At 42.0% G+C, this 143,389-nt stretch overlaps 4 protein-coding genes across 14 annotated transcripts; all 4 read left to right on the top strand.

The window, feature by feature from the left end:
* The first annotated feature begins 959 nt into the window (after positions 1–959).
* Positions 960–2,076, top strand: LOC148055793 (uncharacterized). The gene is made up of 2 exons (XM_087757128.1): positions 960–1,647; positions 1,679–2,076. Exons 1-2 carry the CDS (start codon positions 1,215–1,217, stop codon positions 2,074–2,076), a joined length of 831 nt encoding a protein of 276 aa, XP_087613254.1. The 5' UTR covers positions 960–1,214.
* Positions 2,077–56,887: 54,811 nt separating this feature from the next.
* Positions 56,888–88,994, top strand: LOC104009844 (CD99 molecule (Xg blood group)). Of its 5 annotated transcripts, none has more exons than XM_087757921.1 (11): positions 56,908–57,251; positions 79,702–79,737; positions 80,101–80,151; positions 80,639–80,671; positions 82,157–82,198; positions 82,345–82,386; positions 83,876–83,941; positions 85,252–85,284; positions 85,824–85,934; positions 86,775–86,828; positions 88,864–88,994. In XM_087757921.1, exons 1-11 carry the CDS (start codon positions 57,191–57,193, stop codon positions 88,887–88,889), a joined length of 555 nt encoding a protein of 184 aa, XP_087614047.1. In that variant the 5' UTR covers positions 56,908–57,190; the 3' UTR covers positions 88,890–88,994. The 5 variants fall into 5 exon arrangements, with proteins under 5 accessions (XP_087614050.1, XP_087614048.1, XP_087614049.1 ...); XM_087757925.1 differs by having other exon boundaries at positions 56,911–57,251; positions 86,772–86,828; XM_087757924.1 differs by lacking the exon at positions 80,101–80,151 and having other exon boundaries at positions 56,888–57,251; positions 86,772–86,828.
* Positions 88,995–90,470: 1,476 nt separating this feature from the next.
* On the top strand, positions 90,471–118,695 carry XG (Xg glycoprotein (Xg blood group)). Its single transcript, XM_009461872.2, has 13 exons — positions 90,471–91,670; positions 92,642–92,707; positions 93,906–94,214; positions 94,994–95,192; positions 106,625–106,666; positions 107,007–107,063; positions 110,883–110,918; positions 113,517–113,582; positions 114,503–114,559; positions 115,220–115,258; positions 115,546–115,665; positions 116,656–116,680; positions 116,861–118,695. The coding sequence occupies exons 4-12, from the start codon at positions 95,132–95,134 to the stop codon at positions 116,670–116,672; spliced, it is 495 nt and encodes a 164-aa protein (XP_009460147.2). The 5' UTR covers positions 90,471–91,670; positions 92,642–92,707; positions 93,906–94,214; positions 94,994–95,131; the 3' UTR covers positions 116,673–116,680; positions 116,861–118,695.
* Positions 118,696–120,172: 1,477 nt separating this feature from the next.
* Positions 120,173–138,516, top strand: GYG2 (glycogenin 2). Of its 7 annotated transcripts, none has more exons than XM_087758866.1 (10): positions 120,173–120,299; positions 121,247–121,435; positions 127,070–127,211; positions 128,969–129,143; positions 129,786–129,948; positions 130,518–130,644; positions 131,564–131,786; positions 132,969–133,109; positions 134,838–134,948; positions 136,940–138,516. In XM_087758866.1, the coding sequence occupies exons 2-10, from the start codon at positions 121,429–121,431 to the stop codon at positions 137,099–137,101; spliced, it is 1,251 nt and encodes a 416-aa protein (XP_087614992.1). In that variant the 5' UTR covers positions 120,173–120,299; positions 121,247–121,428; the 3' UTR covers positions 137,102–138,516. The 7 variants fall into 7 exon arrangements, with proteins under 7 accessions (XP_087614992.1, XP_087614994.1, XP_087614991.1 ...); XM_087758868.1 differs by lacking the exon at positions 120,173–120,299 and adding an exon at positions 120,544–120,558; XM_087758865.1 differs by lacking the exon at positions 120,173–120,299 and adding an exon at positions 120,952–121,024.
* The last annotated feature ends 4,873 nt before the right edge of the window (positions 138,517–143,389 follow it).

Raw genomic sequence — 143,389 nt, 5'->3', positions numbered from 1 at the left:
AGAAGAGCACAAACAGCCAACGACAAATTCTTTCAGGTGGGAAAACGGCTGGGCAGGATACGTCCCCTGTAGCGTCCCAGCGCGCTCGGCACGTACATGTTCACCGATTGCGTACTTTTTTATCAACATTTTCCGACATCGCCGGGCTTGGGCATGTGTTTGACCCTGGAGCGTTAACCCTTTTGCGGAGAGGAGCACATAGGAAACGCAGCGTCGGTGAGACCAGACCAGGACGGCTCCCACCCAGAACTTCCCGTGCACATTTTTCTGCCATCTCCCCCACCTCCTTCCACCAACCTGCCCCTGGGAGGGAGAAACTCACCCCGCTTCCCACCCCCTCCCCGAAGCCCGCCGCTGGTGCGTCTTCCTCTGCGCGTCCCGTTACTTCCCCGATTCGCCCCCGGGCTGAGGAGCCGTAGGCTCCCCCCATCCCCTGGGCTCACCTTTTCGGTCTGCCTGGCGGCGCCGGCACCGCCTGCATACCAATGCGGGGCCGCAACGGCAGCGCGGCGGCCGCCCGCCGCCCCTCCCGCACCCGCACCCGCGCCCGGCCCCGGCCCCGGCCCCGGCCCCGGCCCCGGCCCCGGCCCCGGCTCCCGCGGGCGCGCTGCCTTCCGCGCCTCGGGCACCTCGGGGGGCGGGGGGCGGCGGGGACGCGGACGGGGACGAGGACGGGCAGGGCGCACCCCGCCCGGCAGGAGGGGTCCCGCTCGTCCCCGGGGGACAGGCCGGCGCGCGCAGCCACCGCGCCGCGCGTGCCTGCGCGACCGCGGCTCGGGGCGCGTGTGCCACATCCCTGCGCGCGTGTGAGTGCGTGTGAGTGTGTGCGTGTGTGTGCGTGTGCCGGCGCGTGCGAGGGGAGCGGAGCCGGAGCGGAGCGGGGCGGCAGGGAGGGAGGGAGGCAGCCCCGCCGCACCCGCGCATCCCCCGCGCCGCGGAGAGCGGGGACTCACCGGGTCACCCTGGTCTCTGAAGGTCAAGCTCAGGCTGGTTTCTTGATTGCAGTTGTCCTCCGGGCTCTTTCGGCTCGGCTCTTCCCTCTCTCCCTTTTTTTTTCTTCTTTTTTTCCTCTTTTTTTTCCTTCTCCTTCCCCTGCTCCGGCCGCGGTGGCGGCGGCTGCCGCCCGGCGGGGCTCCCGCTGCCGCTGCCGCTCCCGGCCCCGCGGGGTGAATCCCGGCTCCTAAGCCCTGGCCCCGCGGCGCCGCTCAGATCCCATGGTCGCAATCCACATCGCGGCAGATGTACCACAGAATCACGTAGAGGATCAGCAGGATGGCGAAGATGAACAGAGCCACCAGGATAGCCTTGGTCACCGGAGAGATGAGGGACTGCATGTCACCCGCGGGCCGCCGCCGAGGACAGACGACTCGGGAACTACACGGGGGCAGCGAGCGCGGACGGATCCCGCGGCCCCGCCGCCGCCGCCGCCGCCGCCGCCGCCGCCGCCAGCGACCCGGCGGGCAACGGCGGCTGGCGCCGAGCCGGTGGGGCTGCGCCGGGGGCCGCCTCCCTCAGCGACCCCGCTGCGGCGCTCCGGCGGGCGCGGCGGCTCCCCGGCGGGCGGGACGGGGCGGCGCGCACGGACACCTCGGCACCGCGGGGCGCCCGGCCATGGGCACCGCGGCCCCGCCGCGGCTTCAAGCCCGCCCTGCGGCGGCGGTGGCGGCGGCGGCGGCGGCGGCGGCGGCGGCGGCGGCGGCAGCGGCGGCGGCCAACTTAGGCGCGGGGGCGGCCCATGGGGGACAGGTGTCAAGCGCCCGGCTGCCTTGCAGGTCTCCGACGAAAGCCATCCACGGGGGAGGGAAAGTTGCGGGTGGGACGCGGCGGGCGCCGCCGCCCCCGGCCCCGGGGGGACCGTGCGGGGGCAGGGGGAGCCGCCGGCAGCGCGGGCAGCGCGGGCAGCGCGGGCGCGGCAGGCTGGCACCGCGCCGGGCGGCGCGTCCCGCCCAGCGAGGTGTTCCCTCCTCGCCGCCCCTCGCCCCCGCCGCCGCCGCCGCCTCCCGCGCTCCCGCCCGCCCCCCGCCGCCGCCGCGCCGCGGGGGAGCTCCGCCGCCCGGGTGCGTGCTGTGGCGGTAACGGCGGGGTGGTGCGGAGGACCGGGATTGCCTTTCCCCGTCCACCCTCTCCCGCCGCACTTGGCACCTCCGCCGTCCTCGCTGCCCGCTGGAGACCGGGGTGCTGGGGAGGCCGGCTGAGGCTTGTCCCTGTTTCCTAAGCGGAAAGGTCACCCCTCCCCAGCCCCGGTAAAACTAAAAGGCTGTTTTTATTCTGGCAGGTCAGCACGGGTCACAGCCTGCCAAGAACCCCCCGTGGCTCTGTGGCCTTTGGTATACGCGCCAACGGCGCCACAGGGCAGATAGCGCAAAACCAGGAAGATGGAAATCAGAGGAAAGACCATCGCTTGCGTACTCGCCCCCTAACAGCAGCTCCGCTGCAGCTTTCAACTCGCCCCAGATTTCTGTAGCGCCAGAGGCGTCCATACAGCGAGCGTCGCGTCGTGCGCACGCCAGCTTTGGCACTCACCACCTGACGTGTGCCCCGGCATCTGCCTGACGGCCCGGCCCGGCCCAGCGGGCCAGGACCAAGCTCCCTGGCAAAGAACGAGGTGGCCCAAGACCAGCCCTGTGCTGGGAGGCAACCAGAGAAGCGGGTGGCCTTGCCTCAGGTCACCGGTGCAGATGGCCGGTGAGAGCACGCTGGGCGGGACGCAGGCCTCTGGTACGGCGTGAACCGCTTCGGGTGCAATGCGGGGAGCCGTCGCCTCGGAGCTCCGGTGGGGACAGAGCCAGGTGCATCTTCACAGAAGGGGCTCACTGGATTTCAGTTCTGGGTGCAACCGTATCAAAAATACAGAAACACTGAAGAAAAGTTGTGGCATCATGTAAGCTAGGGCTGAAAGAAACCTTGAGACATCATCCCCCCGAGAAGGACAAAAGCAACTTTATCAAGAGGGAGAAGGAAAGATGAAAACTTCAGTACATATAAACTGGATAAACAAAGGATAATCAAGTTTGAGAGGAAGAAGGTAAGATAATGCCATATAAGTATTCCAGGCATAAACACCCTAGAGGAAAAAGTCTTATTAATGCTGAGCATGGGCATTTAAGAAAGGGCAATGGAAAGAAAATATGAAACGCTAGCCTGTTAAAAAAGGAGACTTCTGACCCAGTGAAATGTCTAAAGAGTATGAGATAATATCCCGAGAGAATGTGTTGCAGGACACATTACTCGACTTTTTGAAAAAGCTCAGCTTTTTCATGCGGGAGGAATGGTCAGCTCTGTAGGGATACCCACCGTGCTGCCTCTGTCTCTAGTGTTTTAGTTCCTCATCTGCAATATGCAGATGACCATATTTCCTTTCTTTTCCTTTTGGTGTGACCGCCTTACACTGCGAGATTTTCACTGAACATTTTTTTGTCTTTTGAAAGAATTACATCTTGGCTGGAGCTGTAATGCTACCGGGGTACAAGTACCAAGTTCATAAAATGTAGCTTGGACTCCAAACAACAACTTTCCTCTTTAGTTTATCCTCCCTGTTTCAAAGCAGTGCTAGATTCTGGAGGCAGGCAGTTAGGTGCTTCTGTCAGATTCTTACAGATGTCAAAAACATTGTGTTTTTTCCAGTCCTCTTGCTGGACATTAGTATTGGCTTTGTAGGAAGGTATAATTCCACATAGGCTGGTTGTTCAGCTGATTCTCACACTCGAGCATTCGCGCGTTGCCATCCACGTTCCTTGGCTTGCCAGCTCTCGAGAAAGTGGTGCCAAACCACGCGGTGTCAGACACGGCTGCAGCAATGGCATGACGCTGTACCGAGCGGTGCCTGATACCTCCGTACTTGTCGGCACGAGAAGCAAAATAGTGCACCATCATTTCTGAGCCCCAAATGTGACTGGTTGTGTAACGTGTGCAATCTGTTCTGAACAGGTTTTGAATTCTGCGTGTTTAATTTGCATGTACTTATGCGCAAGGGCATCCCTGAGTAATTAAAAATATATAGCCTCTCCGTGTTTGATGTTCTGTCACTGGTGGAGTCTGAGCCAACACAGAAATCACAAGTTAAAAAGCAAATATATTGCCAAAGCTGTCCTTAGTTGAGAAAGCTGATTTAAACAAGGAAGTAAACATAAAAGCCAGCTTAGTTTTCAGATGTCTTATTAGTAAGCGGTGAGGAAGAAGGAAATCAATCTTTGCCAAGTGGAGAGAGATAGCAGTGACAGAAAAGTCATTTTAATTTCCACCTTGTAAGCTGATATTAAATTAAACAGGAATACTAATACATGTAGCTTTTAGTTTTCTCTTTCTCAATTCCCTTTGAAAATGTGCTGCAGCAAATACATATTTGCAAGGAAGAACACGCACAAAAGATGGGTGAAAAGACCCATAATCACAAGCTAATGCAGGCAGCTTTAAATGCCCAAATTAAATCCCCTGCTAATGTACCGAATGCATATGTGACATAGATGGCACAAGGAGATGGGGCTGTTTCTTGTTGAGTTCACAGGCAACCTTAGCCAATATGAAATTATCCCTGCTCCCTCGGGGCTGTCCAGTCCTCCTGCCAGGGTGTGTATTCGACCAGCTAGAACCTATTGGAAAGGCAGGGTCGGCTTTATATTCCCAGGCTTGGCCAGTTTATGTCACCACAGATTCCACTAATGGGGACAAATCCTGCCAACTCACAGCACATCCCTGGTCTGGGTGGGGATCCGAAGCCATCGCATCGCCAGGAGTGGGCGGCGGTGATTGAGAAATGAACGACCAGTGGTCTGTGGTGGTGGGCGAGGCTTGTGCCGGCAGAGTTGGCTGCTTGGAGGAGTCGTAATTATTAATCCTCTCTCACCGTAAACCTGAGACTGGCAGCAATGCAAACCCAACATATTTCCCTCTTGCCGTGAAGATGGGGGCAGATCAGGCAGAAGTCTGATGAGCTCAGGTTGAAATAAATAACGTTTTTTAATTCTTTTACCACTGAAAACATCCAGCCATTCTAATCCCTTTCTTTTTTAAGGCAGTTGCTTTTGCATATGGCTTCAGGGGTGTCAGTGAAAGGCTTGTGATTTACACTGGTGTTAGCTGGAGGCAATTCCAGTCCAGAGAGTCAAACACAGACTGATTATTTTTTAACATGATCTTTCCTTGCATGTCCGGTTTTCAATGGTTTCTCAGGAATTTTAGATGCAAAACAAAAAGGTAAGGAGATATATTCTGGTTTATTAGAATGATTCTGAGACTCACAGAACAATTCCTTGGAGAACGAGTGTCAGAACCGTGTCTAAGATGCCCGATGAATGCACATGGCCAACTGTTCCTGGAATGTGTCTGCGCTAAAGAGGGCCACACATGTTAGAAATACTAAAGGCAACTGTCAACAAGCTAGCGTGAGTATGGCCATTTGTCTGGCGTTGCTGCACGGTGCTCAATGCATGTTAATTTAGCCCAACTCTCAGTCTATTCTCTTAAAAGTAGTATTTTTTGCTGTAGAAGTTTTATCACCAACTTCAACAAAACCAGAATTTTACCTCATTACAAGAAAGTACAATGAAATGAGTGAAAATTGGAGTCTAATCTAATGAAAGAGTACTTGACTATGAACAGAGTCATAGGAAAATATCTTGTTTAAGGGACTGATGATGTGTTTCAGGGCCTTCCACCTCTATAGCATCTTTCAAATCATTTCCAAGCCAGAAGTGACCACGAGTTGATGGAACAGCTGCCTGCCTGGCAGCTGACTCTGTAGCTTTAGTGATTTTCTGAGTGGATGTATGTCTATATCATAAAAACACTGATGCAAGTGGCACTAATTAGATTGGACAAATCCATAGATTACATGTCAGGCCTCAAATACTGCTTTTTAGGCCAAAATGTGCTGCTGCCGAGACAGTATCTGTTCTGTGAATTAGAAGAGAGTTATCAGTCATCTCACGTTTCACGATGATGGGCACAGCACAAAAGCCTGGGCAGACATGAACATGCAGCATGAAGAGCGATCACACAAACAAAACAAATCTCCCTCTCAAAAGAGGGAGCCAGAAAACAAGCTCTGAGTTATCAGTGATGTTAATTAACGGACCTCCCTCTGGTCAGCTATTTGGATAACCCAAAGTCATGAGAAAGCTCAAAATATACGAGTTCACAATCCACCTGCATTATTCAGAAGATGCAGCTTAATGTAAGGCAGTGTAAAGTTTTACAGTTTGGAAAGATTCACGGCAAGGAGAGGTATCGAGTAATGGTCATTTACGGGGAAAAAAAAAAAAGCTTATTTGCCACAGTAAAGAACAGATTAAATGGGTCCTCGGCACAACACAGCTTTGAAAAAAGATGTTCTTTACAGAATACTCGAGAATAGAAATGCAGGAGGGAGACAGGAGTAACATGGTGTCATGCTGCATCACATCAGTAACACCCTCCTGGGGTACTGGAGTTCAACTTTCCAGGTTAGTGTTTGGGAAAAAAAAGGCAAGAAAAAACAACTGCAACAACTGTAAGAATGGTTCTTTACCAAATCAAAGCCTCAAATCGGGACAGAAACTCAGGTAGCTCTACTGTCCCAGACTCTCCTGAAGCTGTGGACACGAGCCCTCCTACCTCACCACGGGAGATGACAAAAGAGGATGGCCAGTTCTGTTCACCTTTGGGTTTACTCAGAGGCTGCCCAGGCACCTTTCAGGGCACCTGGCTTATGGCACAGACAATTACATTTGGGGTGGTGTTTGTGCTATTCCCCCACACATTTACTGCCGGGGCTGTCCTGCTGCTCCTGATCCAAACCTGACACCCTGTCCCAGGAAAAGAGGGAAGATGGTTCATGTGGTGGTGTGGGGGCTAGCATGGCCTGGGCGTAGCGACTGTGTTTGCTCTTTTTCCCTGTGCCTAGCCAAGGCTGTGGCTGATGCCGGCTGGATTTATTCTTGATGTCATTGTCCGCCAGAGCAGCTCATGGCATTACTAACAGACCACGAGAGCAAGTTATATGGCCCTGTGATTACGCGGCGGGGTTGAGACTCAGGAAAGTTCAGTCCCACTCCTGCCTGTAGCACTCATTTGCTATCCAAGTTTGGGTGATCTACTTTATTCTGCTGTATGGGAGGAGTAGAAAGTGGATACGGTTGCATTGCTGTATTGTTGTGAATGTAACTTTGCTAAATACTGCATGTTCTTTGAATATCAGCCCTTTTCAAATTTCAGCCACCTGTTATTGGAGCTCAGTGAGAAGGAACATGTGGTTTGACAGATATGCTTCCCTGATGAAAAAAGTCAAGCTGTTTAGAGAATGAAGGTACTCTTCAAATTGCCACTTGCGCAACCCCCAGCTGCACTTTTGTTCTTCAATTTTATCTATAGGAATTCCAAAACATGGAATAAACTCAGCAAGCGAGTTAAGGAAAAGGAGGGGCAAAGGAGGTATCTCTGACCTAATCGTCCATCAGCGCTTTTGGTGCTTGTCTTTTAGATCAGAGGACAGAGGAGAGCTTATGTTAGGCACATGTCCATCCGAAAAGGTAGTTAATGTGGCTCAGCTATGTTTCCATCAGATTTCCAAAGAGAATTATTTTCATGCCTTCTCCTTCCTACCTGGTACAATGGTGGAGAAGTCTATAAATAAAGATTTTTCTGTTTGACTCTTTTCAGATATGCTAACCAGTCTCTTGTCCTTTAGTGCAGGAAGAGACAACAATGTCAATTAATGAGGCTTCACCCTTCCCTTCACCTTCCCTTCCCTTCCCTTTACCTTCCCTTCCTTTCCCTTCCCCTTACCTTGCCTTTCCAACTTAACTCATCCTATATACTCCTACACGAGCATTCTACCAATTCTACCTTGGGTTATAGATTTTTTTATTTGCACTGAAGTATAAACTGTCCTTTTATACCATATATATGAAACATCTCTGCTGGGAACCAAAAACCAGAAGCAAGCTATTTGCAAAATGTCTAGCAATTGCCCAACATCGTACCGAGGAGTTCAGTGGAAGAGCCGCAGGGGGAAGCTTTCTGTTCTTGTGTGCACCTTTAGAGAACCACTTCTGAGGTAAAGATTTGGATATTGGACAACAAAACAGACTCCATTCAACTTAAAATCGTTTTCTCTAGCCAGCAGCCACACAACAGGACTTCAGGACTCAGAGCCCCGCTCACCCATACCACTAGACAAGCGGTTTTGCTGCGATGGAGATGATTGGCTCCAACAATCAAGCTGTCATGTCCAGAGCAGAAAGATGTCCTGAATGAAAATGATAGCTCACGTGCAATGTGAAAGAGATCGATCCGACCAACAGAAGGCTCTATTGTGGGTCTATTTAAAAGATGAAGAGAGATGTATTCTGCAGGGAGTGAACTAGTTTTGTCTTTCATCTCTTGCTAATAGTAAAGAGAAGTTAGACATGGTCACTGTTAATGCCGTTACCCTTTAATTGCACTCATATTTTCTTCTACAGAATTCGACATTTTGCAGGAGTCGTACATTTATGTTTAACTTGCTCCTCTGTTTCTGTGCAATAAAAAGTCAAACTGGCCAGCTACGGGAAACGAATCCCAAGCTCTCTCGAGGAGCAGCTAAGTACCTCTGGTTTTGCTGGGTGCTGACAACACATCGTTCTTTCTGCTCTGTGTAGCAGAGCGGTGTTGGTGTTCCCTCATCAGGGCCTCCGTTGTTTTGAGCATATTGCTAACAGATAGCAAAAAGCAGTCTGTGTTTGAAGTACAGTCGGAGGAAAGCTGAAACGTGTGTGTAACAAATAAGGCATTGGGGAAAGTAGGTCAGGGCTGGTCATGACAGAACTACTTGTTTAAACAAATGTGCAGGATTACCAGGTTTTGAACAGATCAGTCCTGAGTGAAGCATGTAACTCGGCTGAGAAGCTTTGTTTATCACGGCATCTCAGTCCTCGCAAAGCACCTATGTTTAATAGCAGATGCGCAGCCATTGTCGGGATGAGGTCTTAATGAAGCTTAATAGGAGGAGACTATTACCAAATAGGAAACTGAATTTATTCAGAGCAAATAAAAGTTTGGCTTTAAGAAGTATAATGAATTCAGCTAATTGACTTTACTCCCACATAATTACTAGTAGAAATTTCTAACATCCTATAACCTATTGTGAGACTGGGAGAAAATATTTTTTTGATGATGTATAGAAGCCCTTCAGATTCAAGTTTGACCCAAGTATAGCACTTAGAATGCCTAATCTGTCTTTAAGGATTGTGTTATTATTCCTCTTCATTGCTATAGGCTGCACTGTGCTGCAGTAGGGGTGTGTTTTCTGAAACAGATATTCAAAAAGAAACCATATTGGGATACACTGTACAAGCACTGAGCACTTCTCCAAAAGGAGAGACAAAGAAGTCAAGAGAAGTGTATTTATGTTCTCTTCAAAGCACTATGTCCGAATCAGGTGAATGCAAGGGAGTGGTGCAGCAGGATCGGTAACAGATCGGGATTTTAGCTGTGTGAATGTTACTATTTTTCTTACCAAGATCACACTGATTTCCTGCTGAGCCCTGAGCACCTGCACTGGCTGTCTTCTCAGGCTCTCTCTTTCCAAGAGGTGGCTGAGCTCTGGGCGCGTGGGTCAGATGGAAGCTGAGGAGCTAGAGCCAGAAGGTTCGTGTGCCTGCAGCCGCCTGAGAAGCAGCATCCCGCCATTCCTCGCCAGCGTTTTGTGAAACAAGCACGTTTGGCTGCACAACAGAGCTTGTCACCCACATTTTGACAAAGCTAGTCACAATAGCTTGACACTTTTAATTGAACTTTATGGAAATCTCAGTAGTTAAGATTGATTTTCTGTCTTTTAACCACACTTTAGCAAAATACTGAATCACGGATAAGAGAACATTCTCACCCGTTCAGGGGCATGGACACTGGGAAGCTGGAGGGGAATTAGGGGGGCGTATAGTGGATAGTTGAGAATTTTCAGCTGGAAAAAATTCTAATGAAAAACACTCATCTCCTAAAAACTAGTTCTCAATGGAGAAATTTCAGATTTGGAGAAAGCTTTTTGTTTTACACTGGAAATATTGGCATGATGCTTCTGTCGATGCCTAGCTAGATGAACCTTACCAGCTGTGTTCTCTGCCTACAGGACTATCAGAGGCTCACCATGTGGCACCAAGTGCTTTAGCTCTCCACCCTCTTGACCCTTCTCCTGCTTGCTTCTCTCAGGTATCTAGGCAAACGAGGTAAGACTGCCATAACCTTCCTTCTCTCTCTTGAAGCTTAAATCAGACCTGTGCTCATCTGTTTGTGTAATGTCGCCTTGAAGTATAGTTCAGTGGGCAGAGGTAGGATGCACCAGAATCAGGTTCAGTTTCTACTCTGCTGCAGGCTCACTGGATGGCACTAAAGAATTCGCTTAGTCTGAAGGCATAAAATAGGGATAATAATAACTCCCTCTATTAAGAGTTAGGGGTCTCAAGATAAGTACAGTAGAGGCTATGAGTAGCCATATATGACAGAGAATGGAGCATATCCGTACCATAGATATATATATCATCTGAAAGAGGAACAGACTCACAGAGCAGAACTTGAAAACTGCGTATGCATGCTGTAGTCATTAAGGCCATCCTGAAGGCAGGTGAGGGGAGGTTAAAAATAAGATGTGCTCCTGAAGCTCTGGCTTCTTTTGCCCTCTGCATCTGAAACAGGTTGTGGAAGCTACACCTGCAGCCACCAGAACCAGTGAGTGATGCCCAGTACGGCCTGAACAATCTTGGTCCGTGGTGTCAGTGTCAGGCAGGAAAGGTCAGATTCTGACCTGTGACACCTTTCTTATGTCAGTGGCAGGTGTGGGATGGTTCCTGTGGGAAAAATTAAAAGCTTAAAAGATCACCCTGATCACAAAACATTCCTCTGGGGAAATATGCAGAGCAGAAGAATATGGAAGTGAGGGAGAAACCTTCAGTGTTGGGGAGACACATCTTCTTACATAGCAGCAGTCCATACTAGTAGGAGAAGTTTTCTTTTTACGTTGGTGAAGCAAGTCTAGAGTAGTGTGTAAAATTAAAGCCCATCAAATAATGAGGCCAGCTGATTTCAATACAGAAATGAAGTTGCTAGTTCTCATGTCTCACAGGCACTGCATATTATTTATTTTAGCACAAGGTGCTAAATGGTGTTTACTTTGGGCGCAAAAGAGTACAGGTTTTGAAAAGTCTGAAAATGGTACAGACTTTCAGACTGTTCCAGTGTCTGCAAAAGGTTTTGTTGCAAAAGCTGGAACTAGACAGATGATATTCAAACACAAACTAAAAACCACCTTCCAGCATCGTACCTCAATGGTCATGAAATTATCATATTTTTGTATCAAGAATAAATCTAGGAGATAGGCTAAGCTTTACTGAAATGGTCAATTACAAAAGTGTCGTGTTTGCCTTCATAAAAGATAAAACTGGCAGGGTTTAATCACAGTTGAATTGATTAAATTAAGTCAATCATTCCTCTTAAATAAGGTGTAGAGTCTAACAGGAACTAGTTCAGACTCTTTTCTTTCATATATATCTGGACAGTCTCTGCTAATTTATGTTAATTCTGATAATTGTCTATATAACATTGTTTTCCTCTTTCCCATTTTGCCAACCACAGCCATTTATTTGGCAAAAGTATTGTCATTGCTGAATTACTGCACATAATGAACAATCGGTCTAAGAGCCAACAGCCTTGAAAATATGTACCCATCATTCTGTCGTTTGCTTGTACAGTACTTTACACAGGGTTATCTTCATCCTCCCCCTTGTGCAGGAATTGGGAGAGCTACCCCAAAACTTTGTAAGAACGTATACGTCAAGTATGAAATCAAAGTGAGAGTAGAAACTAGAAGTGGAAAATCAGAAAATCAGGTTACAAACATTTTGCCCTTTCCATTTGTATTATGCCTCTGTGTCTGCATGGCCAATTTTTCAGCTGAATCCTGCACCATTAATGTCAGTGAACTTCTATCATTAATGGAAGCAAGGTCAAGCACTTGCTGGAATTTTCTGATTTTTATGTATTGCTCTTAAATTCTTTATCTGCTCTGCCTCTCTATTTCCATAACTATTTCTCTGTCAGCCTGGTTATTTATGTTGACCCCAGCAATATAGCATTCAGCTGCCTCCAAAGTTTGCAGCTTGATCTCGGTAATGTGTTAAGCTAATGAAAACCTAGTTGTACGGGCAGGTTGCTGAATAATAGTAGTTTTGAAAGCATGTAATAAGCTTTCTAGTTGGATACAAATGAATTCTATCAAGAGGAGAGAGGGTCTCGGCAGGGAAAAATACCTGCATAGTACAGTACTAATAATTCCTAAGGGTGCCTGCTGGGTTGTTTTTGTCAGTCATTTCTTCTTGTCTGAGAGCTCCACCTAACGGGACCGAAAGGAAGGTACCAACCTTTCAGCTTTTCCATTAAAATCCCTCTTCATTTCTATGCTGGGGTTTGTGTGTCTTCAGGAGGGGGGGTGTGGGAAGAGGTGCATCCTTTGACTTTTGGAGTAAAGGACAATTAGCGAACAGGAATTCTGTATTACGTTGTCTTCTATTTTAATAACGCAGGGTTTGAACATACTGCGATTTCTGTGAAGGCAAATTTAATATAGATAAACTAAATGTCTCCCAGTTTTTGGACTCAATTTGCTTAGCTGCAAGATCTATTATCTTGCACAGACAGGGCTTCTTGCCTGTGCATACCACTACTGCATATCACTGCAGCACTTTTCATGGGTACAAAATACAGCTTGCAAGATCAGGGTCCAAATATGCAGAGAGAATAAGTTAGTCTGTAGGACTAGTCTTATTCACACAAACTAATGGAAGAATGGTATTATTACCGTTCTGAGGACATCAGTGACAAAGCATTCCCAAAGGTGAAATTTCCACAGTCAGCATTGCCACATGCAAACGATCAGAAATAATGAATGTATTGTGATGTATAATCATAAAAATCATGACCCTGCCTTTTATATTAAATTGATTCCAGATTTTCAATTTTTTATTTTTTGCCAAAATAATGTTTTCAAGCTTTTCTTAGCAACAAGGAGGGGTAGAAATTCCCCCTTTTTGCAGTGAAAGCTGAGATCCTCACAGTAACCAAGACCTTTAGTATCCAAGACCTGAGGAACATGATGTAGAACACCATTAGAATTGCAACCTATAATAAACACGGCAATTGTGTGTAATATTTTTAATATCAAACTCACATTACTGATGAGGTATTATTTTGGCTCAGCACAGAGAGTTAAATCAAATGGAAGATGTAACAGGGCCATCAAGAAAAGCAAAGCAACACGGATCCTTGAAAATGCAATGAGGATGCTGTTTGTTGGGGAATATACCCTTTCTGATACCTGGCAGACTAAGAACAATTTACTCTGCAAAGTCTAAATATAAGCCAAAGGAGGATGCTAGGCTAGAAAGGGCGCTGTGGGTGCTGACAGGTATCTAAGGAAATGGGGAAAAAATGCTGTCAGCAGGCAGGCAGTTTCTCCTGGTGTAGAGAGAGAGCAGCTGAGTCAGACGCTCTGTATTCAGTGTTGTAATGAATGGCTGGAGGTCAGCTAAAGGGAAATATATCTAGACACTTCTATTGTTTTAAATACCATATAGGATTCCAGGACTCATACAGTAGTAGTATTATTGTATTGATATTGTTATAAATATTGTATTAGATGCCCTGGTAAACTGCCTCAATTCAACAAGAAAGCAAGCACTCCAATAAAATCCCTGCACGGCTCGGTAAAAGAGGTAAGGAGGCCACACTAGGGAAAATTCCAACTTCCAGAAGAAATTACTCAATTCTGGGCATGTATGAGAGATTGGAGAAAATGGTAGGCTCACATACTTGCCCTAAATAATATATCCTGCTGCCACTGCTGGAGTCAGAATACTGGTTGGAGGGAACACTGAGGTGATCCAGAAGGGTGTTTCTTACATCCCTGTTAAATCTTGCGGTTTGTACCTGTGGATAAGTGGATAAATAAGGTTTTGATCTGAAGGTGTTTCTTATTGTCCTGGTTTCAGCTGGGATAGAGTTAATTTTCTTCCTAGTAGCTGGCACAGTGCTGTGTTTTGGATTTAGGATGAGAAGAATGTTGATAACACACTGATAGTTTAGTTGTTGCTGAGCGGTGCTTACACCAGTCAAGGACTTTTCAGCTTCCCATGCTCTGCCAGGTGCACAAGAAGCTGGGAGGGGGCACAGCCAGGGGGGCTGACCCCGACTGGCCAAAGGGCTGTTCCATACCATATGGCGTCATGCCCAGTATGTAAGCTGGAGGAAGAAGGAGGAAAGAGGGACGTTAGGAGTGATGGCATTTATCTTCCCCAGTAACCGTTACACGTGATGGAGCCCTGCTTTCCTGAGGATGGCTGAACACCTGCCGGCCGATGGGAAGTAGTGAATTAATTCCTTTTTTTGCTTTGCTTGCTCGCGTGGCTTTTGCTTTGCCTATTAAACTGTCTTTATCTCAACCCATGAGTTTTCTCACTTTTACTCTTCCGATTCTCTCCCCCATCCCACCGGTGGAGGGAGTGAGCGAGCAGCTGGGTGGTGCTTAGTTGCTGGCTGGGGTTAAACCACGACACTTACGTGTCTCTGTAAATTTGTACCGTTCTGGGAAGCTCAAAAATTACACATACAGCCATGCTTGCACTTTTAATGTGGTGAAGAAAAAACTTGAGGGTGGGAGTCTCCCAGAACACCACTGCTCACAATTGCTTCTTCCCTCGGCTAGGGCTGGGAGCCGCTGCTTGGCTCAGCCTTCCCAGACGGAAAAGCTGTGAGGAAGCAAAAGGCTACAAGGAGCATGAACTTCCTGCTTGGCAAGGAGGCTGTCCTGGTTTCAGCTGGGATAGAGTTAGTTTTCTTCTTAGTAGCTGGTAGAGCGCTGTGTTTTGGATTTAGGATGAGAATAATGTTGATAATGCACTGATGTTTTGGTTCTTGCTGAGCAGAGTTTACACTAGTCAAGGACTTTTCAGCTTCTTGTGCTCTGCCAGGTGCATAAGAAGCTGGGAGGGAGCATAGCTAGGACAGCTGACCCAGACTGGCCAAAGGGCTATTCCATACCATATGACGTCATGCCCAGTATGTAAGCTGGAGGAAGAAGGAGGAAAGAGGGACGTTCGGAGTGATGGCGTTTGTCTTCCCAAGTAACCGTTACGCATGATGGAGCCCTGCTTTCCTGAGGATGGCTGAACACCTGCCTGCCGACGGGAAGTAGTGAATGAATTCCTTGCTTTGCTTTGCTTGCTTGCGTGGCTTTTGCTTTACCTATTAAACTGTCTTTATCTCAACCCATGAGTTTTCTCACTTTTACTCTTTGGATTCTCTCCCCCATCCCACCGGGGGGGAGTGAGCGAGCGGCTGGGTGGTGCTTAGTTGATGGCTGGGGTTAAACCACGACAGAGGCGTAGCTGATCCCTAGAAATGAGTAAGCTGACACCTACTTCTAGAAACAGACAAATTTTGAACAGTCCTGCATCTCCTGCGCAGCAGAACCAAACAAGCCAGAAGGGCCTTTGCCTTCGGTTTCTCTGGTAGGAGGTTTGGTGACTGATCCCACAAATACTGCTCTTGTTTCAGGTCTGTAACTTCCATTGCCCAGGTGTCTTGCTGTTCAGCCCATAAGCGTTACTGACTAAGATAGAGGCCTGAGTGATATATATCATGAACATAAATATAAACTGATTATAAATGTTAGAGTTTAAATGAGATCTGTATTTTAAAAGTTTAAACGAGTACACATTTTTGAATAAAGATAAATCTTTGATCCTGTAACCTAAGTATAGCACAGTGCACCTGAAAGGGACGGTTATTGGCCTAAACAGATCGACAGTGTTTCCTGAGGAAATTGATGGTTAAACTGCAAAGTAATTGCATAAAGTCTATGTAACATCTCAGGTTCCAGTTGTGGTACATCCTGATTTGTCAAGTGGACACTTAAAAGAGATATTACAAATGCTAGTATTTCATTCAACAGTATTTACTAGATTAAATGAAAACTGAAACACGCTATGGGAAATACAATGCTTTTTTAAATAAAACTTTGATTGCATTGATTCAGCTACAACACATCGTGGACTGTGATATTCTCATTTCTGGATTACTTTATTCTTTATATAGAGCAACAATGACTGAGCTTCACCTCATTAACTTTAGGTGTCTGTAGTATTGTGACCGTGTCTGAAGCACATCTGAACTCCCTTTGCAATTAATGGAGGGAAATAGGCACTCTCTGGCGTACCATTCATTTCAGAGAGCAACTTTAGCATGAGATGAGTCACTTGGTAGAAGTATCTGTTTCAATAAATGATAAATGGATTCTAGACAGCTAGTTCAGATGTATATGTCCACCCTCAGCCTAATGAATCATGCTCCTGATGCCTACACTAGACTGCCATGTACACTTGGAAGAACAGCATGACCGTTTCAAGTGTCTGAATTCCAATTGGGTATAATTGAGAAGCCAAGGGATAAAGCAGTCTCTGCTTGGGAAGGAAAAAGCCACAAGAAGTCTGGAGAGAAGGGATGGTGAGTAAAATTTGCTGAGATTTACTTCTCAGTTGTTCCACCTCCCAACACCATGAATCCTACCGTCCGTGGCAGCTGATCCATGAGGGACCGTGGTCAGGCTGATCCCTTTGCCCTGGCCCACAAGTTCCCCAGGAACCAGTGGAGCTCTCATCCTGACTACCCTGTGGGGTTTCCCCTCAAGTGGAAGGTGGAGAGAAGTTTTTGTGGGAAAGGCAGTCTGGTTGACTGTGGTAAGATCTTGATTCATTGCTCCAGCTGGAGTCCCACAGGGCGTATGTTAGAAGTGGCAGATGATGCAGAACTCATTTCATGTTATTCCTGTCATAGCTCATGCTTCAATATAGCTGATTTGCACTGTGTCATACGCCTTGCTTTTCATGCATTTTCCTGCTTCCTTCCTCTTCCCTGCCCCAACTCCTCCTTCCCTCAGTGTTTGTTTTTCTCCACTGTACTGTATCGCTGCCTGGTCTATGCATCATTTTTGTGGTAGCAGAGTCTTTTGGGGTTGTGCTGCGAGAGACAGCAATGGAAAAATGGGAATCAGCAGCAATTCAAAGGTACAGTTTTTCAAGGATTTCAAACAAAAGATGGTTTCAGGTGCACTGATCTTTTTACCTGCTTTTGTTCTACCAAGGATCTAAAATCAGTAAATGCTGTAATCATGACTTAAGAAAGAGGAAATTTATACAAGTGTGGAGTCAACTGAGTTGTAAAGATTAGACTTGTTCTTTCATCTTCGCATAAATTGTTCATCCACTGTTGATTGATACGAAAGTTAGTTTAGCTGTACTGCTGCCCTAAAGCTTTGTCTATGCTAGGAAGTTAAACATGCAGAGGACTGTTCCCTGGCAGAGGCCAGCTGGCACTGAACGCCTGCGCCCATTGAGCTTGTAGATACTGACAGCAGGATGGTTACATGCACCCGGCATATTTGGGCTGATCCGTGGCCAGTGCTAACCCCTGAACCATGCCTTCAAATTCTTTGGGAACCTGGTGGGGCTAAAACCATGCCCTGAAACATTTTAAGAATTTAACAACCTAAGCAATGCCTTGAAACGTTCCCGAGGTGTGTTTCATGTGAACAGCCCAGATGTGGCCTCGATGTCCAGCCCAGTGTGACTGTCACCTGAGTGCCCTACTGCAGGGTCAGGCAGTAAAGGGGTGCTTGGCAGTAAGCAATCATGGGGAATATAAAACTGTGTAGAAACTATGCTGAATCCCGAAACCCATTGTTATTGTTAGATTCTTGCTCTTGGTATTCAGCTCATGAATTATCATGAATTCAAAATTTATGAAGGTTGACCCTTTATAAACAAGTGACACTTTAAACTGAAGAATAAATTGAGAACATTTCTTTTGCATTGATCAATTTTATAAAATCACCCAATCTTGTAATAAAATTTATAAACATTTGGGAATGTCTGCAGCAAACTATGAACAACTAGTAAATTATTCTGCCAGTTATTTATGGAAAAGGCAGATGTTTGGAATTGTGTATATGCTCAGATGAATATTATGTATTTTTTGCATAAACTTAGAATTGGAAGAATTTTGTGATTAACCTGACTAAAAGTAACATTACTGCAACACACTTCTGTTAATTAATTTTTTATTTATTCTAAGCCAATAGCTTTGTAGGCTGATCTTTTTAATTATTTGGGGACTATCAACTATGCCAAAGACAAAAATTGTCTGCTGTGAGAAGTTAAATTATTTCCCTGGCTTAAGTCCAGAGACAATGTTGTAAGTTTGAAATACGCAGAAGAGTTGGTGAGATCCATGCACCACCCGTCTTTAACTGCACATTGTGAACATCTCTAGGGAAAGCTCCAAGGGCTTTTGTACGTGACAGCAGGGGGAAGATAGTCTTACATACGGTCCCATGAAGAGGTGTTTTTGGAGCTATATGCTGTCTCTAACTGCCAAATTGGACTTACACTATATTTCAGAAGGTCACCTATGAGCTTTGCTTAGCATGTATGAAAGAGTTCAAAGTAGGAAAATGCAAACAAATCACAGTCAAAAATGAAATCATTTTGGATAAAACTGAGGATTCTCCTGCTTTCTGCCAAATTAAAAGTTGAAAAGAATATTGCTGCCTGGTCAAATGAAACATCTTTCATTTAGAACAAAAGGTTTCATTAGTTTCTGGGACATTTCTGGGGAAGACAAAGGGAGTTTTATTAAAAATATAAGTAAAATTCAAAATCAGCAATTTAAGGTGCTATATTGCATGTATATATTGACATTAACTGGAACACTGAAGTCACTGAATGAATCAGGTGATTTGTCCTTGTGGGCATTATTAAAATACATAAGGTCTAACATTCTTCCCACGCTGCAGTGCAGGTTACTTTGAAGTTTCTTAAATTTCAGGCCCACTCCCATGTATTTCTTTACCAGAAGTAAATCTGTTCTTTGATGCAAACCTCCATGATTCCCAAAATTGATGGTTCTTTTCCTGCCGGTGTAGCACAACATGAAACACCACCAAAGATCTCATTTTGCTACCATTACTTTCAGAAGCATGTCTCCCATTGACTTTACGGATAGCAAGATGAGGTGTTGCTACAGAATACAAAATTCTCTTACGAAAGCAAGTTCCGCACTGACTTCAATGGAAAATTTTCGTGCTAATGGAGCATAGGATTGAGCCCAATAAGCTCATTGCAAGAGTGTGTTTTTCACCTTGACGAAAATAGAAATGATGGAATAGCTTTCCTTAGCTCTTCTTTTGTAAATAATTTCCTATACTGCAATGATATTTACTTTGGGAGTATAATTTATTAAGCCAGAAATTGTGAAATGCAAATATTAGATCCTAACAGTCTGATTAACTTTGAATGTATGACAGCAATCGCCTAAGCTCTTCCAACCTCCTAGATGCATCAGGATTGCTCTTAATTAGACTTAGTCTTTAAAATAAAAGAAACAAGTCTGTCTAGTTTTGTAGGGATATAATTTTATATCCTGGTTTCAGCTGGGATAGAGTGAATTTTCTTCCTAGTAGCTGGCACAGTGCTGTGTTTTGGATTTAGCATGAGAATAATGTTGATAACACACTGATGTTTTAGTTGTTGCTGAGCAGTGCTTACACCAGTCAAGGACTTTTCAGCTTCCCATGCTCTGCCAGGTGCACATGAAGCTGGGAGGGGGCACAGCCAGGGGGGCTGACCCCGACTGGCCACAGGGCTGTTCCATACCGTATGGCGTCATGCCCAGTATATAAACTGGGGGGAGTTTATATAGGGGGGGCAGCAATTGCTGCTTGGAGATGGGCTGGGCATCAGTCAGCAGGTGGTGAGCAATTGCATTGTGCATCACTTGTTTTGTATATTCTTTTATCATTATTATTTCCTCCTCCCCTTCTGCCCTATTAAACTGTCTTTATCTCAACCCACGGGTTTTACTTCTTCTTCCCGATTCTCTCCCCCATCCCACAGCTGGGCAGGGAGGGTTAGCGAATGGCTGTGTGGTGCTTAGTTGGTGACTGGGGTTAAACCGCAACATTTTAGCAGCTAGAATATTATTAGATATTATTCATACTGTCATTCATATCATTATTATCTTGGGGATAAGATCATGGGTTCATATTCTGTAGTTGTGCTTGATAGTTATTTGCTAATGTTACTGTTATGATTATTAATAGATCGGCAACAGATGCTGCACTGTGCAGTAGTTGTATGGTGTTCTTAGAAGAGGCTTCTGAATAGAGACGTGATGCAAATATTTCTCATTCCTGCCTGAACATTAAAGAGAAAAGAAGAATTTTGCGGAAAAAAAAAGACTGAGAATGGCTAGCCCCTGGATGGTCTATGTTCCTCTACTATAGAAGCAAGGTGAGAATTTCTCTAGGAAACTAATGGGATTTCACTAGTGGCTTTAATAGATTTAGAGAAAAGCCAACAGTAAACACTGCTGGCAGACACAGAGAGGGGAGCCCAGGCAGCTTTGGCTGAGTCTGCCATCATGTCTCTCCCTCAGCAGGGCACTCACCCAGTTGACTCCTGAGTTGCATTCCCCAAAAACGCTGCATGGCTTGATGCACTTGCTGGAGGCAGATCTTTCGACCTGCAGCATCTCAAGTCACAGAGTGAAGGGAGCACTCCAGAGCCCGGCTACCCACTTTGGGCTCCATCCCAGGTGGCACATTCCCCAGTGGCAGCAGAGCTCCTTTCCCTTGCAGGCAGACACGATGTGGCAGGAGCAGCTCCCTTCTTGGAGGGGAGAGTCCCTCAGGCTGCAGCAGCTTCACTGCGTAGAGCAGCTGCTGCATATGTTGGTGGTAATTCAGTTCTGCAGAAGACTTTGGTCTTAGCCAAACTATTTTTACAATCTAGGCACTAGGTTGAAACAGAAGATGGCTGTGGCTTTGATGCAGTTGATGGCAACTGTCAACACAGAGGAGGGCTCCTGTTTCTAGGACTGTATTTCAGGGTCACAGGTTTTCAGCTTCAGCCCATTTGGGCATTTTAGTTTTAATGCAAAAGCACTTAGATTCAATTAGGCCAAGCTATAGGAAATCATTAAGAGCTCAAAGATTTCTAAATTAGATGTTGCTGAAGGGTGAAACGTACATTTTCACATAGCAGGCACCGCGGCTGCCAGGGGAGGCCTGGCGGGGCCGTTACAGCTCCCTGCTAGTAACTCCCTTCTGACAGGAGGAAAAAAAAATTAGCCAACTTGAGGCATTATATAAGATCAAAAATAGGGTTAGAATGAAATTACAATTACAAAGTGCTAATTGAAGCACAGGCACAGTGATTGCCAGAGCTAATTAGAAAGGGACTGGATGCCCATGTACCAGTCTCTCACTCAGGATGGGATTTGCCCCAGTTCAGGTTCTTCTCATGACTTGTTTTCCACTCAAAGCATCTGCTGGCAGGTGGAGAGGTGTTTGGCTAATGCAATTTTCCATCTTGGCATTTTAACTCAAAATACTTCAGAGAGAGGAGTGCTTACCAACACACAGTGTTCTTCCATGATAGATTATTCAGATTAAAACACTGCTTTCTTGCAATTTAGTGGCGGATGAATGAGAAATGTCCTGCAATTGTACATAGGCGCTTGAGTGCTTCCAAGACAAAAGAAATGCAAAGCAAAAAGGTTGTTGGTCAGGCAACAATTAAAGAATATTAACAACAATATTAAATAATGATTTCAGCTCTATCCAGTGCGGAAAATTAAGCTTCCCTTCTTTTTTATATACTTTTAGTAGATATTAGTTCTGTTCTATATAGTGTAATATACTTTGAACAACAAAATAAAAAGCACTGGAAAACTCATTGTTACCTTTCTAAAGCTCTTTATGCTTTTATTTTTTTTATAATGTAGATACTGTGTAAGATAATCATATGCTATTATGGATGATTTATTCATATTTGTACAGTTCTGTAAAAAGGTAGGAAATGGCTGTGTTATCATTGCAATTTTTGGCTATTTTTACTGTTCTTCTACATTTGTCAGTTGAGCACGGAGCGGAGCAGACAGCGCCACTTGCTAAGTAACACACCTCTCTCCACTAAAAGCAGGAAGTGGGAGAAAGGCAAGCTTGCATTAGAGGGCTAGCTACAGAGGGAAACATAAGCCACAGCACAACTTCATCCGCTATTATTTCGTTTGAAACAAAACTAAAATCCTTTACCATTTCTGGGCTTTAGTAATATGTATACTTACGTAAGTATTATGTATACTTATGTATGCACAAAACTGAAGCATGTGTTGCGTGCCACTGCCTGAGAACGAGACCTATAAAAATCAATGCGTATTGACACTGACTTGGAAGGAGGTGAAAGTGGGAGGAATTTCACCCACTGGCATCACTAACTCTTTGAGTTTTCCAGTTCAGCAATGTGAAAAGTGTTAGAACAGGAACACACTAAATACTTGTTAACCACTTACACAATTTCTACCAACTCATTTTCTTCCAGGTATCACAGGTCTATGTCAGGTTTCGTAGCGTGTTACCTATAATTATAATTGATTTCCATCCCCCTTTTTGTAAATACTGCTTACAAAAATAAGGAACTGACTGTTATCCTCTTGTTAAACTTATGTGATTTAGAGAGTGGAAATTTCTTTTAAAAGAGGTGCTAGGAATTCATGAGAGGCACGACTGAATGACAGAATGACATTGATACATTTGCCAACACAGTTTTTATTTCCATCTTGTAAATATCAAGTATTTATAAAATATTAAATCAATATTGTGAAGAAAAAACACCGTGCAGCTTAAGCAAAAATGAGAACAGCTTCTTCTATCAGAGGCTGATTTAACATAGCACCAGTTTATTGCAGCTCTCCCCAGGAAAAGAACTGAATATAATGATGTAATGATGATACCGGAGACATGAGCAGAATGAAGTTTTCTAGATATATATCTTCAACAGCACCTAGGGGCCCAAGTCATAGACCAAACTGTGACTAGATTAGGAACTGTATAGAGTTTGAAGACTGTTCCTTATCCAAAAAATTAGGAAATGTATATGCTAGAGGGGATACAGCAATGATATTAGACTCAAATAGACCTTTTTATGGAATGCCTTGTAAGACGAGCATTTGTAAGATACAGTTTTTTGACTACATTAGGCCAAAAAGAGGTGACAAAGGAACAGGCAAGAGGGATGGTGGAAGGAACAAATGCTGCTTCTTGCAGGGGAAAGGGACCTTGCCTGCGTGTGGTTTCATGCCTGAAGACTGAGGAAAGCTGGCCCTAAAGGCACAGGCTCTTCTGACTGTTTCTTCAAACTTAAAAGAATTTTAGGAGTCTGTCTAAAAGAATGAAAAGAAAGGTATTTTTTCTTTAGCAAGTTTCTTTTAGGAAATTAAATAATAGTAGAAATTCAAGCATCATCAAAGTATCTCAGCATAATTAGCTGCTTCGAGACCTTCAGAATTTATTTGGTTGCATATCATTTTGCATATCCAAAAAGACAGGAGGAAAAACAGCCTTCCTTAAGCCAAGAAAAGGAAATGTTAGGCAAACGTGTAATTAGGAACTTGATCATATTACTCTAAATATACATTGATTAAAAATATGTAAAGTTAGAACAGGGGATCGAAACAGGCCAACAAAATAAAACAGAAATATAGGTAAATATGGTTGCTAATGTCCTCACGTGTTTGTAAGAATTATAGTTTTCCTTTTTGTCCTATCAGAAAGTCAAAGAAAAACTAATTGTGTTAATCAATTTAATCACCACATTTATGAGTTAGGATTTTAAAGCTCATATCTTTTCTCATGCTCAAGCCAATAAACACAAGGAATGCAAGCTGGACAATAAGTTGATTTATGAATGCCAGTCACTTGGACGGCATGGGAGGATTTGGCTGTAAACACCAGGTAGTTTGTGGAGGTGAGCAAGTGATTTTCTGAACCTAGTTCCTTTGTATTCTGTAGTAATCCCTTGCCAATCTCTTTTCCTATAGTTTTAATGCCACCGTCTGTACTCCAAACAGTGTGCGCAGTATCTGTAGCAAGATCTTGGAGCATCATACAGGGGAAGCATTTTCTGGTTTGATTTTTAACGAGACAAAGCTTTCAACCTTTGACGAGGTTTTAATGAGTTACCCCTAGATGGCACTCTGTAAGGATACAACTAAAAACGCCGCAGTAAATCTTCCTCCAACTCGACTTTATGGGTTTTGCTAACCAATTACTCCAAACTTGTTGTAAAATGAGGACAAAATTGCAATTTCCTTCTTCGGCAGCAATAAGAGGTAAAGACAAGAAAAAAAAATAATATTCCCAGTGCTTTGCACACCAAATGGAGTTGGAAAGCTCTGCTTTCTCAGTCGGTAATAATCTTTGCTCATCATCACATGATCACTGATCACTCCTTTCTTTTTTTAATCTTTGTTTATTTGCAGATGATCCCTTCTGAATAGTATCTTGCCATTGGCGTAACCACAGCATTTATTCCTGAGCTGATTTTGCTGCTGCAGTCCCACAAGCTGGAGGGAAAGCAAGCACTGACAAAAGTTTCCTGCCGCTGTTGTATGTCTTCTTTTCTTTGGAAAGATAATATTAATAGAGAGGGATGCTTGATTTCTTGTTTCTGACACTTCACCAGCCCCAGAGGCTTTTTTCCCCAGTGGCGCAGGTGTTACGTTTCTATGAATCCCCTCTCCTTCATTTTTCTATCACCCTCTGAATGCCTAGCTCTCAAGCAGCACGCCAAACCAACAAATTCCAGCTTAGAGGATTAAAAGAGGATGCCTATTATTCTGTTCAGCCTGAATTTTGAGCATAACTTCGAGCACTATGTCCCTCGAGTGGGACTGCAAGTGCACCTCTTGGTGCCCAAGGACATACCCTGAGTACGCCGGGCGCTGGGGGACAGGGCAGCTGCAGGGGTGCGGTGCTGGCACAGCGCGCTCACTGCTGCCCCCAAAACCCTTGGTCAGAAAAGTGTAGTCTGTAAGATCCCTTCATAGCTCATAAAATGCAGCTCAGTCATGATTAGAGGTATGTAGCCAGACGTGGTGTGTAAACAGCGAGACGTCCAGAAATCTAGAGTTTCTAGGCTTATTTTCATTAGCAGGTTCTGTAAACGGAAAACTGAACAGTTATGTCCAACAGCTGCTCTATCTTTTATGCAATATAGGACATAGCAATTGAGAAGAAAAGGAAGGAAACAAAGCCTACCCTTTCTAGGAAAAATCTAAACAAATCCTTATTTGCACATAACTTCACCCAATGCTATTCTGGGGGCTAGAAAGAAATACAACAGAACAGAAAGCAACAACTGTGACAATTGTTTGCCCTAACCCTGCAAAAAAAGGTCTTAGAAGGAGAATCCCATTCTGAAAGGGTGAAAGGTGGACCTAAGATTGATTTTTTTGGAGTTCAATTCACTGACAACACAGCGTGGGAGTTTCACCAAAAACAGGAAGAAAATGCTGCCTCAAGGCCTGGGCAGGATCTGTGGGACTCCAGAGAGCTGACCCACATGCCTGCGACTGGGTTCCTGATGGTGAGGTGCCTCACTCCTGGCCCTCTGACCAGAAGTCCACATTGCCCAGAGGACTGCAGGCTATTGTGGGCTATTCTGGGATGGATTTTTCATAGTTGTTTGCATCCGGCAAGGACAAGTCTTTCTAATTTCTCAAGGAATTGCTAAGTATCTTTTAAACACTTTTCCACTAGCAGCTCCTGACACTGGGAACCACTAGGAATCATCAAAGGCTTTTGTCAAAATGGGGAAGAAGGAGGAGAACAAAAGACAATAGGGTTAAAGGTACACACAGTTATACAAGCAAGGCCCTTGAAATCAAACAAATGGAAAAAAAACCACACAAACAATACTGTAATTCTACAATCCCTCCCAGACATAAAGGTTGGTCCTCAGCTGTTCAAGTCAGAAAACAGGCTCTCAAGATCAAGTCACTGAAAGCAAAGACTAGTGCAGTGGTATGTTTAAAAGAATTGAAATATGCTTAAATAATGGATGTTCCAGCTTGTGTATTGCACGTGATCAACATATTTTTCCTCTTTATTGCTTGCAGAAAGCCTGACCACTGTCTCTTGAGAGGCAAATAATTTAGACTGCGTCTAGGAGAGCTGAGATCTAAATAGCTATCATCAGTGTGATAGAGCCTGAGACAGCGTGGCACATAAGAGTCGCGGAGCTTCATGATCGCAGTCTATTAGTTTGGACACTCGTTCTATCTGTGCTAGCATAAGAAAAAATTTCTATAAATATGTGGTAGAAAGGGTATATAATTTTTTCTTCACATAATACCTGTTTTATGCTCTAGTGGAGCCAACTGAGTCAATGAAATATCAATGCACTGTTACAGTGCTGTTTTTAGAAAGTATATTTCCACAGAATCTGAAATTGTGTATGCCTGTAATTATTTTATCATCAAAGTTTGTAAGTGTATATTAATAACCTGCTTCTTGCAAACTGCAGCTGAAAACCGAGAGCTATTCTTTGAATTGCTAATGTAAGGTGCTCTCAAAAAATCAGGCTGCAGAGGTTTCAGGCTGGACTTTCCAAAACAGTGGAAAGATTTTCCCTTAGTTCCTCTGCATCTCAATTGCTTCTTGTTTAAATGGGAAGGACACCATCTCCCTCTCCCACAGGAACAATGTGACAGTGAATTCATTCAGTCTCCTGAAGCACCTGTGTCAAGGAACACAGGAGGAGTCACGGAGAACACGTACATCATGTGAGCTGAGCTGGGATAATGTCCAGTAAACAAGGCAGGAGGCCTCACAGAACAGCACGATGACAAAGAAGGAAATAGCTGCTCGGGAAGTGAACTCCATCCCTCCTGGGCACAGAGTGATACACAGGACCAGTGGGGAAAAAAACTTTTTAAAAAATCTTTTTAAGACTTACATCACGCTGCAGATTCACAAAGGGCACAAACCAGTGTTTAACAGCTGCAAAAATGTGCGCCCCTAGTATATCTTTACTTTTGAGACAGTAGTTTTGTAACCTTAACAAATGTTGTGGTTTAACCCCAGTCACCAACTAAGCACCACACAGCCATTCGCTCACCCTCCCTCCCCGCTGTGGGATGGGGGAGGGAATCGGGGAAAAAAAAGTAAAACCCATGGGTTGAGATAAAGACAGTTTAATAGGGCAGAAGGGGAGGAGGAAATAATAATAACAATAATGATAAAAGAATATACAAAACAAGTGATGCACAATGCAATTGCTCACCACCTGCTGACTGATGCCCAGTCCACCTCCGAGCAGCGATCGCTGCCCCCCCATATAAACTCCCCCCAGTTTATATACTGGGCATGGTATGGAACATACGCCATACGGTATGGAACAGCCCTGTGGCCAGTCGGGGTCAGCCCCCCTGGCTGTGCCCCCTCCCAGCTTCTTGTGCACCTGGCAGAGCATGGGAAGCTGAAAAGTCCTTGACTGGTGTAAGCACCGCTCAGCAACAACTAAACTATCAGTGTGTTATCAACATTATTCTCATGCTAAATCCAAAACACAGCACTGTGCCAGCTACTAGGAAGAAAATTAACTCTATCCCAGCTGAAACCAGGACGACAAAGTACCATTAAAAATTCAGTTAACATTACTGAAAACTTTTGTCTTATTCACAGAGACAAGACAAAACAAAAACTGCAGTCTTCTTAAACTACAAAGAAGATTAGCCTGATTAAGACAAACTTTAACTTTTCAGCTGCGTTTATCCTACAAGTTCATAAATGAGCATTTTCCCCTGTTAGAAAGATGCTCACAGCTTTGCCCTGAAAAAGCTGTGCACTGTCTTGTGCCGCTCTGTCAGTATTAATGGAAGTGTATGAAGACTTTGGATACTTCCAAAGGAAAATGAGGTAAAACACATTGAGAATTTATTTAGCCACTTCCCAGCCCTTATCTATATGCTTTCCCATGATGAGTGACTAAGGGTCCCTTTTCTGTCTTGCATCAAGTTCCAATGGAAATTACGTTTTACAAAGAGGAGAATAGCAACTGTGAGTGGCACTACAACAGGAGACATAATAGATGTCCCATTATTTGTGACATTAGAGATCCTGACCCAATCACCTCCACTTCACTTTCATTGACAAGGGACTCAGTACTAAAAGCACACAAACCACACCATTTCTTTTATTGCTTTTGCTGATTAATGGCATGCAGAGGAGTATCCTTATTAGATATTCTTACAAATGGCTGTATTGAACTGTAAGGAGGGAAATATTCACGCAGAGGACTTAGCATCATTCTCAATGCTGCTTGTGCTCTGCCAGTAAGCTTCAGAGAGAATAAGGTACTTTGTGGTGCCACAGATGCCAGTGTTCAAAGTACAAACATAGAATAAGCTTTGTTTACAGAGAGATCCAGGCGAGTTCCTAACTCTACTTGGAATCTGCAGATCATATTTTTTTTCCTTTAGCTAGAAAGGCTTTCAGTGCCTTTCAAAGGAGAAGAGTGAGTGTAAGGTAGCACCCTTTGTTCCTGGAGTTAGTTACTTCATCTACAGAGAGCTCAAGTTCAAATATCCTCCTCACAACACTCATAAACCAGGAGTGCATGCTGGCCAGTGAGATATGCTCATGTAAGGTTCTCTCAACCTCTTTTGCTAAAGTTTATTTAAAATTTCACTGGATAAGATGGAGACTCAGAGCTAGAGTGATGCAGAAGCCTGCACACTGCATCTGCAGGAGACATGTGGGCTCTTTTCTGAAGACAAGGAACTTTAATCGTTCCATATGAAGTAAAAAAAAAACAACTTCAAAAGACGGTAATGAAAGTGTTACTATGAAAGGATAGCCTCCTGCACACTGATGAGTGTTTTGCAACGCAGGTTAGAAATGTTAGTTCAGCTTCTTTTGACTGGTCTTCTTCAGACTGCCTCATAAGGAAAGTCACAGAAGGTAGTGATCACCAGTGCTTTTTCTTCTCAGGTTTCTAGGATACTAAAAAGCTGGTATGGCAAATGCTCCATTTCTGGTAGAAAGCATTTTTTCTTTTCCTTTTGTTAGCCCACACTTCCTTTGCTTTCCTGGCATACGCTGAAAGGCCAGGACTGCCCTCGTACTTCAGTTCCTGGATCTCTCCCTGATTTCATCTAACATCTGCAGCATTTCTATGCCTCAGTTTCTCCATGTAAAACACTGTCTTGAGCTATCAGTAGCTGCAAAATAAGAAGAAAAGAATGATGATACAGGAAGTTGGCAGAGTTGGCAGGGCTGTATTTCTGGAAATTTTATTTCAAAGTGTTATTAAAAAGTTTGCCAGTCTGTCCAACTCATTGGTAGCCCAATGGAATACTCTGAAAAAGGGAGGTATTTTACATATGGAATATAAACTGTGAGGCTAGTTGGAAGGAGGTATCGTTGTATATTCTTAGCTAGAGACACAGAAGGGAGGGAAAAAGAAAACACTGCTGGTAGACTTCGCAAACAGTTAGCTATGATGACACAGAGTAGTAAGCTATATTGTTTGCAGTGGCCCAGATACATTTTCTTCCGCTGGAACTAGAACCATTTTTTTAAATTCGCCATTACTCCAGTCAGAAGCAGGTGGGGTTTGTAAGACTGGGAAAGCTAATTTTGGAAGAAAGAACTGTGAGTCTTTGGCATGAAGCCAGTTACAGTTTGGAAAGCAGAGGCTGAATTATGGAGGAAGTGGGGTTTTCTGCTGTTATTTTTTTTCATTTAATCTCCAATGCGTAGAGCTGGATCAGGGCAGCTACTGCTCAAAAATGTCCCTGAAAAGATGAACAGGACTGTATATACTCTTTTGCATGCTGATGTCAGCTTCCCCTGCTAAGTTTCTACTTTGTAGCTTCATCATAAAATTTCACACTGGGTTAAATTTTGGCATGATTCAGAAGAAGATGAGCCAGGAATTAATGAAATGAAAGATTCAGCAACACGATAATGGGAAGCTAATGCTGCTGCTGTTTCAAAAACTAGGGTGGAGGAAAGAAGAGGAAGGGAAATGCTATCAGCAAAAGACATTCGCTGTTCTTCATTTCTTCATAGACCTATTCCTTGGAACTTCAGTTCCCCAAAGAGATCACTTGATAGCTCCTGGTCATTGTCAACAAGACCAGTGGCTTCAGTGATTTTCTTACAGTCTAGATATCAAAAAACTTGTGAGATTGTTGAATACCAGCTACTACCTGGAACCAAGTTTTGCTTATAAAGTGGATTAAATGATAATGCCAGATTCAAAGGCTGAGTACAGAAGAATTTGCGTATCTGTAAGTTGGGCCCATCCATAACAAATGTTAGTAAAGCAGATCTCTTCTTCCCCAACCAACAGAGGCTTGCACCTCTGTTAAGCTCAGTCTAGCTACATCTCTGCAACAGCTGGATAGTATAAAAGACTCTTATAAAAAAAAAACCAACAATGCTTCCCTTGGCGATATACATTCATTGCAGTGCTTGCACAGAACTCTGACTGTGTGTCCTTTCGCTCTTTACTTGTTCTACAAGGAGTTAGGATTAGTGTTAACATGACATCTCAGCTAGCTCAGCTGCTAGGCCCTTATTGTAGGTTCTACGCTGCAGCTGAGATGAGACTGCGTGTCTTATTAAGAACTGGCCTTGTGATGCATGCTAGGAAAGTCATAACTTTTGTATTTATGAAACAAAGAACAATATCATTAACTTGTCCTGGAGTTCTCTCATAACAAGATTTTGCGGTACAAAATTCTAACTGTTATTTCCTCCTTCCATCACTCTTCCAAAGACTTACCTAACAGGCCACTGAAGTGATTTGTATAAAGACTTGTTAACAGCTGTTCCGTTGCTATGAATTTCCCTTCAGGGCTGTGGAGTACAATAAATTTCTGTAAAAGAAGAGAAAATTAATCATGATTATTTTTCAATGCATCCTCACTCCTCATACAAGCCATCATTAATTATTTATCATGTAGGCCCTACAATCGCCAATGGTGACAAATGCAAAGACAATGAAGTCATCACCTAATTTGAGGCCTGTTTACCTCTTCAGGCCAAGGAAAAATTATCTGGCTGTAAATAGAGGTTTTTTCATTTTATACATAGGACAGGCAGTTGTAGCTGAATTACAAGAAAGCCTCGGGGAGGATACTGAGTTAGACACAAGCATGGGTTATTTGTTTCCCCTTAATGATGTTCTAACACTTATGTATATAGTAATACAAGCTAACAAGTGAACATTTCTGCATACCCAATGCTGAAGCAAGAGCACGTGCACAACTAGTGGTTTTTATCGCAGTCTTAAATACCCTGGCTCTGCCTATTCAGGTTGTTACAAACTGCTCTGTATGTGGTCAAGTTATGTGACCTCTGTACAATGGCTGGATGCTTTTTTTTTTTTTCCCAGCAGAATGTCTCTGTTACCTTCAACATTCTTAAGGGTGTTTCCTGCTTAGAAATCTAACATTGCCAGCTGTGGCTTCCTGATAATGTCAGCATGCTCCAGGGTCACTGAACAGGTCACATATACATTCTACATAGCCACAGCTTACTAGCAAAATTACTATCTATAATGCTTTTTTGCAGCTCCTTTTATTAATATCCATTTAATTAGAGCAATGCTAATGGTGATCTCTTCAAGTTACAGAGTCCAGAGGCAGCCATGAGTACATAGTGTGACCACAAATGTAGGGGCCCTTCAAGATCTCCCTTGAAGAGATGTGGGAGAGAGAGGGAGAGAGTTAGTCTCCTAGGTCTATCTCTCCACTGCCTGCTCTCTGAAAAGAGGTTCAAGGGAGAGGAAACTGAAGCCACCCCTCATATCATGGACTTGCCACGTCGCACCACTATGTCACAAGTCACCATCCGCAGCAACACCTCTAGCTCAGCCACATCACGTGGCTCCACAAATGCCAGCCTCCATTGTGTGAGTGGAGGCCCCTTCCTTCTCCACCAGTGACCCAACAGTCAGTCTTGCATTCATCTAACAGCAACTGGCTTGTACACAGATAGCTCTCATGTGGGATGGCTTAGCTTGGGGCAGGGTGCTGTGCCATAGCCAACTGTCTTCTCTCTGTTACAGCAGAGATCTGAGCTGCTCGTGCGTCAGTTCCTGAATGACTGTAGTTTTCAGCCCAGATTTTTGTTTTATAACCAAAATCTGTTACAGTTCTTAGGTCTGTAAAGGGCAAGACAGGTTCAATGCACCCACTGTATCCAACTGCAAGACATCTGATGAGAGACAAGGACAGAGGCAGCTCACTAATCTTCTTTCTCTCAGGCTCCTGCTTCCAGTTTGATTGTTTTTTCCAGTCAGATGGAAACAAGATGAAACTTTGGAAGACTCAAGTGGTATTGCATAGAGAAGCAGGGCAGGAGCACAGCCCAGAGGAGACACGATGGGAGGTGCCCTGAAATGGGGAGATGAAGAGGAGGACCTTTGCTCAGCTTCCTTTCTCCTTTCCGTGCGGCTTCAGGAACCTTCCTCAAGATGTACCTCTATTGGACTAGTTAACCTTAACAGGAAAAGTGAGGGACCTACTGCAGGAATTAGGTCACACACTCCAGCTTCCTGGCAGTAAATAATGGAAAAGGATCTGAGTGAAGATATCAGTCAACACATAGGTGTGTTTTCTTCCTTAAAGCCAGGAAGTCCAAAGTCTATTTTTTCCTACTACTCTGCTCTAGTGATTTTAAGTATCTTGGCACCTTCAGAAACACTGGGAGGTTATCTTTTAATTCCACTTGGCAGATCACAAATTTTATTGTAAAATTTTACTATTAAAATTGAAGGTTTCTTTTTGTTAGCTAGCGTTTATTGATTATAAGTTCTGATTTTCCCCTGTTTATTCAACTTTGACACAGCTGTGTCTTTTGATCAATATACAATTTCTAGTAGCTAATCAACTTTTACTTCTTAAGTTCAGATTTTATCCAGACTGCTTTCAGTATTTTTTTTCAGGAAAAAAAGAGTGTAAACATTTCAACAAATATTTATACACCAAAACCAAACACTCCAAAATCAAATCCAAATTCATCTCAGCTGTCCTGGGCACCATGAAATATTAATTACTTGGTGGCCATTAGTCTCATTTTCATCTGGACTATGCACCTCTGCCCCATGTGTCCTGGTGCTTTTACTCAGCCTAGAAGGCCTCTTGAGGTTACAGAGCTCTACAGTACAGTCATGGGTGGGAGGGCTGCAAGTACCAGTACAAACAGAATGCTCAGTGGTGCGCTGGTCCCGTAACAGAGCTACAGAGAAAGCAAGAATATCTGCAGATCTTTCACTTATACCTCTCTCTTCTCAGTATTGTGGAACGATGAATTAGAGCAGCATGAATCTGGAGGGGCTCTGTTTGAAAAAAGCTTCACTGAAGTCGGAAGAAAACACACAGAAATTCAGGTCTTAAAAGAGGAAACTTCTAGAAGAAGAGATATTCCTCTAAACAAAGCCCAAGGTAAGATGTCCTGTATCTGCAAATAAATAGGAGTAGGACAAAAACTACCAGAAGTAAACCAGTCCTTCGTGAAAAACCTCCTCTAGGTAATCTTGCAAAGTCAGATCAGGTTTACTTTAATAAAGCATAAAAAGCCTTTTTGAAAGTCAATAGCATCTGGTTGAATAGGACCTACTAGGAGCCTTCATTGATGCCTGCTGGCAGTTGGCAATACAATGTGAGATGAATGAATTCATAGTAACCATTGGAAATTTTAAAACCATGTCATCCTTCTCAGAAATGACAAGGTGTGCTTGTAGAAAAGTTAGAGGAGCAAACCTCTAAATGAATTATCCCTACTGACCACTGCAGTCAAAACCAAGCCCATCAGGGGATGTTTGGGGAAAAAAAAAAAAAGTCACTCCTGGGGTTTCTTGGGGTTTTACCTGTTCATTTAAATCTAACAGACCAACCCCTCTGTATCCTTTGGAAAACCTAGATGCATCATGCCTGCCACATTACTCACATGAGGAGGAAAAAGTCTCCTGTCTCAAGGATCTTTATGGAATACTTAAATGAGTAAGAACAGATGTTATTTTAAAAAGCAAACAAGCAAGCAACTCCAGGGTGTGGTACATGTACATAAGGGGGAAAAATTACAATTATGACAAACAGGGGACTGGTATGAATCACTGAAAGTTATGTGCTGGAAATGCAGATGGCATGAGCAATAATTTGAAGCTTCCAAAAGAGGGATGCAAAGAATAATTATCAACGTTTTAAGATTTCAAAGTCATTCATAAACATTTTTCTCTCCTGTACTGCTTTTGAAGCAATCGAACCATATCAAGAACCAGTGGAGTGACCCTCTCCTTAAACAGTCATGATGGTAGCTGAGATTGGCTGTGGCTTCTTCCCAAAACAGTTGCTAGTTTTCATCCCTGAGCTAAGCAAAGCCTGAGGAAATTCTTGGTTATGAGATTCATTCTCTTCACAGTCTGGGTAGTTCATTTATAACCACTGCTCTGCTCAAGGGCTGGCTGTTAATTCTACCCCATGCAACTTTGCATGGAGTCTAGGGTGGATGTGACACATTGTGTGCATAATTCAAAAAATCTCTGTGTATATTTTTTGTCTTAAATGTCAGCTCTTGGAATCATGTGATTAAGGGAGACTCTCTAGCTTTTTCTGTAATTACAATTCTTAATTGTCATGATTTCAGAGAAACTGTTGAAAACAGGAACCATGAATGTTAAGTACAGAATACAATAAGACAAAACGCACTCAGAAAGATCTTATGATTTTAAGCCACTACCATAGATTTTTGATAGTCCAACATTTATTCGATGATCGAAATGAGGCTTGTCCTGAGCAGCCTGCTCCGGCTGGCCTTGCTTCAGCAGGGGGTTTGGATTAGATGATTTCATGAGACGCCTTCCAACCTCAATGATTCTGTGGTTCTGTGTTTGCAATGTCAGATCCTTCATTATATTTTTAAAGGCGTTCATCTTATAAACAGTAAAGAGACCTATTGTTTTCTGTTGCTATGTGCCAATCATTTCCCAAACGCTTCTCCCTGTGCGTGAGTGCACGCACACACGCTCTTCCTCAGACACAAACACACACACATGGTCCTTGCTCTTACCTAGTCTATGTGAATAATGACTTGGTTAATAAAAAGCACAACTGGAATTTCTTTTAAATGCCTGTGTCAGAACGATAATGCGAGCCAATATGAAGATGTCATTTCATTAATTGCGTTAAGTCAGTGACAAATGTGAAAAGTATGAATGCGCCAGTCTCAGAATTCTCTCAAAAGCAGTTCGTTACACACCTCTGATCAGTCACATTTCCACCAAGGAGGTAGTGAGATCTGAGAAATAATCCTTCATATACAACCCCACCACCTCCCAGTTCCACAGTGATCATGCCTCTCTGTGGATCTGTAAGAAGCATGGTATTTCAGAATACTCTTAAGACACTGGCATACACTTTAACTCACCACTTTCCCAAGCAGCCATGTGTCAGCATGTCTTGAGTAGATCACCTATAGGGCCTGAGCATTGTGAACCTGAAACACAGTAAGAGATCAGTTGATTCAATTGCACTATGCACTCTATGGAAAAGAGAAATCACATAGTACAACTTGCATTTAAAGTAAGTAATCATACCTTGCCATTTTTCAAAGTATCTCCTTCGTGATGTCTGTTAAGTTCCTGAAACCACTGGCTTCAGAGCTCTAATGAAAATGTAAACAGTGGTCCACCATGTACCACTAATTTTAGGGCAACTCTTTCCAGCATTTTCTTTCTGCTCTGAGCACTGTAGGACTAAGAAGAGTAACCCACTTGCCTTTTATTGGTCAGATTGCATGTATTTTACCAGGAAGACTCAGATTTTTTTTTTTTTAAAGGTAATAGTGTGGGCAATTGTTTTGAATGCAAATACCTCTATGAAGCACACTTGAGATTCTAATGTACTTATGTAGGACAGTAGAAAGGAAATCTTGTTCATATACAATTAAAAAAAAAAAGTTTTATTTCATTAAAAAATGTTACAATATGCTCAATATACTGACTGCCCAGCAAAGAAATCCTGCAGGAGAGAGAACACTAGGTCCAATTACAAAAAACTTGGAGTTCAGAATCCATAGGTATCATACTAAATGCAAGTGCCAAGACAATATTTTGAGAGAATATAATACATTAATTGACGTTGTTTCCATTCTCTGTTTATAGAAATCCTAGGCTATCACAAAACTTGTCCTGTAGGTAGATGCTTTCTCTTTGTAAAACAGCTGAGTGTTGAGGACACGCTAATGAAGAATTGCTCTGCCAGAACCACAAGCCTCAGGAATGAATGGCTTGCAGGGAGGGGTGAGCAGTAGTCAAGAAGCTGCGAGGAACATTTTGCACTTGCTCATCATCTTTAATGAATGTATTGTATCCCTTCTCCCATTCAAAACCAAGGACACTATTTCAAATGCTCAAGTTCCACTAAATAACACACAGAAGGAAAGGTCACAACCTGAGACCAAATGTCAGCATCTTTCAGCATTTTCACTAGCAGTTCTCTTTATCTGAAATACCACTCAAACTGTTTAACACAGCTGCTTGCATGAATATTACTTATTTCTTTGCTATGTAAACTTAAATGCTGATTGAAGTTGGCCATAAAGAAAATGTGTCTGTGGCTAGAGGAAACAATCCTTAGTTTATGAACTGGGTATTTGCAAATGAATGTGTATCTGAGACATCAAGACTAACATTTTCCTAATGTATTATGCTGTGCATTGCAGTGCTTCAACATTGAAAGTATACAAAACCCACTTAGCTGGTACCTCAGCAGCAAGTCTGTGGCTGTAAATGCTACATTAGTCAAGCCTTCCAATAAACTTTTCATACTTAGCATCTGGAACTGCATCAACTTCATCTGACTTTTCCAATAGCAATCCAGCAATGTGAATGCAGCAATCTTCTTGAAAACCATCATCTGTCAAACGGTAGGTTGTTTTACTTGACACATTCAGTATATCCGTATGGAAAGTCTTACACAATGACATCTACCTAATTTGCTACTCATCTAGTGAGAGCGTTCACATGTTATCACTTTACTGAAACGGAACAGTTCTAGATGCAAGGTTAGCTTTGTTGCTCGAAACTGCTTCAACTCTCTTTGTGTGTCCTTTTTCCTTGGACAAAGTAGCATAAATGAAAAAGGACCACAACATTAAACAGAACAACCAACCTTTGTCTGTTGTCCATTCACATTAATCAACTGTTAACAATGCATTCATAGTAAATATTTATGGAATGCTTTCTCTTGCGTCCTGGGAACACACTGTAATTCTTCACACACAGCTAAAAGCCAAATATTTCTCTCAGACACACTACCATACTTCTTCAATGTTTATATTTATGTCTATATATAAAGTGAAATTTGCTTTCTGTTAACCAAGAATAATTAATAATAACCAAGAATAATTAATAATTGTTAATAATTATTGATTATTAATAATCACTGCCAGTTCTTTTTACAAACATTTCTTTTTCCATGCAAATGCAGCTGTAGAATCACTGTAAGTTAGCTGTTCCTTCCACTTTTGTGATAGATTTATTTATATTTCTGGTCTATTGACCATCTGAATACACAGATTTCTATTGTAGTACAGGCCAGCTTCATGAAGAGGCATAAGCGCTATTCCCAAGAGTCATTCTGCATTTTACCTAGTGACTGCTTCATGCAAAACACAGAAACAGGCCAAAGAGCAGGAACACCTCCCCGACCTCCCCTCCAGGCTGAAAGCCCCGAATCTACCGACATATCCCTTTTCTATCCCTTCTACTTCTTACATCCATGACTGTTTTGTGGGAAGTTTCATTATAAGGCCTTGAAATGTGCTTTTCATCCATCCTACGTCCAGGTGGTGAAGACACAGACTATGAGGAACAGTGAACATATTATGCTAGCTTAGTACTCCTGAACGATTTTGGAAGCAGCAGAGGAGCAACATACAGAAAAAGATAAAAAGGTAAGAGAGTAAGTATACTTTATTACTCTGTTTTCTTCCTTAACTATTTAGCAACTGGCATCCATGTTATTTTCTCTAGAACGAATTTCCTGCACAGAAATCAAAATCAAATCTAAATGGAGGTGGCTACATTCTAATTGTGAAAACGTCTTTTTCAGGGCCGGAAGGAAACGGGATGATCTCCAGACATCTCTGTGAGTCATAGCACGCTAACACAAGACAGATGGGCATGCTTATTCGGCACGACTTTTTTAACTTCTCATTTGGCGTAACTATTCTCTCAGCTTTTTCCTTAATTACACCGATATGAGGTGAAAAAAGCAACAGGTCCCAGGATGTTTGACTTAGATTTGCCCTGATTTGTAACAGATAAGTATTTCAGGATTTCATAGATTAGGACCAGATAAAGACAGAGACTTATATAAACCCATGTTTAGGATTCCATTTCCTTGAACCACATTTTAAGAATACCTTGAGGAGGCGACTAGAAAAGCTTGGAGTCAGTGCTGTTAGTACTGAAAATCTGCTAAAAGCATTGTAGCTTCAAAATATATTTTATTACTGTGTTTCACTAGCCTCAAGAATATCAACCCACCAGAAAGCTATGCATGCATGTAAGAGCTGGAAACCCAGCAATAAGGTAAATACTATGATTTTCCATAAACTGAAAAAGGATCCGACCAATTCCATTGCAGTGGAAATGCGCTGCTATTGCCTAATCCTGCCTCAAGCACCAAGTTTTCGGCTTGCTAATGCCACTAAGAAGCTAGACTATTACTTAATATCGTATTATCTAAGAGCAGTGCTTTTGTATTCTGCCCAGTGTGCTACATGCTGCTCCTGGAAACACAAAACTAGCTCAGCTCCAGTTTGAGAGAAGAAAGGCTGTATCATAGAACCAAGAGTCCATTGGGCAACAGATCCCCTTCCTTCACTGGCAAGTCCATATCTGGACACAGATGTTAATGATTTTCTTCTAAACCCATTATCTAAGGGGGAAAAAAAAAAAAAAAAAAAAGAAGAAAACTGTGATTTGTCCACACTATCAGGTGGTGATAAATTGATTTTGTTATCTGGGTGTTGTCTGGGAAGAAGTAGAAAGCCTCTGCACTGCAGCTATGCTAATCTTCAGCACTCCTCACAGAGGGGCTGCTTGCAGCAGGGCTAGGGACTTGGATGGTCAGGATGCTTTACAAACCATAGATGCTGTAGGAGCTAGGGCTTTGCCATACATAAATACTGCAGCAGGGAAAGAAAGAGTACCGTCACCCTGGCAAGACTTTCTGGGCTAGGCTTACTTATTTGGACTTTGCTGAGTGTACAGTCTTAAATGGATGGTCCATGAATTCCAGTTATCTGGTCTTTTTTAGCCTCTGTGAATAAATAAATCATAACCCAGGAAAAGATTAGCAGCTATTCTCACTGCTGATAAGTCAGAATCCAGTCAACCAGTGTAGTACTCCAGGTTTCTGCTAGTTAAAAGCCTCTTAAAGACTTACACTGATAGAAAATTAGAGTCTCATAGTTGCATAAAAGAGCAAATCTCCTTCCAAGGGAATAATAACTTAAACTGTAGTGCTTGGCATTGTGCCATTCAGCAGACATTTAGTCAGTACCAGCTAGGACTCTGGGAATATTCAGTCTTGACTGAGGTTTTGAGATTTTTGCTCTGAAGTCTACCAAATCCAGCGCATGCAGAAATCCTGTCAGAAGTTAGGTCCTCCGTGCCATCAGGGTAACATGTACTCCAAGGTTGCTCTATTGCTGAGCGAAACTCTCTGGAGGAAAGGAGGAAAGTTCAGTCTTTGTTCAGCCAGAAAGTTCAGAGCCCTCCACAGACGCAGCTGGGAGCTGTGCACTGCCCAGCGCCCTGCCCCGCACAGCTGCATCTGGCCTGAGCGCGCAGCCGGGATCTGCCAGGGCCTGTAGCAGGAGTACCGAAATAGCGATGACTAACGTTCGCCACTCCCACCCTTGCATTACTTCCAGTTTGACTTAGACAAAACTGCCTTTTTCTGATATTTTATCTTGCCGTACCCTCACTCACTTCCAGAGGGTAATTTTTCTGACATGCTGATTTTTCTTATTTAGCATTTGATCTTTTGATAAAAGTCAGCATTTGGTCCCCAGCAGGCAGTTTTAGGACAGCTGAAGTGCTGTCTTAGCAATCACAGATGAGCTGGTTATATCACACAAAAGCCACTTTGTGTCATGACTAATTTCAGATCCTCCCTATTTCTTATGCAGAATCCAGCCTTGTTGCCTTATACACAGAGAATTAAATTCTGTGCCTGTATTTCCCTCTGGCTTTTCTGCTGGGACACAAACTTACTCAGAACAAGCAGACAAGCTCAGGAGGCAACACAAAGACATCACAAATAGCACTTGCTACCTACACTGCAGGGCCCCTTTGCGTTTCACTGCATGACCGTCCCTGGCACTGGAGGACCACAGAAGCCAATCTTCTTCCCATAACTGCACCCTCAGCCAAGGGCCCTCTTTTTTTCTCCCTCTCCCAAGGAAAGTTTCCTGATAGGACAAACTCTGGACTGCACTCTTCTGCTAACACTGAATTTTTAGCTTTCTGTGCTTTTCTGCATGTTCTGGCTTTGGTAAGAGAAGCAGCACCTCTGTCAGGTGTGTGAGTATCTCTACAAATCTGTGTTATCTACAACAGTCCTAACAGACTAACATCTGCTGAAGGATATTCCTCTTCACAAGTGCCGCAGGTAGTGTTACAGACTTTTATCTGACCTTTGCACGGCTGTAGCCACATACATGCAAATGCCTGATAATTCTAAGACAAACCTCAGAGGAGGTAAAGTATGATTGCCTGCCCTATTTATAGGCTCGTTATTCCCTAAGTGAAACTAATGTACACACAGATGTCCTGTTCCCAGGAAGCCATACTCATTATGAAACACAATTCAAATATGAATAATTAACCTATTTTATTGTATCCAATTTGGCACAAAACAAGGCTACAAAGAGGAAATAAATGCCAAACAAGTCCATAGATCCTACTGAAACAAGGACTTCACTTCTAGTTTAATTCTGATGGGACAGCTGTCTTGCAGCTTCTGCTGCTATGAGTAAATCTGGCATGCATTGCCCTTCACTGACGGAGCGCTGCTTCTTGCTTTGGTTACAGCTCACTATTCACATGCTGCTTTGAATGCTTTATGAAAGCGACATCAGGTGTGTCAAAAGGCGCTCTTTATGGCTGCCTCTGCAATTACAAATTGAGTCTTCTAGATACTCTTTTCTCCTTACTTGTGTAGATAGACTCCTTACATAATAACCATGCCTTCAATTTTTGAGCATCTGTGACTATGTTTACCTCAAAGGACAGATACTCCACAGCAGGACCACAGCATATCTTGATTCCCAGTCATCCTGATATAGGACCTCCTGAAAAATGCTGCAACTCCCTCCTCCCATGCCTAACTTTCCAGGAGAGATGTGTATCTGGGTCTTCACCTGACTTAATACCAGGATGGTGGTACATGGTACATCTGAAGCCAAGGGGTGGGAATCACTCCCAGGCTCCCCTGGTAGAAACACAGCTTGGGAGACTGTTGATGGAATTTTTTTCATCTGTTTGAGAAGAAACTTCTACAAGTAAAGCGGGTTTAAGGAGTTGCTCCCATTGCTCATCAAGAAGTGCATGCTTTCATAACAATTCATCTATGTTTCTGTAGTGCACATCTCTGTATATCTCTGCTTTCCCAAACACAGACAGCAAGACTAACAAGAGGTGCTTTTGCATGGTGACAATGTAGTTTGAACTTGAGACATTAATACTGCTTTTTCCAGGAACACTGGAAGAAAAGCCCTTGCACTGTATTACCTATGAAACAGTAAGGGAGAAAAGTGCTGAAGAACCTTAAGGGTGGTCCCCTCTGCCACTGCCTTCTTCTAGACTGGTTTCAGTTTCAGTCCTTTTCCACTGCTCTAAGTTTCCTCAGGTTGCAGCTCCGTAACATAGCTCCACTGCCAGTGGTCACTTCTAGGTCCCTGTTTCTCAAGCAAACAATAGCTTGCCTTGGCTTTGCAGGAGAGCTGTCAGCATGCTTTGTCAATCCAACACGAGGGCTGGCTTCCTTCCTCAGTCCCTCAAGGACCAAGTGCCATGCCCAAATCTCTTTCAGAGCCTTCTTCCAGTGTGCTCTTTAAGTCAAATAAAAGTTGGCATTGAATTTTTCTTTCTGATCTTCCTCATGACAGCAGAGGCCAACTTCACTCAGTCAACAGCAGGAACCCTCCCTCAGCCCTGTCCTCCTCTGAGATGTATTTAAGCAACCAGCCAGCTGCTTTGAAAAACTGCACAATGTAAAAAGCAAAGCAAATACTTTAAATTCTGTGCTAAGCCTATAGAAGTAATTAGAGAAGTATAATCAACATAAGAAGTCACGCTGGAGATGACTGTTTGCATATGTGCTAGAGAAAGCAAAATGAAAATTATAGATATTCTAGCACAGAATTTATGAGAGATAGAGAAACAAACCAACTTAACACTATGGGACTGGCCTTAGAGCTAAAGATCTGAACTTTTTTTGTCTTTAAACCAAACATTTTGTAACCAACTGTTATTTGGGACTAGCTTTGTTAGTAAGATTCACAACAATTTAAGAACAAAGGTGCAATGACCTGAGGCTGGAATTTCCTCACTTTTTTCCTACAGTTCCTTTTTCATACTGCATTCAGTCAAAAGATTCCAAGTCTAGTGCAAAAAAAAAAATCAAAATTTTCAGCTTCAGTTGTTCACAGCATAAACTATGCTGACCTTTTCCAGACAATTACATAAAACAGCAATGATAAGCAGTAGGGATCCCTATTAAAATACAACCCACGGCTTTTGTATGTGTGCATGCCTACTTTTTGGCCCACAGTTACTGGCTACACTGAAAAAAGATTTTATGAAGAAAAACAACAGATATGGTAAATTCCAACAGAAATCAGCTTCCAAACATGAACGGCAAGCATAACCACAGCTGAATCCAGCATTTGCTTAATTCACCAGGGATGGTCTGAGACTTGTTTTATCCTTTATACTCAGCTCAAACTAGGCATGCTAGTAAAACCTCATTAATCTGTTTCATGAGTCATAGGAATCTTTGTTCTGTGCACTTTGCTGACCATTTCCTTTATCTGAGGGTGGAGAATGTGCTTTGTATAAAGTTTCAGCTTGTGTGTAAGTTCTCTCTGGCACAGCACATGTGCCCTACCCAAGAGACTGTGTTTTCCTTTACCACATATTGCTACAGCTGAAATCAGCTGAAAATCTCAAGCAGGAAATCCCTTAACATGAACTACAGAGTTGCGCTTGGGTAGTCTGTATAGACAGTCTAGGTTACAGCTTCCCAGAGATCCTATTGCTGCAGATCCTGTTCCTCTTTTCTCAGTCTTTGCAAAGAAATGGAATAACTGAACAGGACTTTGGTTGCTTGGTTTTTAACATACAGGTTAGACAGTTGTATTTTAACAAAGAAAATAACTAAATCTGGCGTCTAATATTTGCTTGTTGGATCACCACCAGTACAGCGATCGCAGTTGGGAAATAAGTTATGCTGGGTTTTTGCTAGCAGAAAAAGCACCTCTCTGTGGAAAAGCAATGGCAACCTCTCCTCCACAGTTTGGAGATCAGATTTCAGTTCACTGCTACTTCTCTTGACTTCTCCAGCAAGAGCAGGCATTTCTGAGACATTCCCCAAATAGTGTATGAGGATGGCAACATGAATGATTTTTTTTTTCTTGAGAACAGACTCGAAGACACAATCAGTAATGCAGATATAGCCACACAAAAATGCTTCTGCCTCTCCTTGCAAAAAAAGTCTTATTTCAGCTTCTGAGAGAACATACTTGTGAGGATGTATAGTTAATGATTTTCTTCCACTCTTCCATTCTCTACTAAGGAATGTTTCCGAGATCTTAAATAGCTCCACCCAAAATTAATGCTGCTGAGTAAATCAAGGGTCTGCAAGCCAGATGCCTGAGAATTTGGCCAAGTGATCAAGTGTTGATTTTGAGCTTCCCATATGATAAACTAGAACACTTGAACAAGGATGTAAACTTAAACTTTTAGTCTTCAGGTTTTAAGTGGTATTAGCTGAATAACTGACTTTATGCATATATATCATGTATGAGTTTCACTTTTTATACTTGTAAAATCCTTTATATCATTATACAAAAGTGTCACTAAAGAAATGCTGATAGTTGGGGAGAAGACAATTTATGGTATACTGTGAATTACTCCAGTAATTAAACTTACTTGGAAACTCACAGGAACTAGGAATATGCTAAATGAAGAGGTAACAGGTTACAATGCCATTAATTTTCTAAACAAATAAATGCTGCAAGTCATGTGACTATCTTCAAGAGTTGTATAAGAAGTTATATAAATTATTATTTGTAAATAAAGATGAAGAGGCATGAGCAAGAACGTGGCATTCAGCTGTTGCCAAGTGAGGACAATAAAACAGCAGAACTGGTGTGCTGAACTGATGTTTTCTTTAAATCCCATTGTGTCGAGTTTAAAAAGTTCACTGCAAAAGCACTGGGCCAGAACAGAACTTGTCAAGTCTGATGCATGTTTGTGCGGTGCGTCACCATCCTCAAGCATCCTCTCCTTCCCAGCATTACTTCTGAAGCAGAGAATTCATTACCATAAGACAAATAGATAAGCAAAGCTCGATTTTCCTTCTCATTAGCCAGCTTTAGGATGTGAACGCTAAGGCTGGTGAGTAGAGTTAATGCAGCAGAGAAAAATACTGTGGATGTGAAAGTGTTTCAAAACATTTTCAGCTGTGCTTAAGACAGTATGGAAGAGTTTCTTCTACCTGCTTCTTCACAGTGCTGCCTTCAGCAGCACAGAAAAGGAAGAGAAAGTGGGCTAGGAAGCTATGGTAGAGAGTAGCTGGTAGAGGGTGGAGGAGACTGAATGCCTCCTTTGTACAAAGTTAAACCTCTGGAAATCAATGGGTTGTTGCTGCTATGTCAGAGAAACAACCTGTTGTAAACATCTGGTTTTCCTGGTGGTGTCAGTTTTGTTCTGCCCAATCCCCCCAGTGCCAGAATGTAACAAGACACAGCTGAGGCTCAGTGTGCTGCATGCTCCTGCTAACTGCACAACCTCTGCAAAGATGTTGCAATAAAGTTTTGGTCAGTTTTTCAGCTGTGCTAACTTCAGCCGTGAAGGCTGAAAGGTAGCCTTACTGGTTCTGTATCCAGGAAGACACAAATGACTTTTATGCCACCTGTAGTCTGCTCAAGTCATCCACTGCATCCGCGTGGGCTACATCCAAGGATTGCACCCAGAACATTTTAGCTTGTTAAAAAAATTAGAGCTAAATTTTGAAAGTTTCAAGGGTGTCAATCCACTTGTAGAGCTATGGAAAGAAACAAGAGGAAGAGAGTCTGATGTTTTCAAGACCACAAACCAGGAATAGGAACAGGATTATCAACTACTAAGCTTCCTGTTTGCATCACTAAACAATCACTATTTTTGCTCAAAATGTGGAAAGTCCTCTTTTGAACCTTTACACAAACCAAAAATAATTTTGTGCATTCTGGAGTCTAATATAAAGGTGGCGGCGCTCTGTGGGACTTGGCTACTTTAACTAAAAAAGGATAGCTCATTCCCTGCAGTCACACTCCCTCACAGAATATTCACAGAGACAAGCTAAGTGCACCTTTCTCTACTTTTCTGCTAAAGTTTATCTAAATCATAGGCCACAGTTGTCCCTAGTGTCCCATTACACAGTAGTCTCCTATAGGAACCCATGCTAGCAGGATGCATCTGGAGGGAGGGGACTGAGGTGGCAAATGTGTATTTGTCACTCAAAGCACAGAAGTGTACACATAATTAGTTCTTATGAGTGAGCAGGAAGAAAGAAATTCTAGATTTCTGTAATATTTTGTACATTTAAAAATCCCTGTGGCATATATATCAGCAGATGTCAACTAGAACTGGGGACCATCTATAGTAAAGTATATAATTATGGCAGAAATGCCCTGGACAGATCCATAAACTTTACCTCTCTTCTGAGATACGATATGATCAACATGATATGTTCTACTTTCTGAGCTGGTTTGAAAATACTGAAGTTTGTCACTGCACTCAACACAGTGCAGACTGAAGCATAACAAACCATCTTAATCTTTAGGGTTTGGCCTGGTTTTGCACAAGAAATGGGATACAGCGTAGTCAGTAGCAATGCAAGACCTCATCAATACACACATTCATGCTTGTGATACCTCCTCCACATCTGATATCACTATGCAGTTTTAGCTTCTTTTAAATCTTGGCAAGTATAAAGCTTCAGATTTTGCATTACATGGGTTTGGGGGAATGGTCTCCACACGAGCTTTATCTCAACGTGATCTTCTCTCTGACTCCACAGTACCAGACGTATCTGAGGGTGCTTGAAACTAAGGCCATGGTGAATTCCTTTGCTGGCTCCTGTCTAGAGCTCTCAGCAGACAGCAAGGGCAAGCTTAAATGACTTTTCCAGTTACCCAGATACAGAAGGAGACAAGGCAACAAAATAGAAGAGTATATGGGGAAAAGAAGGTGAAGCAATGACAGGAAAGGCAAGCAGTAATAGCTTTGAGATTTTGAACCTGGTAATAACAAGCCCCGTATGTGAAAATCTGGCCCTATCAGGACCAGTGAGACCTCACTCCAATTCCCCACTCCACCCCCGCCAAAAAAAGGCAGGAGGATTTGATCTCATTTGTTTAAGCTTTCTGATAGCACTCTGGGCACTTAGGAAAAGAGCAGTGTGAAAATAAATGAGTCAGAAAAATGGATGTGGGAATGACATATGCACGAGCTATTTTTCTCAAGTGATGCTAGCTTTCCACATTTCTTAAAATCTGTGGAGAAGTTATTCACAGCTAGCGTTCCCAAGGCAGGTAGAGTTATGCTAGCTTGTTTTATGAACTCAGATGTTATGTGCTCAAATGGAAAATGCTGTATTGTTTGACTTAACGACTTTTCCTAAACTACACAGACAGGAAAAGGGGGTGTTCCAGCTGTGTGGTTTGTATTTCACATACATACCATTTCGCTTTGTATTTCTCTTCTTTTTTCTTTTTCCTTAATTTTGCAATGCAGTAAAAAAATTAGACAATAAAAAAATTATCAGTTAGTTTAGTAAGCTGCACTTCTCTATTTTTTCCTTTAGATAATGAGAAAAATATTAGAAGAATGCAATGTTGTGAATGTTCTTGCTCATAATTACAGTGTAGATCTGCTCCCCCTGATCCCAGCATTAGTAGCAAAATCACATATAAATAAGTAAATTTTTATTCATAAAATGTTGTTTAAGGAAATAATAATAGAGAACTTGAATTATTGAGGCTTACTAAGTGCCCTTCTGTTATATGTGCTTTTTTTTCTGCGAAGGCAGAAAGGCAGAAGCGGAAAGGAAGCAAATAATTAATAGAGAATTGGAGGAAAAACTCTTTCTCTCTGTAGTATGGAAAAACACCCTACAATATTACTCCTGACCTTCAACTGACTTTAAATCACCAGTTTCAAAAAAAAGAAAGTCTGAGTATGAATCAGCTGATTAATTTGTGAAATATATTCTCATTCTCTGTAAACTGAACCATGGAATAATTTAAACTGCTTTTAGTTTCTTCTCAGCTGGACCACGACATCAATATCAACTTTTTGCTTTTTTCCACCCACACAAATATCTAGGCTTCCCCACCATTACACTCTTCTCTCTGTCACTGCTGTACAGACAGCTGCAAGGGAAAGGATAGTAACAGTCATCCTTTGGGAACCAAACTCGGGAAAGAAACTTTGTTCACCAAGAAAGTGCACGAGGACAGCCACGCATTTCTGTGTCATGATCCAAAAAAAAGCCTCTATGGGCTGAGGAGGGAGCCTCGTGAGCTGGCTAATCGGCATCATGGAGCACAAAGACACAGAGTGTCATCTGCTCCTAAACAGATGACAAGATAAACTGCAAGAAAGATCCTAAAGCAGGAAATCCACTCTAATGCTGGAAATGTTTCTTTAAAGAAGAATTTTAAAGTTTTCAAAGGGAAATAAGAACAATGGTTTCCTACCCACCTTTTTAAGCACCCACCCATTAGGGAGTCATTTGCCTATTTGGATTTGTTTGTTCCTAAGACCATGCATGACTAGCAATCCGTTTAGTTCTCCTGTGTGTGAAAGGAGATTGATTCTGGGTGTTCTCATATTTAAAGCATTGTTCATTTATATAGCTCTGTCTTTTCGAGAACGGACAGTATCTACCTGCCCTGGTGCACACGCATCAAATTGAGCGTCTTCCCATACAATTGCATGACTTAGTGCCTTGAGCTTCTTTGGGTCACTGAGTCCATAGCCAGGCTATGCAAAGACGGAGGTCACTACCCTTCAAACTACGTCTGGGCCTGAAGTGTAAAGTTAAAAGCTTTAATCATGGAATCACAGAATCACAGAATGGTTTGTGTTGGAAGGGACCTTAAAGGTCATCTAGTTCCAACCCCCTGACATGGGCAGGGATACCTTCCACTAGATCAGGTTCCACTGGACTACCCCTTGTCCTATCACTACATTCCCTGATAAAGAGTCCCTCCCCATCTTTCCTGAAGGCCCCCTTTAATGCCAAGTGCAACAACAGTACACCTCATAACACACTGGAGCAGCTGCTTCTTTTATTCTGCAACACATAACTAAAATAGTTTATGCCTGTCTTAGATGGTAGACTGAAGTTGCCAACAGCATTTGACATAGCATCTTAATGAAGGATTCTTATATGGAGATCTAAGCGAGAAATACAGAGATGTTTTTGTTTTATCAGTGCAGCTCAAAAGATTTTGTCCTGATGTGATGCATCTAGCATGCATACACAAAAATCATTATGAACAAAAAGCCTTCACAAATGGCTGCTAAATTCTTGCCCTGTTTGTCAGATCTGCTGGCCTCTTTCAAGAATCCAGCTACACCCTCACCGTGTTTATGAAACTGAGCAGTCACATAACCCGTGCTACGTAACAGAGGTGGAGATACAGAAGACAACAAACCAGGGGAGAATAAGTAGCTCTCATTAAACCTCGGCTTTCCTCCCTGCTCTAAATCAGTTATTTCTAACCCAAGCCCTCAGCACAGCACATAACCTGGGTTTATCTCATTGGATAACCACTGAAATTCCTAAATCCTGGTCATCTTAAAGTTCATGCAGTTCAGTGTTAAACTAACTGCCCCTCAAGGCAACTGGTCCAACTCACATCTCTGGTGCAGGTGGCCTTGTGGCCCACGCTGTAGGAGGCTTCCAGTGACTGGATCAGAGGGCACACAGGAAAGCAAGCCCTAGCAAGCCCTAGTTACCCAAGGCTGCGTTCCCGACGCAAAGAAAGGAAGGGGAACACGTGCAGTGACATGTACAACTGCTTACTCCAATTTTTACAGGAAAGATGTATTTGGGAAACTTTATTCTGAAACAAAGAGACATACAGACTTAAGCTGGAAAGGAAGATTTTCAAGAACAGAGGAACCTTCTGCCTTTTTTAACTGTCTAGACAATGTCAGTACTGGGAGCATCACAAGCATCACACTGTGGCTGAAAAATGAAGGCATTACAACTTTGTTTTACTCCTTGTGAATATAACAGTTTATGAAAGTCATCTATATTCCCTTCGAGGAGAAAATACAAACAGCAACAAAAGTATTAGAGTAGGATATGTTCAGATAATATGGCAAATGGCAACAGTACCTGAACAACTAAAACATATACTCACATATTCCTGTTTTATAGAATAAAACACCTCTAATACATGTCAGGAGTGCCAATATTGCATTCATTTAGACTCAGAAGCATGCAGCTCAATGAAATAGTATAAATTGAATGTTGGACTTACCTGTTTAAGAACTACTTCAGTCAGTTTTCTCCTTCCTCTGTGAAAAACAGAGACAAACAGAATTTAACATCAGGGAAAATAACATACAAAACCAGCACTAAGTTATCATCTTAAAATTGAAGTATTTTGTTCTTAGAAGAAAAAAAAAAAAAAGGACATCACAGGTTTTTCAAAAGTAACAAACATTTTATTACTGAAAATGTCACTTTGCCAGAAACAGAGGAAAGGTATTCCAGGTTTTCTTTTCAGTAAGTCAAATATTTACATTAAAATAGAAGTGACTTAAAATACTCAAAACAAAGTTTCATGGTGAAATGTGGATATAGGAGAAACAGGTTTCAAAACATACGTAGTGAACCATGAAACCTGAAACTCAGCAGTTAAATTACAAAGACAGATTTATACAGTTAGTATAAAACTGAAATATTACTAGAGGAATCAAGAGCTGCTATCAGCAGAAGACCTATTTTACTTTTATTGGATACATCTACACCATAGCATACCTTACAAGGCTTTATCTTTAAAAAAAAGCTTTTCACTGTGATTGATAAGCCTATGTAGAGGTCTATACCATACACTGCTACAACCAGACTGCTTTCAGCATTTATACTAAACTAGATATTTGTAGCCCATACTATTATGAAGACAAACTGTTATAAAAGGCTCTCTAGACAGCAAAAAACTCAACTTCCTAGAATTCAGTGAAGATATAGTCTACTGAAACAAGAATTAAAGAAAATAAATCTTTAATTGAAGAAGGTGTATATAAATAATTAATAATAAATAATAGAAATTTTAATACATTGCAGTAACTGTAAAAAAAATCTGTTCCAACAGAAGAGGAACCCATAAAATTACAAAATAATAATTAAAAAAACCCCACATTTGCTATGCTTAGCCTAAAAATACCACAGAATTAATTCTAACAAAGACGACCTCTTAGTATCCTGCTTACTCTGACATCACTAGATCTTTCAGAGGAGCTATTAAAACACCTTAAGAAAACCACTGCTTATGTATAAGTAATTCAATACCCTAGATGATGGGCAGCTACCTATTTAACACCTGATCCTAATAAAAGGCTACTTGTTCCAATTCTACTGGTGTGAGTTATTCCGGAAGAAAATTAAATTGGCTTTAAGGGAAAAGGGTTGCAGTTGCATGTAATTAATAAGAAAACTCCTAAGAGAAGGGGGGGAGGGGGGAAATAGTAACGAGGAGGTTGCTCAGAAAACTGTAGGAAAGTTAGTTCCTCAAGATCTATGTATTGGTTAAGAAAAGATACTCAGAAAAGAATTAGCATTGACTATCTACAGTTAGAGATATTAACAGTTTAGATAGGCTGTGTATCACTACCACAAATCTGGTTGACAGCCTGCCTATATTCTACTGATATACGCATAAAAGCATAGCTGAGCCTCCATAAAACCAAGGAAGAACATGTTAAGAGTTGTTGCTGCAGGCTGTATTATTTGCTTGAAAGGGGCTATGCAGGAAATAAAATATCCCTCTGTTTCTGATAAAACAGAATAATGCTTAAAAAAGAAATTCTTATAAGAGAAATAAGTTATTTCATTAATCAATAAGCAGCAGGTTCTATTATGGAACTAAATTTTGAATAGCATCCATGTCATAGAATATACAGCTACTTTTTAAACAAATTTTTGCCTAATGTCTCTTCAAGTATAGATTAGTATGCAAAAAAATGATCTATAAAATTATATTTCTCTTTATGAACTGTTATGAAAAACCATGATAGACTTTGGGCACAGAAAGGTCTTTGGATAGTCTACAGGAAGTGTAGTCAAAGGATGTACAGATGTTACTGAAAGATAAAAAACAACAAAACAAAGTATAAAGCTATTTGGAGGGAATCTGAAAAGGAAACAATACCCGGCTGACACTTACAGTAAGAGAAATCTCTATAGTAGTAGAAATTGGATGACTTTTAAGGAGATGGGCTTCCAGTTGCCATAGACCTTGGTGCTTTACTATCCAAGCTAGTGTTTTAAGTTATGTAGGCATACTGCAATAATTGCTGCTACTGGAAGGGAACAAGTGGTACCAACAGAGAGAGGGCATTTACTGAAGGAAACACTGAGGCCAGGTAATTGGCCTTTGCAGAAGTTGTTCAGGATCCACCCATCTCCTGCAGAAATTCCTTCCTGAAACTATCTTTGTTACTGAACCAGGTGGTCGTGGAGAAATCTAATTTGTTTCCTTAGGAAGAAACCCTTAGGCTGCAGTGTCTTAATGTCTCTTCTGTCCTGCAAAGCAGACAGCATCAGAAAATAGCACACAACAGGGGAGCCAGCAGAGGTTACACAGCAGATTCTGGAGCCTCTTTGGGCTCTGGCTCATTCTGACTATACCCTTAGAACTGAAAATAATACTGCTACTTCTTTAAAAACAAAACCAAAAACAAATCCCAAACAAACTGATGCAGTTTTTATAATCTTTAACCAAAGATCAAATGGGTGTTAACTGTGTTTGTAATTGTTGTGGTTTAACCCCAGCCAGCAACTAAGCACCACCCAGCCACTTGCTCACGCCCCCACAGTGGGACAGGTGAGAGAATCGGAAGAGTAAAAATAAGAAAATTTGTGGGTTGACATAAAGACAGTTTAATAGGTAAAGCAAAAGCTGCGCACGCAAGCAAAGCAAAAGAAACAATTCATTCACTACTTCCCATGGGCAGGCAGGTGTTCAGCCATCTCCAGGAAAGCAGGGCTCCATCACACATAACAGTTACTTGGGAAGACAAACGCTGTAACTTCAAACATCCTCCCCTTCCTTCTTCTTCCCTCAGCTTTACATGCTGAGCATGACGTCATATGGTGTGGGATATCCCTTTGGTCAGTTGGGGTCAGCTGTCCCAGCTGTGTCCCCTCCCAGCTCCTTGTGCACCCCCAGCCTGCTCACTGGTGGGGTGGGGTGAGAAGCAGAGACGGCCTTGACGCTGTGTAAGCACTGCTCAGCAGTAACGAAAACATCCCTGCATTATCAGCACTGTTTCCAGCACAAATCCAAAACATAGCCCCACACTAGCTACTATGAAGAAAATTAACTAGCCCAGCCAAAACCAGCACAGTAATACATGCTTTATACTTCATCCTTTTAAAAACAATTCACAATTGTAGTGACTGACTATACCACATCAGTTCGCTTGTGGCTCTAAAAATTCAACTTGCTGCTAAAATATTACACTTATTTACAGGAAAGTTTGCTGGTGGAACTAGCCCCTTCTCCTTCTCACAGCTCACATGTTAAAACATTGGGAGAAAATAAGGTTTCATATGTTTGACTTTTATTTAAAAATACAGATAAATGTGAACCTTTATGTCCTCACAGCAAGAAGAAACATAAAGATCAGAACCCATGCTTCAGTAGATGCCATGACAGAAACCAGCACTGAAACCCTGCCCTTTGGTTTGATTTCCAATTGATTAAAAAAAATAAAAGATGCTTCTGGCAAATAACCTTCCAGTACATGCTGTTAGATGAGGCCCCAACCACAACATCAACACATCCAAAGGTACTCCTTACATATGAGTGTTCTTGGCATCAGAAACATTGCACCTGAAATAAAAAGAGTCATTGCAGAGTATTGCCAAATTCTGGTGAATAGTAAAAGCAAAAAAGGCAACATAATTTCCAGGGTTATTTCCGTACTCATACCAACTTTGTAACAGTAACCGAATGCGTGTGTGCATCAAAGAATAGCTTTTTACCATTGGCAGTACAGCCCACCTCCTTTCTTTTTTCCCTAGTGCTGTCTTTGCCCATCTGCTTCACCATCCACTGGCAGTGGCTGTGGCCCTCTTCTTCCAAAAGGAGTCCTCAGGGGACAGAGCAGTAAGGTTTCAACTGCTCCATGAAGACTTTGCTTTCAGCAAATAAAAACCTATTTGTCTTTTCTTTGCTTATTTGAACATCTGGAGAGCTATGCTCTTTCTGGCAAGGTTGAGAGCTCATAGGTAAAAGAGGAAAAAAAGTTATACCAAGGCAGGAAAAGAGGTACAAAGATCTTACTTCAGCAGAGGAATTGGAAGAAACTGAGAAGAAGGAGCATTTATCTTCATAGCTCACAGACATCTGCAAAGGCAGCTCTTTAGCTGCTCACATCACTGAGTTTGTTCAAGTTTGAACAGTGTCATCTGGCTTTACAACTTCCAGCCTTCATTGTGCTGCTGTATAAGTCTTATTTTTCTTCTGGCCAAACCATAAAGTGTGCATGTCTTTTAAAGATCCTGTTCTTTAGAAATAAGTCTTAAGGTAACCTTCACTCCTTCCAAGGCATCTTCAGATCAGGCAAATGCCCGAGCAGTTTGCAGAGGCTTCCCGGTAGAGACTATGGAGAGGACACAGCCAGAATGAAAGACCTGCTAGGACAACCATTGCAGGTTGAGTGGGGCAAAGATAGGTGCTATCGGAAGAAGTGGGTCCTGGATTACGCATGTTACTCACACAATCAGTGAACCAGCCCTAGTACTAAATTATTTTTATTTTCACAGATGAGTTGGCTTTACGTGTGAAATGACAAAGCCTGGGTTTTTTTCTAATCAAAGCTCCACACATAGAAGAGCTGGTAACCACAAATAACAAAACTCATTTTCACAAGATGTCAGTGAAATCTTCAGATCAAAAGATGAGTAAGAATGAAAAAGGCTACCTGATATTCATAAATCTGGGAAGTTTATTAGCCATAAAGTGGCTAGTGCCAGCAAACTGTACCCGTGTCTCAAGGACTGAACCAACTAGGAACCACTAGCTCCAGTGCAAAGTGCAGTTATCGCACATCTGTTCTAACAGGAGGTTGCTTTTACCTCATCTGAAGACAATAACTTTGGCAAAGACCAATTTTGGAAACAGGAAGCTACAGGGCCTGATCTGATGTGGTAATTCCAGTGAGATAACTAGGCTTTCTCTGTTAGTTCTGCAATCCTGGAAAAAAAGTGGTTTGATACGATGAGATTAAATAGAGAAGTGTGCACTACTCTGAGGAGTACGAATTCTTGTTCTTTTTGTCAAGAGAGCAACTTCTTAGATGATGCTTAACAACAGCAATAAACAAACACTCCGTTAAAGGACATCCTTTGAGCGACCTTAATAATTTCCCGTGTTGTGCATGTAGCGTTAATGACTAGATCCATACCGCTGGATTACACAAGGCATGTGCATATATTCAATCTTACCTTCTCGGTTCGGAGTTCAGAAAAAGAAAAGCTGCTAACAATGATGTAATGTTGACTCCTGTCACGGTTTAACCCCAGCTGGCAACTAAGCACCGCACAGCCACTCGCTCACGCCCCCACAGTGGCATGGGGAGAGAAATTGGATGGGTAAAAGTGAGAAAAGTCATAGGTTGAGATAAAGAGAGTTTAATAGATGAAGCAAAAGCTGCATGCACAAGCAAAGCAAAACAAGGAACTCATTCACTACTTCCCATGGGCAGGCAGATGTTCAGCCATCTCCAGGAAAGCAGGGCTCCATCACACATAACAGTTACTTGGGAAGACAAACGCTGTAACTCCAAACATCCTCCCTTTCCTTCTTCTTCCCCCAGCTTTACATGCTGAGCATGATGTCAGCTGGGGTCAGCTGTCCCAGCTGTGTCCCCTCCCAGCTCCTTGTGCACCTCCAGCCTCCTCGCTGGTGGGGTGGGATGAGGAGCAGAGACAGCCTTGACGCTGTGTAAGCACTGCTCAGCAGTAACAAAAACATCCCTGCATTATCAGCACTGTTTCCAGCACAAATCCAAAACATAGCCCCATACAAGCTGCTGTGAAGAAAAATAACTCTATCCGAGCACAACTCCATAAATGTTAATGACTGGAAAAAACACCTCTTGCTGCTCAGACCCTCCTACATACAGTCCTCAATGAACTCTCCAGTACTACTCCTGCAAAACTCAGATATTATAAAGGAAAAGTTTATTCTTAATTTAAAACACAGCATAATTTTAAGATTAAGTGTGTTTAAGTTTATTACTACAGTTAAAGTCTTTATTGCCTCAGGTTAAATCTAAAAATTGCTTGACTAGGCACTGTCAAGGAGGAAAAAGTATTACCATCGATTTATGAACTGGTGACAGTGATTCACAAATTCTGTGACTTTCCACTTTTCCAGCTGGCAAGGTCCTACAAATGTTAGAGAAGAGGCATAGACCTCTCTGAGGAAGGTTTAGGCCTACGACCAGTGAATCCAAGTCAGCCACACATCTCCCATTACCATCTCAATCACATGCTTGTGTCACCAAACTACTTATTATCCAGTCAATAACGGGCGCATACTTAGCAAGTGGAAAACCAGGATTTGGGAGAGGGGTTTCTGTCATACGTGCCCCTGAGCAGAGCTCAGCACAACTGTGTTGACACAGTTCCTGTCCCAACCCGCAGCAGCGGCGCTTCAGGCTGCTACGACAGCACCCGGGGGACCGACTGGCCCTGAACCGAAAGCGTCGGATACAGGACACGAAATGGCCACTAGAAAAGGACTTACAAGAAAACAGGATCTTTAACATCCATCTTCCCACACCAGCAAAATTAGTTAAGAAAACTCAGTACTGTACTGCGCACGGGTTTACATTTGTACCCGTCAGCTGTGGGCCCGGTGTGGCATTGCTTGCAAATATGAGACTCAAAGCTATTTTACCAATTTTCTGCCTGACTAGAGAAAAAGCAAGCTTGTTATGGGCAAGATTATTAGGTGTCCTGGTGTGTTTAGTGCTGGATAACTTTTCCTGAGAAAAAGCAGGAAAAGAGGGCGGCCGGGTGAAGAGAGGGCAGTGGTGCAAGAGCTATTAAAACCTGTGGCCAGTGTTTAAGCCCTGGAGCTCATTCCGTCCAGAAAACGGGGCCTCCACTGGGGGCTCGTTGGTCCGGTGCCCCCTTTTTTTCTGGTCCCAACCCGCACGCCCCGAAGCCCTGTTCCTTCTCCAGCTCGCCGGAGCCGGCAGGACTCGGCCCGGCCCACACAGCAAACCCGGCTCCCGGCCTCAGCGAGACGCCTCCAGCCCGCCGGGGAACGGGGCTCCGCCACCGCCCGCCCTCTCGCCCCGAGGGCGCGGCAATGGCGGGTAACGGCCGCCCAACGGCCGCGCCCTGACGAGAGCCGCGGGGGCCCCGCCAGCCCGAGGAGAGGCCCGCTTCCCGGGCGCTGTCCCGCCGCCGCGGCGGGCAGGAGGGGCCGGCTGCGCCCCGCCAGGAGCGGAGCGGAGCGGAGCGGAGCGGAGCAGGACGGGACGGGACAGCCTCGCCCTTTCTCCTCCCCCCGCGGCGGGGGAACGATACCCGACCTGACAGCGCGGCGGCCTGGGCGTGTTCTGCGCGGCCCACCCGGCCCCGCAGGGCGGGGCGGTGCCGCCCTCCGGCCAGGCGGGAGCAGCTGCGGCGGGTGGTGGGAGCGGCTGTCAGGGAGCGGACGGCGTGTGTGGGGCGGGCAGCCATGCGGCGCTGGAGGCTCCTTCCCTTGGTGGTGCTCCTCGCCGTCCTCGTCCCCGTCAGAGGTGAGGAGAGGCGGGCGGCGGGAAGCGGTCCTGCCGCGGACCCCCGCTGCCCCGCCGGGCTTGGGGAGGGACCGCTCCCCTGCATCTCCGTCCCGGGGGCGGGGGGCCGAGCGCTGCCGCTCGGCACGGAGGCGGGGGGGGTCGGCGGAGCGGCCCCCGGGACGAGAGGAGCCCGGGCGGGAGCCGGGCGGGTCCCCGGGCGCCGGCTGCCCGTGTCCGTCCCGGGCACCGAAACGGCGCGCTCTCCCTCCGGCCCTTTTTTGGGTTGTTTTTGTGTGGTGTTTGGTTTTTTTTTTTCCTATTAACTAACTGGAAAAGTATTCCTGAGCTCTCTGCCCGCCTCCGGCACTGGAAAGCCTGTCTTGTTTTTAATCTCTTCGGTGAATACGCCCCAGTAGGGCCCTTGGGTGCAGGGGGGTCCTTGAAGGGGGCTGGGAGGGGGTTTCAGGGCGGGGGGAGCTCTGCCGGAGCTCGGCTTCCATTTTAGGAAAGAAAGCGGAGTTAGGGCAATTCCAGGGCATCAGATAGTTAATCACCGGAAAATCTGCTGTCACACGATAGCCTTTAAAAAAAAAGATTTTATTACGGTAAAAGTGCGGGATAAAACACACCAATGTATTTTCTGAGAAGCTGGTCACGGCTTCAGTGTGTGTCAGGGACGATTTTCTTGAACCCTGATCAAAACGGTGTGTATGTAACCGCACGTTGGTATTTGGTAGAAGGAAACAGTTTGGGCGGGGGAGAAAAGTAGCAAAGTTCCCAATACCAAGTTTGTTTCAGGAGGAAGGCTCGTAAACTGGAATATGCAGTGCAAACTGTCATTTCCCATTTATATGACTTATTTCTAAGAAACTTTTTTTTTTTACTATGTTAATAAGCATACTCGGTGCTATGCCTAGGTATTTTCTTTCAGATGCTTTGTAAAAGTAATATTTCAAAACTTAGATATTTATCTCTTCACTGCAAGAGAGAAGGAAAAATACGTGTTCCTAGCTTTGACTGGAAACTGTAGATACTGCACACAAGATGCCAGATAAGCAGTTTGGCATCAAGCCTGATTGAATTCAGTTCTTCTGCTGTGGCCTTACTGTGGTCTTGACTGCTAGGTTAGCAAAGCTGAGCTCTTAGAAAAATAGTACAGTTTTACAGTAACTCCCTTTAAAACTGACAGATGATTCAGGCTGCTAACATTTACATGTCATCTTACTACTTGTGTGGAAAACTTGCTCCTCTACCTCTGCAAGCAGTTCTCACGGTCATGGACAGCAAGATCTTTGGTGTGATGCTCTTAAGAAGAGGAAGTATTTGGAGTCACTCAAAAATAGTCTTTCTATACTTCCTGCCCAGAAGTCTGGAGGTGCAGAGAGTCTGTCCGGTTTCTCCTTCACCGGAGGGAAGGTGCACAAAAACTGCCTTCAGGGGTTTTGTTTTGAATTCTGAGGAAAATGATGCTACATTTTTAACAGATTGCTCTTAAAAAGCTGGTTAATTTATCTAGGTACAGGTTAATGCTGATAATATGAAACAAGTAGATAGGTTATAATTAGTTTGGACACTTTTTCCTTAAACAAAATGCATAAGAATTCAAGAACTGTTGAGAATGTCAGCCTGGGCAGGGTGGGGCCCTTCAGGGGAATTTCAGGTTTGTGGTGGTGCAATCTTAAATTAAAATAAAGGCAAACCCTGAATTACGTACTTTTGAAAATTTTAATTTTGCTGTTGGTAGGCTATCTGTAGTCTGAATTTGCAGAATTGCTATAGAAAATTAAGGATCTTACCTTACTAGCAGTTCAGCTGTTGTGCGACAATTTGGAGGTGACTGGTTTCACTGGGACTGCTTGCTTTCACGATTCAAATGGACCAGTCTGTGCCTCAGGACTGAGAACTTCTTATGGGATCATCCATTTTAGGCTTGTGAAAGCTGTTCGTGTTAAAGCAATATTCAACATATTATGAGGATTTGAATGTATTATTAAGCAAGGGTGAACTTTGTTATTTGGGCTTGCATAGAAAAAAAGCTTGCAGTTTTAACCTCAAAACTGGTATTCAAGTGTTGTCTCATTTACCAAGTATGAGCTCTGCAAGCCAGGCAAAGCTGGAATTTAGATATCTTCGGGGCTGGATCCAGAGGAAGGTCGAATGGGAGTTTTTGTATCATCAGTTCCTATAGGCAGTCTAACAGCTTGCCCCTGCTGAGGAGCGGGATCTTTCCACTTCTCTCCTGTGTTTGGTCTGGTGCCCACTGGGGCCTGTACTGAGATGATTCAGCTTGATAAGTCAGCAGGTGACTAATCTGGCGCATTGAGTTTGCTCTGCGGAGTGTTTGATGGGCGCTAAAACCAGCTCATGGGAGCGGCAGGGCCAAGCATCAGAGAGTGGAAGTGAGGCGGGGGCAGGAGGCTTCCGGCTTTGCCTGGCTGTGAAGGGTGAGACCAGCTCAGCCGTCTTACATCTGAGAAACCACCAGGCTAGCCCAGCGTCTAATCTTAGGCATCTGGTCTTCAAAATACAACATAAAAAAAACTATCAGGCAGCGGATCTTCTGTACAATTTATGTGAAGAGCACAGCAGAAGGAGAATTAAACAAAAAAATCCATACGTGATGAGTGGCAGAAAACTGCTGCACGCAGACACAAGGCTCAAAAGTTTCCCTTATCTACTGTAGAAAGATCAAGGCATAAAAAGCTGTCTGCTTACTGAGGATCTCAAGTTTGGACTCAGGAACACGTGTTTTAAGTATCCTTTGCAAGAATTGAGTAGAACTTGTTGATTGAAACACAGTTGCCACAAGAAACGGTTGTGAACACCAGGAGGTGAGCAAAATACATGCTGGAAGCTGAGGTATCTATGTTGTAAGATCAGTAGCCTAAGGTGAATTAAAGCAGAGATCCCTTATTCGTAAGACTGCTGTAATTACAGCGCTACAAGCAAAGGGAAGGAAACTCTTGTGTCCCTGACTTCTTGTTGAGGCAAGTCAGTGTTGAGAAAAATGACTAGTTGGATGAAAGACGGTGAAACGAGCCTGTCTGTAATGTAGTAGATGGAGATTTCAGCTGGGGCAGGGAGGTGGCGCAGGGACTCCTGGAGACTGATCTCTGCTTTGTGGGCTCTGGAGTTGTTTGCCTTTTAAATCTAATTAAAAAAAAAAAAAGCCCCAACCACACAACTTTCTTTCAGTTGAACAATTTTAGTAGCGGTGCTAGTGTGTGTACATGGCAGCACGAACTTGAGAAGTGCAGCACATGTTTCTCCATCTTTCTGTTTCCTCTAATTTGAAATGGGTAAGAGGGTTTTTTATATGTTGTTATTGATATAAAATGGCTACTGCACTGCAACATCAAAATGACATCATGGCAATAGTCCTTAAGCTTTCCATAGTTACAGTGACTTAACTTGGCAAGAGTTAAGTGTGACTCAGCCTACTGCCATCCAGCCAAGACGAATTTCAATATTTTCCTGATGTTACTCTGGTGCATGTGATGGGGTTGCCTGCACTTGAGAAAGGGCTCTGCTTTAACTCTTGCTTTCTTGAACCTCTTGCTGCAATCAACTTGTATTTCATTGGGTGACAGCTGTGTTAGTGAAATGTGGTAATAATAGTAATCTTCATCGGTTAAGATAATCTTGCCAGGGGCAAGTCTCTTTTAGCCAAACTGCTTTTCCATGCTCTGGCACACGAACCTACTCTTTGGAGTCTAGTAAAAGTGTTTTGGGAGAATGTTATGAGCAAAACAGTCTCAACTCAAGGAACTTTTACTTAAATTAGCTTACTGTCAGTTAACACAAACTTCTAATCATGGATTTGGGAATTGAGAGAAAGAAAATCAAACCCCTAAGGTCCTCCCCCTTCCCTACTTTCAACTTAAGCCAAACACCCCTACCCACCCCATCTCGACTTCCCTTATTTTCACTGCAGGTTACGCTCAGCCCATCCCCTGCTCTTTCGGTGAGGTGATGGGCAGAGCAGGAAGGTCATATGCCTAATGGTTTCTTTCTGCTGCTCCTCCTTGCTTCCTGCTGATTTTCCTCTGCTCTTCTTTGCTTCTCAGTGTCCCTGCCCCAGTGAGGGTCGCTTATGGTCCCTCAGGGCTGTTCCTGCCCTGGTGTGGGTGGCCCTGGTGTGAGTGGCCCACAGCTGCAGTCCCTCAGGGGTGTCCTTGCCCTGATATGGATGGCTTATAGCTGCAGTCCCTCAGGGACGTACCCTGTTGGCATGGCACCTCTCCTGCCCAGAGCACATCTACAGCCACATGTCCCCTCTGCAAGTCCCTCAGACCATCTCCCCATGTGTCTCCTGTCCCTGCTGGCTGATGCTTTTTCTTATGTGTGTGCAAGCGGGAATACTCTGTGCTCCTCTGACCATTTGAAGGTTTGGTGCGCACCATCGGTGTCAGTGCCAACGTGACATGACTTTAAGCAGCACGGGGCAGTTCATGGCATCTTTCCAGACATGGCAGCCTGCAGCCCTCTGCTGCTGAAACCTTGCCCAGTTCATGCCCCGTACGTTCTTGAGCAACATGTACCAAGGAACTGTTTGGACATGCATCTTGTCTGCAAAGACATACATCTTGCATCTTCAAAACACATGGCATAGTTTATGAAGTAAAATAAGATTATTTATCATATGTAACAGCACATATTTAATTTCATTATCACTTTTCCAAAGGCTACCTAGTAGGTAATTCCTTGTCCTCAAGTGATAAGGACTTCTTCCTTGGAGATTTCAATTGCTGCAGAAGGATAGACGTGAAGTTGTGTCTCAGTTCTGGTGTCCTCAGGGCTGGCTGGCTGGTACTTTGTCACCAGCTGAACTTGGGTTATATGGTTTTCTGCAAGGCTGCTATGACAGGTTCCTACTTTTATATTAACTAGCTCCGCCCCCCCCCAGCTTCGTAGAGGTGAGATTCCCTTTCCCTGGAGTGCAGTTTCAAGTAAGCCATTGTACCATGCTACCTTTCCAGATGTCTGGGGATTAGAGAGAATATGATATACCTGCTCTGTTCCAGTCTTCCCCTCATTCTTGGACAGCTGCGGTTTTAAAATGACTACTGCTATCTGAGTCTAGCCAAGGCTGCATTCTGTCATGCCAACAAATAAGTTTGTTTGTTCCATCTAGGATGCTGCCTACATTTTCTTTCCAAGTAGAAAAGCTTCTAGCAACCCATTGCTAGCTTTGCCACTGTGAGGACACAGCACCTGCCGGTGTTGCTGGAGAGAAGGGGGCCAATCTACTTGCCAGGCTTCTTCAAACTTCCCTTTCTCCCACCGCACATACTGGTTCATCATTCATACTTTCCATGGGTGTTGTATTGTTCCGCAGATCTCACATTGCCTAGTTGCTTGCACTAGGGCTTCCTGAGACAAGTCTAAGCTGCATTCTCTGCCCCAGTACATGAGCAGCGGTTTCGTGGACTTGCCTGGCTAAAAATAGCTTTCCTTTCTGCCTACACCCAAAATCTATGCTGGCAAGTTGAGCTGACTGGTCAGCCTGGTTATGATGTTTCTCAAATTGCCTTTGAATTTCAGATACGCGCATTAATACCATGTGTTCAAGGAGATGTTTCTCTGAGTAGCTGTTGTATTACTTTCCATTCTTCTGCTGCTGAAAGTGGTTTTCCTCACTGCTGCTGGTTATCATGATTCCAATCTTTGAGCCATTTCCGCACCACATTAATGATCACTCGGGTGTCTGTGTATATGTATACTCAGGGTTGCTGATGCTCCTGAGCATGTTCCAAGGCAACTCCGAAGGCCATTACTTCTGCTGACTGATAAAGATTACTTATTGCCCATTACTTAGTACTTCTTTGAGAGTTTTTCCTCTAATCAATACATCATCGATGCAGTGGAAAAATTCTCTAGAGGTAGGTTGCTTTAAGGTTTTGTGGATGATGTCATGGCAGATGGTAGGGCTGTGTTTCCTCCCCTTGCAACAGCCGGTTCCAGATATATTGCACACCATTGCAAGTGAAGGCAATTGAGGTCTTGCTTGTTCAGCCAGAGGGATTGAAAAGAAAGCATTTGCAACAGCAGTTGTAACATACCAGGTATGTTCTTTGGCTTCTGGCTCATGCAAGAGCTGCAGCATGCCTGGAACTACAGCTGCTAATGCAGCAGCTATGTCGTTCAAAGCTCTGATGTCTTTTGTTAACTGCCATTCTCCAGTATGCTTCTGGAGAGGCCGAACAGGACTATTGTAAGGGAAATGTGTTTGAGAGCCCCCCTTCCCCTTGTTTTTCCCGGGAATCTGTTACTAATTACTTTTTAAATCTCACTAGCAATCCCTTAATCAGTTCAATACCTCTTTCAGCAAATTATTTTGCTAAGGGAAGAACAACTGGGTCTATCTGTGTGCATGCGACATTGTTGGGGTCAGTCAGAGTCCCGTAGCTGGTTCCCTCCTGTACAAAGCACACTGCCTGTACCAAAGGCCCAAGGCCTTCCTGTCTCATCTGTCCATCTACAATGGTCAAGAAAGTCAAGCCCAAGGAGAGCAGGGGCAGTAGGGGCGGTGGCAACAGGTAGGGGCTACCAATCTTGTCTATTCGAACTGAGGCTCCCTTCCACTAGAGGTAGGCATGTGTTTTCTCCTTTTACTCTGTGAATAACTACTCATTCATCACTGCTACACAAGGGCAATAAGGTGCATTGAGCACCAGTATCCATTAGGGCATGGTGTAGATGGGGCCAAGTGGTGCCTGGCCACCTTACCCAGACAGCCCAATAAATTTGGTTATCTGCACCTGCTGCCAGGCTAGCAGCAAGTCCCCTCCCAGTGCAGTGAATCGAGATGGGTTGTCAGAACAGTATGGGGTCTGGAGGCTGGGGCAGGAGAAGGCAATGGTTGAACTAAGTTCCGACTGCCCTGTGCTCACAACTCCTCAGCTGGCAATGCTGCATCTCTGAAGGGCCTTCCACTCGACTCGGTCATACCCTCTCCTTTTCTGTTCAAGAGCATCAGTAAGTCCCAGGATCTAGGACAGGGGCATGCAGAATTCCCATTCTTTCCAGACATTTTTCCCCAAGATTTACCATTGTCGTGGTTTAACCCCACTCGGCAACTAAGCACCACACAGCCGCTCGCTCACCCTCCCCCCCGCCCTCCCCCAGTGGGATGAGGGAGAGAATCGGGGAAAAAAGTAAAACCCATGGGTTGAGATAGAGACAGTTTAATAGGATAACAGAGGAAGGAAAAAAAATAATACTGATAAAAGAATATACAAAGCAAGTGATGCACAATGCAAACCTGCTGACTGATGCCCAGCACGTCCCTGAGCAGTGATCGCTGCCCCCCGGCCAGTTCCCCCCAGTTTATATACTGGGCATGACGCCATACGGTATGGAACAGGCCTGTGGCCAGTCGGGGTCAGCCCCCCTGGCTGTGCCCCCTCCCAGCTTCTTGTGCACCTGGCAGAGCATGGGAAGCTGAAAAGTCCTTGACTGGTGTAAGCACCGCTCAGCAACAACTAAACCATCAGTGGGTTATCAACATTATTCTCATCCTAAATCCAAAATACGGCACTGTGCCAGCTACTAAGAAGAAAATTAACTCTATCCCAGCTGAAACCAGGACAACCATACTGCTGGAATCTTGGTATTATCCCTAGCCTTCCTGTGAATCCAATGGCGTGCTCCCTGCAGCATGGTCGGTTATTCCTTGGTCAACAGTGGTCCCAGCATGTTATCAGGCCCTGCAAGTTGTTCCCAATACAGAGAAACAGCGTTCCAGCTTGTGTGTCTTGCCCCTTGCCTGTCTGTCTGCATCTTATCAGCTGCTGCAGGAGGTCTCTGTGCCACCTTGCAAAAGGACATAGTGGCAACAACAGTGCTGAGTCAGCTTTTCTGCACACTTGGGATCAATAGTGCAAAAGCTTGTGTTTGGAAGGTTGCTTGGTATCATAAAAACTAGTTTTAGTTTGCCTTTTCGTTTAAAAAAAAAAAAAAAAAGTCTTGCTTTCCCTATATGCTTGTAAATTCTAGTCTGGGAAAGACTTCCCTGCTTGCTGCAGGAAAGCACATTTTTTCACATGTTGAAAATAAAAATTACTGTTGAAAATAAAAAAACTACTGATACTCATTACAAACTCCTTTTCAGTTGGTTTAGTCTCTGCATTTGATGTGACTGGGGAGCTCAAAAAAATAGGATCCAGAAGATTTTCTACAAAGAATTCCAAAAAGTCATACGGCAAATTCCTGTGACAGTCCAAGAACTTAGTTCTTCATGGCGTAATGCCTGTTTACAATAGTTCTTCTAAATATAGAACAGTTTTTCTAAATACAGAACAGTTCCTTTAAAATACATAATTAACATGCCAAATGCAGGAATCATTCTAACATGTTTTGGGAAAAGGATCATTTTAAAAGAAAACATTTACTTTTTAAGTCAGGTCTCATCACACAACATCATTGGCTGTATAACAAATGCAGTTGGTTTCCTTTATACAGATTTCAGTCACGTGTGAACAGTACATATACTATAAACATCTAAGAAATGGCATCTTTAACTATACTTGTAAAAGAAAAACCTATTGACTGAGGTAACTGTTAATTAACTGCAGATTTTTATTCCGCTCTACTTTCCTCATAGCTTGAGTCTTGTAAAATTCGCATTGGATCTCATTTCTTCGAAATTTTTCACAATAAATGGCATTCATTTCTTGATGTATGTAAAGTATCCGCAAAGCTGATTTCAGTTTGAGCCAAAGCGTTTTAATCTATGTAAAATCAAACTTTGTTTTTAGGATAGCAGTTTTTCTTTCATCAGGTAAATGTTATGACTCGGCATACAAGTTAGCCTTTCTATGAAGTAGAAGTTCTTTTCGATTAAACACCCATCAATTTCATTGGTAAAACTGTCATTGGTAAAAATCAGATTTTAATTATAAAACTGTCTTCGTATGCTTTTTTGCTTAACCATAGAAAATATTGCTTGCATCTTTTCTGTTTGTGAAGAAATCCAGTATTTTGAAGGAAAAATAAAGTGAAACATTTGTTAAACTCTGATATTTCCAGGACAGCCAATTCTGCCAGTCTGGTTATACTTTGCAGTATTGGCAGTATTTCTGTTTTCATTACTGCCACAAAAATACTACACTCTAAACCTTTTCTATCTGGAAAAAAATGGAGTTACAGTGTTTAGCCTTATATTTTACCACCACTTGTTTCTTCCCTATGATTTGGAGGGAAATATTGAAGCTGTGTGAAGAGGGAAGGGGCTAGTCGTGGTAGTAGTAGTAACAGCGTGATGTGGTGAGTTAAAAATAAGTGAGGCAAATGTGTCGGGTAGGATACAGTTTTTATTAGAGCTAATACTATTGTTGGATAAACCAGACAGCTCTGGAGGCACACAAGTCCTTGTTAAATTTAGAAACAAGAAGTTTCAGAATAAGGTTTGGGGGAGGGGTTTGGGGAAGCCTATATGGAAAGCTTTTGGATAAGGCTATCCTTTTCTATATTTCTGTCTTTATCTTTCAATGTTCTGTTTCCTCCCTCGCCTCCAGCTATCCATGCCTGTCTGTATTCTCCCTCTTTGATGTCAGAAATCTCTGCCTGTCTCTGTGTTTCTCAGGACATTCTGGATGCCAGGCCTCTTGCAACTGAATCTCAAAATCAGTAGTTACTTCACCAACTGTTCCCTGCCCTCTCCCTCCCCAAACATCGCAAATGGTTATACAGATATCACTTCTTCGGATCAGAGCTGTCCCTGCTTGCCTTAGCCAGCAAGTTTGCAGTCTGATTTATGACATCCCGCCCCCCGCCCCTTTTCAGAAAAAACTTCCAGCTTTCTTTCCTTTTTGCTATTTTGGCCTTCTGTAAAGGCCAGCTCTTTACTGTGCTAACTAAGCAGAGATGTGGACCTTTTCCCCCCAAAGCTTCAGGCAGGTGCTGTGATTCTGAAGCTTGTGGCTGTAGTGAGCTGACAGCTTCTCTGCATCCAGACCTCTCTGACTCTCTCCCTCTTCCCTGCCCACTGCTTCTTCTACTCCTTTCCCTTGGGTGTTGCCATTGCATCTTTGTCACTGTCTCTACTGCCAGTCCTATACCCAGGCATGGCTCCCTTCAGCTTGCAAATCTTACCTGTCCTGAGCACAATTTTTCCATCCATTCCTGTTGCTTTCCTGTGGTGTTCTAAAAAATGCGTAAATTTATAGTGCAGACTAAAGCCTGGTATGTGTAATGGCTGCCTACAGGTGATAACACTAGAATATAATATCCAATGTGCGTTAGATGGTGATACAGAATCAGAGTGGAGATGGTGAAACTGTTTCTTGGGGTGGACATGGAGAATTCTTGATAAAAGTTTTTGTCTAAATATAGCAGAATAGAAGTACTTTCACAAGGTGCACTTGAACTAGAAAGGCTTAAGGTTTCACTGTAAATGCGTTCCAGGTGTTTTGCTGAGCACATGAACACGTTGGAACAACTAAGAACGTAGCCTTGGTACAAAATGGAAGATTTATCTTGTTCTCAGGTAACAGTAACGAAGGGTGAGAAGTAAAAAAAAAAAAAAAAATTTTATGAGAAACAAAAAATAAACCCTCATCTGACAAAATCTATGCCACATTTCTGGCTTGCCATATAACTGTGGCTGCCACTTAGTTGGATTCTAACTAATTTGTCTAGTTTTTCATCTGTCTGGTTTGGGCAACTAAAACTAGTCACATTGACCTGCGTGCATGCAGTACCTCTGTGTGCATGGCTGTCCTTCAGAAATATTTTTTTAGGTAGTGATTTTGCATGATACGAAGTTAGTTAAGTAGAAAAAATGAGCCTTCTCCTCCAGTGTTCCCCATTGCCCAGAGAGGCAGGCTGCTGTCACATCACCCATCCTGTGGCTGAAGCTAGTCTGCACGTTTCCAAACTGGTGTGGTGCAGTAGAGCACAAGCTGTGAAATCCTGGCTCACTAAAATTATCACTTAATGCAACTCTGTCTCAGTTAATCCCTTAATAGTAAATATTTGCAGGAAGAGAAATGTTGTTGGTGCTACTGAAACATGTCAACGTTTGAAGTTTGAGCGGAACAATAGGTTTTGTTATAAAATGAGTTGACTAGTGCTAGAACTGATTCAGTCTCAGAGCAATGGATTAAAATATGAGCTGAATCATAGCAAACCACTGTACTGGGTCTGGTTTCCTCTACCCCTGCCTTCCCCACAGGAAACCCTCACTGTGAAACCCAAAGCCTTCCTCTTCTTTCTTTTAGCAAAACCTGTAGTAGCTATTTTTAAGTATGCAGATTGAAAAGACTGAAAATCTTTTTAGCCATAGCTGAACAAGCCATGATGAAAAAGAGTCTGGAAAAGCAAAGTCAATTTTATTGTTCAGTTAATGTTTCTGACTAGATTGCAGATTTTGTTTGAATTTTGCTATTAGTATACAAGTTGTTTTGAACTGGTAAGGCTTCTGGTGACAAAGGTAAAAGAAACAGGCTGTGAAATGAAATTGTCAGCTTACAAGTACCACCAGACATAAAATAGTCCTGCTTACTACAAGCCATCATTTCAGTGTACTGCTGTAAAAATAAGAGTATTCTTGACTTAGTTTTGTGCACATTGCAAGTGTATATTTCAACCAAATTCTTTTTTAAAGAAGGAATTTCTAAATGGAAGGCCACGTTCCATTACTTGTTCATCATAAGTTATAATTTAAATTCTTTTTCCTTGATAAGAGTAAGGATTATTTACCACTCTAACTGTTGAATTTTTGGAGCTTTTACTTCACTGGCTGCCAGATTGCAAATCTTAGTTTCTTAATACTTCCTTCTTCCTTGTGCTAAAATGTTACCGTCTTTCATCTAGTGCAAACCTCCCTAACCTTTCTGCAGCCTCGCCTCACTGCTGCACTTCGCTTTTCCTCTGAGCCCCCTCTGGGACTGCTTTTCCTTCCGTCCCTCCCTGCCCCAATCCAAGAGGCTACCAGAGGTGCAGAGTATGAGCAAATAAGGATGCAGACAAAACAAAATGCTGGTGGTTCCTGATCGTTTGGTGGGGAAGGAAGCCTCAAGTCTATCATCTGTTTATTGCTGTGTAAAGTGTTTTACTGAATACTGGGATGAGCAGAAAAAGCACGCAAGTCTTGAAGTCATGAAGTCATGGCTCAAGAGATCACACAGTTGCCCTGAGAACACTTCTCCCTTTCTCTGCACAACGCTGGGCAGGGTACTGAACTGTACAGATGCTTATAGAGGTTTTCAGTGCAGAGAGAGTTCAGAATGTTATTATCTGAATAGGAGTATAGATAAACTTCTGGCAATAAAATAGCATTAGGTTACTTGATGCCAGTTGTAGTTTCTTTCAAGAGAACCAATGAATTTATTAAATTATTGTCCTGGTTTCAGCTAGTAGCTGGCACAGTGCTGTGGTTTGGATTTAGCATGAAATTAATGTGGATAACACACTGATGGTTTAGTTGTTGTTGAGCGGTGCTTACACCAGTCAAGGACTTTTCAGCTTCCCGTGCTCTGCCAGGTGCACAAGAAGCTGGGAGGGGGCACAGCCAGGGGGGCTGACCCCGACTGGCCACAGGGTTGTTCCATACCGTATGGCATCATGCCCAGTATATAAACTGGGGAGAGTTGGCCAGGGGGCAGCGATTGCTGCTCCGGGACAGGCTGGGCATCGGTCAGTGGGTGGTGAGCCAATTGTATAGTGTATCACTTGCTTTGTATATTATTATTATTATTATTATTATTATTATTTATTATTATTACTACTGCTATTACTACTATTTTATTTTACTTCAATTATTAAACCATTCCTATCTCAACCCACGAGTTTTCTCACTTTCACCCTTCCAATTCTCTCCCCCATCCCACTGTGGGGGGGCAGCGAGTGAGCAGCTGCGTGGTGCTTAGTTGCTGGCTGGGGTTAAACCACGACAATTATACAATTCTGAAGAGTTTGCAACCTGCTTGGATAAATCAAGTTTCTTAAATTAAAGACTAATCTTTTGATTAACTGCCATTATAGTCTTTCCAGTGTATTTAACTGTTAATTTTTGGTGCTGGCTTCAATTTGTTGTTATCCCAGTGAGGCTTAACGTTCATGAATCTGTTCATGAATGTGAGAAGACCGAGTGTTCAAGGGGCCTTGAATTGTGTGCCCCTTCCCAGCCCCACCGTCTCCTCTGGTGTCCATCTTAGTGCCATCAGTGTGTATATTGCTCCACAGTTATCAACTATAGTTTCAACTGCTTGTGATATGCCCACTGTTTTGAAGTACATGCTACAGAGCAAGAAGTTTCACAGATGTCGGTCAGCTGTGGAAACGTTCTTGCCAAGAACTGCTGAAGGTATTGCCATTGCTAGATGTCTGCTAGCGAGAGGCTAGGACCAAAATATAGAATTTCAAGGGTAAATATTTATTCATGCACATGAGGTGTCCCAGACAAATTGGGGCACCCTGAATGCGGTTTTACACAGGATACTTACACCCTTCAAATGTTCAGGTACAACATGATTTGACTAATCACTTGACACCCACACTACTGATTACTAATCATAGTAAAACTTTGGAAAGCAGCTATATTTCTGCAGCATTCTTGCTGCTTGTCTATTGATCCAGACGTCCCTGGAGTCAGTCTTGCTATAGTTACTCACCTATGATGACAACCGACACTGGGAGGGTTTCAAAGAGGTGTTAGAGGGGCTAGGATGCTGGCATTGTCTTGGTTGTCCAGGGGTATCTTTTATCCTTCATGGACAGCTCTAAGCTTCTGAGAAACAAAGCCCTTATTTACAGGGCCAAGCTGTCCTTTCGTTTCTTTTACTTAAGCATGAACAATACCAAAGTCTCCAGTAAAATTTCACTACCTCACTACATTGCAATGTATAATGTGAACTAATATATATTAACAAAGTTTTCACTTTCATACTATAAAGACTGACTGATATAATAGTTAGGGAAGGGAACTTTCATAACAAGAGTAAATGTGAGCCTTGTGGTAAGAATGCACCTGGTTATGGAAATCTAGGCTATGTGAGTAGTAGCTGCAAGGCTTGTCAGCTTTGTGAAAGCTTAAAGTCCTGTCTATCCAGCAGCTTAAACTTTGAAGCTGTGGACTGTGAGCAACGTGTACTTAAAGGATTTTGGTTTCTTAGGCTTATAAAAAATTAACTACTGACATTTCTTATGACAAGACAGAATTTCAAAAGTGGCTGAATGTGAGGTAGGTGCACACTGCCCGCTTGATCTTGGTGAGATTTGAGAACAGGGTTTCCTAATACTGCTTCAGAGTTCCCAGCCCAGCCCTGGCACAGGTTTCTGAAGAGGCAATGATGGAGATCAGAGGTGTCTCGGCCCATCGTGCCTGCTCCATGAGCCTCCCTGTGGAATGGTGATTGTGCCAGCACCTGAGACTTGGGAAGAGGGGCAAGGGGTGCTCCTTGCCTGCCCCAGGGGCAGAAGGACAGGGCTGGCTTCCATAGGTGCTGTGTTGAAGCAAGAGAAGTCAGTGGCAGTGGTGGCCCCAGGTGTGGGCTGACATTGCACAGCTGGGGACTGGCATTGCTGACATCGAGTAACTGCATGCTTAATGCACAGAGTGACGCCTCTGTGGTTTAGGGCTACTACGAGGAAGAGTACCAAGAACTCAAGAGCAGTTACCTAGAAGGCTGAAAATTTCAGTGTGCCTAGCACTTGCAGGTACAAGTGCCAACATGCAGGCTTTAAATAACGTTAGGCTAGGCAATATTTAATCAAACACCTGCAGCCTTCCTCAAGAGTATGCTGCACTTGAATGCAGACAAGACTATGCTTCTGTCTGCCAGTCATATTTTGCCTTAGCCCCTGAATTTACATGAGAGGAAGCTTAGCATTTGCTTTTTGGAAAACACTTTATTGAAACAATCACTAATTTTAGTAATGCATTTCTGCTTGGTAAGGTCAAGTACTTAAGTGAAATAGCAATAAGCATAGTATATGGCATTTGGAGTCTTGAAGCATGGTCTGGCCCTCCTGAAGTTACAGGTAAGAAGAAATGAGCAAAAATCAAATAAATATCTCCAATATCTTTTCATTTGTTGATGTCTGGATTCAGCACCTTTATTAAAGCACCCAATTCTTCAAAATTTTCCCATCCTTTTTGACTCAGGGGAAAAAACCCACCCTTTTTCCAAAACCCTTTTCCTCTCTTCCCGCTTCCTATCCAAATGCCCCTAAACTTGTCATTTCTTGATGCAAGTGCCATGCTTCTGTCACCCAAATGTTCTTCTAACAGCCTTTGTTAATGTAGCTTAGGTTTCTGCTTACAGACTTCATGAGACAGAGCAATGTATTTCTGTTTGTGTCTGTAAAAAGAATTGCAGAGAGACAGAGTGATTTATTTTATCTGCAGTTATATGAGTTTTGTAGCACAAGGAATTTAGTCCAGTGACTAGAACTGGCCCAAGTCACAGAATCACAGGGTGCTGAGGCTGGAGGACACCTCTGGAGACCTTCCAGTCCCACCCCCTGCTCCAGCAGGGTCAGCCACTGCAGGTTGCCCAGGACCATGGTCAGCCATTTTTTGAATATTTTGAATATGTGGGGGAAGTACTTTCTGCAAGAAACAACTTTCTCGGAAGCACAGAAAAAAATTTTTCTCTTTCCAAGTTGCTGTTAGCGAGAGTGCTTTGGAAGCTCTTTTCAGCTTAAGGAGGAGATCTGGGACCCATGGCTCTGCCATTTGATGTTTGATGTTGGTTTGCCAGTGAGGGTTGTAACCAGAAGAGAATCACCAAGCGTCCAAACCATTGCTTGGAGGGAAAGTGGTCACATTGGTTGCGGATATGCAGAGTTACAAACTGTAAGAAAACAATCAGACTGCAGTATACAACTTGTCACTGGGCAGGTTGTGATTAAGATGCCAAATATTTGCTTTTATCTTCACTACTTGATTGAAGGGACTCACAGCAGTTCTTAGACCTTTTGTAACTGTTGCGTAGCTCTCTTTTACCCCTTCTCGTTTCTGGATAAGCAGCTCAGCATTTGGCAGGACTGTTGCCATTGTGTTAATCCTCCAGCTTCGTGGTTGACTCGGTTCTTCTGTATGCTTTCTGCTGATTTAGAGCTATTCATTCTGTCCTCTTATTCCGACATCAAATCCTCCCCGGAAAACTCTGCTTATAGCTAATGCTTAGAGCCCCGTTGTATTTTCCTACTTTCTACCACTCAAAGGGGCAACAAAAGTTGCCCAGTGCATGGGAAACTTTTAGACAAGCAGAATTCCCCAAACTGTGCTTCAAAATATAGGTTTTTCTTTTCCAGTAGATGGCTTGTTTTACCATGTTCTGTTAAAAAATCCCTCACATGACTGCAGTTATTTAAGTAAATAGTTTTGAGTCAAAATGTGAGCTTGTAGACTTTTTTCCTTTTTTAAAATGCTAAATTGCCATTTTTGGGTGGAAGGAATACTTAGTAATTCAAATATTAAAATAAATCACAGATTAGTCTAAAAACTATTTTCTAGCAGTCAGATCAGAAAAAGATTAGGCCACATAATTGCCTAACTTTTTCTGTACTGTATTTTCAAGATCGGTGCAAATAAAGTAACTTTTCAGGGAAGTAGCTTTTGGATCACTGTAAAAAAACAAATATGATAGTTATTAGGGTAGTCTTACGCATCCTTTTGGAGAGAAAATAAATCTTTTTATTGGTTGTGGCGGAGGCTTAGCTGACTTTATTCCCATCAGATACATTAATGAATGCTCCAGATGTGCAGAAAGCAGACACTCCTCAGATGTAAAAAATTGTCTTTGTTTTTCAACTGATTTACAGTTGTTATTTGTATTTGGGCCATATTTATTTTAAGTAGGAAGGGGCTTCATTCTTCTGAATAGAACTTTACGTAAAGCTTTTTGTTTTCTCTTGCTCTTCAGAGAAACTAAAATTGAAAAGCAGTATCGATAGGTGGGTGCTTATAGGAGGAATGGGGTTTGAAACCAACTGCGTGGGATTTAATTTCAAGAGACTCCAGGCAGGGCTAATTATAAACTGCTGCTTGGCAGTGGGAGTAAACATCCCATCTGCGTTGCCTGATGCAGAGGGATCTTGCCTGCAAACCTCTGCCCTGGCTGAGAGGAGGAGCACAGTTTTAAGTACGTTCCTCCACCCGCAGTGAGTGGTTTTCATGTTCCAGGTTCTCCATTTAAAACTTTAGAAAGGCAGTTTTTACAGCAAGGTGTGGAGAACCAAGTTACCTTTCTCCCAGGCTTCTGGTGATTAAATTACTCCTCTTGGACATGTTGGAAAAAAACTGTCAGAATGTGAGCTAAGCAGTAGAAGTCTTTTATTGTAGGTAACTAATGCTGGTGGGGCAAAACCTGGATTGAAATAAAGTGCTGGTAAGCTTAAAAAGCAATTGTAAGGGATGTGATGGCTTTGCTCTGTTACATAAAGTGTTTCATGAACAAGTTTCAATGTGTTAGCCTTCCTGTATTTTCTGTAGCTTCTGTTATGGTTAGGTGTTGGATATTTCTGCTCCTCCTGTTTTCAGTCCCCCAAGGGGAAGGAGTACAAAACATGGCAATATAAAATCCAGTTTCCCTGCTGGAAGTTGGAGAAGCAGCATTTTGCCTGGTTGCCCAAGGGTTTATGCTCTTCTTGCTACCAGCATCCCCATCCCCCGAGAGGGCTGGCAAACCTTGTGTAAACTCTGCAGAGATGAGAGGCCTCCTTGAGCTCAAACTTTTGCAGATTTCATGAAAATGAGCAGCTAGGCAGCAGGACAGACCCAAGTTGGGCAATCACCAACCATATGAAATTTAACAAGAGCAAGTGCCAGATTCTGCCCCTGGGATGGGATAATCCTGGTTATACATACAATTTGGGGGACGAAAGGCTGGAGAGCAGACTGGTGGAAAGAGACCTGGGGGATTGGGTTGATGGCAAGTTGAGCATGAGTCAACAGTGTGCCCTGGCAGCCAAAAGGGCCGGCCATGTCCTGGGGTGCACCAAGCACAGCATAACTGGCCGGTTGAGGGAGGTGACTGTCCCACCCTACACTGTGCTGGTGCAGCCCCATCTCGAGTACTGTGTGCAGTTTTGGGTGCCTCAATAGAAGGACATCAAATGGTTGGACTCAATGATCTTAAGGGTCTTTTCCAGCCTAAATGATTCTATGAAACTACTAGAGTGCATCCAGAGGACGGCAACCAATATGGTGAAAGGCCTCGAGGGCAAGACTTTTGAGGAGCAGCTGAGGTCACTTAGTTTGGTCAGCTTGGAGAAGAGAAGGCTGAGGGGTGACCTCATCACTGTCTACAACTTCCTCAAGGGGGGCAGTGGAGGGGGAGGTGCTGATCTCCTTTCTCTGGTGACCAGCGGTAAGACACAAGGAAATGGAATGAAGCTGTGTCAGGGGAAGTTCAGATTGGACATCATTAGGAAAAGGTTCTTCTCTGAGAGTGGACCATCACTGGAACAGGCTCCCCAGGGAAGTGGTCACAGCACCAAGCCTGTCAAAGTTCAAGGAGTGTCTGGGCAATGCTCTTAGTCCTATGGTTTAGTTTTAGGTAGTCCTGTGAGAAGCAGGGAGTTGGACTCGATGATCCTTATGGGTCCCTTCCAACTCAAGATATTCTATGATTTTATGATTGTAAGTTAGCTGGCCACTGACAGAGTGGCAGGTAATGTCCAGTGGTGGGACAGGGACAAGCTGACCTCCGTCACCTGGTCTGTAGGCCTACAACTGGAAGACCAGTTGCAGCACACAGGCTCTGTGGCACAGGGTAGGAGGAGAGCACCAGCGTTTTTAGAAAAACAAAATTCAAGCAGCGTGTTGCTCAAGTCAGAAATTTATGTTTGTGGTGATTCATCACAAGTCTCCTTTCTTGGTGTGTCGCCATACACGTGACTAATGGAGGAACTTTCCAAAGCTTGTGTCTGCTTCTGCAGTGGAATGTAAATATGACTAATCTAATACCATAGCAGTAAGTATCTGAGGGCGGTGATAGGCCTTTGCAGAGGACTCCTATTTGCGTAGTTACTTGGCTCTCTTGAATACCCTTCTAGCTCATCAGCTTTTCAAAAGCTTAATATTTGCTCTTTTTTTTTACCTGCTGTTTTTCACCCATCTGACACAAACTATGCAGGTTACTGGGGACAGTCTCCTGAAGATCTGTCTCTTGAGATCCCGTTATTTGAGCTATGGACATGGAAGGAAAATAGTGTGGACACTTCTGAAACGTTCTTGAATCTGCTTGTGCCCATAAGAGCTAGAAATACCTGCTATATTGTTCTTTATACACAATATAATATCTGCTTAATTTGCAATTATCTTTGCTTAGACTAAGAAAATGCTCATGAGCTCGGTTACTCTGGGTGTTCCTTAAACCTGTAGGAAGTGCAGCATATTCTTGCTGACTTTTTCTTCTTGGATCCTGCTCCTACCTTTATTCTAGTTCTGTAGCTTTATCTCTGTTGTCTGATTGTTTCTTCCCTGGAACCAGCTGAATCCCTGGTTCTGAGCATCTCCTTTCAGGCTAAGTAATTGAACTTCTAGTTTTGCTGGACCCACCATACTAAAAGCTGAGCAAGTACAGTTGTAAAAGCAAGTGCTTTAAAGACATAAGAAGGTTTGTCATGAACAGTGGAGAAACAACCAGTCTTTGCTGGGAAAGGAGACTGCCAGCACTTCAGAGTGCATATTATTGTAATGAGTATAATTTTCTGCTACCATTACTGAGGTAAATTAATGTGTTTGAAGAGCCTGACGTCTTGCTGCATGCTTGGAAAACAGAATTGTCATTGCAGAATATTGAATAATTCCAGTCAATATAGAATGATTTTTTTCTTTTATTAACTCTCAAATTTGTTTATTGCTCTCTCAAAGCATGTCTTATGTGAGATTGGCAGTCAGCATTCTCATCCTTAATTATTTCTCCATGAAGATCAAGTGTGAAAACAATCCCTTAAAATAGCAATGTCACTGAATGCACACTCTTTTACACTGGTTTCCTCCTCTTGAGGAAAACCACTGCAGCTGGAACCATTCAGAGTTCTCTGACTAAGTTTCATGGTGGTAGCAGGAGACTCTTGAAATAGCCTCTTTTCTGCACCAGGTAAAACTTCAGCTGCACCAAAGCATAATGTTGACTATATGTGCTTGTTTTTCCCTCTGCCATTCCTTCTAAAAAGAAATAGTGCTCTTGAAATACACCCACCAGTGTAACATTCATTGACTTAGTGATATATCATTAACCTCGAGACAGATGGTGATGGTCCATCTGCTGGTTGCTACTCTGGTATAATGTTTTGAGGAGTATGCATCTTCAACAGATCCTTCCGTCTGCCGCCTTAGAGTTAGACTAGCAAGTATCTGAGCAGGTCCTGTCTTAGGCATTCCTCCTTGGAGGACTGTAGCCTGAGAGATGTATGTACTTGACAAAACAAACAAACTAGAATTGAAGTTTGAGGAACAACTATGCAAATACTTGTTTAAATTTCTCTTGAGTGTTTTGACCTTTCTTGCCTGTTAATATGGAGGTTTCTTGGTGCAGTCTAAACAAAGGGGTAACTTCAGAGGTAACTGAGGTTTGGGTCTTAGCAACTGCTCATTTTACTGAGGTTTTTAAGATTCTATTGCAAGATGATGTAGGCTTCAGATAAACAACCTGAATTCTGTGAAACAGTTTTTCATGAGCTAAGTATCTAAAAGAGCTTATGGTCTCTTCTTTAAGTAAATAAATAAAGTAAAGTAAGTAAAGTATCTTCTTGCTTTCTATCCAAGATCTATACCTAATGACTTTATCCAGGAGGTTCTAAATGCACTTTGCTCATGCACCACAATAAAGCCATGAATTGCCTCTGTTTCCATGAAGGGGCCTGTCGCTGACCAGGCAGTGCTACCTCCTTACTTGGCTGTGAGCAGGGTGGTACTCAGTTCAAATGTTACAGCATGGGAATCACTGCTTAGACTTCAGATTTCAGATTCTGCTGTAGCAGTTCAGTTGGCCAGACTGAAGACTAGCTTGAAGGATGTTTTCAGGAAACTGCAAGCTTGCCTTTGATTTTTTTATTCCAGTTGTCATTCATTGCTTCCATATTAAAAAATAAAAAAATATATCTTCGCCTCGTTTCTTCTCTGGAAAAAAAAAATGACATTATTAGTGCACTTATCTGAGATGGAAAAGAGAGTTCAATTTAGACCTGAGTTGAGATGAAATATGTCACCGAGTATATGAGCATCTGTCATTCCTGGTACTAGACTTGTGAGTTGTCCTTGTCTTAACTTGGCCTGTTATGTAAGCAGAAAGAACATTCTGCTTGTGGTTTGATTTTTGATGTTTGTTTTTTATTCCTCTCTTCAGACTTTGCAGTAGCCAGTTCTGATTTCTATTCTATAGCTACATTCTTAGAGGAAAAGCCAAACACATCAATGCTTTATGCATGTATTTTCTGAATTAAGGTAGCTCTGGCTGGAATTAAATTCTGCTCTGGCTGGCTTGATAGAAGGTAGAAAAAGTATTCCAGCTTCTTTGGGGCTGGAGCAGTATATTTGGATGTCTTTTTCTTGAATAGCTCTTATCTACTTCCATGCCTTTTTCTTTTTCCAGGCTTCACTGAAAGTAGGAGTGATGAACTATCAGAAATATCCCAAGCAGTTGTTATAGCTGTCCACTTAGCTTACAAGCCTCTGCTGCTGAGATCACACTACTATATTCATGCTGTGAAACCAGTTTGTATCATGAATATATTGAGTTAGTGTGTTTGCAGTTGGCTGGGTAAGCAGCAGTAGCTCTAGCAACTGACCTAATACAGCAAGAGAGAATGTTCTTTTCCTAAGGGCTGAAAATGAAATTTAATCTACCTGGAGTGGAGAGCCCATAGTGGTGACAGCTGCATTTAGCTGTCTTTTAGGAAGTTGAAGAGACTGCTCAAGATCATCTGTGCCAATAACTTAACCACCTTCATACTGTTAACCTTTGTTAGGGGAAAAGATAAGTCCTATAAACCCATGAAAATTAATTTTTAATGCCAAGGTGTTAAATCCATTACCCAATCATATAACTTTCATACCAGCCTTTGTGCTCCAAGGCTGCTCTTCACATTTGAATCTTGTAAATTCTTGTGAATTGGAGCTGTGCCCCTGCTTATTTTGTGGTTCAGTGGAAGAAGGCTGGGAAAGAATATGCTGCGGATGGCACTAAGAAAACATGCAATAGCAGTGGCAAGAATAAAGGATTAAGTGCATTATATTGACCATAGGAATATATGTTCTGGCCCTCTGGATCCTTTCTATAGAGACAATTTTTAGTGTTGTTCCTTTTTTTTCCAAAGAGATGTGTGGATGGTAGTCTTGAAAAATAGAGAAGAATGTCTGTCTTCAGCTCTGACTCAAAATATTCTCCTAGTCTGACGCAGCAAGTGGAAAACATTCCTCAAGATAGATCAAAGACATGTTTATGATTGTAATAAGTCTTGGTTTTGAGTAAGAAAAAAGTGTTCTTACTGTTGCTTTCATCTTCTACAGGCAATTCTGACGACTTGAACTTACAAGATGCACTTGGTAATTATTACACTTGTTCAAATTTTGGGAGGGAGGCGGGAGAATAATGACTGCTCTTTTGACTTGTTTGTTTCTGAGTATCACTAAATGACCAAGCATGACACCTTCCCCACATATGGTTTGTTTAAACCTCAGTGGAACAATTCAGCTATGGGTATGTCAAAATATTGACAGCATAGAACTGAAATTTGTCTTTGGGAACACTCAGGGATTCCTTTTAAGGGGAAAATGTCTTGCTGTATAGACTTGATCTTGTGCTTTTCATTGTATAGACATAGGCTTACATTTGTCCTTCATGTATCTTCTGAACAGTGTATTAAATAGTATTTAAACTTTTTTTTTTTTTCTAACCGTCCCTGACAGAAACTAATAATAAGCCTCTTCCATCTCAGAAGCCACCACCATCAGATTCCGGTGAGATCTAATTGGCTTGTAATGCCTTTTATTGTGAAGTCAAGTGTAGTTATACATACTCATTTGAGAGCCTGAATTTTTCAATTTAGTGGCACAGAGTTGTGATATTTCTATAAAAGAAAGCAGTTCCCCAATAGCAAAAGTATTTCTGCATTTTAGAGTCTTCTGCTAGTGCTTTCATAAATTTACTTTGTGATTTCACAAGCTTAAAGACCCTGTGGAAATCCCTTCTGTTGGCTCTCAATCTGCATGTTTTGAGATTGCTCACCTTGAACTGGCCCTTGGCATGTACCATGATCACCAAAAGCAGCATGTAGTTTGGCAGATAATGTCTGGTAACTCTGTGGTGCTCTTCTGTGGGCCACTGTTGAATAAGCATGCCATCATATTCTCAGTGAAAACATTGTGAGGTGCATTTTGTGTAAAAATAGTCTAAAACTAGTTCAGTTTTTGCATTACATTTAAAACCTCCCTTCTTTCTTTGTAGATGATTTCAACTTAGAAGATGCTCTTCAGCCTCGTAAGTATCATGTTTTCCTGGATACTGGTCAGTGGTACGTGGTGCAGTGTCTATCCATCCTTTATTACCTAAATGTAATAAGGACACTGAGTTGATTAAGGTAACAGACTGCAGATGAAAATAATTGCAGTCTAGTTATGTTTATTTACCTTCAGTTTTAAGGGTCTCAATCACAAGAACTGTATGTATTTCACTCATTTCTTAGCCAAGTCCTACTTGTTTCCTTGCTGTGTCTTCACTAGATGGCAGTAATTCCATAAACTATTACTCATGGAAGTAGTTTTTAAATCTGAAGTAATCTCTTTCTTTCCAGGAAGTAATTTTAGTATCACAAGGAAACATTAATCTCTTTGAAATAATATGAAGGAAGGTACTCTTTCTAATGCACTTCAGCTCTTCAGTGTGGGCAGCAGTAGAAATTGCAGTATTGTTTTCACTCGGCCAGAAAAAGGTGCATCCAGTTAGGCAGATAATGCACAGTAGCTTTTCAAGTACCATCACTAGACCTGTTGCAGTATAGATGGCTTTCCTAGCACAGGACATACAGTTGTGGGAGAGTAGCGCTGTTTACTGCTCTGTTTCATTTAGCCCTTTGAAGTTTTGTCTCTCTTAAAGCAGTCTGTTTCCAACTGCTGACATTTTTTAAATCAGAGTTGGCTAATTGATAAACAGTTGACTGAATGAATCGGATGGTTCAGGTAAGCAAAGAGAGGATCCTTTACAGGATGGCAAGCCTAAGTTGGGGTCTTGGAATTGTGCTCTGGAGGTGCCTGCCTCTTTACTTTGAATATACAGAGAGCCTAAGGAGACTGGATCTGACTTGTGGTGGAGCTGGGAGGAGGCGAGACCATGCAACATCAAGGACAAGTAGCATACAGAAGAAATGGGCTGCTAGATGGTTCAGCTGTTGGTGAAAACACAGTTTTAGAAAACCACTGCTGGTGTGTTAATTTGATGTGGGCAACAAAGACTGCGACCAAACAGTACAGATATAATTACTAAGATCTCTTATTCTCCTATTTTGTGGCAAGCTAAATGAAGTCATTGCGGGGACCATATTTCTAGTTCTATCGTGTGTATCTTGTCTTTGTTTGTTTGTGAGGTATCAACCTTTATTATTGGTTAAAATCTGGTAGTTTTGAAAGAGGAAACAGCCAAGTAATCTGTACCTGGTAGAAAAATTTAAAGAATTTCAATGTTTGAAATCAGCTGTGCAAACTAAAATGCTGCATAACACTTAGTGAGTTCTTCTGTATATATGTTCAGTTATAGCAAGGGTCTGACATACAGGCTCATGTAGCAGAAACACTGTTAATTGCATTAAAGTACAGTGTTTAACCTAAAATAACCAAACAAATACAGCATTATGTAATGAAAGGAAAGGAAAATGATACAGGGAAGACAGTCTTTCAAGGTCACTATATGCTCTGCTTTTGGTCTCTTCACACTAGTAACTTTGGTCACTTTATTCTTATTTGTCTACAGATGACCCCACACCAGTTCTGCCTGCAAATCCTAGAGACTCAGGTAAGACTGACCTAGCAGGAATTTCTGAACAGTAGAAAAGTATTTGTTACTCTTTCCTAGTCCCTTTCAAAGTTACTGTATTGTACTCTGCTTTTGATCTCTTAACCTTTTTCTTTTTTTTTCCTAAATCTCTCTTTTCTGTGTAGATAACCCCAAGCAAGGTCCACCTGCACATCCTAAAGATGCTGGTAAGGCTTCTAGCACAAACTCCTGAATCATGACATGGTTTTACTATCTCAGTTAAACTTATAATAATTACACCTTGTTAACTGGCTGCTATGTATGTCAGATGTTGCACTGGATAAACACTGAGGACTGAGGAAAAATTGTCTTGCAAATAAGCTTTGCAGCAGTCTTGAAATTCCATAACAAACCTCTTGAGTCACTTTCCTTTCACTTAAAAGCAGGATGGTGTGGGGAGGAAGAAGGATGGGACAGAGTGTGTGTGCTTGGGACAATGTTGTTCTTGACTGCCTATGGTGGAGCACCTGTGTACTGGATTGAGTCCTTTCATCTTAACAAACTGAATCCCCACTAGTTGTGCTAAAAAGTCAGTAGGAACTACCTGTGAACTGTATTCTTAAAGCATCTAAATTAAAGGTAAAGCTCAAAGTTAAAGGGTTGGTTTGGTTTTTTTTTTTTTTAGTTTTTCTTTTAAAGGCCCCAGTTAAGAAATACAATTTTTTTGTGTTTGTAAGGTAGGCTTAAAATACATGTCCTTCCTTGCCTGTTGTGTTTTAGAGGTCTTCTCTGTCTTCACCTAAGTCAGAACAAAACAGATTCAGATGGATGCAGCTGTGATGATACCATTAACCAGGAATATGGTGGTAAAGAGTCCTTACCTGAAATGCAAGCCCTGGTTCTTGTTACTTCTCCTGCCTGATTTGCAGCAGATATTTGAATTTGGGTCTTGCATACCTCAGTACAGTGCTTTTGCCACCCAACTAAAGCATCCTCTGATGCAGTACTTCTAGTTTTGCTGCTTGAAACAGATTTGCTTTGCATAAACTAAAGATTGGCAGCAGAGGGAAGGAGGAGAACTCAGGCCCCATGAGGTAAGGTCCAGTGGAAATGGAGAGGGACTGATTCAATGTCCTGCAGTAAATCAGAGGAGGAATTACATTTGGATCTTCCCATTGTCAGGCAAATACTGCAGCCACTGGACTGTGGCATATTGAACGTTTTTTTTCTTTTTTTCTTTAGCTACTCTGTTGTACAGGTTCAAAAGATTGGTTGTGACTTAAAAACCCAGCTCTGAAGAAACATTTACAGCTGCAGCCTTGAAAAGAAATGGTCCTTTCCTGTCCATGTCCTTTCTCTGCTTTAACAGGATAGTGAGACTTGGGCTGTTCCACTTAAGTAGCTTACAGGGCTTCTTGCTTGCTTAGCCTATGACTTGTGCAGTACTACTTGCTCTTGGACACTGACTTGTCTCAGTTGTTCAGGAAGTCCAGAAGCAGCCGTGCTGCTATCAGACTGTATAGTGCCAAGCTGAAGGGACTGGAGATTGGGAGGGCTTTTGAAACAGGAACTTGTTGTGACTATGACACTGAGCCTAAAACCACCACGAACTCAGCTGAACGATCTAGAGAAAACTTCCATGTCATTATGTGCCTTGAGGTGTCTTTTCACTGAACTTAAAACATGTAAGGTAATATTATTTTTATTTTTTTATAGGCAAACTTGATGATTCGGATCTATATGATGGCAGTTTACCAAAAGGCGATGGTAGTGGCAGCAATGGTAAGATAGTAGCTTGTGTTTCATATTGACCCTATGGCTACCTGAGCTTTTGATAAAAGCTTGCTCACAAGCTGGTTAACGTGGTCTAACTTGTAACACTTTTGGTTCTGGTATCTGAAACTTAAGAGCATACCTTCCAGTTCAAAAGCAATGTGTTCTGTCTCTGCCAAAAACTCCCAGATAATTAAGAGGTAAAACTGGTACAGGAACCTTCATTGGTTTTCACTGTTATGCTAAGAAAGATGGTGAGATACGAATGTGGTATTTATTTCAAAATTCACCACGAATATATTTCTTAAAGGCATCCAGGTGTCATTTTCAGATCTTCTGTGACATACTCTCAGTTTCTTTTAGTTCTTGTGGTTAGGAAGCCCAGGGGTGGGCCAGAAGAGGGTTCACCTTGTGTTCTCAAAGATTTCATATGTTCCACAGGATGAACTGATCCTTACGTCTTCCAGGTGATGTAGGTTGTATCTACTCTGAGCTGTATCAAAACCAAACTTGTTTTGAGTAATCTGCCATGTCTAATTGTTATGGCACAGCTCAGTACAGAGGTGGTCATTGGGACCAAGCTGCAGTATTGACCAACCCCATCATTAGGACAGGGTTAGTCGTTCCTGGATGCATTACTGCAACTTTACTATTTCCAGGTCAAAGTTAGATTAAGTATCTTGATGTGATGTTGAGACATGCTGCTGGTCTTCTTCAGAGAGTTGTCCCAGACAGAGATTACCGATGCTAATTTTTTGGGAAGTTTTCACCTTCCAAGGTTCCTTTGGGGCAGTAACTTGAAAATTGACAGGGGCAAGAAGCATCTGTTGAGACCTGGGTGGTGTTTTCATCTGCACAGGTTCCTGCTTCAGTGGTGCAAGTTGCATAGTGCCAAATAAGGATAGTATTTACAGAACTTCTGTCTCGTTTGCTAAGAGAATTGCAAAAATATTTAGTAAATGAGGCTGGGATTTTAGGAAAAGATGGTTGGTTCCATGGAAATACAGTTGAATGCTACCCTGAAATTCTATACTGTTCCTCCCCACTGAGTATTCTGTGGTGGTGGGCCAGTTGAATAAACCAGGCTTCACAGGTCTGCTGCGCTCATTTCGTAGAAGTGCCGAGCATCCAAAGCTGAAGTTGGCATTACCAAGAGCTGTGCTTTGAAAACAGGAAGTTTGAGTGCCAGAGAGCTTAGCACTGTATGGGTATAATAGGTGGCTTGTAATTTTGCATGATTAATTGACAAAAACGTTGTCAATTATGATATGACTGTTCTTTAGACATGTAAAATCTAAACCTTTCGTTCATTTTTACAGAACGAAAGGGACCAAGTCCAAATAATGAAGAAGGTGAGGGTAAATGCATAAATGTATGTATATGATGGTGTCTGCATGTCTGAATCTTGTTTTCTGTGTTTTTCTGTATTGCTAATATTCTGCTAGAATGGTCGCTACTGGTAGTGGGTTTCCGCTTAAGAACTTTTGTAGAATCTAGAATTCTTACTTTCAAGCTCTACTTTCATAATTCTTTAAAATCTCTACGTTGCAAATGATTCAAAAGTGTTAAGGTCTCGGAGATGCTGGTGCAGTGATTCCATGCATACAGCTTAGATTTGGTTATGAAAGGGTAGCTTTTTTTCATTAGTGGAACTTGCAACAGGTGTGCTTAAGTTGTTTAACAATAGGCATTGCTAAGAAATCAATGGTTATAAAATTAGAGGATTCACTTTTCATTATTCAGAAAGACAGAAAGAGTTGATTACTACAGTTTCATGTAATAATTTCAGTTTATTGTTTTCTGGAAGTGTTCACAGGGTTTACTTTGAGACAATACAAGCTTGACATTGCTTTCGATTCTGAAAAATGTATACAAACCTCTTTTTTTTCAGCTTCTCAGGGAGCAATAGCTGGAATTGTAAGTGCTGTGGTTGCTACTGTAATTGGAGCAGTATCTAGTTTCATTGCTTACCAAAAGAAGAAACTCTGTTTCAAACAAAACGGTAAGAATTCTAAATTAGTTTTGTTTTCTCCTGTCTAGAGAGACGCGTTTTCGTGTTTATATGGGAGCTAGAGATTGATCTTATGCATAAGGTAGTTTTAATAGCACAGTGAATTTGTGTTCACAGGTAATAACCTCTCTTACTAGTGATCTAAGACAGGGTGTCTGAAGAATGCCTCACCCAAAGTTTAGACTTTCAGAAGCAGACAGGCCTAAGGCTTTGCATTTCTTAAAACAAAAGCACTTCCTGCTAAAGAGTGAGTAGGAATGACTGCAAGAGAACATTCCTTTAAAGAAAATTGAGTGGAGGTTGGGGATTAGAGACTGTTTTCATGCTGGAAAATACCTTGTCATTTCTAATTTTGTAAATCTTGCCTTTGTGTCTTCACAAGGTACTTGCCTACATATTAGGTTTCTGACAAATACCCGGATGTTCATCCCCAAATGATTCTTTCTTCTGCAGTCGTCTATTGTTTGCTATCTACTTCCTTTCCACCTAAATAAGATATAACTTGGATCAGAGAACTTGGGGAGTACTGTGGGCGATAGGTGGGGCAGAAGCTTTATTTTTGTCCTTTCTAGTCTTTCTGACTGGTTGGTGAAGGAAGATGATAGAGCAGCAGTCCAGCCAGGCACTGCCGTTTTGTTATTTGGGAAGTTTGGAAACTGAGTAACATCTACCATGCACGTTAAAATTAACATGCAGGCAACACAAGGGAAACTCAACTACTATCAGTAGCCCACTTTCTTCAGTGCTGTTTCTTCTCTCAATTTATCTCTATTAATCAACAACTTTGAAGATAAGAGAATTTGAATGCTAAACATCTTTCTTTCCCAGCAGATGAAGAGAATGTGAATATGGAAAGCCATCGGGGAGCACAATCTGAGCCACCTGGTAAGAGAAGAATCTAGATGGAAGATCAATGTTTTGGTGGGGATCCTATTAAATGCACTTTATTGACATCTAACATAGTGGAGGAAATTACTTGCACTGTTTTGTTTTGTTTAAAAAAAAAAATGTTTGTAACTACCATGAAAACTAACTCAGAACTGAATCAAGATTTCAGTTCTGGTAACATGGCCACTCTTCTCTAGTTTTTTATTCTTTGAACAGATTGGTTTATTGCCTTGAGGAGTCCTTGAAATACAAGAACTTAAAGAAAGTAAAGAACTGAATTTTCTCTGCAAAAGTATTATTAAAGACAATTATGAAAACATAAGCCTGCTCCTTTAGTGTGATGCATAACTGCAGTTAGCTGGCAGGTGTTTTATTAGTGTGTGTTGTGTCTGATTGGAATCTGGTACCTTTTTTGATTGTAAACCCATACAGAACTCTGCAAGAATGCATATTTAAAAATGTTAATAGTGTTTGGACGGAGATTAAACTACACTGGAGGCAAGGAGGACTGAACTTACTAGCATGTTGTTGTAACTAAAACATTCTCTGTTGTGAACAGAGATTGATTCTTATATGAAAGAATCATTATCTTAAGGGTCTTTTCCAACCTTAACGATTCTATGATTCTATGATCAAATAACAAATCTTTCTACAATGGTGACAGCTGTGGAAGGATCTCTTTTAAAGCAACAAAAACCCTAACAACCTCACCTTTCCAGGTAGGGTTGTTTAGGGTACTTGGCTGATGGAACAGGTGAGTATTTCCAGGAAAGCCATAGATCTGGATGAAACAGTATAGGTGAAAACTTGGCCTTCTAGCCCTTGTGACTGGTTGACAAAGGAAGAAGCAGTACACCCTCATGCTGAAGTTTGTTGAGTGTCTTTGACTATTCAAACCTCAAAGCAGTATGAATTTGCAATATATTCTGTGAGCTTAATCTAAAAGCCACAGAACTAGTTCTTTTTTTTTTTATAATTTAACAAAAAAATTTTTATACCTTATTTCTTTCAGGTATTTCATCAGTTTGCTAAAAACTTCCATCTGGCTCATGATCCTCTTTATAAACATTTTTCCTTTAAGCTGTTAAATATATATAACTCTCAGGGAGAAAACATTTTCTTGTGACTGGCTGTTGAAGTCAGGACTAGAGATAGGCGGGTATCCTGAATTCAGCTAGGCATTAGTGAAGCAAGCAGTGTTTTCCAAAGACCTCTACCAAAGGCAGTTAACATATGAGTTGGAGTCAGAATATGCTAAAATTTTGGCCAAGATTTACCAGAACTCAGGTGACAAATGCATCAGATGATGCATACTTTATTTTAACCGATAAAGTCAAACCTGAGATGTTATCATAAATGATTGCTCCTGCCTACACATGGATGTCATGTTAAATCCCAAATTTCATACCTCTGTTATATTTTGCAGGCAAGCATAAGCATGTTTTGAGCCAAGAAACTGGGTAACCATGGTCAACATGGTGCTACTCCTGATCTAAGTTCTGGGAGTCAGCAGACATTAGCTCTGCTTTTGGTAATAGAGTGTTGATGTACCTCCATGGCTTCTAGTTAGAAGCAACCTTGCATTAAGCCAGGTCAGATGGCACGGCAGAACAGGTTTGCTTTTTTAAATTTTTATGTAGACCTATCTTTGACTTCCTGAAAATGTAGATAACCTAGGCTAGCACTTTCTTTCAATAACCTGCTTTTTGCATCAGCTACGCAGACTGTACTCCATTTCATTTTTGCATCCGCAAAACTGCAAGTCTGAAACTGCATGTTGGGTTATACTGCAGGTGTAGATAGCTACACGGATCTAGTAAGATGTGGTTATTTGAGTGAGAAATCTGGGTTGTAATATCCCTTGGTATGCAGGGTACTGGCTACACAGAATCAAGCCCCTGCTTACCTGAATTTATCCCAGTTTCAAATGCCTCCTGAAAAAGTCTGTTGCCCACATATACGGTTACATAGTAATACATAACTTAAAATGTATACTTAGTGTACTAATCTCGAGTTGTTTTTCACTTTTTAGTTCAGCGCACACTTCTGGAGAACTAAAGAAAACACAATGAAGAACAGACCATTGAAACTGGACAGAGAGCCTGCGTTCTGCCTGAAAAAAAAAGGAAACAAAAAAAGCATAATAAAAAAGCAGAGTCTGAAGTTGCATGAGAAAACAGTTCTTGTTTGAAACACCTCTGGGAGTGTGACTTAGACCTGAGCACTTCTGTATGGTTAGCCCTGTGAAGCATTGTCACACACCAATATATGGCCTTAATGACAGGAGTGTAGAAGTATGTTGTGCCTTTACATTCTTTCCTGTACTTTGACAACTGGGTGTGTCTCAAGTGCATTCAGGATGCTTAACTTTTCCTTACCTCTCCAAAAACAATAAGCAGTTAATGTTTTGTTACACCATTGCTTTCAGGCAGTGCAAACATTTTTTTAATATCCTGTATGCAGTGAGCGTACCAGCCAAACCACTTGGTATACGGTGTGGGCACCTGAAAGCAAATGGGTCACTGTGCGTGGACAATGGATCTGGGTGTGGGTGCTGCTGATACAGTCTGTGTAGCTGCCTGCGTCAGCCACCAGGGAAGAGATACTTGTTCTTGAGCATCCAAGGGACAAAAATTCAGAGTTTTGTTTTTGCCTTTTTTTTTTTTTTTTTTTTTGTTGCATCTGTCTGGTACAGATTCATAACACCCAAACTAGTGCAGAACACCCCAATTAGTGTACACAGACCCTTCATCCTTTCTGGCTCTTCCCGCTTAGCAAGTACTGAGCTGGTCAGATGTGGAAAATCCTGATTTGCAAATGAGAAACATACTTGGATTTTGTACATCTGGCGAGACTGATGTTTGGCAGTTGTCTGAACAGTTGTAGGTGAAGTATTGGGGAGCGGGGATTAACATCGTCAGACTTCCATAACCAAAAACTTAACAGAAAATAATGTGATACTTTGAATTGGGAAGGCTTATCATACACACTTAAAAGACAGGAGCAGTACTACAACTCAAAAGTACCTAATAGCAAGACTGACCAGAACAAGCCAGCCTGACTCCACAAGTGTCCATTGAGCAGTATAAATAGCATACGCGCAAAGAATGCTTTTGGACTTGTGAAGGATTGCCATCGGGATGAGGACCTATGATTGTATCCTCAACTGAAAGCACTTGAGAGCTTTGCTGTGGCTCTTGAAAGCCACAGGAAGGCTTCAAGGATCTCTGGAGACATGGAGAACTGTGCAACTCATAACAGTTGAAGGACTAAGTCTGGAATAATAACTAGTTCGGTCTGGAAGGAATAGTCTGACCAGTTCTGTTGGCTTTCATTCTAATTGTTTCCAATTTTCATGCAATTTTACAATATGTGTCTTACTAATGTGCTTCAGCCACCTGGCAAGGTTCTACCAAAAGATGACATTTCATGGAACATCTTAGAAGACGTTATGAATTTGGATATTAAACATGTAAATATATCTGTGCATTCAAATATGAATGTATGCCAAGGATAATTCATTTAAGAATTTCTTGTACATGTTTCTTAGCTTGCAACAAAGCTTTACATAGATTTTAGTATTTTGTTATGGAATTAATTTGTAAACCTCTTTTTGCCCCACTTCTGCTTTTAGTACAAAAGTGCTAAAACCTTTAAGTGTGTTTGAGGGTGGAAAATTGATTTTTATGTAAACATTTGATCTATGTAAATACAAAGAAATGAAAAGTACTGCTTACCTGCATGAATAAACAGGTATCTCATATCAATGCCAAGTGTAGAGAAAACAGAAATAATCCAGTGGTTCTTAGGGATAGAACGGCAGGGGAAGCTCAAACTAGCTTTTAGCTAACCAGACTCCTGAATCCTTCTTCAGCTTTTGCAAGCCTAAAAATTACTTATTAAAACCTCCTATCAACATTGTGATTTTTCTAAAAATAAATTAAAAAAATAACAACAAAACAAACAAACAAACGTTTATGTATTTTCTTTCTTAGTAGTCTTATAAATAGAAAAATTTCGGTGCTCTACCAGAGAAGCAGTCTTCAGAGGGAGTTTGTCTTCCTTCTCCATCACCAATTCAGGCTTATTTCTTACAGACGTTTTAATCGTTTTAGAAGGAAGCGGGCCAGTAGCAACAAAGCTGTGAGCTGCTCTCACAGGCTGCTTACCAGTGCGAAGTGCAGAGAAGACACCGATCTCTGTGAAGGACAGACATGGCTTTTGAAGAAGAATGCCTGAATTTGGTAACACAGAATCTACTGAAAATACGCACAGCAATAGAAGGCTTAGTATGAACAAACTTAACCGTCTTTGTGTTGAGAAGGAAGAAAGACTGGCTGCTGCCACCTAGGAAGAAAAGGTTAAAGAGAAGGCTTGACACTTCAGGCTCTTCTTTTGCAGTGAGCAAGAAACTGTCAATTTGTGGGTTTCTGTTACTTATCTGTGGATAAAACATAGCAGTTCACTTATTTTTCAGTTACCAGGGTATTGCTGTGTTGCTGTTTGCCTCATTATCTATTGAGACTTTGACCTTGTGCCTTCCTAGCTCAACTGCTCTTGCATTGCATAACTAAATATCCTAATTCATTAGTTCTCACATTCATTGGGTCAAGAAACATGGTCAGTTAACAGTTACTCATCACTCTACTGAAGTATTTTTATGGTCATCTCCCACGGCTCAGCTGCTGCGCATCGTGGCCTTATGGGCTGTCAGTGACTTTCAGATCCCCATTTGGGAATTAATGTTCTAGTTTCCATACAGGTTTCGATCGGACTGTGCAGTGGGATGAAAAATTACTGTCCTTTCCAGGCCCAGACTGCAAGTTCACTCCTGGGGAGGTACGTTCATCATTAAACTGAGTTTAAATGGATGGGAATGAAGAGCTCTGTCCTGTTCCTGTGGCACAGCCTCTTCAGTTCTGTTTTTTCTCTAGCCTACCTCCTTTGAGGAGGAGGAGTTGTCTTCAGTAATAAGAGGGAAAAAAACAAAGCAGGATCTTCTTGTAGAATATCATGGCACTTTAGCTTCTACAAAGGAGCTGAGGTAGCAGTTAAATTCGTCCTAACTGTCAGTGAAAAGGACTGCTTGAAAAAATGTTTTGACGGTTTTCAAATGCGACGTCCATTTCAAATACTTATCTAAACTTATCCAAACGAATTCATCGGGCTGTGGAAATGAAGGCAGGCGATTCTTAAGCATAAAATTTGGCAGCTTTTTACTGTAGCTCCTATTCATGCTCATTTCAATATCTGTGCCAAATTTTTAATGCTAAGGAAAACTCTTTTTAGTGCATTCAGCTTTCAGTGTACCTTGGGCTGAATTACGCTCCCAATTGTGCATTTCGGTATTTTCCTCGCTAATTGTTTTAGGCCACTGTCCAAACCGTACTATTCTCTGTGTTTTTCACTTGACAAGATTATGAAACAAACCTTAACCTTTTCATAAACTGAAAATATTATTTTCTTTTTGCTCTTTTCTGCTATGCAGATATAAAAGACACATTTGAAAGAAAGTGATGATTAGGAATAGGAAACGAAAATGCATGTTTCTCCATCTGCTTGTGAAAAACCACTGAAGTTTAGGTAGCGTGTAGTAATTATATTCTTCCATTGAGAAGAAGTTGTATCATTGATTCACTTGTGTATTTGGCTTATATTTAAATTAATGTCTAGCATTACCAAATGTTTCAATATTTTAATTAAATACTTCCGCTTTTATGACAAAATATGAATACTGTAGGATGTTAGTGGCTTTCCCCAGTAGTTCTAGTGTATAACTTGGTTCTTTCATCTCCGACGGACTCGTACAGCAGGTCACCCGTGCCAGAGAGCAATGTCTAACCTCTGCCCACATGAAGGATGGGGCTGCAACTGTGGTGAGTTGTGACTGTCCTCTTCTGCTCTTTCAGCTTGTCTCATCTAGAAGAGGCCTGATGGGCTAAAAGTCTATGGAACAGAGAATAGACAGACACACTAGCTCTGTTTTCCACCCATTTGTTATTTCTTAAATATATGTATTTTTCTTGAAAGAACAAGTAAAAAAAAATTAGGCAAGTCATCCACCTTGTCAGGTGAATATTAGGCAGAACTTTGTTTTCCCTTTAAATAGAAAAAGACAAGTCAATGATTTCTCAAAGTGATAAAAATGCAATTTATTTTCAGCTGTAAGGCCTTAAATTTGTTTTTAATATATAATATTGTTTACCTGATATCTCGGGCAATCACTTGCACATCTTTGACAGAGGGAGCTGAGATTAAGAAGTTCCTGCAACGCCCCAAGAACAGAAGTGGGATAAGTATTCGAGACACCCTGACTCCAATACTAGGTCTGCTCCTTCAGTTTGCCCTTCCCCTGCCTTCTCCATATTGTTTTTCTTTAGCTAGACAGAGCAGTAGCTGGCTTAGAGGAACTAGACAAGGGGTGCATCATCTTCAGACTTAATTTAAGAATCTTCAATATCCCAATGAACTAGTATCAGCAGACAGATGAGATAAAGCATTTGGGGAAGAATTCACTTACAGGAACAGCTGTTTTGAAGCAAAGCTACTGAACATTTGTGAGCTGCTTGGACTTGCCTGGGACTAGTACATAGCCTTGCTAACCCTCCTGTTCCCTTCAGGCAAATTCATCACTGATACGAAGATTAGCACGTGTGCTTTTGTTATTCTGGAAAAAAATAAACAGTGGACTTAAGGGATTGCTCGTGTCATGGTATAATTCTTGTTTTCACTGGCTGACAAAGGCACTTCTTAAACCTATATGTCCATAACTCTTCTGAGATTGAGCAATTGGCCCTGACAAGGAGAATGATGATACATAAATTGAGCTTCAGAGCTTCTATTACTAGCTTAAAAATAGTTAAGCAGTGTGATACAATAAGCCAGGCCCTTAGAAACCATTCTACTCATTCAAACTTGGGGGGGGGGGGAGAAGCTGACCTACTTGAACATCAAGCTTCCTGAAGATCCAATATCACTGGGTTTTATCAGTCCAGTTTATGTTGTTGCATCAGTTTTCTTGTAGTTAGCATGAAAGCATGAACTCAGTGCACACGCTGTATTGTTATGTTCTAGGTAACTCAACAGAAATGCACTTGGGGCCAGGCTGTGCCCCACACCAGACTGGATCACCCAGCAACACCAGGAGAGTACAGGTCGGCCATTCATGGTAGCAGAGTATTCGCTGCCCTAGTCAAAACAGCGCTGGCAAAAGCGCCTGCAGCTTACCCCCCAGCAAACGGGAGGACGCACGCCAGCCTCCTTGCTGGCGCCGGGCGCCTGTGTGATGGTGGCAGTCCAGTTCAACAGACAAGCGCACTGGCACACATTTGCTAGAGAGGGGCTATGACAAAACTGGATTGAAATCACACCAGTGATTTTAAAGTATGTTCATGTATGGATGGATGCATGAGTTTTGCTCATTTTCCAAAGCTTTGTGTTCTCATGCTCGGCGCTATCTGAGATCTCTCTCCACGTAAGATATGCATGGATATTTATATTAAAAAATAAATCTAGATCAATGGAAAAAATCATAACAGACAATGTTTACTTTGTGAAGATAAGCATCTGGCAGGGAGCTGAGCATGCTTCAGTTCAGTAGTCTGACATCACGTTTTAAGTTTATAAAATCAGGGGGTTTTGCCATCCCCCTGTAGACAATTCCCAAGCCTCTGCAAAGCAGATTCTTGGCCTCCGCTTCCCTCACTCGGCAGCTTAAGTTAGCGGTTAGGACTCTGGCAGGATTGCCTTTATCAGCAGCTATTGCTCAGCTAAAAACTGAGCAGGGAAGCAGCGCTTTGAGGACAGAGTAAACCTGAGAGATTTTTTTCAAGTACGCTTCAGAGAAGGCCGACCTCCTCCCTCAAGCTACTTGAGCTCCCGCAGCACCACACCCTGCTTTGAAGGTGCGGACCTCAAACAGGTTGGCTTTCCCTCTGGGGAGGAGGAGGGCGCAGGGCGCGCTGGCTCCCTCCTCATTGGGTGCTGCCGCTGCTCCCCGGCTCTCCGTGCTCCCTGCCTAGGCGATAAATAGATTTCTTAGAGGGCGGGTGGCACCTACGGTGCTGCTCATGGCTGGGCCGTAGAGGGGTTGTCTGCTTTCATTACTTGTCTTGTACCAGAAGAGGTTTTTAGGGACTTCTCTCTCTTCCTCGGTGCTTGAGTGTGATGGTGAGGGAACTGTTTGGACAGAGCTGCTGATTCCAAGCATCTCCCTCAAACCTTGGGACTGCAGTTGCCACATCTACTGTCATCGCTTGGAAAAAAACAACCAGTGCAATCAAGGCACTGCACAGAAGGCCATGGGGAAATTCAGAAGTATCCTTCTTCTGTGCCTTGGCTTTCTTCTAGTCCATGTAAGAGGTAAGTGACCTTTGCCTTAGCTTATTTCTGGGGCGAGATTATTAAAAATGAAAAAAAAAACCCAAAACCTAAACCCCAACCCCTAAAAAAATATGCTTGTTGATTCAGAAATGCTTGCTGGTGTCATTTTTGTTGCTACTGTTTCATGAGAAGCATTCAAGAGTGTTTAGATAAGTACTTCTGCAGTTTCTAGAGAGATATATGTCTTTTGTATGATTGCTCATAATAGCCATGCTAGTTGGAGTTTGTTTGTTATAATTTCTTATTTTCTCTTTAGTGTTGCTCCCCTAAAATTATTCACAAGCTTGGACTCGAGTATAAACTTTTTAAATGGAAGCTGTAAAATGAGAGCTTCCAGGGGAACTTAAAGTTTCCAAAGAGATCCTTAGTCAAATACTAACTTCATGTTTTTAGAGCTTTTCTTGGTTATTGATATTTTGAAACATATTAGTTATATTGTAAAAACAAATTCTGATTCAGTTTAAGGATGGTCATGCTTTCATACTGGTGCTCATGCTTTAATAATTATAAATTAATAATTTATTAACCTTAGCCAACATATTCCTGAATATATAAAATCCACACACAAGCATACAAATTTTTTTTCATACAGGATTAATAAAGAATTGAATACATTTTGTACATATTTTTTGACGAATGAATAGCAGTTGGGAAAATCTAGTCTTTCCATATTGAGTTGTTTTTCTATGGTCTAACATAATTTTCTTGTAGCAAAACATTGCGTAAAACTTTATTTGACATCAAACCAAATAGGATCATCCTTGTGTGCGTCTGCCATGTACTGTACTTGTAACCTTTTCTTTTTTGTATATTAGCATTACTTCAAAAACTTGTAGCGCAGTGTCTGACAGCAGGAAGAAATCAGTCATTAACCACTAGTTCCAAAATGGCTGCTGCTGCCCATCTTCCCACCACCCCTGCTTTAAATGGAGTCCTTGGGAGATCGTGCAGTGACAGGCAGTGAAAAAACCTTGCCTTAAACTAGTGCCATAGCTCCATTTTAACAAATGAGGAATTATTTTGAGGTCTTCAGCAAGTAACATGGCATAGAAACAGCAGAGCAATAGGACTGCGCTGGCTTGCCCTGTAGCATGTTGTGAACAGCAATGATTCACGCAGTGTCTCATCACTGGCATGCAGACTTTCTTGTTCTGGAGGACTCTCTTATGTTGAATATTTCTGTTCAAACAATCTGAGCACAGGCAAGCCAATTTCCATACGCTCTATTACTTTAATTACAAGGATAGTCAGCCTAACCGTTCTTGTTGTACACATGTGATAATTTAGAGCCAGTTCAGGCCCTGCTTTGGGGAAGAAATCATTGCTGAAAGCTGCTGTGGGCTTTGGGCACAGTCTTATGACTGTGGAAACTATTCAATCCACTTTGAAAAGCAAAATGGATTATTTTAAGTCTATGGCAACATCCACTGAATTTTATCATCAAAGTATTTACCATGTTTCAGGGGACATTTACAGGAACCACTTCTCAGTCCTAATCAAGACATGATATGAGAAAGGCTTGGCCATGCTGGTGAAAATCTGGTCTAAGTCCTTATGATAGGAATGTCTATGGAACAATTCACCTTTTTACATGCAGCCTTAGTTCTTATCTAAGCTCCAACCATCTGTGATAGCTTCTAGACACTACTGTCCCACCACAGCCAGGCCAGATCACGTCGCTCCCCTTACCATCTAGCATTTCCTTTATGTCCGGTTATCGTCAGTTAGTTGGCTAGACTACCTTGATAGACACATCTCAACAGAAGTGCGGCATAACCAAGGACCACATTGCACAAGGAAAGTGGGACCTGGTATAGTTCAGAATCTTACATGCTCCCTGCAGTCTTCCATACTTTTATCTACACTCATTGGCTTTTGTTACTTCCAAGCTTATGCAGGTTACATGAGGTCTCCCACATAAGCTGAGCAGCAACAGCTGTCTGAGTGGCTTTTAGCCCAACCCAAATGAAAGAAACTTCATAGAAACTTCTTCCACTGAAATTCACGCTAACGTCCCACATCGGTTACTGTGGCTTGGCAGACCTGTGGTAATTCAGCTTTGGCTGTGCCTATATTGCCCACTTAGGGTGTGGTAAGACACAGGTTAGGTCCTAGTCCCCCAGTAACTGAGATCACGCACCTGTTTGAAACATACTGCAGGTCCCATTTGGGCCGTACACCTGTGTGCGTACCTGTAGCGGGGCAGCAGTGCAACCTGAGGGCTCTCTCTTATGGAGCTGGAAAGCAGCTGAGACTCTCACTCAGACCTGACTGCTCAGAAATGCTCCTCAGGTTCCCCATATAGATATAATCTACATATCCATGGTCTTTAAGACCAACTGATAGATCACATGTTTACTCAGTAACAAAGATAGCACAAAGGTTGATGATGTTTAAGACGCACTAACCTTACTGCATCAAATACGGCATGCTATGCAGGTAAGAGGAACAGCATTTATTGCTAGCCAGTAAATCATGTACCACTGTCCAGCTAAGGCTTACAAAGATGTTGACTCAAAACTAATTGTATTCTTGGTTAATTAGCTAGGCACTTCATGGGGAGAAAATTACAGACCTGTTTGGATTTGAGACACTATATGACTTAGTTTTATGAATAATGTAGTTTTCATTGGAGTTAAAAGACAGAATGGGAGAGATGAAAAACATTCCTGTTTTTCTCATACTGCTCCATCAAGCTCCGGTCCTCGCTGTCGCTCCGTGTGAGGTCCCTGCGTACCGGCCAAAGCGCTCGCGGTATCAGCAGGGATGTATCAGATAATGAATTCTCCCGTTGCTGGGTGCCAAAACTATTTCGGTCCCAATACCAGAGCTGCTATCATCTGTAGGCATGTCAGCGCTATCATCCAAGGGTGTGATTGCAGTCTGATAAACAGACATACCTGCACTGGTTGAAACACTAACAACAGCAGAGCTGTTGCAACATCAGAGCTTGGGAAGAGCTAACAACCGGTGTGGTTGCTCAGCTTCTCGGGTTCACTTTTCAAACATTGCTGCCACATTGCGAACCTGGTAGCAGTGCCCACACTGCCTGTTTTCAGTACGTATTTTTCCCTCGTCTGCATCAGCGATTGTCAATCCCTTTCCACCCCATTGAGGGTAATAAATGAACAAATAAATGTCATAATTCTTTCAAGATTAAAAATCAATAAAACTATGCCTTTCTGTGGCATTTTGCCTCGTGGTTAGGAGGAGAGAGATTCAGATTGTTTTGATCAGAGTCTTCCTTCTTTTCCACAGGGGGGCTGACATCTATGAATGCTATGGGAAAATACTGCCTAAAATCTGATCTGTAGTAAAATATCTCATGCAGGTAAATAGGCCATCCCAATTGAAAGAAAGGGCTTGAATGGGTTATAAAAATATAACAGTCCCATTTCCACTGTATAAGATTTGCCTTTCATGAATGCATTTTTTAATTCCTGAGGAGTTTATTTAAAAAGCTAAGTCACAGCAAAATACTTTCAAAGGGCAACAATGCTCCAGATTAAATGAAAACAAAGACCAAAGTAAGCACTAAGATTAGCAGACAAATTAAAACAAAGTCCCTCCTTACGTTCTAGGTCTTATAACATCAGTGGTGGAGGAACCAGGATGCCTATTTCTATTCACAAAGACCGCCCAGACCGTTTTGTTTCCTGAGCATAGCGGTTACAAAAAGAAGGCTGGCTCTTTGTTCAGAAATCCAACCCAGATTTGCGGAGCATTCTGCATGCCAAGACCCTTGATTTCTGTTCCCTCTGAAGGCTAAGCCGCCAGATCCTCTTCTGAGTCTCCTGCTTTTGAAGTTCAGCTACCAACTGATGCTCCATCACCCTTTGCCCAGGGTCATTCAGAGAGGCTTCTCTGTGCACTCCGGTGGCATGTGCAGAAGCTTCTTCAGCTCTGCAAAGGGAGCCTAATTGCTTTTCTCATTTAGTCCAAATAAGATGAGATGTGGCTCCTGAGAGTTTGCAGAGTCTTTGTTGCCGAACAGACCTGCTTGCTGATGTCCAGCAACTCTTCCCAGCTTTACTCTTTTCCAGAAAACACATTCTTAGTGGTATGAAACAGAGAAGATGCCGGCCTTGCTTTTTTGCTGTCTTGCATCTTAAACACACAAGCAAAGCGTGTATACGAAACGCCCTGATCATCCACTTTGACTTGGCAGTATTACTAACCCCCTTGGAAGCAAGACAAATAATTATGCCACTGGGCTACTGTGACTTCAGGGGGCACAGGATTAGTTACACAACAGAATTTCTGAAACAAATTCAACGCGATGATAGTTACAGAATAGCACTGCTGAGGTCTGTGCTACCTATATTGAAGAGCTAAAGGTATTTTGTGTGTATTTTACCAGCGTACTTGGGGTGAAGGTGGGATAAGGAACATTAAAAGACACTCTGTGAGCAACAGAAATACAAAGCCTGGCATCTCCCTGCATTATCTTCAGCTCCCTGTATTGTCGCTAAACTGCCTGCTGGGAAAAGTGTGGATCAGCCAGCTGGTACGCAGGCAGTGAGCGGTCACTCAGAGAGCCCAGCACGGCTGTTGCTTCTGCCACGCTATAGGGTTTTAGCAGGAACACTCATATAGGTCTCTTGTTGGAGCCTACCTACGCATACAGTTCTCATGCAACGTGACCGTCATTAAGCCCGACGCTCTCAGACCAAATGGCTGAAAAGGGCTGACAGCTTCACAAACCACACAGGGACAGAGAGAAGTTTTGGCTGAACAGCCCAGGCCATGGCCTGAGCTCATCTTCCTCGTGACACAAAGCTGAAAATCTGAGTTTCAGTAAGATGTGCAGGCATACGGTGCTGCTTCATCGGAGTTCCCAACTCCTTTGCTCTGCCTGTAATTCTACAGCACACACCAGCTGCTTCTGCACTCACTCTGAAGCAAAACATAGAAAATTATATATGTTTTATTTTATGTATGCAGGGCCTATCACATCATAAAGAACAGCAGCTACCTTTGAACAGCTGCTGTTTGCGCACAGCAAAGCAAACACCATCGAACTAGATTTTCTTTCATGTTTCATGAGACCATGCTGCACAGACCTAAAGCAGTACTGCCACTCTTGCTTTATTAGTGCATCTTATTTGCTGGTAATTATTTAAATGTGTTCTTGTATGAATAAGTGAGAGAGACCTTTTCATTTACCTTGAATTCAAACTATAAACAGAAGTAGCCTGGAAAAAAACATGAAGCCAATAATCAGGTCCATATGCTGTGGTCTGTGGACTGGAACTAAGATCTTAATTACAGATTTTAAAGCATACTCATTTTCCACCCCAACATCAAGAGGTTGCAATGGCAATCATTGTTTATGGAACGAAAGAGCCATGATGGAAAAAAAAGCTACAGTAACCTCATCAGGAAATAAAGATCATGAGAGCATTACATCAAAGAAATAGTACCCGCTCATTGAGATTTTGCCCAAATTGTCCACTCTGGGGCATAAACCTTTACGTTCTCCCACAACTTTTCTTACATGAGTAATTTCCTTTAAACAAACATAATTCCTTCCTGAACAAAGTTGGACCAGTAAATGGGTATGTTCTGAATCACACACCTGGGAGAATACATCCTATTTTCTCACTAAAGGGGAAATATGTCTCATGATTGTATAATAATCAGAAATTATCTATACAAAGAATAACTTACCATTTCAGCTAAAAAGAAGGTAAAATGGGTCCCACAAGCGATTTCAGTAACATATTGTTCCTTTTTAGAAAATTTTTGCTCTCATTTGTGAGTCACCCACTTCTTCCTCAGTCTCTGCCAGCTTCATAATGTTTTAAGCTCATTGTATTCACAAAACAATTCTTACGTAATTACACTGAAGAAATAATTTTTGTTCTTGTTTTTAAATAATGTAAAATCAACTTATTTTCCCTTTCTATCTAGCTCACATTTCTAAGTTAATTGCTTCTAATTTGTTTGTAACGCAGGTAATCTCATCCCAATCATATGACTGCTAGCAATGCACTCAAAGCCCATTAATTTAATCATATTAATGACCAATTGATTTATCTAACACAAATGCGCATGTATGCATTTAAGATATATGTCCACACACATGTATATACACATATAGACACATTTTCTCATGGATCTTAGCTTCAGTTTTAATACTAGACTATGCATATTAAATGCCTGAGAAGTTAATTTTCTTTGCCGCATAACCTGCCTCTCGTTTAGCAATATTCACACTGTCTTATTTAAATGTGTGTCACTTTAATGGCCACAAGCTGTGTTCATATGGATCCAGCGCAGGACTGAGCCTACTTATGGAAATTAAAAATTGCAGAGTGATGCCATGGTAGCCTTTTGTCAGAAAACTTCTGACCACAGTCGTAATGACAAACAGGTAACATCCACCTGCAGAATCCAGCCTTGTTCCTCGTAAATCCTCCTCAAAAACTGTGGGATCTCAGACCCTTGTGATCAATCAGCTCACAGCTAAAGGGTGATGGATTCATTTAACATTTAGGTCACAAATTCAACCACAGGCAAAAGATGCTGCTGCCTGCATTTTAGTGACTGGATATTTGGGTCACATTTTCAGAAAACTAACATGGGCAAAAGTTTGTGAACATTAAATGTGCATGCGCCTGAGGACGTGACTTTGCAGGGGACTGCCTTGGTGGGGTAAGATGACCTCAGCTCCGTGATGCTTCAGCAGGATGTGTCTTATATTCAAGGGAACTTACTAAAAGCTGGCTCAATATTTCTGTGGGAAACAGCAACCGTAACAGTCTCCATAGTAGAGCATGTGGACTAACAAGGATTTTATATCACCAGGCTTCCACATATTATATTTAAAAGGCTACATAGAAAGTATGGGCATTAGCTGAAAGCAGATGTCCTACCCAAAAGAATCATGCCTGTAAAAATAAATGCAGCAACTTTGAAATTTAAGCTACTATATTTTGATGCTTGGCTTTATGGAGTCTATTCTCCCCTGACTGGCTGCTACAGAAAAGTCTACTGTCAGCTATTTAGGCCAGGTCTACACTTCAGATTTTTATAGGCACAGCTACATGTGTTGGGTGGAGATGAGGGAATTACATCCCAGATAAGGCTGGCAGTGCCAGCAAAAGTCCTGCTGTTAGTATAGTTCATTGTGTTTGAGCAGCTAGTATAAACATTATTAAAACTGGTCGTTTCACGATACAAACTGTATATCCATCTGGAAGGCTTGCTTTCTTAACTTAGCATTTTCTCATTTGCAGACAAGGACTGTTCTGTGGTGTCAGAAAGGAGCTTATAAGCATTTTCTCAAATTCTCTGTTATGAATCGTTGTGGACCACCCAACAAAAGCCACTATTACAATAATTTTATTTCCATGTAAAACCAGGGATACTCCCAGAAGAAAAGCTAGAAGTGATGCCAAGAAATAGCATACTAGCCCAAAGCAGTAATAACAGAGATAACTCTGAGATAATACCTCCTGCATAGCTAAATCTCTTTGTAACTTTATCCAGGTTAAAAAAAAAACTAACAACAAAAAACCAACAACCCCCCCCCCCCCCCAAAACCCAAACAAATAAAAATCCCCAAAGGAACAAAGCTGTTTTCTCCCCGCTAAAATTTTTTTCATTCTCATTTTCATCAGTATATTTCTAGCTGTTTCTATTATGGAAGCTGGTCCAAAAAAAGAGGCCATTTTTACATGTGGAAAATGAATTTCTTTCAGTCTGTTTGTTCTGTGAAGAAGCTTGACTAATTTATTTCCGTTGTCATTTATCTTCAGAGTTCCCTGAAGTGACTGCAGTTCCTATTGAGCTAAATATTCTCTGAGTCTCTAATGTGTTTTTGTTTTTAGACCCACCATTTTGCAGATGAAATCTGGGCTGTTCAGCTATTCAACCATCTGTTATCCTCCCAAATTAGATTCTTAAAAAGTCTATGTGCAGTCTCAGAAATGGTAATGAGCATTTAAAATTCCGCTCCACAAAATCTTACTCCTTGCGGTCACTTGATGTTATTATCGGAGGAAGTCGGGATATAAGTCCAACCAATCTTTTGGTTTATTGGAATATCATTTACCATGCTGAACAGATGTCCACACACAATCTGCCCCTCTGTCAAGGTTTATATTTACACAGCCAAAGAGATTTCAGTGTAGATTCCTGTCTTACTCCAAATCAGTCATTCTGTGTTGGTGTCTGTTTATTTTATTACTTGGTTTATCATGAGAAATAATAATAAAAAAATCAATCTGAATAATTTCTGCAGGGGACTTTCAGGCTTCTTTTTTCTCTTCTTAAAATTTCTGAAGTTGTCTTCTATTTCTCCCTTGCTGTCTCAAAAGAACACCTCTTGCCTTTTCCCACTTTTTCGGTAACAGAGCAGACATACAAAAGGAGAAGGAAACGTCGGTATTGTCCAGGACAAGGGCAGATGACAGTAACTGTTTCAGTATGCTGTTTTGCTTTGGTTCTCATGCAGTTGGAAGCATCTGCATCATCCTATTTGAATTCCATAATCTCTTTTCATTAGATTCCTCCTTCTTTTTTTTCTTTTCCTTAACTTCAAAGGAATATTGTACCCCGAAGTTTTCCAGAGTCTTCCTTCACAAGACAATTTTGTCACATTCTCTTTACTGCATTAGGACCTTGGTAGCTGCTTTCCGTATCATTAGTTCCTGCACGTCAGGACCTGTAACAAAGGAGCTGGTTTCACAGAATCATAGAATCATAGAATACCAGGTTGGAAGGGACCTCAGGGATCATCTGGTCCAACCTTTCTAGGCAAGAGCACAGTCTAGCCCAGCACCCTGTCCACCTGAGTCTTAAACGTGTCCAGTGTAGCGGAGTCAGCCACTTCCCTGGGGAGTTTATTCCAATGGTTGACTGTTCTCACTGTGAAAAATTTACCTCTCGTGTCCCATCGGAATCTCCCTGGGAGTAACTTGTACCCGTTACCCCTTGTCCTCACCATGTGACTCCCTGTAAAAAGGGAGTCTCCGTCTTCTTTGTAGCTCCCCTTTAAGTACTGGTACATGGTGATGAGATCACCTCTAAGCCTCCTTTTCTCAAGGCTGAACAAGCCCAGCTCTCTCAGCCTGTCCTCATAGGCCAGGCTTCCCAGACCCTTGATCATCTTGGTGGCCCTTCTCTGGACCCCCTCCAGCCTGTCCACATCTTTTTTGTAGAGTGGGGGCCAGAACTGTACATAGTAACTGTACACTGTACACTGTTTGGCCAACAGCTCTTCGGTGTTACAGAATTATTTCTGATGACTCACTCTGATGAGAAATGGTTTGAATCCTGCCGGCAGTATCCTGCAACAGCAGGGCTCAGGTCAGCCAGCCTCCTTCAGCACTCAGGATGCTGATCAAGAATGAAGATTTATCCAGAGGACAAAATCAAAAGACAGTCAAACTTAAGTTGCTTGTATTGTTGGCACTGAAGAAATGCTTCAGAAAAATATAATTTGACCGTATAAGTTGAGGCAATGCCAGGACGTCAGCCTGCAGGTAGGGATCTGCATCGGGATCAAATGGTCCCACAACCGGGTGGCAGCACGGCTGTGACAGCCCACGGGCAGGGGCTCAGGGCGAGTAAGGGCTGGTGATGCCCTCAGGGCTCCAGCAGGGAATATCTTCTGAGGAAACCACTTGTCAATTTTATGTTTTTAGGTATTTTAATGGATTCATATAAAAAAAAATGAAAAACAAAAAACAACCTGTCAGGGTCTTGGAATGTCCTCCATCTAAGGACCCAGTCCAAAGGTTACTGGACTTAGCTAGGTTGGCTGAGCAGCCAGGGCAGGGGAAGGACAGTGGTCAGACGAGGTGACACTCCAAGATCAGGTCAAAGAAGAGACAGAATGCTACTCTAATAACATTAACAGGAAAGCTTTATGCTGTTATCTGCTTTTCCTTTCCAAACACAGGTTTGTCATAATATTTTATAGGGTCAGTTTTGCTTTAGAAGCCATTCGCTGTTTTGCATTCCAGCCTCGTTTTATCTTTTCCGTCAGACACCATCTATAATTAAGTTCGCAGACTTACATGAAAATCCTCATGGGAATCAAAACGTTTCTACTTTATGCTTCTGCACTGATTTTTATCTGAGGATCACACAGTGTTTTACCACTGATAATTAATCTTTCCAGGAGCTCTTTGACACAGCTGAGAGCTATTATTCAGGAACAGTAATTACTGTGAAGAATGCCACGAAGACAGACACCACCTGTCGAGAAGAGAGGGTTGAGCTGAACTCAGAGCACTGTCATGCTGGAGAACCTCTGATGGCCTCTCTCTTTTCCTCAGTTTCCCCGCTTGAACAACGATGCCTTTCTTGCTGTGAAGTGTTCAAGACTTAACAAGAAAAACACTTAATCGAAGAGTTAGGTATTAAGCCTTTTAGACAGGATAATAAATAGATGCAGAACAAGAGGCTTAGTCGATAGAGCACAGTAAAACATTTCTGCTTGGGGAAGCCATGGCATGTCGTGACTTTTTGCGGGTTTGCGCAAGCTGATCTTGTATTTGGTGTGCAAACACAAGGGCGGTGAAGTTTCAGTCTGGATGAAAACTAATGGATACATACTGTGCAAAGAGGTGTTTCATGAAGGCTGTGTATTAAAAGGAAAGTGGCAGATTGTAGAGAGTGGAAAGTAAAACTCGCATGAATAACTGTGTTTGTTCAGTTCAAAGTCGTATGCTTCAGTTTATACATTTTAAACATTTTCCAGTTTTAGTTACCTGCTGACTTCAAAAGTCAGGATGCTAATGGCCCTGCTGTGACATTTAATGACATCATTGTCACCTAACAGAGAACAGGAAGGGTTCTTTTCTCCCCTTTCAGATTTTTTAAGGTACAGCGAAAACTAAATTGGGTAAACACGTCTTTATATCTTTTACTGCTGGCACATGTTACAGTAAGAATTAAAAAAAAAAAAGTTGATTCATGTTACAAATGATCACAAGGCAGGCTTGCCAGTAAAGGTGCTCTCTGAAGCTGAGCTCGTAAAACAGTAATGAAGATATTAAAAGTTCTCATCTAACGATTCTGGTTTGCAAGTACTGTGCTGAATGCTACTTTCAGCTGCCTGCTGGCAACAGCCCTTGTGCCCTGTAACAGGCAACCTGTGTTCTTCAAAGGCGTGTTTGCACAGCGGCTGAGTATGGATAACATGAGAGAGCAGCTTCTCTTTGCGCTACCTGAACAAACAGTTTCTTTGAATTAAATGCGCCCATCTCGCACGGCCATCCAGGACTGCACGGCGCAGGGACAACAGCTGACAGCTTGCTCTGCGCTTGCTCCTGTTTGGATGGATTTTTCTTTTGCTTCTTACTGGTGCTCCGGCTCTGTCCAGAGCCCTCAGACCTGGAGGTCATGGAAACCTGCCCACTAACTTAGTTTCTTTCCTTCTGTCACCTTCCTTCTAGGTCAACGTGATTTTGATTTAGCTGATGCACTTGATCATCCAGGTAGGTAAATCTCCTACCCTTATTTTACTATGGCATTTAGACCCAATAATAAATCTTCAGTTCTTTTCCTTGAGGACTGGAATATGAAGTGGCCAATAGTTAATTTAAATATATACAGAACTGGGAAATGTTAGATTTCAATGTTTCTATCATAAAATTAAAATTTTCTTTAAAACAAAAAAAATAATGGCTTTGAAAACATATCCCTTCATTTTTAGCTTCTGTCACGATACGTAAAGATTTATTGAATGCAGCTCTCTAGATTTACAGATACCTTCTTTTGATAAGTTGAAAAAGTTTAAGCTGTTATTGTTTATTGGTATGTCATTGTGTCCCACAGAGGACATAATCACCAGGAAGCCTACGGTGATCAGAAGACCGACAAGGCCTGTGCTGAGTAAGTAATGAAGACATCGGGTCATAACTGATTTTAGATATGTAGAAACTGCCCCCATGAGATTCTTGATCATATTTGCTAGCGTACTGTAGCTGAGGTCATTTGTGTGAATACTAGGTGTCTTCTGTATGTCAAGTAAGTGTTTTTTGGACAATTACCAATTACATGTCGTTACTGCTTCCGGTAAGGCTGTAGAGCATGACTGGCCACTGATGGCATTTTATTTCCTGAAGATCTTCTTCACACTTTTCCAGCCTCTATTGAACTCCCTGGGGAGTATAACCATGGGTAATTGTTGCTGAAAATGGGTAACTGTTCTTCCACTTTTTTTCCCATTATCTTTTCTTTTCGCATAAATATTCATGATGCTTGATAATGGACTTGGGAAAGAATCAGAAGGAATTTGGATATTCTTTCTTCTCCCCATGTATTTACTTAATATTATCTAGTACCGATTGCTACAAAGACCTGTGTCAGAAAGGAAAAAAAGCTCTGAACAGCGGAGAGAACCAAAAGGTTTTAGCTGTAGTCCTGAGGATGACAAATGACAATTTCCAATGAACACTCATTGCTGAAAAAACCCCAACCCCAAACAACAACAAAACCACACATGCATTTATGACGGAACATTTTATGATAACATAGAGATCTTTCAACTAAACTACACTCAAAGAAATTTCTGGCTATCGAACAAAATGCTTGAATCAGGAAATGCTGGATAACATCAGTCCACACAACAACTTTCAGTCTTTCTCTGGATAAACATTGCAGTAAGTCTTTAGGTACATGAAAGCAGTTATATTTTCCACACAATTCTCTGGCTTGCTCTTTGAACAAACAAGGCAGCATTTTGCAAATGTGGTAGCTACTAAATCCTGTAGTGGTTGCATTCTTCCTTCCCACTCCATTTTGCAAAGAAAATCTGCATTTGGCCTAGATTAGAAGTGTCTGTTGTAAAGTACTGCTAAGCCACTGCCCTCTACTTAGCTAACTCCTGACTTGCTTTAGTCTGTGGAGAGAAATCAGCATGTCTGGGGATGGTTCATATCACTCTAAATGCGGATTTGTTCTCATCCTAATATAGACATTTTAAGTAGGTTACTTGAATTGCGCCCTAAAAGACTCTGTCCTCAGTCACGTTTAAAGGTAACCTAGGGATTCCAATATCTACAGTGAAGCTGCCTCAGTCAGATGAAAGGAATTTGATTTTTAGGGACTCCTAAATCTGTCAGAGATGTGACCGTCAGATGATTATCTGCCCTACCTGAATCAACTTCACTTATTCTGGGGAATGAAGAACTCCATGTTTTCCAGACCATTTTGGAATCTCTTTCAGCACTGAAGAGGACTGCAGGGAGTCAAAAAGCAATTGAAACTAATTTTAAAAAACAGTGTTAAAAATCTATTACTGGATTTGGAAACATGTGCAGAAAGATGATACAAAAGTATGTCCTAGCATCTGCCTGATGCTTCATCTTAACCTCAGGGTTTCTTCTATGTCTCATTCAGCCAGCATCACTGACAAATGAGGCTGGCTGAGATGATGATTTTGTTTGAGCTGGGGCCAATTACTGTACAGGCCACATCCTCTGGGCATCACTTCCCACACAGGAACCTCTGCCTGAGTTGAAGCTCTCTGGTAGGCACCTCCCATCTAGCGTAACAAGGTTCAACACAAAACTTAATGGAAGGAGAAGGTGATGTTTATTTACAAAATTTCTAAATAATGAGTAGATTTTACCCACTCACATTCATCCTGCCACTGATTTAATTCAGCCATACGCTCAAACCCACATACTCATGTGCACCAAGATGCGTGTGCTCAGGTGGTCTGGTGAGCATCATGTGCAACACTGGACAAGTTACGCCAGCTACCGAGTCCTTATCGTGTCTCTGTGGTTCTTCGTGATCAGAAATGGCAAGCTAGTTTATGTACAGATCTTTTATACCCCTTAGGAGTCATCAGCTACTATGGAGAGCTCTTTTGCCTTAGAATCTTGCTTGCTACAGCATCTCTGAACCCTAGGCCAGGTTGCTGCCCACTGTCTGGTTTTGCTTGTTTGGGGTACACAGACTATGTCTACAGTCTATTTTCTGGGTGGGCGAACAGGAAAAGTAAGGGAATAGGTGATATGCTGCAGCCTTTGGCTTTAGAGTGCCCTTCTGCTTTTCCTCTGCTGACAAGTGATTTGTGCTGTCATCTTATCGGAGCACAGGCCTGCTGGTTTTGACAGAAACAACACATTCCTCAATTTTACTGCTGGGAATGGTGACCTTTATTGTCTGTCCTTTGCTCTGCTGTTTCTTCTGGTCCCTACAGACACATGCATGTCCATTTGTATTTCATTTATATCAACCTTAGCATTTCTGCAACAAATCTCTGCACGAACGCTCGAGAGTGAAACCCTGCATTTTACCTGAATTCTTCATCTCAATAATAAATTGAATCCAGCTTGCAATTTATTGCTTCTTACAGTGTTAGTATTTGACACATAAAGGTATTTTTGAAATGCAGCTCTCTGCTGGCCAGACACAGCACCTGGCTTGACAAGAAAAACCGAGTCATGAATTTGATTATTTTCCTGCCAGATTTCCTTGTGACATCAAAGCATTTCTGAGTTGTTACACAAATGAGACTAGATACTGTGCAAAAGCAGCTTCTCACTCCCTCTGGATATAAGGAACACATGAAGGCAGACTTCTGCACGATGATGTATTTGGATGGATTTTCCTGGGTTTTGGGAATTCTGACACAATTATAATGAAAAAAAATATATTTAATTGAGTGTCTATCTAATTTTCTGTGGCAATAAGCATTGGTGTCAAAATTTATGTAGATTTTGCTGTTCCTTCTGATTCATTACAGTACTCCACATTTATAAGGAGCAAGAAAGGGATCCTTGGAGTTATGACATCCACCTAATGTATTTCTGCCTATTACTCAGTGACCTTTCAGAGCTCACCGTCATTCCATACACACCCTAAAATATCACCCACATACTCATATCCACACCTGCACATTGGAAATGGAGTTCCTCTTGTTTATGCACCTGCAGCTCACAGACAAATTGTTTATTGGAAGGAAAATTCTATCCCAGGTACAGTGAGACGTGTACAGTGCTAGGGGAATGGCAATAGCCTGTTGATTCACTGCATAACGTGCACATGCAGACATTTAAGTATATTTTAAAACCTTTATAGCGCAGGCAAAGAAAAACAGACTGTCACCCAGCCTCAGCCAGGCACATATGATCGCTTGAAGCAAAAATTTTTATGTCATTGTGACCCTTACATAAACTAGCTGATTCAATTCTCTCTCCCTAAGTAGGTTTATTACCTCCCAGTATTTGTTCTTGAAACGGGTATTCAGTTTTTGCAGTTCAACAAATTACACTTGAGCCAAACATGCATATACCAGTTTTAACCACAGACATAAATGTTAATAAATAAGAACATTTAGAAAATAGATACATTTTAATATCTTAACATAGCTAATCTTATTTATATACTTGCAAATATATTAAAGAGGCATTGATCTTGATTCCATTATGAGATTTATTCTGAGCTTATTTAAAGCAGGAATAAGTCTTTCGTATTTTGAACAGAAAATACTGTATCATCTGCAATTATTGTGTGGGCAAATATTAAATTCTATTAGAGTTTTCAGGAAAAGTGTAATACCTTATTTGAATTTGTGGGACCTGAAAAAGCTGCTTGTCAAACATTCAGTTGTACATTTTCTATTAACACTAACATCTCACTTCCCTCAAGAACTGTGTGTAACTCACTTCTCTACATCTTTTTCCTTTTCATTTTTAGACAATGATCTGCATTTAGGAGATGCTCTTGGTGGGGGTAAGTACTCTCTTCTTTCCTCAAATATAATGGTTGGGGGTTTTCCTAGTCTTTTTCTGAAGTCTGCCTAACTGTGAAAAGAGATTTCAAGACTGTAGGAGGAACTGTAGTAATGGGAGCCGTTACAGCTCATGTACATGCAGCCCTTTTGCCAGAAGCCATCGTGCAGAGCAGGGACAGCAGGATGAGCTGTGTCTGGTTGCCAGCTACGGGAGCTTGCAGGCTGGCCTGCCTGCGTGAACTCAGTCAGCTACGGTTTACGTTGCCACGCCAGGCTACCAGAGCCATGGCTGGGGAGAGGATGTACTGCCCGTTCAGCCGTGATGGTGCAGAGTGATGGCCTCTGGCAGAAGGCTGAAGGCAACAGGTGATGGCAGTAGTTTCTTCAGCTACCTGAAGTCTGCCTAAGATTAGGAACCAGAGGTGACAGTGGATAGAGAGAGGTGTGAGCTTGTGTAGCTCTGCTGATCCCAAAACAGAAATGCAGGAAGGAACGTTTCAGAGATGAGCACTGATGGACAAGACGTAGCTTAAGCTTGAAGCAGTCAAGCTGTTGTAGGCTGCTATGACTTCCAGGTGTTTCTATAACATCCAGAACTGGCCTAGGAAGTATTCACCGTACTGTGCTGAGCTGTGTAGACATATGAAATCCTTGACTTTGGGAATTTTTGCACCACATTTTGTTTAGTGTGTTTAGAGGTATAACAAGGATGTGAAGAATCTAGAAATCTTCTTGTACACAGAAATGATCTAAAATGCGAGTAGTATTGAATCAAAGCCTAAAATTCCACTTGAATCAAGGCTACACAAAAGAAAAATTACTTCTCAGCCCATTGCACAGAACTCTGAATTATGACTCCAGTCGCAGTGGTCTGCTTTACTCATGTTTCAGTCTTAGAGAATCATACCTTTTGCATTGTTCTTTCCCTTTTCCAGGGCTTTCCGCATTTCCAGGTTCCCCCGTGGCATTTCATGCCTGTGTTTGAATGACATGTTCTCCCACACTTTATAAAGCTGAATCTAGTTTTGTTTATAATTCCCATGTTTATACTGTCACTTCTTCCTGCCCATACTAATTGTTCCATTCTTGCAAGTTTTTAATGGGTACTTTTATGAGAGGATGGGTTTAGAATGTTGATTAAATTATTAATGAATAGTTTAAGTATCTTCACTAAACCCCACCTTTTCATTCAGAGGATGGCAAATGATGTTTCCCTCAGTTCTTATTTCTTTGCTCCATTTCCAGTTCAGGTTCAGGTTCTTAATTGACATTCATACATGGTATAATGGGATTAATAATATGTACCTCATTATCAGTGGTTCTGAAGACATTATTTTTTCACTAGCTATGCCACAGAATGTATCTTCTTATTCTTAGAGAAGACTGAATAAGAGCAGCATCATAATAGAAATGAATAATGGGATTGATAGCTTTCTGCTTTTGTGCCATGGTGAGTCTTAGTTCGTTACACACAGTTCTGGAACAGAACAAGTCTCTTCTTCCATTGAAAAGAATTAATTGGGCAAAGTCTGATTCAGCAAAGCTTCAAGACTCTAGCTAAAATCCATTGACTGCAGTGGGGTAAACTCGCCTGAAGTTAAGCATGTATCTAAATAATTTGCTGAATCGGGACCTAAACGTTAGTCACAGACAGAAGCATTATATTTAGCAGCTAGGCAAGAAGAAAACATGATAAAAGGGCATCTGGCATGTACTGAAGGTGAAAGAAAGATTTAAGGAGAGGGAGGGAAATTGGTATTTATTTCTGAGACCTAACTTTGATTTATTCAGAGCTAAATTCACCGTCTGGCTATGAGAACAGTTAACTATGCGACTGAACTGGTTGAAGAAAGGGTGTCAGAAGGGGACCTACGCTACGTACGCAGAGCAACAGCCCTAGGCATTAATTTTGGCAGGTTTTGACCTGAGTCATCTCTTGCTACTCCAGCACTGTATGGGCAGTTTGGAAACTGCTATTAGTCATCACATCTCCCACTCTGTCCAATGCATCTCTTCCTAATACTTTGGCAAAAATTAGGGCCAAATACCAGCACAAAGTCCTAAACAACAAAGCTGAAGTCCGAGTTCATTTTGCACTGTTCAAGAGCAGAAAATTCATCATGTGCTAGATTAATTCAGCATCTGTTAGCTGAAACTAATCTCCAGATCTTAATAATACCTGCTGATGGCACAGAGATAGCCTGTTGCCTCCTGCCCGGCCCAGAACACCACCTTCTCTGTTGGCTCTGCATAACTGCACCACTGACACCTACAGTAACCCACTGTGCTTCCCAGCTGTCAGCATTAAACAATACTAGCACTTGCCAGAAATACATGAAACATTTTCCTTCAACATTTTTGTGAATTCTTCTCTCATTTTAATTTTGAAAATATTCCCTTTTCACCTTCTAATTACTTTCAGTAGCTAGCTATTTGTTGATATAGTGCTTGACACTTTTTAACTAGCGACAAGGTCCTTTTCTTAATTTACCAGAGGACAAATTAGAAATAGGTATACAATCTCAGGTTATCATACTCTTTATTTACAGCTCTCAGTTTTGCCTGTCCAGCCATCTAACAATATTAATTATCAATAGGTGACATCTCAAGAAAACCTTTATACCCACCTCTTCCACCACGACCGGGAAGCTATAGTAATTCTGGTAAGAATATTTTCTCCTAAGAAAATCTAGCACTATGAGCTGTTCAGAGAAGATATTTTGAATAATTTACTCTCTTATTTCTTTATTCATAGTTTTTATCATCCCTTCCCTCCATCTCTCTTTTGAAATCACTGTTCCTGACCCAGTGTTTGAGAAGATTTTCTGAGTTTTAGTGTTGGTACCATAAAGCTTTTCTGTCTGCCCAAAATGTGGGAAGTGACTCCTAAGTGGCATGAGACTAACACTCATCTTGTTTGCCTTTTCATTTTGGATATGTATACACTGAACCATGCTAAGGTTCAAATGTGACACCTAGCCACAGGGCATGGACAAGCCTATGTTCAAATCCATACCAAGATGCGCATCTGAGATGACCCTGGGGCATACAACAGGTGGGACTGGGAAGACGGATGTAAGCTTCTGTTGCTTTTGAGTGTGGTCCCAGACACCCACTTGAATAAAGCAGAAGTGGCACATCTATCCCAGCTACCACCATGCATCCCATATTAACTTCTGGTATGATTGTAGTGGTGAGCCGTGGACAGGTCCTTCTGGAGTCCTTCTGGACTCTTTCCTGGAAAGGGCCCACTGAATTCCTGCTCCAGGCACCGCTGGGGTTTGAGATGTCCATATTAAATAAGGATTTGTGCTATTGAGAGCTCAAGCCCACACATCCCACAGGTGCCAATACAGATGCAGAATGAGTAGACACCAACAGTTTTAGTACTCCAGCTTCCAGGTGAATTTGAATAGGTGACCATTCAGTGCAAGACACCTGACCCATCCGCCACGTCGAAGCTGGGATTTCAAAGGTCCCTCACCCCTCCTTAGTACATTACAAAAAGACTGGACAAAGGAGCTGAAGGGGTTACCATTGTTCAGATAATTTTGCAACAGAAATCCTAATCTTTATCTTGCAGGAGGTTTTGATGACTCGGATCTCCTTGATGGGAAGCCTTTACCACCACACATAGCAGGTAGTATTTGCCAATTCTCCTTGCAGCTTCTCCCTAATACTTGTAACTTGGAACTGGCTGGTTTTGCTTTAGCGGTAATCTGTTTGTCATTGAAGGTATAGGACAAGACTCTACTATTTTTATTTAGATTAGTTATCCTTCTCCACAAACCATGGCTTTGAACTTGGCTTTGAACAAACTTGAAACATATTCCTAAACATCTTGTAGCATTCTGGCATATGCCAGACCCTTCCAGGCTTAATCCCTTTGAATTCAGCTAGAGCAGTCCCAAAGCAAAGGGCTTCTGCCGAGAACCGAAAGTAGATGCACCAGGCCTATGATCTCGACTTAAGTTATTGATAAATCACCTGATTGTCTGACAGTAGAGAATAGCCTGGCCTCCCGCTCCCTGTGAAATCAGTTTGATGTAGACTGCTAAGTATTATCCTTTTTTTAGAAGACAATATTCTTCTCCAAAAACGAAGTGTCAGGAGGATGGATGGTTATTCCTCTGTCCAGCACAGCTGTCAGTCAGGACTGGAAGGGGAGCTCTTCTCTCACAGTCCTGCCGAGCCACCCCCTTTCACCTTCTGTAGGAAATCACACTTTGCTGAGTAAAAGACTTTGTTCTCAAAACAAGATGAAAAACATTTCTTGATGAAACTTCACCCTCTATTCCAGGAGAAGAGGAGCATCATTTCAATCATGGAGGAAACACGGGTATAGTAAATAATTTATTCTACAATTTGTTTCCGATCATCATAAAATAGTAAGAAAATGTTAGCCTTATAAAAGTAGTACATATACGAAATTAGGCTTTAAGATGCCATTTTCACACCAGCTGTAATGTAACATAATTTCTAGATGTCCATTTAATTCTATTTAATGAATTTCCAATGTTTCACCAAACAATTCTCATAGTTTGGCAAAAGCACACCTTCGTAGAGAATATGCTTAAGTCAAACCATTTCAGTGCCTCTGAAAAAAATCTCTCTCTTTTTCCACAGATTCAGGATTAATAGCTGGAGTTACGTCTCCTATAATTTCTGCTTTTGTAATATTAGTTGTTGGATCAATAGTGGCCTACTCTGCTTATAAGAACAAGAGACTTTGTTTCAAACCACAAGGTAAGACCAAATTGGCTTGCAGCTTTCCGAGTTGATTTATCACTGGAGCAGATGGGATTTTCAGAAACAATTTCAGTGGGGACAGAAATAGGTCAGGGATGAGGGCATTTGAAAATCTCATTCTAAACAACCTCACTGGTCTGTAAGAGATACTGGTAATTAATGTTCTTCATCAAGGACAAGTACAGGAAGCTATAACGTGCCCAGAAGATGGATGTATGTCACTGTATGAAGGAAATTACATGACGTGAGGTCTCTGCCACTGCAGAACTGACTGACTGTCGTGGCCCTGTGTGTGGAAACCAGCCTGCATGGCCCAGATCAGCCTCACCTGGGGCATCCCCATGTATCCTTGGCGGGGGCCCCCATTTCAGCTCCGGCCTGGGTGGGCCTCCTGCCCCGGCCTGTACCACATCCTCGCTCGCCTGCCCCAGCTGTGATCCCGGATGGCCAGCTGGGTTTCCTGGCTTGGCCTTGGGCCGGGCTGGTGCCCTTGTCTTCATCTGATGATGGCTGGCCCATCCATGGGGCCTGTTTGCCATCATCGCCCCTCTGTGCATGCCCACTGCCGGGGAGGCGACGGCTCGAGCTCCCCTGCGGCTGCCCTCAGCTCCCGGCTCTTCCAAACAGCCTGGCCCTGGCCCTTAGCTGCCACAGAGGTCAATTTAAACCTCTAATTACTGTTATTAGTTCCTTAATGGGACTAACGACTAAGACATGAGGGAAACGCACGTGTGTGGAGAAGCTTTGCAGGCATTTCGGAGAGATCTGGGATCCCCTGGCGCTTCAGAAAGCCTCAGCCTGGGGCTGCCATAGCGGACTCCGGGGCGGCTGCTGGTGGCCGGGCGCCGGGGGAAGGCTTGGGCAGGGTTACACAGGGGAGATCCAGCCAGAGCAGGGTCCGGGATGCCCTGGGGGAGGCCGGTCAGGGCTGTGAAGGCTGTTTGTGCCCTCAGGGTCTGACAGTCACTTATTTTCCTCTGTTTCTAGGACCAGGGTGTAACTAAAGCGTCAGGTCAGTGATCCTGTGGCCCTCTGGAAGCGGGGAGTGAGACAAACGGGAGGGCTGTCTATATGCCTCTGGGGATACGGGGTTCCCACCTGCTGCCCCAAAGGACTGGAGCAAAAAAAGCCCAGAAGAGCTGGCAAGGGCATCCATGGTGGAAAAGCTGAATGTTCAATCTTCATTTTTCAGGTGGGGCTACAGTGTAAACCTCTGAAAGAAGAGTTGCCCTCCGATCACAGGCTCCTTTGGTTGGTGACATTCAGCCCACATATCTGAAATTTTTTTTCTACTTTATCATTCTAACAAAAGAAAATCTTCCTCTAATGAACGTTTTGTTGAGACATTGCAATCCTACTCTCCTTTACCTGACGTTGCTCTCGCACCTTGAGCTTTATGTCATCAGAGATGTGTTTAAAATGTCTGGGGATGGTATTGAACTATCCAACCTGCATTCATAAAGGTTGGGTATGCATTTTGATTTAGAAGTTATTTTAAAGAACAAAGAAATCAAGTTTAATATAAGCTAAAAATGGAAAGATTTTAGTTTGTGAGCATTTGAGTCACCGAACAATTTTTTTTTCCTGTTTTCAAAATTAGCCAAAATACGTAAGGCTTCTGATAGAATAGGAATAAGGAAATTGCTGTTTTCATTCATACATGTTGGGTTTCTTTAGTGTATTTCTGCATTGTCTACAATGTTTAAGGAAAACTGGAAGTCGTATAAAGGATTACAGATTTCAGTGCCTTTACTGTGTATATATGTCTGAATTCTAGCAAAGTGAAAGGAGCTATAGATGGAAAATTCATACTTAATTTTAAAATATAGCATGAAAAGAATACGTACATTGACAAACCACTGTTTAAAAAAAAATAAAAATGAGAGAAACAAATGCTGATTTTATTTATTTATTTATTTATTACTGAAATGGTGTTTAGCTCTTCTCAGGAACTGGAATTTGATGTAAATTTTGTTTCTTTTCTTGAAAACTTAGGTCCTGCTCTAGCAGCCTTTAAAGGCGTTAATCTGGCAGGCTGGTTTTTTTAAGAACCATATTAGTCATAATTTATGTAAAGGGAAAATAGATACAAAGTTTTCAGAATCATTTAGAACGAGTCTGTGACACTTTGTTCTATAAAATCTATGTCACACCAACTTTTAAACTTCGTACATATGTGGAGGTATGGTTGATACAGTTTTGCCAGCAAGGCTGGTTCATCTTTTTCCCTTGTTCCTGATCAACCTTGCTGTGCTAACAAATGTCCTTATGTAGACAAACCTATCAACAAAAACTAACAATTTTCCAGTCTCTCTGCCTACATTTAGCTAACTGAATCAAAATACTAGCAATGAATGAAATGCAGATGAAAACTGGCAAAACTAATAGTTTACTGCCATAATTCTGCAACGCAGCCATTTTAGCCAACTTTTTAAAGCATAGAGGAAATCTGCGTGTTTTTATCTTCATCTTATATGTGAAGCATGCTTTTTCTTACCAAAATTCCATGTAGATGGAGGTAAACACGATTCTGCGTTTATTAAATTCTTGAGAGAAAGACATCATTGAAGGTCTTTTCCAACCTAGACGATTCTATGATTCTATGATCATCTGAAAAAGTACTCTTTTCATAAAATAAAATATTATTCTACCTAAATTACATTTGAAATGGATATATATCAGTTGCTGAGAAAATTACCATAATCTTTATTTTGATCTTGAAAGTAAGAAATTATAATGTACATCAGTTTAAATACGGAAACATCTTGACAACACACAAACAAATAAGCACCTTTGTGGCTATCACTTTCAACTTATGAATGATAACATTTTTAATATGGTTTTCAAGGATGCTTGATATTTCTTTAAAAATACTAACTTTCCATGCTAATAGTTAAAACAGATTGATATATATTTTGCTGGGTAGACATCAGGTTTTGAATAATGAAATGTTAAAATGTTTTGTGGTTACCACTTCAGTTGTTTGTTTAGTAATGAAAATACATATTTTGCTTCTTTCTCTTGAAAATTTTCAATAAACACATCCTATGTTTTATCTAAGATTATCTGAGTTTTGTTTGTTTTGCTTGTTACTTTCTGGGACATATGCCGACTGGTACCTTTTATATACAAATTTGTCCATGTCCCACTAGGGAAGAGAAAGAAATGCTTCAAATTAAAGACTTTAGGGGAAAAAAGAAAACAGTTTAAGATTCTTTTTTTTTTTCAGGAGCAGTGTCCAGAGAAGGATCTATGTGCATTATTAACATTTTTGCTTTTGAAATATTATTACAATTCATTTAAATTTGTTCATAGTATTTTCAAAAGAATTTCTTACTTGTGTGAATATTATTAGCCAAAAAGCGGATTTCATGATGGAGAATTTGAGTAACACCCATGAACCTGAGTTGGTAAACTCGCCCGCCCAAGTGTTTAACTCTCTGAAGCTCTTTGGTCTAATTACATCAACATATAATCAATATACCAGTGTGCAGGCACGCTTTTCGGTGTTAATTGCCCTTTTACCTAGTATGATAATGATGATAATTTTATAATTATTGTAATAATAATTATTATTGTTGTCTTTTCAGGTATTTGGGGGTTTATGTAGGGAAGCTCTAACGTATTTAAATCTGGAGGAGAAGGAAGGAATATAAAATGGCTGTTTGTTAGACCATCAGAACTCTAGCTTGTGTTATTGGCTCTGACATTTAAGATCTGCTGGCACACAAGTAAAACAGAAAGTCATCTAAATGTAGACATCACTTCTATTACAAAGAAAATATTCTTGTTGATTATAAAGTCTCCCAACTGAAATAGATCTGATAGCAAAATTATCTACAATAGTGATCTTCCTACTCATAAGTATACTGTTTAGTTGACCCGTCTGTATAAGGAGATGGTGAACACACTGCCCGATAATTTTGTTTCTGCAGGATAAGTGAAGATTGATTTCCTATGCATTTATGTCCTTCCTTCCTTAAACACCTTTTGCCATGACCAGAGCAACGACATGCTCTTGCCCGGTGGACCTTTAGGATACTCTCAGTATGTGAGAAAACAAATGCCGCAGCTTGGAGTGGCAACACTCATCACTTGCAAATTGTTGGAAATAAAGGTTTAAATAGTTGAGTGGTATGTGCGTTTTCTTCGGTGGCACGCTGCCTTAAATCGTTGTCCTCTGCTAAGTAGTTACTCATGTTCACAGAACAGTTTGATGTAAAAATGCCTCGGGTGAACCACGTCAGCCTAAAACTACCTTGCAGAGACGTTGTGTGGCTGAATTACGTGTAATGGTTACCTCACTTCTAAGTTACTGGCAAAAACACACTGTGCGAACATATGTGCATTTATATATATATTTGTGGAAATATATACAGCACTCTGAATAGCACAAGCTCTCTGAAAACATTTATTATTTAGCTGGGTGACAAGTTATCAGACTGTGTGTACCCGTCGGGGTTATGATGGCTCCAGAGAAGCTAAGGTCCCTTAGCTCACGGTGAAATCCAATGTATCTGGGCTGCTGTAAGCCACGCTGGCGTCATCGCGCTCGTGCTCCAAGATCTTTTTTCCACCTTCTGCAATATTCACCGTCAAAGACACCGATGTTTTCCTCCGAGGGCTGCACGGTACAGTTTCCCCCAGCTCGTCCTTCTTCCTCTCCGGTTCTGCACAGCAGTGTGCATGGTGGGGGGGCTGCGTTGCAATCGAAAGAGCACGGGTGGCGGGACGCGGCCCTCACGCCCCCCGTCTCGTCACCCTGCCGCCTCGGCCCCCCGTCTCGTCACCCTACCGCCGCGGCCCTCCGGCCCCCGCAGGCCGCAGCTCCCCGCGCCGGCGGCCGGGCCGGGCGCTCCCCGCTGCCGGCGCGGCGGGTGCGCGGCCACGGTGCGGGGCGCTGCCTGCCTCCCACAGGGATTGCGCTTCTCCGTAACGGGGAGAACGGCGGAGAACGGCGCGGGGATGGGGGGGTCCCTCTCCTTCCCCGGCGCCCCCGGGCAGCCCGCAGGCAGCCTGCCGGGCGGCTGGCCCGAGAGGAGGCGCCGGAGGGCGGCTCTCTGGAGGTGCCGCTGGCACCCACCGCCCCCGAGAGCAGCGCGCAGGGGACGGGAAGGAAGGGGAAGGAAGAGGAGGGACGGCGAGGGGCGGCGAGGCCGCCAGCCCCCGCCATGACAGCAGGGCTCCCCGGGGCGCTGCCGCCCGCGCCGGGCGGGCCGCTTGGGCGCTGCCGCGCGGCGGCCAATGGGGCGGGAGCGTCGCGCCGCGCCGCCAGGAGGCGCCGTGGTGCCGCCGCCGCGCGTGGGGGGCGCCGGGCGTGGGGGCGCCGGGCGGGCCAGCCCCGGGCAGCGGGCAGGTGCGGGGCCCCTGTCAGAGGGCGGCTGCGGGGGCCGAGCTCCGGGCTTAGCGCTGCCTCGGGGGCAGGGCGCTGCGGGGGCGCACGGCGGGGCAGGGGGCGAGAGGAGAATGCCCCCTTGCAGGAAAGTCAGCGCCGGGAACGGGGGGCGGGGTGGGTCGGGTCGTGCCAACCCTCCCAAGTGGTGTCTGCCGCTAATGCCGTTTCTCTGCTGCTGCGCAGGAGTCCGTGCGAATATAATTCACCTACGACTGTCTTCAGCAGGAAAGAGGCTAATCCCATTCCGCGATTTACCGGGCCCGCCGCGAGCAGGTGAGGCGGCGGCGGAGGTGGGCGCCCTGGGCCTGGGCCTGGGCCTGGGCCTGGGCCGTGCCCCTGCCCCGCTGGCCGCCGCCCGCCGCAGAATGTCGGGTGAGTACCGCGGCTCCGGCCGCCGGGCTCTGCCTGAGGGGCCGCCGTCGCGTGTGGCAGCACCCCGCTTCGCCGGGGTCTGCAGGGCTGCACAGGCCGGTTCCCCCCAGGGCCTTCTCCCTCCTCGCACCCTGGCGCGGGCGAGGGTCTCTGGTGTTTCGTTATCAGCAGAGTACTGTGCTGTAATTAGCAGGCTCAGAGTAGGATTTAAACCATCTGGCTGGTGGGATGAAAGAGCTAAACTCATTTATGCGTTCTGCTTGTCGGTACAGATTGGCCTACCTAGGCCTCTGTGCGCTTTCCTGGGGGATCTGCAGGGTGACGGGCTGGGGTGGGCTCCCTCAGCCTGAGGCCGATTCAGAGAAACCTTTCTTGGGTCCCTTCATACACACCAGCGGCAGTCGTTTGTTCAAAGTTGTTCTTAAAGCCATGAGGGACTGGTTTAGGGCTAATGGCCCGGGGTGGGTGCAGGTGCTGTTTCGTTTCTTGAATGTGCTCTCAAAACTGAGGAAAAAGTTGGGCGGCAGCCCCCCGAAGTTGGGTTTGTTGAACCATTTGAAGGGTGTTGCGACATACCTCCTTGAGCATTCGGCCTGGTGGATCCCGAGTTTGAATTCATGTATGTGCACATCAGTGCTGGAGGAAGATGCAGAAAGGGAGTCTGCAAATTAAAGGATTAGAGGACTGTGGTGTTGTTTCATTTGTTGTTTTTTTTTTTTTTTTTTTTTGAAAGGAGGGTGGAAAGACATCTAATTTAATGTATCAAGTCCTCTGCTGTCTTTGGATTGCTTAAGCAATTACTACTATTTTTTTTTCAAACTGGCATGTTACTAGATTGGGACTAGTTTTGGGTGCTATGCCTTATGCTTGTTTGCATATTATAACATTGTTGCATTTGATTTTTCATAGAGATCATTTACTATCTGTTGAATAACAAAATTGCAGGGTCTTGAAGCAGAATGTAACTGTTCTTAACTGAAAAATATATAGTAAAAATACACAAAATGAGAAATAAGTCCTCTTTTGTAGCCTTCGAGGATAAGAGTCATAATCCTGTCTACTAAAATTCAGTATTGTTTTAATAAAGGATAAGAGACAGTCTGGTTTTGGATCAGGCAGAACTTTGTTAGACCGAGAGAAATATTGCATGCCATCAAATGTCAATTTCTATTTAGTTATGAAAAGGTCTGTGTAAAGTGTTGGTTGTGCCACCTTCATCAGTAATGTAAATGTTTCTACTCTTGGACCCAGAGCGAGGAAGCATGGGAATTAAAATTGCCAGCTGTATTTGATTACTATGGCAAGAACTGCATCTTTGCTGAAAACTTGCATAATAATTTCTGATGGTGCTCTGACATAGGTTATTGTCTGACATCATTATTCATTTTACCTACTTAAAACAAAATACTTCTTGACTGCTTTTAAGGTTCTGTGTGTCAGCTGGAGCAGAGCTTTCTGTTCCAAGTGCTTCTGATACACTTGTGCTAGGTCAGAGAAGTGAGAAGGCCTGTGGCTTTCTTTATCTTTACCATAGTCTAACACATCTTCACTGAGACATGCTTCTGGGGGAGGATGGATAGGGACCTATGTGGGGGGGGGGGTAACAAAATTGTTGTTAGAAAATGTGATGTGAGTTGGGGCTGTGTTACGTCATTGTTGCTTGGGATTTCAGAAAGGTGCTTTGGGCTTAGCGGGCGCGGGTCCAGACTGCAGCCTGCCCGTCCTGCAGGTTGTGTCTGAAGTAGAAACGGGGAGGTGACAAAAGAGCAACAGATGGTACCAGGGACGAATTTAAGAAAGCGATGACACAGCGTTGGTTCGTATGAATGGCAGCGCATAGCAGGGACCTAACCAGCCTGTTGGAGGCTTTTAGCTATTGGTTTATGTACTCTTATTTTTATGCATAAGACAGCAATGTGTTATTTAGAATATGCTTGTAGGAAAATTGTAGCACGTGAGTCTCTGGTCTCCTATGGCAATTTTGGAGTGGACAACCTGGCAAATTTGAGTTCTTACCCTAGGAACCACAGGTAGACCACATTTGTCCTTTCTCTGCCTATCAGGAGAAAGACCAAAATATGTTTAAAAAGCTATGTCTAGTGGGTTATGGAAAAAACCCCACCCTACTTAATCTTGTCTTGAAGCTGTCAGGTGCATGTGGTTCATTCAGTGCTGCTTGTTATAAGTCACTCCTGATTCTCAGAGGGTACCTGGTGTTTCTTCATTCTCTCTCTTCTTTTCTTTGAACATCAAAGTGAGCACCACCCTGTCTGCTTGCTGGTGTGGATTCGAAGTAAGGCTTTTAGGGGCCCTGTAATTGGTTTTCAGGCCTGTTGAAGAATTTTGCCTCTGGCAGCATTGTCAGAGGTACTACTGCTATGAGTAAGTAGCATAAGGAGTTCGTGATCTTGGCTAAAACACTGCAATTTTTCACGTAAAATCACCCTGACTGTAGTGACTCACATTACTTTTGCTGTCTTCTCTGTGTTGCTATCTGTAGCTGCAGAGTGGGCTCTAAAATAACACACCAAAGTTATTAGCTTGGTTTGTTCTGAGAGACTATTGTTAGGTATTAAAACTGAGGAGCCATTGCTGACAATAACGATTTCTAAATTTGCATCTTCATGTGCTGTGTGGTATTCCAGACAAGAGAAACGAGCAGATTTATAAATTCATGCATCATGTTTTTAATGAGATTCTAATCATACGCTTACTTTTCTTATAATTCACTGAGAGTCAATGGTATTAGCCATAGGGCTCCACAGCTTGAAAACAATTTGCTTGGAAACTTAATACTGTTCACACTAGGTGTTTTCCATGAAAAATCCTATTGTCATTCAGCACAAAGAATTGAAAGTTATGCATAAAGCTGTACTTGACACTTTAAAAAAATGCAGTTTCAATGAATTTTCAATACCTACACCCTTGGCCTTCAAACTTAAAAGATCAAATCTTTTGCATCTTAAAGTCAGTGAGTGAAACCCTCTGTACAATAGATTTAATGCAGCATTGTCCTTGATTTCAGTTAAATGGAAATTTTCAGGTAAAGGGTTTACTTTCACAGGCTTATATGAAAATCTGATCCTTAGTTTTCAGTTATAAAAATAAAATGTTTACTTACAGGGACAGAGTTCCAAAGAACTTTCTAAAGGAGGCAAGTCAAGTAACATTTCTTCCTTGAAAATGAGGATTAGATGAAAGAACAAGTAATGATATAATCTTTTGATTTTGAACTCCCTGTGGATCCTTAATGGGTTAATGATGCCCTTGTACGATTTTAAAATACCTAGGACATGTTTCTCTCTTTGCACCAGAAATTCTTTAATGTTGCATGTTTTCAGTCAAAAGTTTGGTTATCTATTTAATTATCTCTGTAATGATTAACTCCGTTAAGAAGGCTATAATATTTATCCTACATCTGATTCTCAAAAGAGAGAATTGTTTTCTTTTCTGTGTGAGGTATTAGCAAGAGTTTCTTAGAAGCTGTATTTGTTTGGCAGTTTGCTTCCTTCTGGTTATGACCACAACTTTAGCTCGAAAGGTACAGGGCATGAAAGCATATGTAGGATGTGGTAATTTGCCATACCAGCTTGCTGAACTATTTAATGAGTAGCTTGTGTATTTTTAGATGTATTACTTACGTAAAGATTCAGCTTCTGTAGCTAAAAGAATTTGCAGAAGCAATAAGAAGATTGTGTTCAGTTTTGTGGTTGTTATTTAAAACAGTATTTTAAGATTGAAACTCCCACTCATTCCACAGTTTGCTATTTTTTATTAACTTACTCCCCATGTTCCTCTCAGTAGTTGTTTTATTACCTTTATTTGGCTAAAGATGCCTGTTGCCTGACACAAAAGTGCTTTTTTTTGCTGACTCTTTGTGTCTCTTGAGAATAATTTTATTGCTAAAGTAGCCTTCAGTGGTGTTTTGTTTTGGTTTTTATGTATGCTTGTATTTACTCATTTAACCTTTTGGAAAATGGCAGTAGGAGCAGTTTACTTGCACAACTGTCCTTTTAAACCGCTCCATGTAAGCAACTCCTTATTCATCGTTTTCTGGAACACCCATAACTTGCTCGAGCTGTTATGATAATGGGAGATTTGAAAACTCCTTTTTTCATTTGCTTCTTCTGGGAATTGTGATTAAAAATGTTATTGGAATTTGCTTAGCTGAGGGATCTGCAAACTGTTTTAAGTTTGGGTGCATGATTCATTTTTTTTGGCCAAGTTTAATACTGCTGGGATTCTCCTGAGGTGCAGGGATCTGTTGCAGTGTCAGCAAATGTAAAGTGTATACGCTTGATTCGAATTCAGGTCTGGCTGGAGATGAATGGGAGGTAGGGCAAAAAGGAGGGAAGAAGACAGCACACCAGTGGGTCTGTGCTTCACTCTGGATTTGGAGGACGTGGAAAAATGAAAATACTTAGTACCTGAGAGCTTGTCACAGGCACCAACCATGCTTCGTTGCGTACCTTGATGTTAGGTTAGAGGTTTGAAATCATTCATTTTGGCAGCCTCTGGCTGAGGCAGCCATGGGGTCATTTGTTGGGTTCTCTGCAACTAGTTTTGTGAGATTCTTTCCTTGTCTCTCTCACAGAGCCTGGAAACTGTATGACAGGGTGTTTTTGTTGTTGTTATTCTTTGGTTGTTTTAATTTATTTAACATAATTGTTTGCCCATTAAGATGGTGGTGGTTTTAAACAAGTAGTTCAACACAAGTATTTATTGAAGCTCTGTAGAGCTCAGTGGAATTCCCCTCATCTGTGTGACCTGCTCATCTTGTTCTGGTTAATCTTGCAGCCTAGAAAGCTGAGGTCTTCCTTCTGCTCTGAGGATGCTGTTCACCTTGCTGAATCATAGGTTCTGGCTCTCCCCAGGAGAACCCTGATAACGGTGGTTCTGTCAGAGGGCAGAGCTGAAGAAGCAGCCCCTGGTGATACTGCCACGGGCCTGCTATCTCTACAAAATAATGATGTCTGCTATTGTGCAGGAGCATAGCTTGCTTTCTTTTTTATTGTAGGTTTTTTCCCATGTGTTTCTTGACAATGAGAAACTTTCCTAATTTTCTTGGAGTTACTTGAGGTAGGGATCCTTAGCTTCTAGCCAGAACCAGTTACTCCCGTACAAAGTGGAATGCCTGTTAGGTTGATTCAGTGAGGTCATGAAAAGAAGGACATTTCTGGCTAGTACTTAACATCCTGTTTTTTTCCTTAGCTTTTGGCACTGTATAAACAGGAACATTTTCCTTATTGGTTGTATTATACTATGTTAGTTAAATGCAAAATCTAAATATTTACAGATTGGCTTTTCTGATTGATTGACATTATATTTAGGCAATAAGACTTGGGGAATTATTTGTTTAAGGTTAATCCAAAAACTTCATACCTGTTATTACATAAATCAGGCAAACAAAAAATAACAAAATTCAGAAACATACATTCTGCAGTCACGTTCACTGGATTTTCTATTCAGTTGTGTCTTTTGGGGGAGCTTGGGAAAGAAAAGAGCTTATCACAGGAACTGCAGGTTGTTGTAAGCTGCAGCCTGTTGGTTAGTTGGAGGAGAGAGATTGTAGGAACCTGCCAAAAGAGTTTATGTTAAAGCTGTAAAGTGACTCTTCTGAATATTTGCTCACAGTAACAGATCAAGCCTTTGTGACCCTTGCTACCGATGATGTGTACTGTCAAGGCGCTCTGGTTCTCGGACAGTCATTGAGGAACCATACGACATCTAGAAAATTGGCAGTACTAATTACACCAGAGGTTTCCAGTGGGATGAGGTAAGGATTCATGTGTTTTTGGAGGTTGATAAGATGGAACAATAAACAACAGCATGAAAGACTTTAATAGGCTTCCTGTGGATTTCACAGCATTATGTCTAGAAGTTCCCCCTTGGCTAGCAATTTCTGAGACGAGTCCCCAATAGCATCCATGATAAAATCGTAAGCCTAATAAGAATTCACTTGCAAAAAGTAGAACTTGTGGCTGGAAGTTGTCTTAAGCCCATAATTGGGAACATAAGCTGAAAGTTTAGGAACTAAGGTTTTAGCGTCTTGCTTTTGAGCCGAAATAAAGGCACTACTGTTTTTTCCCCAAGTGTTTCTCTTTTAGAAAGAGCAAGATACATGATGAGCTGTGACATCAGCACTCTCCAAAAACCTTAGGGGCTGAGTTTCAGATGACTAATCTTCTTAAAATATTGGTGCATGGCTACCATGATGAGAAATGAATTTATTTTTGCCCTTTTTTTTTTTTAATCACTTTCCACTTTGGGTTGTGATGCTACAGGCACTACAGAATTGCATGTACAGAAATCTCATTAGATCTGTTGAACTCAAGCCCTGTTATTTGGAGGACTGTGTTGCTTATTAAAAGGAACATGACATGTCATAGCTACTTAAACTCTTAGTTCTGCTATGGCTTAGGAAGTGTGCAAGCTTCTGATTTCTGTGTGCCTTGTGAAAGTATTTGCAGTGCATCTGGCACAAGAAATGTATTTTCCCATTTTTGCTGTGATTAGATGTACAGAAATCTGTTTTTACATGTTTTCTGAGGTATGGATTTTGTCAGAACACTGTAACCTTTCTGAGGGAATACTGTGTACATTTGACACCTGGGTGGATACTAAGTCTCTCAGTTTTTTCATCCCCATTCAGTGGGGGGAAAAACCTTTATAATGTATTTTTAAATCAAGGATAGCATTTAAATAAAAGTACATCACTGAAGTATGCATCTAAAAATCTGTACCTACTTTTAATTCTTTCCCAATTAACTCCTGTCCCTTGAAGATCAGTCAAGCAAAAGCTGATGGCTCTGAAATCTAGATAATCGGCACAGCCTTTTCTTTTTCTGTGTTTGTATGACATCCAGGACTTTGTAGTTAATAGTGTAATGTGAATAAATAAGCTGTGTTTGAAGCACTTTTTTCTTGTTTCTTGAAGGAAAGTTACCTACTTTGGTATTACCTATAAAATTCTCATAAAAGATACGCATAGAAAAAAAGATGTCTTCCTTAAAGTCTCATTTGAAATGATTGGTAGTAGTGAGCAAGTATATATTGCCTGTTTAAAAAGGTGCAGTTTTGAAGCTGCGTTTAGTTGGGCATAATAGGTGCAAATGACTGTGCTGACAGGGCATGCCACATCCTGTGCAGTGCATAGGGAACACAGTATGGTGCTGTTCTTCAGAGACAATTGTGCAGGATGAAAGCTGCTTTAATTTCTGTTGGTGTTTCTACAGGAGATTAAGTAACTAAAATAAGGATTGGTTTCTCCTCCATACAGCATCTGTTGCTTTTGAGATGTGTTGGCTCCGTAGTGGAAGAGGCGATGGTTTATGGCCCAATAGCTGCCACTTCAGCAGACTGTTTACAAGGACTTTTCACTTTTGACTTCTCACTCTAACCAATCAATCTAGCCTTTGTTATTGTCATAAAAAATGCTGTGCTGTGTGTCACTGTTTTCATGCCAGAAGTGAACTCTGATGAACCTCGTTAAATTCCCTTCTTTCTCTCCACTTCTGTTTCTTGCTCTGGTAGGTCTGTCCTCCGCAGCGTGTTTGACGAGGTAATTGAGGTGGATGTGCTTGACAGTGCTGACTCAGTCCGTTTGGCTCTGATGCAGAGGCCAGAACTGGGTGTAACCTTCACTAAGCTTCGCTGTTGGACTCTTACTCATTATAGCAAATGTGTCTTCATGGATGCAGACACTTTGGTGAGTAGATCAGGAGCTGTGGAAACGTTTGTGTCTGTCTTAAAGAGCTACTCTGAGTGTGGGATGCTTCCTTACCAGGCAGCCTGCTGGCCTATGAAGTGACCAGATTTGCTGGTGGTCACAAGGTCGTAGGAGCTCCAGCTGGCATGTTTTGGCCATGCTCGCAGTTTTGCTGGCTGCATAGCAATAAATGCTGTTTTGAGAGTAGCCTGAGGATTGTCCTCAAAAGATATCACAAACACACTCTATGCAAATGGGCTTCTGACAGATGTTTAAAATAGATCTCTGTCATACACTTGCGTTTGGACTTATTCTGGTCAGGAAGGCAGGCCAGTTTTAAAATGGAGGTATGGTATGTTATAATATTTAAAGGGACCTTTTGGAAGGTCTCTGAGGCTCATGAAGTAATTTCAGAGGGTTTGTGCTTTTATCAGAGAAGTCATGGAGAACCACAATTAATGTTACCTTGTTATATTAAAAATAGAGCTTCTGACCCCTAGCGTATTTTGCATTGCCCCTGCTCTTATGCTCTGCAAGCATTTGGCCAAACTAGCAACTTACTCCATTGGTACTAATTTAGCTACTCAGGCTCTAGAAAAACATTTGCTCTAACAATTTTTCTTTTTTCCTACTGTCTCTAAGGTGCTTTGCAATGTTGATGAATTGTTTGATCGAGAAGAGTTTTCAGCAGCTCCTGATTCTGGCTGGCCTGACTGCTTTAATAGTGGTGTATTTGTGTTCCGACCTTCTTTGAAAACTTACAACCTACTGCTCCAGTTTGCTGCTGAACATGGCAGCTTTGATGGTAAGGGGCAAAGCATAAGGGATGAAGTGCAAGACATTAGGTTCCTTCTCAGTAAGGTGTTTTTCCGTAATTTTCATGGTATCTGAAGGGAAGGAATGGAGGAAGGCAGGAGTTCTTTGGGCTTTATGTAATTGCGTCCCCCCCAAAATTTAAGGCGCAGACCTTCGCCTCTTACACTGTACTTAAGACCCGTTGACTTATTGTGGACTGTGTTTCCCAAAAAGTGCGATGAAGCAACATTGTGTCTGAGTCTTGCTCAGTAAGTTTTAATTTTGCTGTCTGGTTTAGGAAAGAGAAATACAGCTGATCTTCAGTCTTCTGCTCTGAGGGAGACCAAAACTCTTTCCTACTCCCTTCTTCATATATTACAATAGGACTCCATTTACACTGAGCTTGCATCGGAGCAGACCAGGTATTATTCACTTGTACCTGCTCACGTGGCCATATTGTCAAATCCAAGTTGCAGTCCCATGAACACACCAGTCTCACTTCCATCCTTGGACGTGAAATTTTGACATAAATTTGAGAGCATGCATAATTATGGTAAAACCGTTTTATATATTCTTTAGGAGGTGATCAAGGCTTGTTGAATAGCTTCTTCAGCAACTGGGCAACAGCAGATATTGGCAAACACTTACCTTTCCTCTATAACTTAAGCAGCAGTGCTGTATACACCTATGTTCCTGCTTTCAATCAGTAAGTAGTAACACTTTTGACTGACTGTAGACCCCTGTCGTTTGTTAACAAACATTCTGTTATGAGAGAGAATAATGGCACATTCTGTTAATTATAAATTACAGTAGTCACAAATGATGTTATGTAAAAATCATGCAGTAGAAGTGTAAATGCTATGTGAATGTCTTGCGTCTGGACACAGAGAGAGTCCCAGAGCTGGCTACACTGTCTCATATGTTGTTTCAGAGAAGCTTTTCTCATGTTTGAAAAGATGTAGATGACTTTAGCATTAGGTTCTGACAGCTTTACTTTGAAAGTTGTTCCCTTTTTTCCCAGTCAGTTCTATGGGAAACAGTTCTGGTTTGGTTTTTTTTTATTTTTTTAAACCATTTCTTAGCTTCTTCTGTGACACAAAATTTGTGCTAGTAATTAATATGACTTCAGACAATGCAGTTAGAGAAACTTCTGGCAGAAGGCAAGTTGGGTTTAGGGTGTCATGAGTTAGTGTTGCAGTTGCACAAAACACTTACTGGAAGGTGAACTTAGGACGATGTATTTATTAGTAATTTTTAATATGGGATCAGTAATAACCAATTTTGTTGATTCAACGTTTGAAGTGGTATTTATTTGTTTGTGAACAGAGTATGCAGGAGGACTGGAAATGGTACTGCATAAGCCTGTCATGTTCCGTCATGAACTTTTCTACTAGAACCAGCAGCTGAAAGAAAATGGCAATGAAGCCTTTTGTTTTCTGTATGCTAAACGAGATACCTTAAACTAATAAGATAGAAAAAATATTAATATATATACTCATATTGAAAGTGTTGGTGTTGCAAAATGTTGAAATTACCTCACCAGTGAGAGTAAGCATGTTTCTTTAGCAGTTTGTGTAGGCTAAAAAAATATTTAATGCATAGACCTGTATGTTTAATCTCTACAGTTTTGGTAGAGATGCCAAAGTGGTTCACTTCTTGGGAGCAACAAAGCCCTGGAACTACAAATACAACCGTCAAACAAAGAGAGTTATGCAGGATGGCACCACGTCTGGATCTTTTCATCAGCTGTCGTTTCTTGCCCTCTGGTGGAATATATACAGTGCCAGTATATTGCCTTTGTTAGAAAAACTTCAAAAGATGGAAGAATCAGAATCTGAGGAATGCAAGGTAACTAATAAAGAGTTAGTGGGAATATGCTAGAATCACAAGAAAAACTCTGAAAATTATGTCTTTGCTAGAGGAAGGAATTACATGAAAAAACATAATATCTGTTGATTTGTAGTAGCAGTGATTGCTTCTAGAAGCATCTAAACTAGCAGTTTAGAAAGGATTTTTTTGTACTATTGGCTTTCTGAAGATTTCTCCCAGCCCCCTTCTTAATTGGTGAGAGTTTGTATGGGAATGTATGTGTACAGATTCTGCAAATTAAACACAAAGTATGATACATATTAGCCAGAGAAGGTGATAATTTGGCTATGAAACAGACTTTTGACTTTTTGAAGCTAAGCTAGTGTAGACTATCAAACTAGCCCTTGAGCTATAGCAAAATTTTCCTTTTCAGAACTGCATTATAACTTGTTTTATGAGGGTCATAACAAATCAATCAGATTTGCAAAGGCAGTGTTAATTACGTTTAGGATGTTACATTCAGTACTCCTATGTCATCAAGCATTTACTGAGCTCTTTACACTTGTTTTTTTTCTTCAAAGGAAGTGCAGCAATGTATGATTTCCATAAATAGAATAAAAAAAATCTGTTGATAAATAAATGATTTCTTGGAGACCAGCAGCATAAAATAATGAGTAGGAGAAGTACAATTTTTAATTTTGTATCCAGACATGATGATTTAGATCACTTTTATGGATATGTAAATACTTTCTTAATGTTTTTTTTAATATTAGACTATTACCATCATTGAACTAATTGCATAGTTCCATAAGATCAGTTGAACAATTACCATCAAAGCCCCAGAGAGGAATTTGGTTTGTTAACCTCATGACGAATTGGAAAGAAGAGGAAGGAATAGGTAGTTTTTGATCTCCTGCTTTAACATGCTTTAATTTTTAAGAAATTGCGCAGTAAAGAAATATTTCAGCCACGGTAACGTGAAGGTGGAAATACCTGTTAGATTTACCTCCTGATGATGCTGTGTCACGGAGGCTGACATACTCATGAGTGCAAAAATCTAAATTGCAACATGTTTTGAATCTGGGACTACAAACATTTTTGAATTTATTAACTTATTCCTTTAATGCTGAGGTCCCTGTAAGGAAGTGAAACTGTTGCAAATAAGATATTAATTTCCTGCAAAATTGCATTTAAGTGGTGAGATGTTCTTGTTTTTCTTAGCACATTTTCAATGGAGTTGAAATTACACTGAAAAAGGTCAGTCCTTCTGTGGCCAATTCGCTGCAAATGCCTGTGCTTCCAGAGCAGACATATGAAATATATCCCACAACATGTTCACCTGAGGAACTCACTTTCAAAGCTGTAAGTATGTTGTATATTACTATATGCAGTAACAAAGTAAAATGATCTACTAAAATGAGATTATTTTTTTTTTTAATTATGCTTCTGATCTGGGAGACTATATGTTCTTCAATTTAGCTGTAGCTATTGCATTTTCTTGCTAGCATCAGAAATAGTCTAAAGAATATTTATTTTCTTTAATCTTTAGTCATGCATGCATGACGTGTCTGGAGGTTGAAAGAGTTTTTGTTGAATTTTACAAAGAGATTGCTTATTGAAAGTTGTTAGGTACTTAATAAAGTGTAATATAAAAAAATTTTGTTACCAAACTAATCATTTGAATATTAATACTCTTGTGAACTAATATATTTAAAACTAGAATCCTTTCTATCATTCCTCTGTAGGAATTATTGGGTTTTTTTCCCAGAAGTGTTGACTCGGAAAACTGTTCCCCAAATTTCTGTGATTTGGGCAACAAGGAGTGTCTTAAAATAATCCACTGATGAACATTGCAGGGGTCCTGGTTCTTTTGTCACTCTTCTTGTATGTGGGTGTTTCTGTTGCACTGAATCCCCTTATTTTATGCAGGAATTAAGTTGGACATAATAGCACAATGTTTCTGCAGCTGTAAGTCGTTATGTGTTGTACGATAAACTATGCTACAGCAAGGTACAATTGGGAGAAAATAAAATTAATGTTCTAATGTCATCTGCTATTGTAACTTGTGGATTACTCTCCAGTACGATGGAGACAGTCTTTATTATGTTCAGTGCTTCACCCTTTAGACTATAGTTACTCCATAAAGTAAAACGGTAGTCTTCCTTGCTTTTCCACCCTGAGTGTGGAAGGGCTGAAGGAAAATTGCAAACCTTCGAGCTCTATAATTTAAGAATAATTTTTTTGCAAAGGATGTGTTACCTTGTGTGCCGCATGCATCTGACTCCATTGGAAATGCTCAAACCAAGAGGGACGCATTTTCAAAATGTTTGTTAGGGGTAAAAAAAAAATCATAATGTTCATGTAAATTAGTGTCATTCAAATTTAAATTTCTTTAATTTTTTTATTACTAGATTGGTTTATGAGAAGGTCATATTAATTAGAAATTAATAGCCTGATTATCTCCTTACTTAGGAATACCATCATTCCACTTTTTGTTGGTTAGCTTCAGTAGTCTTGTGGGATTGTTGTGGTTTTGGTGGAAGAGACTTCAGAATGGGGTCTGTCTACTCATTTATGTTTTGCTCTCTGGCAAAGGCAAATATTTGGGGCAGTATTTTTGGGGCAGTCTATTTACCTCTGTTTTGCAATTCATTGTTCTCTTCTCATTCTATACATACAAAAAGCTCATGAGTTATAGAGCAAGCTATTATCCTACAATGAGATTTTTCTCATTGAAGTTTGGCCTTGTGGATGGTAGGCATCTACTGGAAGCTAGCTTTCCAGGCGGTTTCTGTAGTCACTGAAGAATGACAGCCACTCTTGAACCTATTTTAGGATAAGATGAGCTGCCCTCTGGAGGTACTTATCCTAGATTGATTATCGTAGGAGCTTAGATTCAATGCCATTTTGATAGCTAAAACTGGGCGAGATGAATTTTGTCCTTGGTGATAATGTGTTTCGTTCCTTTTCCTCCCATCCCCTACTTTCCTCTACTCCAAGACTGAAATCAATTTGTATTGTATGAATTCTCATGTTAAGAAAACTATGAAAAAATATTCTCCTAATAAAACCTCAGTGGCTGTATTTTAGCAACCTGTATGTGAAGTTGAACAAAGCGGTTCTAACGTCCATCTCTCTGAGCCCGGCAGACCTTCAGAACAACTTGTGTTTCATCCTGCGTTTCAGGAAACCTCAGAACTGGTACATGTAGCTTTCTGCATTGTACATCTGTTGATAATTGCATGCATGTCTTTGCTGCCAACATAATTTTGGGAAATCTCAACTAATCATGATGCAATGTGCAAATAAATTATTGAATCTTTTAGCTATATCTAACTCCTTAACTGCTTCCAATACTGGGGTGTGATCCCTTTCTATCAGTTGTACTTCTAGTTTTTAAATGTATATTTTCCTGTGCTAGCCCGCAAATAATAAATACATGGTATTAACTGCAGTTCTCCAATACTAATACAAGCAAAGCTGTTTGGTTTTTTTTGTTCTGTTTTTTTTTTTCCTGGGTTTTTTGTTTGTTTGTTTTTGCTTGTTTTTTGTGGGTTTTTTTTGTTTTTTTTTTGTTTTTTTTTGTTTTTTTTATCTGCTGAAGTGATGTTTCCAAGCAAGTGGAAAATGAACGTACAGTGAGTCAGGCATGAAGCCTAAGCTACTAGGCTCTCCTTTGTGATCTTGCACTGCATTTGTCTGTGGGCAGTGTGACAGCAGTGCCAGACTTGGCGTTGATGGGGCTGACAGACTGTCAAGGAGTTGTATCTTGTAAGGTACACAACACAGCCATTTTCCTAATGAGGCCTTTTGTATGATTGTGAAGCTCTACGGAGAAATACTTTAAGACTGAGAAACAAAACTATGGGTGAAACTGTAGCTCCTGTGCAGCCAGGGGTGTTTGGGCCCTAGCTAAAATTCTTCATTTCTAAAAACATGATGATTCCTGTCGTCTTGTTTATGGCATCTAAAACTGTGGATAAGGCTTGCCAATGGTAAAGAAAGGAATCTTCATGCATTACTGCAGTCACATGTATACAAAGCCTGAAAAATAAATACCAAGTATTGTTCAATATTCAGATGTACAGGGAGCAAGCATGCTCTTCAGAGTATTTATTCATGTTTCAAGTCATGTACAGAGTGGGAGTCAGGTGGTGACACCTATGGAAGGATGCAGTTGCCTAAGCCTATAGTGTCATGTTGGCTGTTTGAAATACCTTACCTGGTCTGCAGGTGCAGGTCTTGCACAAGTCCTGTGCCTTATCTGCCCCAGATCAGCAGATGTAATGGATTTAGGCAGTAAACTGCATTTAGGCAGTTTAAGCTACTGATTCCTGCCCATTAAGTTCTATTCTGAAACATTTTTGTATTGAATTTTGAGAGCTTCGCTGGAAGGCCATCCTGGCCGATAAAAATTTTGTTTATAACATGAGATGAGTTGTTTGCCTTGGTGTAGTACTGAAAGCAGGTTTTCAGTAGCTGCCTTGATTAGTCCTTGTTATATTTCATCTTTATTATTGGTTATAATTGTTGGGATGTTCCGGTTTTACTGGCATGGGTCTATCATGGGCACAGTTTTTGGGTTATGTGGTTGAATTATCATTAATCATATGTCTTGCATTTGTGCAGCTATGATAACTTGGTCTTGAACGAGGATTCACAATTTTGGACCGTCATTCAAAATGAACTAGTTACTGGTATAATGAATAGTGTCAATCTTTTAACTTAATTTATATGGGTAATGTGTCTCACATCTGCTAAATAATACTGGTCTTAATGGAGATCAGATAAAACGAATGACCAAAAATTCTAGGAACTTGTGTTCACGTGGAAGCCTGTTGAAGACAAAATTTGCACAGATACATGGTTACACTTTATCGTAGGAAATATTCTACTCTAAGCAGGCTGTATTTGTAATATTCTCATTGTGTTGTTGCTGAGTATGCCAAAGTCTGAGTTGAGACAAGTAAAGTAAATGTTTGGTATGTTCAAAGATGCTATGACAAGTAGTAAAAGCATGGGAAAATGAGATCACATTATCAAAACACGAATGAATGTTTGAATAGTGTTTGTTTTATTGTTTTAACTGGGACCATACAGAGCAGAAGTTTGACATTTAAGGTTTAACTTCACAGCACTGAAATGAGAACAACCAAATGACTGTTTTCCCACTGTTCTGCTTCTTCCCATAGAACGAGGTTGCACATTCTGTTTCAGAGCTGTCTATTCACTTCAAACCAGAAGAACCAAGTCCTGAAGATGAACGGAGAAAATGGGAGGAAGGGCGTATGGACTATATGGGGAAAGATGCTTTTGAACATATCAAAAAGAAATTGGATGCATTTTTACATTAAGATGGAGTGTACTGTAATGGTCATCACTATCTATGTTTCTTCTATAAATGCAATCCTTGAATACTTGGCTATCTCCATAGCTTATTTGACACCGAAGTTAGAGGTAGATATAGATCCTCATATATTTTGAGGGAAGATTAACAGATACAGACTCTTGTTTTACAACTGTTAAGTGTGCCTCATCTTTATTGTTATGTGTCTCATCTTCATTGTTCTCCCATAGTGCCTTCTGAAGTATAATGAATGATACCCTCTGAGTTCAAACTCTCATATTTATCACTCTTTCATGCTCTTCCCCGTAGCATTCTGCAGAAACAGTCGTGAGAGTGAAACGTGTTGGAAGTTGAGATTATTTCACAAGGCGAGATTGTTTCAAAAGTACTTTACCTTTTAGAAGATGCTATAAAACTATTTAAATGAAAACCTTGTTCCTGAAACCAAGTTAACACTTTCAACAGCAACCATAGTGTAGACATAGGAGAAGAAAGTGAGGAGATGAAATCTTGGCCTCACAGAAGTCTGAGACAAAACTTTTTAATTTAAGTATACGTAGGATTAGAGGAAATTCAGACTTTGAGATCACTAGTGGATGTTCTCCCTATTTATAGCAAGCTGCTCATCTTTGTCACCAGCGTGATGAAGTGTGGCCTAAAACTCTTCAGGCAGACTAATAATGTATGTTAACCTTTTATATTGTTGCTATAGGATACTGTTGTTTTTTTAAATATTGTTAGCTTTACTTGCATATTCAGAGGTGCGTAGTCAGAGGAAGAAATGCTGACACTATGGCATAAATCTTCTGGTGCTTTATATCAATTTGTTTACAGCACTTCAAACTGCAGTTGACAAAGGCATTCTTCTCATTTAGTGTGGCTGCGCCATATTGCAGGCAGTTTGAGTGCAACCAAAAACACAATTGGCACTTGTTTTAGTAAACAGGCCCTTTGAAGATCTTTTAAACAATAGCTGTGTGTGGGAACTAATAAATCTGTGAGTGTAGTTCCAGAAAAATCTACTGATGAGGCTCCATTATGTTAAGCATACTTATGGGGGATTGCTTTGTGAATTTGGGTATTTAAATTGGACTAATCTCAGCAAGTTTGTCATAACAAACAAGGAAAAAGAAACACTTTGAAAGAAAGAAGCTTGACAGGCATGCTAATATGATAACAGATTTGACACAGTTATAATGCCAATCAGTATTGGAATAAGAATTCTGTAGTGCTGATGCAGGGCTTGAAACATGTTTCAGTCTTAATATGTCACCAATTTTGGTACAGATATACCTAATGAAATAACTTGGGAATGCTGTTTAAAAAGCAATGATGTAACGTTATGCATCAGAGCAAGGGATTGCCATAGATGCTAGTGGAGAAAAAGGCAGGGTAGGAGGGAAGGAATTTTTGTTTCTTTTTCCTCCATTAAAAAGGAGGGGGGGGGGGGGGGGAGCGGGGGGGGCAGGGAATAACTTGCACAAATTAAGACAGGAAGGAAAGAGTCAAAAGGTCCCTTAAAGGAAGAAAAAATTAAGTATTTTAGAATTAATTTCTAATATTCACCGTAGCGGATTTGCTTTTACTTCAGTGGAGTATTTCTGATTTCATCTAGTTCTTTATTTCTCATTTATTCTAAGCACTCTTAAAGTGGCAATCTCTTTGGTGGGTCTGCTGAATTCAAGCTTCTAGTTCAAATTAGATGTTTAAGGTCTCTGAAGTCAGAGAGAGAGATGTCCAGAAGATGATTCTTCTCAATTTCTCCATTGATCATAAAGGGACCCTTGATAGCCTGCCTCTCCCTGGTAGGTAACCTTCGCATCTTAACGCAGGTAGGTGCGTTCTGCCTCTTGCTGTGTGCGGCCCAGTGCGGCGCTATGCGGAGATTACAGCAGCTGCAGTGTACTCTTACTCATGTGGCATTTGATCTGCTGATTATCCCTCTTTCTTAGTGAACTTGTGCACTTCTGAGAAGGTTGTCTGTTTTATAAGCGTTATTGCTAATGTAATTCAAACAGCTTTTGAAGACTATATAAAACTGTAGTCAACAATGTGAACTCATGCTTCATGCAGCTGGACTTTTTACAGTAGCTACTAGATCTTACTGGACACATTAATTAGATTATGGGAGAAAAACTACTGACGTGACACCAGTAACTGAAAAGTTTTAAACTAGGCATATGAATGTAATAAAAGGAGCTGTTATGGAATACATTTGAAAGTGCTACTATGTAAAATGGTACTGTGTGTGGATTATACAATGTTTTGCAAAGAAATGTAGTACATGAATGTCATGGAAATAAAATAGAAATGGAAAGGACATGTGAAGTCATGTGTTTATCAGATGATGCAGAGTTACAGGTTGTTTATGTTGTGCCAGGGACTATTATTTGTGACTGACTAGTTACTTTAATATGGGTTTTTTTTTAATTTTATTAAAAAGCTTTTGAGACATTAGCACTACCTGCTGAACCGAATTAAAAGGTGTGATTTATAACTATTTCTACAGACATACATAATTATAAAGTCTAGGATGTCTTGAATTAGCACAACAGTAGTTGGTTTATTGTATTTCATGGAAAAGTACAGCTGTGGTTAAAAACCCTGCCTGAGTTTTTGTGTACTGTTTTCACACAAAAAATGTTGAACTAGTTACAAGTCATGTAGTGTCGTAGTGGATTTTAGCACAGTATTGTTGCCACCAGAGTGTGAGAAGGGAGAATCTTTGTGAGTGAATCCAGAATTTGCAAGTGCTGTGCTTTGGGCAGTATTCTTTACTCTTACAGACATCATTCTGAAATCTTGGGGCCACAAGCGGGTCTGGGGCGTGTTACGGGCGGCATGTTGCCATGAACCACACGGTTGAGATTTGCTAAGTCGAAACAGAACTTAGTCGAAAAAAAACTTAGCAAGCTTCACCTAGAATTTCTTCTACGTTCAAGTGTGGTGCAGTCCCAGGTATTTTTAGGGTAAAGAAAGTTAAGAAATGTAGGCTTTTTGGCAGCACCATTCCTCCCTAAACAAGGCATATTTTCACTCTAGCAGTTTGGAAGGCACTGTAGAATAATAACTTCAATGAAATGTAAAGGGGAAAAAATGGCACAGTAAAATGAGAACCACCGAAGATCTTTTACTGGCCGGTCCATGTGTGTGTGTGACTGGGCGTTTTGTCAGTATTGTTTAAGCCCTAGTGACCTGAGAAGCAGCTGTAAGGATTTTGAAAGGCCGGACTCTGACCTAGTGCTGTGGCAGACTCTGTATTTAAAGAGAACGGCTTTTTTTGTAAAACAAAACATGCTGATTCTTGTTCTGTCATGTGTTTAGAGTTACTCACAGCTAGACTTAGATGGTAATTTTATTTGCCATGCAACAATTTTATCGGGTGCTCTTCATGTATAAACTGGAGATAGTGTGGGTGTGTTACAAGGAAAATTCTTGAAAATTTTAGACATGTGGGTTAATGTACTTTCCTAGCCTACAGGAAAAGGGGATTGTTGTTCTTGAAATACCACTTTACTTACTGCCTGGTGTCTTGTGAGGACCTTTCCAATTGGGTTGTTCTTAGGAAAGAAGAAGTTTTCTTTGTCTCTCCAGTCAGCTCACATCAGTTGTTTTGTAAGGCTGGTATTTGAAAAAATGCTTACTTATTTTTTTACCTTGGTTTTTTTTTCACCTTGATCTTTTTCTGTCCATGAATGGGAGGCTGGGTTAGTAGCAGGTGGCTTGATAACAATCATAGAATCATAGAATACCAGGTAGGAAGGGACCTCAGGGATCATCTGGTCCAACCTTTCTAGCACAGTCTAGACGAGATGGCCCAGCACCCTGTCCAGCTGAGTCTTAAACGTGTCCAGCGTAGCGGAGTCAGCCACTTCCCTGGGGAGTTTATTCCAATGGTTGACTGTTCTTACTGTGAAAAATTTACCTCTCGTGTCCCATCGGAATCTCCCTGGGAGTAACTTGTACCCGTTACCCCTTGTCCTCACCATGTGACTCCCTGTAAAAAGGGAGTCTCCATCTTCCTTGTAGCTCCCCTTTAAGTACTGGTACATGGTGATGAGATCACCTCTAAGCCTCCTTTTCTCAAGGCTGAACAAGCCCAGCTCTCTCAGCCTGTCCTCATACGGCAGGCTTCCCAGACCCTTGATCATCTTGGTGGCCCTTCTCTGGACCCCCTCCAGCCTGTCCACATCTTTTTTGTAGAGCGGGGACCAGAACTGTACACAGTGTTCCAGGTGTGGCCTGACAAGAGCTGAGTAGAGAGGGATAATGACTTTTTTATCTCTGCTGGCGATGCCCTTTTTGATGCAACCCAGCATCCTGTTGGCCTTCTTGGCCGCAGCAGCACACTGCTCACTCATATTGAGCTTCCCGTCCACCAGGACCCCCAGGTCCCTTTCCATGGAGCTGCTCTCCAGCCAGGTGGTTCCCAGTCTGTGCTGCACTTCTGGATTCTGTTTTCCCAGGTGCAAGACCTTACACTTGTCCTTGTTAAACTTCATAAGGTTCTTGTTAGCCCACTCTTCCAGCCTATCCAGATCTTCCTGCAGGGCGGCTCTCCCTTCCAGAGTGTCTACTTCCTCACTCAGTTTGGTGTCATCTGCAAACTTCATCAGGCTACACTTGATCCTTGTTATCCAGATCACTGATGAAGATACTGAATAGTGTTGGGCCCAATATCAATCCCTGGGGGACCCCACTTGCGACGGGTTGCCAGTTTGAAAAAGAGCCATTTACCACCACCCTTTGGGTGCGGCCCGTCAGCCAATTCCTCACCCACCACACAGACCACTTGTCCAGGCCATAACGCATCAGTTTCTCCAGGAGGAGGCCGTGGGGCACCATATCGAAGGCCTTGGAGAAGTCCAGGTAGACAACGTCGACCGCTCGCCCCATGTCAACCAAGCAGGTCACTTTATCATAGAAGGCCACCAGATTAGTCAGGCACGATCTGCCTTTTATGAAGCCTTTTATGAAGTGTTGGCTTTTCCCAGTCACATGCTTCGTTTGACTCGTGATGGCCCCCAGGAGGATCCATTCCGTAACTTTCCCGGGGATTGAGGTATGACTGATGGGCCTATAATTACCCGGATCCTCCCTTGAGCCCTTCTTGTAGACAGGGGTAACATTCACCTGCCTCCAGTCCTCTGGGACATCCCCCGATCTCCACGACTTCTCGAAGATTATGGAGAGTGGCCCCGGCATGACATCAGCCAGCTCTCTCAACACCCTCGGGTGGGTGATGTCAGGGCCCATCGATTTGTAGGGGCCAAGCTCCTGTAATAATTCACATACTAACTCCTCCTTCACTGATGGTGGGTCTGTGTTTGGATCATCCTGGATTTTTAACGTTTACATGCTCCTGAAAATGTCTACTTGTTCAACAGAAACAAGTCTGCAGCATGGCTATTTATTCCTTAATGGGTCTGATTCTGTTGTTTTGCTAATCTAAACTGTTTTGATTCATATGACTTCGAAAATAACATGAGATTGGCCTGTTTTCTTAGTTCACATCTCTCATACTTTTACCTTTGTGTAAAGGTATTTAGGTCAGTGTATGGAAAACATGTTGGTTGGTTGTTTTTTTTTAAATCAGCCCTATAAATGAGATTAAATGCATGGCAGTCAGTTCTTAAATAGCCTGCAAAAGTACAGGGCAGTTAATACTAGACATTGAAACCGTCTGCGTTTTCAGTCTATTGGTTGCAAAACACTTCAGCTGAAATTCTGTTCATCTAAGTTGGCTGGCTCATAAATAATAGTTTTGTTGGTGCTGACAGTTAAAAGGGGTGACAAGCACTAAGTGGCATCCTGGTATAAACTTTCAACTTGTAATAACAGCATACCATAATTATAGCAAAAGTAGTTAAAAAAAAAATATATAACTGACTTTAAACATTATAAAAACTAATTGTTAGAAGACTGACAATGATATACTATGAATAAAAGAAAAAATACAGTTGCAAGCATTTTTCCTGAATGTTACTTTGACTGTTGTCAGAACCCTTTCAACTTCAACAAACTGGAGGGGAAAAAAATTAAAATTCCAGGAGAACCAGCTGCCAACTTGTGATTAGTTTAATACTTTTCCCACTTCAGGATGGCATGATGTTAACTGCCTTGGAAAAGTGTTTGTTCTCTTTTATAGTACTGTACAGGGTTCTGAACCATGATAAATATACATGATTTTCCTTTAAATGTGTAATGTCAGAAACAGGTGATTTGTTTCATTTTAGAGAACTGTGATTTTTTCAAAGCCTTCTCATAGTATTGAATACTTGGAACAAAACTGATT

The sequence above is a fragment of the Nipponia nippon genome, unplaced genomic scaffold (genome assembly GCF_047370975.1).
Source record: "Nipponia nippon isolate SJK-2023a ecotype South Korea unplaced genomic scaffold, ASM4737097v1 scaffold_2, whole genome shotgun sequence".
In the NCBI taxonomy this organism is placed as follows: domain Eukaryota; kingdom Metazoa; phylum Chordata; class Aves; order Pelecaniformes; family Threskiornithidae; genus Nipponia; species Nipponia nippon.
This window is presented reverse-complemented; position numbering and strand designations above follow the sequence as displayed.

What these genes read in the sequence shown, in the direction of transcription:
- LOC148055793 (XM_087757128.1), top strand. Translation starts at nt 1,215, where the DNA reads ATGGTCGCAATCCACATCGCGGCAGATGTACCACAGAATCACGTAGAG. An exon ending in CGCCGCGGCTTCAAGCCCGC is followed by an intron (nt 1,648 to 1,678) that starts CCTGCGGCGGCG and finishes CGGCGGCGGCGG; the next exon opens with CGGCGGCGGCGGCGGCGGCG.
- LOC104009844 (XM_087757925.1), top strand. Translation starts at nt 57,191, where the DNA reads ATGCGGCGCTGGAGGCTCCTTCCCTTGGTGGTGCTCCTCGCCGTCCTC. An exon ending in CGTCCTCGTCCCCGTCAGAG is followed by an intron (nt 57,252 to 79,701) that starts GTGAGGAGAGGC and finishes CATCTTCTACAG; the next exon opens with GCAATTCTGACGACTTGAAC. An exon ending in TGCAAATCCTAGAGACTCAG is followed by an intron (nt 82,199 to 82,344) that starts GTAAGACTGACC and finishes TTTTCTGTGTAG; the next exon opens with ATAACCCCAAGCAAGGTCCA.
- GYG2 (XM_087758867.1), top strand. Translation starts at nt 121,222, where the DNA reads ATGCCGTTTCTCTGCTGCTGCGCAGGAGTCCGTGCGAATATAATTCAC. An exon ending in CGCCCGCCGCAGAATGTCGG is followed by an intron (nt 121,436 to 127,069) that starts GTGAGTACCGCG and finishes ATTTGCTCACAG; the next exon opens with TAACAGATCAAGCCTTTGTG. An exon ending in TTCAGGAAACCTCAGAACTG is followed by an intron (nt 134,949 to 136,939) that starts GTACATGTAGCT and finishes TTCTTCCCATAG; the next exon opens with AACGAGGTTGCACATTCTGT.
- XG (XM_009461872.2), top strand. Translation starts at nt 95,132, where the DNA reads ATGGGGAAATTCAGAAGTATCCTTCTTCTGTGCCTTGGCTTTCTTCTA. An exon ending in AGGAGATGCTCTTGGTGGGG is followed by an intron (nt 110,919 to 113,516) that starts GTAAGTACTCTC and finishes AATTATCAATAG; the next exon opens with GTGACATCTCAAGAAAACCT. An exon ending in GGGAAGCTATAGTAATTCTG is followed by an intron (nt 113,583 to 114,502) that starts GTAAGAATATTT and finishes TTTATCTTGCAG; the next exon opens with GAGGTTTTGATGACTCGGAT.